The 117,861-nt window shown below is 37.3% G+C and overlaps 3 protein-coding genes and 1 long non-coding RNA gene across 16 annotated transcripts in view; 3 read left to right on the top strand and 1 right to left on the bottom strand.

Moving 5' to 3' along the window:
* myo6a (myosin VIa) overlaps positions 1-43,746 on the top strand; it is an 87,816-nt gene extending 44,070 nt beyond the window's left edge. For 2 of the 7 annotated variants that reach the window (XM_089118360.1, XM_089118361.1), the window contains exons 10-35: positions 2,699-2,779; positions 5,082-5,262; positions 9,109-9,253; positions 9,387-9,544; positions 10,423-10,514; positions 14,313-14,385; positions 14,489-14,616; positions 14,694-14,789; positions 18,074-18,244; positions 19,305-19,343; positions 20,712-20,805; positions 20,969-21,099; positions 21,203-21,280; positions 23,629-23,758; positions 24,073-24,163; positions 26,478-26,628; positions 26,705-26,913; positions 27,408-27,486; positions 31,787-31,947; positions 35,122-35,157; positions 35,396-35,434; positions 36,565-36,668; positions 37,163-37,294; positions 37,385-37,414; positions 39,783-40,001; positions 42,965-43,746. In XM_089118360.1, the coding sequence (XP_088974486.1) occupies positions 2,699-2,779; positions 5,082-5,262; positions 9,109-9,253; positions 9,387-9,544; positions 10,423-10,514; positions 14,313-14,385; positions 14,489-14,616; positions 14,694-14,789; positions 18,074-18,244; positions 19,305-19,343; positions 20,712-20,805; positions 20,969-21,099; positions 21,203-21,280; positions 23,629-23,758; positions 24,073-24,163; positions 26,478-26,628; positions 26,705-26,913; positions 27,408-27,486; positions 31,787-31,947; positions 35,122-35,157; positions 35,396-35,434; positions 36,565-36,668; positions 37,163-37,294; positions 37,385-37,414; positions 39,783-40,001; positions 42,965-43,164 (3,048 nt within the window). In that variant the 3' untranslated portion in view covers positions 43,165-43,746. The remainder of the gene's footprint in view (positions 1-2,698; positions 2,780-5,081; positions 5,263-9,108; positions 9,254-9,386; positions 9,545-10,422; positions 10,515-14,312; positions 14,386-14,488; positions 14,617-14,693; positions 14,790-18,073; positions 18,245-19,304; positions 19,344-20,711; positions 20,806-20,968; positions 21,100-21,202; positions 21,281-23,628; positions 23,759-24,072; positions 24,164-26,477; positions 26,629-26,704; positions 26,914-27,407; positions 27,487-31,786; positions 31,948-35,121; positions 35,158-35,395; positions 35,435-36,564; positions 36,669-37,162; positions 37,295-37,384; positions 37,415-39,782; positions 40,002-42,964) is intronic. The other 5 variants (XM_089118363.1, XM_089118362.1, XM_089118365.1 and 2 more) reach the window with 5 other exon arrangements.
* Positions 43,747-52,405: 8,659 nt separating this feature from the next.
* impg1a (interphotoreceptor matrix proteoglycan 1a) lies at positions 52,406-67,887 on the bottom strand. The gene is made up of 17 exons (XM_089118359.1): positions 67,563-67,887; positions 65,598-65,807; positions 63,453-63,619; positions 61,821-61,852; positions 61,657-61,703; positions 61,469-61,569; positions 60,067-60,216; positions 59,478-59,536; positions 59,225-59,245; positions 58,922-59,100; positions 58,753-58,814; positions 57,110-58,222; positions 55,528-56,059; positions 54,174-54,748; positions 53,545-53,764; positions 53,208-53,418; positions 52,406-52,660 (listed from the first exon to the last, which is right to left on the bottom strand). Exons 1-17 carry the CDS (start codon positions 67,657-67,659, stop codon positions 52,471-52,473), a joined length of 3,966 nt encoding a protein of 1,321 aa, XP_088974485.1. The 5' UTR covers positions 67,660-67,887; the 3' UTR covers positions 52,406-52,470.
* Positions 67,888-70,896: 3,009 nt separating this feature from the next.
* Positions 70,897-88,651, top strand: mei4 (meiosis-specific, MEI4 homolog (S. cerevisiae)). Its single transcript, XM_039671542.2, has 5 exons — positions 70,897-71,290; positions 73,302-73,541; positions 77,747-78,249; positions 86,521-86,652; positions 88,316-88,651. The coding sequence occupies exons 1-5, from the start codon at positions 71,263-71,265 to the stop codon at positions 88,538-88,540; spliced, it is 1,128 nt and encodes a 375-aa protein (XP_039527476.2). The 5' UTR covers positions 70,897-71,262; the 3' UTR covers positions 88,541-88,651.
* A 3,404-nt stretch (positions 88,652-92,055) lies between these two features.
* LOC120479257 (uncharacterized) lies at positions 92,056-107,689 on the top strand. 7 transcript variants are annotated; one of them, XR_016145964.1, is made up of 6 exons: positions 92,056-92,309; positions 100,360-100,583; positions 103,055-103,079; positions 103,168-103,231; positions 104,070-106,692; positions 106,776-107,689. It is a non-coding gene; the product is annotated as an uncharacterized LOC120479257 (long non-coding RNA). The 7 variants fall into 7 exon arrangements; XR_016145961.1 differs by having other exon boundaries at positions 92,060-92,309; positions 104,070-106,428; positions 106,509-107,689; XR_016145963.1 differs by having other exon boundaries at positions 92,181-92,309; positions 104,070-105,814; positions 105,945-107,689.
* Positions 107,690-117,861: the final 10,172 nt, after the last annotated feature.

The following is a 117,861-nucleotide window of genomic DNA, read 5'->3' as shown; positions in this document are numbered from 1 at the left end:
AGTTCAGATGCAAAAGCCTCTAAGTGCCATTTGAAATTTTCTTCTAGAATGATCATTTTTATCAAGCTTGTATATTTAAGTTCAGTGATTTCACTTAAATGGCAATGATAATTACCTATTAATTGTTATTTAAGTGAAATTACTGAACTTAAATATACAAGTTTGATAAAAATCATCATTAAAGAAGAAAATTTCAAATGGCATTTAGAGGCTTTTGCATCTGAACTCTTCATATATATATATATATATATATATATATATATACACATACATACACACATGCTTGTATGTTTAAGAATAATATAAATTATATATAAATCTATATACATGAAAATTTCTTAAATATAATTTCTAAAATAAAAAATTCTTAAAGATGTGTATTTATTTATATATATATATATATATATATATAAAATAATTATACACAGTGCACCGACGTATATTATGTAACACAAACTTTTATTTTAGATGCGATTAATCGTTTGACATATATAAATCTATATACATGAAAATATTTCTTAAATATATTTTCTAAAATAAAAAATTCTTAAAGATGTTTATTTATTTATTTATATATATATATATATGAAGACTTCAGATGCAAAAGCCTCTAAATGCCATTTGAAATTTTCTTCTTTAATGATGATTTTTATCAAACTTGTATATATAAGTTCAGTAATTTCACTTAAATAACAATTAATAGGTAATTATCATTGCCATTTAAGTGAAATCTTGAACTTAAATATACAAGCTTGATAAAAATGATCATTCTAGAAGAAAATTTCAAATGGCACTTAGAGGCTTTTGCATCTGAACTCTTCATATATATATATATATATATATATATATATATATATATATATAAAATAATTATACACAGTGCACCCACATATATTATGTAACACAAACTTTTATTTTGGATGCGATTAATCGCGATTAATCGTTTGACAGTCCTACTCTGAATACTCTTAACATGCATATGTAAATTGCATGAGCTTATTTTGTCCATTAGATTGAAAGATCTAAAAAAAAAACAAAAAAACTTTTACCCGCCCATAGACCCTCCGCTCGAAGAAATCAGGACAGAAGTGTTTGAAAGCGGACAAAAGAGATGGATTAAACACCAGGTGTGAATGGGAATGTGTCTCCCTCGTCTATTTGTCGACAAAACACATCTTAATAACAGGTGTAAACGGGGTCTAAATGACTCAATAATGAGTGTTTACATTAATGTTCTTAACCCAATCCATCAATGCACAAGCTAATGTAAAGGCATTAACCCGTTTTCCTTTACCGGAGTATGGTCATAAACAGCTTAAGCGTAAACCAATCGATTTTTGACCTGAGAAGTGTTCTCATCTTGTGCAGAAGTGCTGCAGTTCAAATGCTGTGTCAATCCGTAACTGTGTAAGAAGAGAATATGGGTCTGTGAGCTTCTCGCTGATATTTTGGAATACTCTTGGGTTTTTAATGCTTTAATTAACATCAAAACTGACATAAAAATGGATTCCTCTAAATCAGAGACACGAATAGTTAGGTTCTGACCTCAATCCCGGGGAATAACCTGATTTCTTAATGAAGTCTTGTAAAGGTGGTTTACTTGCATTGCCAGGTTTATGGTTTGCATGTTAACCGGGTTGACGGGGTAATTCATTAAGCTGATTTCTGGGAGTTATCAGCATATTATCAGTGGATTGGTGTATGCTTTGTCATTAAACATATTAACAAACCACTTTCTTTTGACATTTGGCTTCTTGAACATATATTTTTGAATTTGCATCCCACTTATGACAGGCACATGTCTGTTCTTAAAGGAGTAGTTCACTTTTCAAAAAACTTTTGCTGATAGTTTACTCACCCACATGTCATCCAAGATGTCCATGTCATTCTTTCTTCAGTCGAAAAGAAATTAAGGTTTTTGATGAAAACATTCCAGGATTTTTCTCCATATAATGGACTTCAATGGGAACCAAACTGTTCAAGGTCCAAAAGACAGTTTCAGTGCAAAATGCGAACTGTTCAAAGGGCTTTAAACGCTTCCAGACGATGAATAAGGGTCTTATCAAGCGAAACGATCGCTTATTTAATAAATAAATAAATAAGTTTAAGTTTTATAAGCCCAATTACTCGCCTTACTCTCCTGTTCGAAATCTTTTTCCGAGTCAATTCGTTCGTTTCATTCGTTGAAAAAAAAAAAGATTCGTTCATTTTGATAAATATTCGTTCAACACAGAGCAGAGCAAGGCGACCATTTTTGAGCTTACAAAACTTAAACTTTTTTTTCTTAAATGAGCGATCGTTTCGCTTGATAAGTCCCTTATTCATCGTCTGGAATCATTTAAAGCCCTTTGAACAGTTTGCAATGAAACTCTCATTTGAACCTTGAAGCGTTTGGTTCCCATTGAAGTGCATTATATGGAGAAAATCTTAGAATGTTTTCATCAAAAACCTTAATTTTTTTTTTCGACTGAAGAAAGAAAGACGTGGACATCTTGGATGACATGGGGGTGAGTAAATTATCAGCAAAAGTTTTTTCAAAAGTGAACTACTCTTTTAATTTGTGTTATATTAGCATGACATTATTATTTGGCATATTCAGGTTGATCATGATTGCAAAGTGTTGAATTTGTATTATTGAAATTGTCATAGATATCTGTTAGCTAAACCATGTTTATTGTACACGTTTTTTTCCATCTAGTATCTATGTCGAGGATGCACAAGGTACTTCTCTACCAAGGATTCGGAGAAGCTGATTCCTCAAAACCGCAAGAGTCCAGAGGTAATGCATTTATTTTCCATCAATGTTCTGTATAATCAGAGGAACTGCCATCAATGCGGCTTAGAACTGTAATGCAGGGTTACTATGCACTGTAAAAGTTAACAGCAAAGATGTGTTGCGTTTTAGTTAACGATGTAAATTCCAATGGAAAGCAATTTCAGCATTCTTATCCTCCACTTTGACATGTTTTCACACCAAACATGTAAAATTGATTGATTTTACTGGAAATAATTCATAGTTTTGTCATTTTTAAAATATTCAGCTTTCTAAGTTTGGGATTGAGGGTGCAATAGGGCCATTGGTGACGTGGGAAGAAGAGTCTCTGGTGATTCGCTGTTGATTTGGGCACGATACGCCCCAGCACTGATATGCCTTTGTCGAATGTCTACACTAGTGTTTGGTTGCTTATGGCCATGTATATCGAATTGTTTATAATTGATGCATGATTGTGTACTAATCTAATCACTGCACTAATCATCGTTGTCTATGGTTGTGTGTGTGTGTGTGTTTGTGTGTCGTTGATTCATCAAAGGATGGGCAGGTGAATATGTGTGTTGTGCAATCAGTGGGACTTTGGTTTTCTTCTCTCCTTTTGTGATATAAATACATGACCTGGGTCCAATGTATTTCTTGGAGGACAATGATAATATTGTGCCATTTGGAATGTGGGTTTACTAGCTTTAATCGGTTCTCATCGTTTCCTTGTTCCTTTAGTTAACAAACTTGAAGGAATATTTTACTTGAGTTACATATTAACCTTCTTGCATTATATCCAATTTTACGGCATGTTCCTGCCGTGGCCACGTAGCACTTAAATTCTCAAAAAACACACAAAAAAAAAACCATGTGAAATGTATTTGACCCAGGTCTTGTAAAAATGGGAAGTTACTTTCATTTATTGGGAGCTAAACTGCCATTTCCCTCCTGTTTTGGCTTTTCTTGCATTTCCATAAGGGTAACGGGATGCTCGTCTCTTAATATTCCTGTTTATGATTTGATCCAAAATATTTCTATTTTGAGCAAGTCATAGTGCACTTTAAAGATTCAGGTTAATGATAGTAGTGTACCACCAGGTTCCTTTCAAATGTCACATGTTTTTAAAGGGATAGTTCACTTTGAAATTAATTTTTGATATGTTTTATCTTACCTCAAGGGCATCCAAGATGTAGATGTCTTTGTTTCCGCAGTAGTTTAAATTTTGATATTTTTAGGTCAAACCGTTCTTGTCTGTCAGTCATATAATGGAGGTCTATGGTCACCACCTCAAAGAGCATGCGCAGAGAAGTCCAGATTAAACATGATTTGATGACTCGTCAATGTAAGGACATGAAACGAGCGGTTTGTGTGAGAAAACGAACAGTATTTATATCGTTTTTACCTCTTGTAACCACAGTCACAAAACGCCCGCGCCCTCAGATCACTTAGATGTGGCTGTGGTTACAAGAGGTAAAAACAATATAAATACTGTTGGTTTTCTCACACAAACCGCTCGTTTCGTGTCTTAGGCCATCAATGTGTACTTACATTGACGAGTCATTAAATCATGTTTAATCTGGACTTCTCTGTGCATGCTCTTTGAGGTGGTGACCATAGACCTCCATTAAATGACTGACAGACAAGAACGGTTTGACCTAAAAATATCAAAATTTGAAACTACTGTGGAAACAAAGACACCTACATCTTGGACGCCCTTGAGGTAAGATAAAACATATCAAAGATTAATTTGAAAGTGAACTATCACTTTAACAGAAGGCACATTCATAATGCCAGCAATTTGTCTGTCCATTTATTTATCAGGCATTTGGGGGATGCAAAATTTATGTCATTTAAAAATATCCACATGTAGTTACATCAGGCTCGTGATTGTGTTTGAGTTTACTTGACGTCATCACTGAATGTTTCACACCTCCGAAAGACGACCGCCACAACGATGATGAGGATCGAGCCCAAACGAATCCCAAACCTTCCACTGCTGCGCTTGGATAATTCAAGAACTTAATACCCAGTTCTGGTATGAAACTGTAGATGACGCTGGCTGATAAGTCTGACTTCTTTGGCAACAACGGCATGTAAGCATATTGGATTCGATCTCAGTTGACAACCTGAAGGCAATGACGTGGAGACTACGACAGTCACGAGTTTCTCGATGTAGCTTTGTGGATATATTTAAAGGAGTTGGTGTTATGCAGTATAGGGTTGATTCTTGAATTGATTCTAGTGGCTGTGCTTTATGAGCGAACATAAGCTCACATGTTTCTGTTCTGACAACATGCATGAGTCTGAGTTGAGCGTTGTTCCTCAGCTTCTGAAGGCCGGTCCTCTGAAAGACCCTCTGCTGGACGATCACGCTGACTTTAAGCGAATGTGTGTGGCCATGAAGAAGATCGGTCTGGACGACACGGAGAAGCTCAACCTGTTCAGGGTGGTGGCTGGGGTTTTGCACCTCGGAAACATTGATTTCGAGGAGGCTGGAAGCACCTCAGGTAAACGGAGAGCTAGCTCCTCAATATACTTACTACACCGTTATTACACACACACACTGCTCCGCAAACACTTTAAACGGGCAACCTTGAATCCATTTTAGAGTTTTTGACTAAAGCTACATTTTAAAATCTTAGGTAGGCTTTTATATTGCTCTTTTAGAGTATTTTTACTTCTAACTCACCGTTATGGTAGCCAAGGGATCTGGCATGACATTAAAGGGGAAATGAAGCGGTGAATCAAGTTTACATGATTTACAAGATGGATTTCCAATATAATCAATAATTATATAAGGAACATTACAAATGTAAACGTTTAGAAGAAAAAAAGAAAAAACTTTGTATCTTTCGCCGCCAGGGCGCCGCCATTGTGCAGTTGACGTCACGGGGTTGGTTGGCTCAAGTTTAACAGGCTCTGGGCATTGAAAATCGCGACATCAAACTGTGTTTACACCAGTGTTTTGACCGCGAACGACTAACGTTAGGTACAGTTATTAGACAAAAAGACGACGTCTCATGTTATATGTTGACAAACTGCACATAGAAACATTGTTCGCGATGTCTGCCGTCAGATATTCCCGTCTCGTCAATAACATGTAAGTTAGCACGTATTTGTTAAAGGAGAAATGAAACGTCCATATTTTCGCACTGGTAGTGCTAGTAACGTTAGCTACAGCCTACATATACTAGGAAAAAGTGTCTCCTTCAGGGAAAGCATCGCCGCTTCCACACGTCTAACAGCATGGTAAACGTGCGCGCCGATGATGCAGAATTGACCACGCAACACATGCTCAAGATCAACCTCTTGACAACAGATGGACTCTGACACGGAGGGCATCGCAGGACAACAGCCACACTGACACCTGGTAAGTTAGCGTTGCAAACCCGCTCTCCACCCCAAACCACCACTGACTGTTCTACACAGCAACGTAACTTACATGGTGTTGACGAGACGGGAATATCTGACGGCAGACATCGCGAACAATGTTTCTATATGCAGTTTGTCAACATATAACATGAGACGTCGTCTTTTTGTCTAATATCTGTACCTAACATTAGTCGTTCGCGGTCAAAACACTGGTATAAACACAGTTTGATGTCGCGATTTTCAATGCCCAGAGCCTGTTAAACTTGAGCCAACCAACCCCGTGACGTCACCTGCACAATGGCGGCGCCCTGGCGGCGAAAGATACGAAGTTTTTTCTTTTTTTCTTCTAAATGTTTACATTTGTAATGTTTCTTATATAATTGTTGATTATATTGGAAATCCATCTTGTAAATCATGTAAACTTGATTCACCGCTTCATTTCCCCTTTAAAACACCAACCAACCAGCTAACTTTGTGTTTATTTTTTGAAAGCTGCCGACAGTGAAAATAATCCAAACTAAAGTACATTTGTAACCAGCTGTTTAGTTTTCACTAAAATTGGTTTCTTACTTACCAGTTAGACAGAACATGTTGCTGTTAGTTTATTTTACATTAAAAAGAAATGCTTTCCTTATGACTGTTGTTTCTGACTGAAAACTCACTTGAGCCAGGTGTGGATTAGTGTTGCAACTGTTAAATAAAGTGAGATACGTTTTTGAAATACGTGAAATAAATATATATATATACAGTCATTCTCAGAATTAATGACACCCCTGGTAAATATGATCAAAACTGGCTGTAAAAAATAAATCTGCATTGTTTATCCTTTTTTATCTTTCATTCAAAAAATTCACAAAATAATCTAACCTTTCATTGAAGTAAACGAATTGAAAGTGAGGCAAATCACATTATTAAATAAATCCTTTTCTCCAACTTTTGGCTCCCCTAGATTTTTTTTATGTGTAAAATATATCTGAAGGATATTCCCATTAATGTTTACATTTTTTTAGCACACTAGGGACTTGAAATTGTCCAGCTATGACTTCCTGTTTCACAGGAGTTTAAATATGAGGAAACACAAAGGCCAAATTCCCTTAATCATCCATCACAACGAGTAAAACCAGAGATTATAGTTCTGATGTGCATCAAAAGATTGTTGACCATCAAAAAATAGAAAGTGGATGTAAGAAAATAGCTAAAGAATTGAAAATTCCCATTTTGACAATCAGGGCAATAAATAAGAAATAAAAAAAAAGATGTTAGAAATCTGCCAGGAAGAGGACGTGTGTCTATTTTGTCTTAATGTGCAGCGAGGAGGAAAGTTTCAGTGTGCAAAGACTCTCCAAGGATCACAGATGGAGAATTGCAGAGATTAGTTTATTCTTGGGGTCAGAAAGCCTATATATACAGTATATATATATATATATTTTTTTTTTAAAATCAAACCACCCCTACTTCACCACATGTTGTTTAAGAGGGTTCCAAGAAAAATGTTCCTCACTCCTCCAAAAACAAACTCCAGCGAATTCAGTGGTCAGACACGACTGGATCTTCAAACGGCTCAGGGTTCTGTGGTCAGATCATCAGATGAAACTAAAAAAAGAGAGCTTTTTGGCAGCAAACACACTAGATGGGTTTGGTGCACACAAGGATAAAAAGTATCCCTGTACAATTTAATATACCATTGGATCTTTAATGTTGTGGGCCTATTTTTCTGCTGGAGGTCCTGGACTTCTTATTCCGATACATGGCATTGTGGATTCTACCAAATATCAACAGATAAAAAATCACAACCTGACGGCTTCTGCTAGAAATCTTATAATGGGCCGTGGTTGGATCTTCCATCAGGACAACGGTCCAACACACACATCAAAATCAACACAGAAATTTGTTACGGAGCACAAAATGACGCTTCTGCCATGACCGTCCCAGACCCTGACCTGAACCATATAGAAAATGAGTCGGGTAAACTGAAGAGAAGAAGCACCAACATGGATCTGGGAATCAGATCTGGAGAGAGTCTGTATGAAGGAATGAATGGTCACTGATCTCAGGTCAGGTGTTTTCCAAACTCAGGCATTATAGGAGAAGACTCAGAGCTGGTATCTTGGCAGATGGAGATTAGAAAAAGTATTGAATAAAAGGGGCAAATAATTATGGCCAATGTATTTTGGAGAAAAGCATTTATTTCATAATGTGTTTCCCCCCATATTCAATTATTTTACTTCAATGAAAGGTTCGATTTTTGGCTTTTTTTTTTTTTTTTTTTGAGTGAAAGATCAAAAAGATGAACAAAACAGATTTATTTTTTACAGAAAGTTTTGATCATATTTACCAGGGGTGCTATTCATTGTGAGCACGACTGTGTATTATTATTATTTTTTATTTATTTTTAGATTTAAAAACAACAAACTTAAGAATTCAAACCAAAAGTAGAAATGTTGATCTGGCAACTAAATAAAATTAGTTGAAGTACTAAAATTACGAAAACTGAAATATAAAAAACTAAACTGAAATACAAAATTACTTCAATTAAAAAGTGAGAAAAAGAAAATATAAAAATAAAAGCGAATTCAAAATATGAATAAATTTGTATATAGATAATAGTAAAATAACACTGGTTTGGATATCAACCTGAAATTTGAGAATGCCCGCAATGACAGTGTCACTTAATAAAGATACTAAATAATACATTAGTGTATACATAATAAATAAATAATACATACTAAATAATACATTACTATAAAAACATTAGAAGTCAATGATTGAAAAACAAATGTGTACTGTATAAGGTAGGGTAAGATCTATTTTTTTGATTTATTTAGCAAATTTGATACATATATATTACATAACCGTTCCCTCACAATAAACATCAGGTCAATTATAAAGGAGATCTTGATGAAAATGAAGAAAAGCATCTAGGAAATGTTTCTGTGTATTGTTGGTCTCTCACTGCACTGCTGTTGATGTGTGTGTCTCAGGGGGATGTGTCTTAAAGAAGACGTGTGGCCAGTCGTTGCAGTTCTGTGCCGAGCTGTTGGGTCTGGATGAGGAAGATCTGCGGGTCAGTCTGACCTCCAGGGTCATGCTCACCTCTGCAGGGGGCGTCAAAGGCACAGCCATCAAGTAAGAGCCACGTCTCGTGCCTGTGGACGCTGGTGGAAATCCCTAACCAGAGATAATAGCTTCTCTGGAGTAGTTTAAACAGCCAGCGTGAGAGACACGGATGGTGTAATGGTGCTCTTGTTGTCTTCTGCAGGGTTCCTCTGAAGGTGGAGCAGGCCACTAGTGCACGCGACGCTCTGGCTAAAGCCATCTACAGCCGTCTCTTCGATCACGTGGTCACCAGAATCAACCAGTGCTTCCCCTTCGACTCGTCCGCTCACTTCATCGGTGTGCTGGACATCGCTGGCTTTGGTACGAGACCGTCTTTGAGTCACCTGAGCCATTAAAAGAGTAGTTCACTTTAAAAAAAAAAATCTTTTGCTGATAATTTACTCACCCCCATGTCATCCAAGATGTCCATGTGCTTCTTTCTTCAGTTGAAAAGAAATTAAGGTTTTTGATGAAAACATTCCAGGATTTTTCTCCATATAATGGACTTCAATGGGAACCAAACGGTTCAAGGTCCAAATGAGAGTTTCAGTGCAAACTGTTCAAAGGGCTTTAAACGATTCCAGACGATGAATAAGGGTCTTATCAAGCGAAACGATCGCTCATTTGCCAAATCTTTTTTTCGTGTCATTGGGTTCATTCTACGAACGAAACGAACAAAATGAACGAATTGACTCAGAAAAAGAATCGTTCATTTGAATGAACCAGTTCGAACAGGAGAGTCACGAACGCGAGCAAGGCGAGCATTTGAGCTCATAAAACTTGAGCGATCGTTTCGCTCCTTATTCATCGTCTGGAATCGTTTAAAGCTCTTTGAACAGTTTGCACTGAAACTGTCTTTTGGACCTTGAACCGTTTGGTTCCCATTGAAGTCCATTATATGGAGAAAAATGCTGGAATATTTTCATCAAAAACCTTTCTTTCATTTCTTTTTGACTGAAGAAAGAAAGACATGGACATCTTGGATGACATGGGGGTGAGTAAATTATCAGTAAAAGTTTTTTTTTTTAAAGTGAACTACTCCTTTAATGCCATGTGGATGAACTTTCAATCTTTAAAACAACAAAAAAACACTAGCACAACATCTAAAATGTAACGAAATATTTGCCATTTAGCTTTCTGTATATCAGAATTGAAGCCAACGAACTGTAAAAGCCAATTGTTCTGTTCCTTTCCCTCAGAGTATTTTGAGCACAACAGTTTCGAGCAGTTCTGCATCAACTACTGTAATGAGAAGCTGCAGCAGTTCTTTAATGAGCGCATTCTCAAAGAGGTGAGACCTTCACAACTCACACACACCTATTTTTAGAACATCCGACCTTTGTGCATATTAAAGCTACTGTCATTATCTTCCCACTGCATTTTCTTTAATATTATATTCCATACACTAATTAAAAAATGGATTTGAGACCTTATTAAAAAAATGCTTACCAATAAATGAATACCTATTAGCAAGGATGCATTGAACTGATCCAAATTGACAGTACAGATATTTATAATGTTTTATAACATTACTGGAAAAAAATAAAAAATGTGGTTCTTTAGAACTTTTTATTCCTCAAAGAATTTTGAAGAAATAAAACTACACACACACACACACACATATATATCTATATATATATATATATATATATATATATATATATATTAGGGCTGTTTAAAAATTAATTGCGATTAATCGCATCCAAAATAAAAGTCTGTGTTTACATAATATATTTGTGTGTGCTGTATATAATTATTTTGTATATATAAATACAAACACATGCATGTATATATTTAAGAAAATGTGTTATTCATATATAAAATATTTATATTTATATAATATAGATTATGTATTTATATATATATATATATATATATATATATACACACAGAATTTAAGCGCAAATAATTCTTAAATGTATATACATGCATGCATAGGTATTTATACATACAAAATAATTATATACAGCACACACAAATATATTATGTAAACGCAGACTTTTATTTTGGATGCGATTATTCGCAATTAATTTTTGCACAGCCCTAATATATATACATATATACACACAATTTCCTCAAAAATATGAAGTGGCACCACTGTTTTCGTCATTGATAATAATCAGAAATGTTTCTTGAGCATCAGATCGTCATATTATAGAGTGATTTCTGAAGGATCATGTGACACAGAAGACTGGAGTAATAATGCTTTGATCACAGGAATAATGACATTTTACATTGTTCACATAAAAAAAAAAAACATCTTATTTTAAATTGATATATTCCCTGATAGCATCCCAGAGACGTCTATTTGATGTGTGTTTACATCTGGAAGACGTATTTTTTACAGTGTTTGCTCATCTGCAATACGTCGTCTATAGGACGTTTCCTGTCAGATGTCAAATAGACGTTTAGAAGATGTCTTTAAGATGTAATTATTTAGAAAGCATGTTAAACTGACATCTTAAAGATGTCTATCAGATGTTAGCAAACAGCAGATAGTTTCCAGATGAAGTGATCTTTAACAGACATCTTTTGAACAGTAGTGTATGTCTGCAGATATTCCTGTTGCGTTATGTGTTTGTGTTGCCGTATTCATATAGCGTTCATAAAAAATGATGATTCATACAGTACTGTATATCACATACATGTACGTATCGCCTTTGTGGCAAAACCCTTCCGACAAACATTTCTGATTTATTTATTTTTTCCCATACAAAAATATAACATTGTAAATATTCACATGGAGAATTTTCAAAATACATTCGTCAACCGCAACAAACTGAAAAGTGAGAATGAAATGACTCGAATAGGAATCAGCAAGTCACTTCCAGTGTTCATCGAATTAAACAGAACAACACCAAAAATACAACGCAGAAACTAATTCAACAGAATTTGAGAACGACCGTTTTATACAGATGTCATCTTAAAATGTGTCAAACAAAACAGAATTATTCAATCATTTATTCATTTTTATGTCTTTGCTTGTTCTTTTACTCATGATTATGGGTGTTTTACAACTTAAAGGGTTGGTTCACCCAGAAATGAAAATTCTTTCTGTATTTACTCACCCTCATGTTGTTCCAACCCCGTAAGACCTTCGTTCATCTTCGAACACGAATTAAGATATTTTTGACGAAATCTGAGAGTTGTTTCACTCCTCCATACTAGTCCATAGGCTTCTTGAGGATTTGAAACTTGCCGGCCTCAAAAAGTTATTAAAGACATCGTTAAAATAGTCGTCGTCGTCCTCCCCCCCCCCCCCCCCCCCCCCAAAGACTTTATTTCAACTTTTCTCTTCCTTCTCTATGGACTCTAGTCAGTCACACGTAGGCTCACTATTTTCCGACGCTGGTCATGTGTGTGATGCGTGTGACGTACAACAACAGATCTTACGCTGTTAAACTAGTAACCTGACTCGAGGCAGATAGAGAAGTAAATGAATAGTTGAAATAAAGTCGTTATTTATGTTTGTTTTTGCGTCCAAAATGTGTTCTCGTCATTTGATAAACTTAAGATTGAGCCACTGTAGTCCCTTATTGTAACAATGTCTTTAATTACTTTTCGAGGCCGGCAAGTTTCAATCCGTCAAGAAGCCTATGGACTAGTATGGAGGAGTGATCCAGCTCTGAGATTTCATCAAAAATATCTTAATTCATGATATATTATTCGTTAGGGCTGGGTAATAAATATCAATTTCTCGATATTAATCGATTCTCATTTTTTACGGACCGATATCGATTATTTAATCTCAAGAATCGATTAGTCATCCTGTTTCATTTGAATGAATGGGACATTGTATCGCGGCTGCGCACATCCAAAAAATCACAATAATCTTTGTCCTTTTTTACTATTGATATGAAACAAAGTCTCAATTTTCAAATTACGTCCATTTTCTTTAGAAATTCAAAAACATAAATAGCGTTTTGGCGCTGTGGCGTGAGATCACTCTGGAGCAGCTCCAGAGAAGCAGCAGCGCTGATCTCTCTTCCGGCTTAATAATACCAGTCACAGCGCCAAATAAACATGAATGAGCATCTGAAAGTGTGTTAAAGATAGACTACAACTTATCGAAATCCGGATCATGTCACATTGATTCGCTCAATCAGCGTTTCAACCGTGGAAAGACGTCAGTTAAACAGCTTGTAATCAATGTCATGTATCGTCATATTTACCTCAGAAAACCCACATAAACTCGTTAGTCAGCTAGAAAAAATAACTCTAGAGAGGAGCATTTTGCTAAATATGAAGAGTTCAGATGCAAAAGCCTCTAAGTGCCATTTGAAATTTTCTTCTAAAATGACCATTTTTATCAAGCTTGCATATTTAAGTTCAGTAATTTTACTTAAATGACAATTAATAGGTAATCTTCATTGCCATTTAAGTGAAATTACTGAACTTAAATATACAAGCTTGATAAAAATTGATCATTTTAGAAGAAAATTTCAAATGGCACTTAGAGGCTTTTGCATCTGAACTCTTCATATATACACCATATTACAAATGCATTATAATCTTAATGTTCTTCAATAATTAATGCATATTTGAATAAATCTGGCAAGTTTTTATGACAGCCACCATTTAAATGTTTATATTTCATATAATCTTCTTATTAAAAAAATAAATAAAAGTGTAATTTAAGTGTTTGTATAGCTACAAAACAGTTCATTATTACCCTCATATTAGGCTGATGAAGCCTATAGCCTACAACTAGACTCCCAGTTTACAGCATTAGTTAAGAGATTTGATTTCCTTGAGAAAAATTGCCATTTATTGGAACTGATATCCAAAATAATCAATATTGAATCGAATCGAAACCGAATCGCATTGCAAGCTTGTGAATCGAAATCGAATCGAATTGTGAAATTTGTCTCAATACCCAGCCCTATTATTCGTAAATACTGACAGAATTTTCATTTTTGGGTGAACTATCCCTTTAACTGCATTTTGCTGTAAATAACAATTTAGTTTTTACAGAATCAACCAAAACGGAGGAATGTTTTGGTGGTGCACTGATAAAAAATATTGATATTAGCCATTATAACGCACCAGCTGGACTGAGTCTTGTCTGTCTTTTGTGTTTGGTTAACAGGAGCAGGAACTGTATCAGAAAGAAGGTCTGGGAGTCAATGAAGTCCATTACGTGGATAATCAGGACTGTATAGGTCTGCGTCTCATTAAACATGACTCTACGCCACACATATATGATGTTTGCCTAAATGTGCTTGAAGAGTGCGTGAGTTTGCCTTTGTGTTTGCGTCTGTTCAGACTTGGTAGAGTCGAAGTTGGTTGGCATCTTGGACATCTTGGATGAAGAGAACCGGCTACCTCAACCCAGTGACCAGCACTTCACTGAGACCGTCCACAGCAAACACAAGGAGCATTTCCGCCTGACTGTGAGTCGCGCTTCCCAAAGCCAGCGTCTCGCTCCGTGTTTAGAGGCTTTAGTTTTTATATCGCACGTGTCTCACAGGTTCCCAGGAAGTCCAAGCTGGCAGTGCACAGGAACGTCAGAGACGACGAGGGCTTCATCGTAAGACACTTCGCTGGAGCAGTGTGCTATGAAACGGTACACACACACACACATTTAGGGAGGACATTGCATAGACTTCCATTGATTTTATATACGGTCAGTTTAACCCAAGCTCTATCCATAAACCTGCTCATTACAGAAACATGTGCAAAACACTAGATTAAAAGAAACACATTTTTTCTTTTGTCCACTTTCAAACACTTCTGTCCTGATTTCTTCGAGGGAAGATGGGCGGGTAAATGAATGGGTTTTTGCAGATCTTTCGATCTAATGGACAACTCACGCAGTTTATATAAACTTGACCGGACGACGGGAAAACACACAGACAGTGTCAGCTTTAGTTTAACTGACACAAGACCAGCCGAACGCTGTGAGCGTGTGTTAGAAATCAGGAAGGAATGGAGAGAGAACCTTTTGTTTGGTACGTTTTTCATCTTCAAACCAAACTTGAGTGTTCAGCCGACAAAGTTTAAATCCCGTCTGGCTAGCGCTCTTCCTATAATGTTCCCGCATTAGGTCAGTAGACGGAGAGTAGACGGTGTTTTGTGGATGTTTGAACACATTCGACCACATGAGTGTTTACTCTACGCAAGCAATCCGGTCTAATGTGTTCTCTATGGAAGCTCGTTTCCGCCACTGAATAAAAAAATAAAATAAATAATTGTGACTTTTTATCTCACAATTCTGACTTTTTTTCTCACAATTTCGAGTTTATATCTCGCAATTCTGACTTTATTTCTCAGAATTGTGAGATAAAAAGTCAGAATTGTGTGATAAAAAGTCGCAATAGCGAGTTATGAAGTCAGAATTTAGTGATATAAAGTCAGAATTGCGAGATATAAAGTCAGAATTGTGAGATGTAAACTCGCAACTGTGAGGGAAAGAAGTCCGAATTGGGTGATATAAAGTCGCAATTCTGAGAAAAAAAGACAGAAGTGTGACTTTTTATCTCACAATTCTGACTTTATATCTCGCAATTGTGACTTTATATAACTGACACAAGACCAGCCGAACGCTGTGAGCGTGTGTTAGAAATCAGGAAGGAATGGAGAGAGAACCTTTTGTTTGGTACGTTTTTTGACTTTTTATCTCACAATTTCGAGTTTATATCTCGCAATTCTGACTTTATTTCTCAGAATTGCGTGATATAAAGTCAGAATTGCGAGTTATAAAGTCAGAATTGCGAGATAAAAAGTCACAATTGCGAGTTATAAAGTCAGAATTGCGAGTTATAAAGTCAGAATTGCATGATAAAAAGTCACAATTGCAAGTTATAAAGTCAGAATTGCGAGATATAAAGTCAGAATTGCGAGATATAAAGTCAGAATTGCGAGATATAAAGTCACAATTGCGAGTTATAAAGTCAGAATTGCATGATAAAAAGTCACAATTGCGAGTTATAGTCAGAATTGCATGATAAAAAGTCACAATTGCGAGATATAAAGTCAGAATTGTGAGATATAAAGTCAGAATTGCGAGATATAAAGTCACAATTGCGAGTTATAAAGTCAGAATTGCATGATAAAAAGTCACAATTGCAAGTTATAAAGTCAGAATTGCGAGATATAAAGTCACAATTGCGAGATATAAAGTCAGAATTGCGAGATATAAAGTCACAATTGCGAGATATAAAGTCAGAATTGCGAGATATAAAGTCAGAATTGCGAGATATAAAGTCAGAATTGCGAGATATAAAGTCAGAATTGCATGATAAAAAGTCACAATTGCGAGTTATAAAGTCAGAATTGCGAGATATAAAGTCAGAATTGCGAGATATAAAGTCAGAATTGCATGATAAAAAGTCACAATTGTGAGTTATAAAGTCAGAATTGCGAGATATAAAGTCAGAATTGCGAGATATAAAGTCAGAATTGCATGATATAAAGTCACAATTGCGAGTTATAAAGTCAGAATTGCGAGATATAAAGTCAGAATTGCGAGATATAAAGTCAGAATTGCATGATAAAAAGTCACAATTGCAAGTTATAAAGTCAGAATTGCGAGATATAAAGTCAGAATTGCGAGATATAAAGTCAGAATTGCGAGATATAAAGTCACAATTGCGAGTTATAAAGTCAGAATTGCATGATAAAAAGTCACAATTGCGAGTTATAGTCAGAATTGCATGATAAAAAGTCACAATTGCGAGATATAAAGTCAGAATTGCGAGTTATAAAGTCAGAATTGCGAGATATAAAGTCACAATTGCGAGTTATAAAGTCAGAACTGCATGATAAAAAGTCACAATTGCGAGACATAAAGTCACAATTGCAAGTTATAAAGTCAGAATTGCGAGATATAAAGTCAGAATTGCAAGATAAAAAGTCACAATTGCGAGTTATAAAGTCAGAATTGCGAGATATAAAGTCAGAATTGCATGATAAAAAGTCACAATTGCGAGTTATAAAGTCAGAATTGCGAGTTATAAAGTCAGAATTGCGAGTTATAAAGTCAGAATTGCGAGATATAAAGTCAGAATTGTGTGATGTAAACTCGCAACTGTGAGAAAAAAAAGTCTGAATTGGGTGATATAAAGTTGCAATTCTGAGAAAAAAAAGACAGAAGTGCGACTTTTTATCTCACAATTCTGACTTTATATCGCAATTGTGACTTTTTAACACATTATTGTGAGTTTATATGTCAATTCTGACATCTTTTCTCAGAATTGTGAGATATAAACTCGCAATTGCGACTTATCAGGCCAATTCTAAGGGGAAAAAAGACTCGGAATAGTTTAAATCTCTCAATTCTGACTTTATATCACGCAATTGCGACTTTATATCACGCAATTCTGACTCCATCTCACAATTCTGAGAAATAATGTCAGAATTGCGAGAAGTAAACTCGCAATTGTGATAAAAAAAAGTCGCAATTACCTTTTATATTTCTCATTCTATGGCGGAAACAAGCTTCCATATTTCTCAGCTACCTCTGGAAGTGGACAAGCTCAAAACATGTTACACCCTGTTTACACCTCTATTACACTTTTTATCCAATTGGCCAAAACACATCATAATAACCATGGGTAAACAGGGCCTTAGACTACTAAAACTGATATTAAAATGTATAAAAAATAAATGAATGCCTGCAAGTGAAAGTGAAAAGCGACCCGGTGTTATCAGTAATACTGTTGTTGTCACAGTTAATTTACCGTTGTGAAAATTTCCTCACCGTAACATTCCTAGAATCAACACTCTCTTAAAATCACTACTTCACTAACTCTTGTGTTCATTTATTCCAGATAATTCTGTTGATCTGCTTCCTAGAACAGTGTATTGTGATACAAGTATGTGATAGACGTTTTTTCCCCCGTCTTTCAGACTCAGTTTGTGGAGAAGAATAACGACGCTCTCCACATGTCGTTGGCGTGTCTGGTGAGCGAGTCGAAGGATAAGTTCATCGGCGAGCTCTTCGAGAACTCCAACCACTCCAAAGACACCAAGCAGAAGGCTGGCAAACTGAGCTTCATCAGTGTAGGCAACAAATTCAAGGTCAGTCTCAAAATCATTTCTTCTCACCGCTGTTTGAAGGGAAAAATGAACCCATTTGTATGGTCATAAAAAGTCTGAAATATCCTAAAGTCGCCCTGTAATCATATTTGATCACCAAAATGACTAATGTAAACGTTTAATAATGCATAATTCTATTTAAATAATGCCTTAAAATAGCTTGAATGTAACCCGACACCCTTGCCTCATTTAGTATACACGGTTCTATAAATATGCAAATGAGCCCCGCCTCCACTCATTCACTCAGCTCAGAGATCCACTCGTTCACCTGATTGGTTACAAGGTAGTGTGTGACGTCAGAAACGCCAGCGAGTGTTTTTGAGACTGTCTTTGGTTCGCTGCAGTTTTAAGGAGAAAACACTCAGCAATGCTGTCGACTTATAAAAACACCACATAGACACATGAACAACATTAAAAACTGGATAACAAAAGTCTTCATGTCATTTAAGAAGTCTTGAATTTGGGCATGTATTAGCAGTAATGGTGAAACGGGAACTCACTGATCGTCCTGAAACCGCATTGATTTCTCTCATTTTAAAAGTAATATCAAGTATTATTTTATTTCGATCTGCAGTCTAATAAAAAATGCTTTGCACCAGCAGCGTCTAGTAGAAGAGTGAAGACATTTCAAAATAAGAGTCCCAGTGTATTTTGGTCTTCATAATTAAAAGTCCTGCATTATGCATCATTTAGTTTTTATGTATATGATTGGATTGCTGACGTTTGATTGAAAGGAAACTCTCTCTGGGCCAACCCGTTACAGGAAGGAAAGACTAAGAACATTATTTAACACATCAGTAAAATAATATTGATCAACCTCTAAACTCATATGCACTGTAATGTTAGTATGCATGTATTGAAAACACATCTGGAGTGTGTTAAATGTGCAGTTACACAGTTTTACAGTTGAATGTGAGCCTGTTGAATAAAGTCAAAGAGTCTGAAATACATGCTTTAATTTGAGGTTGTTCTGTATGGACATGCAGTATTAATGCTATTTGTGCTGGTCTTAAATTTGATGTTTGTTTTTTCTCTCTCACAGACGCAACTGAATATTCTTCTGGAAAAGCTGCACAGTACTGTGAGTGCAGTTTTGTTGTGATTTTTCCTTAATGTTATATATCATCGCTGTGGGGCAGAAACAATCTTTACATTTGGTCACTCTTTTCGTCTGTCTCTGGGTTTTGCAAATATTTAAAGGGATAGTTCACTTTGAAATTAATTTTAGGTATGTTTTAGTTTACCTCAAGGCATCTAAGATGTGGGTGTCTTTGTTTCCACTGTAGTTTCAATTTTTATATTTTATATCTGTCAGTCATATAATGGAGGTCTATGGTCACCACCTCAAAGAGCATGCACAGAGAAGTCCAAATTAAACATGATTTAATGACTCGTGAATGTAAGTACACATTGATGGGCTGAGACTCGAAACGAGCGGTTTGTGTGAGAAAACGAAGAGTATTAATATCGTTTTTACCTCTTGTAACTACAGCCATGTCCAAGTGATCTGAGGGCGTGGGTGCTTCGATCTGTGCAAGCACAGGAAAGCACCGGAAGTGATCTCTTGCGCGGTTGCGAAAAAAATTCAACGTTGTCTGTTGATATACAGGAAATCGCAACGGAAGACGATTTCGATATATCTAAATATGTTTAGATTTTCACATTGACAGGTAACACTTCTGAAATCTCTGTGTAAACAATGAGTGACGTACATGCGCGAGAGATCACTTCCGGCGCTTGCACAGACTGATGCGCCCACGCCTTCTGATCACTTGGACGTGATTTTCTCACACAAACCGCTCGTTTCGTGTCTTAGGCCATTAATGTGTCCTTACATCTACGAGTCATTGAATCATGTTTAATTTGGACTTCTCTGCGCATGCTCTTTGAAGTGGTGACCATAGACCTCCATTATATGACTGACAGACAAGAACGGTTTGACTTAAAAATATAAAAATTGAAACTACTGTGGAAACAAAGACACCTACATCTTGGATGCCCTTGAGGTAAGCTAAAACATATCAAAAATTAATTTCAAAGTGAACTATCCCTTTAACAGTGAAACTGGTAACCTCATTGGACCCTCAAACTATCAGTCAAACTCCACCCACGTCCGTCATGAAGGAAGTGCCACACACAGTTTGGAGCGTCTCTGCTTGTTTGCTGGTCAAAAACCTCACAACCTAATATGAGCTTGATTTTGGTAAAATGTTGATAAAATAATGACACATGCAAGTGTACCAACTTTGACAACGCAATGTTTATTGATATTATTTAAACAATACAGTAAAATGTTATTTAGAATGAATTATTTAGGAAAATTCACTTCCTGAAAGGAGCAGTGTTGACAGTGATGATGTATTACACGTATATGAGCTCAAGATTGTTTGAAGGTGATGATGTGTTTTTGTGATTGACAGCTGGTAATGATTGTGCTGCTGTGTTTCAGGGTTCAAGTTTTGTCCGTTGTGTGAAGCCCAATCTGAAGATGGTCAGCCGGCAGTTTGAGGGGGCTCAGATCCTGTCTCAACTACAGTGCTCAGGTACACACACACACACACACACGTGGACAGGTTTTACAGACACACTTTGTTTTAATAGCAGAGTTGTCAGGCCGACAGCGTGACTGTAACATGTGGAGCGCACTCTTGTGTGTCCGAATCAAACGCATCATGACTCATCATCATCATCATCATGTTCTCTCAGGGATGGTGTCGGTCCTGGATCTGATGCAGGGCGGCTTCCCCTCGCGAGCGCCCTTCCACGAGCTCTACAACATGTACAAGCAGTACATGCCCTCCAAACTGACCCGACTCGACCCGCGCCTCTTCTGCAAGGTGTGTGTGTGTGTGTGCCAGCGCACACACACCTGCTGGATGAACCTTCTCTAGAGTCTTCATAAATTACAAGCGTTCACATTGTTCTTCCTCTCCTCCACAGGCTCTGTTCAAAGCTCTCGGCCTGAACGAAAACGATTATAAATTTGGTTTGACGAAAGTTTTCTTCAGACCTGGAAAGGTGATGTATTTTTATATATCATTTTATTTTTTTATCCATCCATCCATCCATCCATCCATCCATCTATCCTTCCTTTAATCAATCCATCCTTCCATCCTTCCTTCCTTCCTTTAATCCTTCTATCATTTCTTCCATCCTTCCTTTTATCCTTCCATTTATCCTTCCTTTTATTCATCTATCCTTGTATCCTTCCATCCATCCTTCCTTCCTTTTATTCATCCTTTTATTCATCTATCCTTTAATCCATCCATCCTTCCTTCCTTTTATTCATCTATCCTTTTATCCTTCCATCCATCCTTCCTTTTATCCATCCTTTTATTCATCTATCCTTTTATTCTTCCACCCATCCTTCCTTTTATCCATCCTTTTATTCATCTATCCTTTAATCCATCCATCCTTCCTTCCTTTTATTCATCTATCCTTTTATCCTTCCATCCATCCTTCCTTTTATCCATCCTTTTATTCATCTATCCTTTTATCTTTCCATCCATCCTTCCTTACTTTTATCCATCCTTTTATTCTTCCACCCATCCTTCCTTTTATCCATCCTTTTATTCATCTATCTTTTTATCCTTCCATCCATCCTTCCTTTTATCCATCCTTTTATTCTTCCATCCATCCTTCCTTTTATCCATCCTTTTATTCATCTATCCTTTTATCTTTCCGTCCATCCTTCCTTCCTTTTATCCATCCTTTTATTCATCCATCCTTTTATTCTTCCATCCATCCTTCCTTTTATCCATCCTTTTATTCTTCCATCCTTCCTTCCTTTTATCCATCCTTTTATTCATCTATCCTTTTATTCTTCCATCCATCCTTCCTTTTATCCATCCTTTTATTCATCTATCCTTGTATCCTTCCATCCATCCTTCCTTTTATTCATCTATCCTTTTATCCTTCCATCCATCCTTCCTTCCTTTTATCCATCCTTTTATTCATCCATCCATCCTTCTTTTTATCCATCCTTTTATTCATCTATCCTTTTATTCTTCCATCCATCCTTCCTTTTATCCATCCTTTTATTCATCTATCCTTGTATCCTTCCATCCATCCTTCCTTTTATTCATCTATCCTTTTATCCTTCCATCCATCCATCCTTCCTTTTATCCATCCTTTCATTCATCCATCCATCCTTCCTTTTATCCATCCTTTTATTCATCTATCCTTTTATTCTTCCATCCATCCTTCCTTTTATCCATCCTTTTATTCTTCCATCCTTCCTTCCTTTTATCCATCCTTTTATTCATCCATCCATCCTTCCTTTTATCCATCCTTTTATTCATCCATCCATCCTTCCTTTTATCCATCCTTTTATTCATCTATCCTTTTATTCTTCCATCCATCCTTCCTTTTATCCATCCTTTTATTCATCTATCCTTGTATCCTTCCATCCATCCATCCTTCCTTCCTTTTATTCATCTATCCTTTTATCCTTCCATCCATCCTTCCTTCCTTTTATCCATCCTTTTATTCATCCATCCTTCCTTCTTTTTATCCATCCTTTCATTCATCTATCCTTTTATCCTTCCATGCATCCTTATTTTTATCCTTCCATCCATCCATCCTTCCTTTTATCCATCCTTTTATTCATCTATCCTTTTATCCTTCCATCCATACTTCCTTTTATCCATCCTTTTATTCTTCCATCCTTCCTTCCTTTTATCCATCCTTTTATTCATCTATCCTTTTATCCTTCCATGCATCCTTATTTTTATCCTTTAATCCATCCATCCTATCTTCCTTTTATCCATCCTTTCATTCATCTATCTTTTTATTCTTCCATCCATCCTTCCTTCCTTTTATCCATCCTTTTATTCATCTATCCTTTTATCCTTCCATCCATACTTCCTTTTATCCATCCTTTTATTCTTCCATCCTATCTTCCTTTTATCCATCCTTTCATTCATCTATCTTTTTATTCTTCCATCCATCCTTCCTTCCTTTTATCCATCCTTTTATTCATCCATCCTTTTATCCACCCATCCTTCCTTCCATCTTTACTGTGTCTCATGAAGATAAATGCGCAGGTCAGATTTGACCCAAAAATAAGAAGAAACTGTTTGTATATAGAAAAGTCTAACACCATTGTGCGCCGCACATCTTCATCAGATGAATGTTAATAGCACAAGTTTATATCTCAATAGCACGATATCCTTTCTGACATTTATTTTTTTCTATGAATATGGAACGACTCTGATTGATTGAATCCTGTTATGTCTTTATGTGTCGTGAATATCCTTTTTTTCCTGCTTGTAAGTTAGGAATGCTTGATTGTGATCCCGTGCCCATGAATATCCCCCATAAAGCTCTTGCAGACGAGTGACTGACTGATGTTGCTCTTGTGTCAGTTTGCAGAGTTTGATCAGATCATGAAGTCCGATCCGGATCATCTGGCCGAACTGGTGAAGCGTGTGAATAAATGGCTGATCTGCAGCCGCTGGAAGAAGGTGCAGTGGTGCGCCCTATCCGTCATTAAACGTACGTAACAAGCGACTTGACGTTTATAGACTCCTACAGAGGACGGCAAATCTCTGGAAATTAAAAAGAAGGGGAAAATGTCCATCCTTTGTTTAGATTTAGTCTCTGCACACTTTGGACCTTCATTTGACTGGGATGATTTTAAACACGATTGAAGCGGTCCCCTAGTGTGGTGTTCACTTGTTGGCTGCTTTTAAATATGAATACTATGAATGAAAAAATAAATACAGAAATTAACAACAATACATAATTACAGAACTAATAGAAGAATAATTCACGGACTAACCCTCAGTTGTTCATTGTTGCTCTGTCAGTGAAGAACAAGATGCTGTACCGAGCCACGGCGTGTATCCAGATGCAGAAGACGGTTCGCATGTGGCTGTGCCGGAGGAAACACAAACCACGGTGGGCGGCACCTCCTCTCCTCTATAGACAGGCTTTATTCACTTCAGCTCATGTTTACACTGATGCGTTTACAAGAGAAGTCTACTGTAGATGCCCACATTTAGTGTTAATGAAGATTAACACTTTACTAAATCTTTAATTAGTTAACGTGAACCAACACTAATCAGTACTACTACAGCATTTATTCATCTCAGTTAATGTTAAAGGGGTGGTTCAGGACTTTGGACGTCGAGCCTGGGTGTTATTTATCAGTGGAGACAGAAAAAAAGTTCGCCAATGCTAAGCTAGCGCGACTGCTAACAGTTTTACCCACTCCACAGTACACCATGTGCAAATCAGTTATAACGCCAGACTCTCGATGCAAATGTCTGTTGAGAGAACAATGTAAGAAAACACCCCGGCTAACTTAGAAATGAAGCCCGATGTCCAGAATCCTGAACCACCCCTTTAATTTCTACATTTACTGATACAGGTTTTAGTTACACTTTAGTTCAGGGTCCAATTCTCACTATTAACTAGTTGCTTTACTTATTAGCATGCTTATTACTACGATATTAGTACTCTTAAAGCACATATTAATGCCTTATCCTGCATGAGCATATTCTACAGCAATACCTAAACTTACTAACTATTAATAAGCAGTAATTAGGAGTTTGAGGCAAAAGTTGTAGTTAATAGTGAGAATTGGACCCTAATCTAAAGTGACCCATTTTTTAACCCGTAAGTTAATGCACTCTGAACGAACACGAATGTTAATAAATGCTGTAAAAATACACTGCTTGTTGTTCATGTTAACTAATGTATTAACTAAAGTTAACAAGTGAGACCTTATTGTAAAGTGAGACCAACATTTAAACTGTTATCATAGGACTAACACTAAGGTATATTGCCATTAGATTACTTGGATAGAATCATTTAACCTGTCCATGTAAAGTTAAATACAATGCATTTCATATATTTGTTTATTTCATGTTGGGTTGGGTTTTACCGTTTTCGAATCAATTCATCCGATTTTTTTGATATTTAGAAGAATATCAGTAACCAGACAGTTTCTGGTCTCATTGACTTCCATAGTATATTTTTTTTCCTACTATGGAAGTCAATGAGTCCAGAAACTGTCTGGTTACTGTTATTCTTTTAAATATCAGAAAATCGGCTGAATGGATTTGAAAACGGTAAAACTCAATTGTTTAACTCTGGGGGAGTGGTAAAATGAGCCTATTTCCAAAAAAAGTGGAGTATCCCTTTAATGTACATGTGGGTGCAGTTTGCTTCATGTTATATATATATATATATATATACTGTATATATATATATATTCTATTATATATATGTATACCTATACATATTATATATGTATATATATGTGTATGTATGTATATGTATTATGTATGTGATTTATATATCCCTGACATGTATCTTAAAAATTTAATTAATCAAAAGTGACAGTAAATACATTTTATATACAGTATAATACAATATTATATATATATATATATATATATATATATATATATATATAATATTGTATTATGTAATACAATATTATATTAATATAATAATACACTACTGTTCAAAACATTGGGGTCAGATTTTTTTTTCCATTCTTTTAAATATATATACACACACACACACACACACACACACACACACACACACACACACATATGTATGTGTGTGTATATATATATATATATATATATATTTTCTATATATATATATACATACATGCATACATACATGCATATATATATATATATATATATACAGTGTATATATATATATATATATATATATAGACATATGACATATGTACGTGATTTATACATCCCTTGCATATATCTTGACAGTAAAGACATTTATAATTACCATTTCAAATAAATGCTGTTCTTTTGATTTAATACTCTTTCTGTTCATCAAGGAATCCTGAAAGAAATATGCAGCAGAAAAACTGTTTTTAAACATTGATAATAATCATAAATGTTTCTTGAGATCATCATATTAGAATGATTTCTGAACTGTTTCACAATTGGTACAGTTTTTACAGTTTACTTGATCATAGGAACATATTATAATTTGTTATATATTTACATAGAAAACAGTTGTTTTACATTGTAATTATTTCACACTATTACAGTTTTGTGTTTTTTGATTTCAAATAAATGCAGCCTTGGAAAAAGTCTATCTGAACCCAAACTTTTGAACGGTGGTGTATTTGGAATAATTTCACACTGTAGAGCTGGTGAAATAATGGTATGGGCGTGAAATTACACACGGCAGCATTGATGTAAGAGTGTGTGTCTGTGTGTGTCAGGATCGACGGGCTGGTGAAGGCTCGTAACCTGAAGAAGAGTATGGAGAAGTTGAATCAGGTGGTGTCCGGACTCAAGGAGGGGAAACAGGAAATGAGCAAACACATGCAGGAACTAGATTCCTCCATCAACGCCCACATTCTCAAGATAAAGGTGTGTGTGTGTCTATCTTGAGCAGCTGGAATTCCCTGAAACCCATTTAGATAGTGAAGTGTGTGTGTCACCGTAGAGCACCGTAATGGGCCGCGTGGACATCGATCACGAGCACCAGGCTCTGGTCACTCGCTCGCAGCAGCTGCTCAGCACCATGCAGAAGAAGAAGCAGGAGGAGGAGGAGATGGAGCGCCTGAGACGCATCCAAGAGGAGATGGAGAGAGAGAGGAAGAGGCGTGATGAAGAGGAACAGAAGCGCAAACAAGAGGAAGACGATCGACGCCTGTGAGTAGACACGTCATTTATTCTCCTTCATCACGGTCCAAATCTGTGAAACAGAAAAGGTGATTTTTTTTAAAAGCATTTACTAGGTATTTGCTCTATAATAAAAGCGAATGAAGACCATAAACTATCATAAAAGCTCCGTGCTACTTTCTGAAGTCACCTGATAGCTGAAGAACAGAGCCAAAGTAAAGGGGGAACAGATTTTAACAGAAGTTGTCTTAATGAAATTTCACACTATCGATTTTATAGCGACATTTTAATCTATACTTTTCATTTTTTAAGTAGTTTTGACCTCGTAATTTCCACTCAAAATCTCATTACACGATCTTCCAATCACTTCTCCAATCATTTAGTCCACTTAAACCCTAAGATGGACAGAGTCTTTTCCTATAATTTCTTTTCCGTCTCAATACTGAAGGATGGATCGGCTCCATCGTTTAAAAGTAATCTTGTCTCCAGCTCAGCTGAAGCTTGCATGTGTCGGTCTGTTTTAGGAAAGCGGAGATGGAGCAGAAGAGAAAACAGGAAGAGGAGGAGCGTAAGAAAAGAGAGGAGGAGGAGAGGAGACTGCAGGTGAGCTCAGCGTTTTTACTCCACTGTTTGCTTCCTGTTAGTGATGGGTGATACCATTTTTTTTTTTCAATACGATACCGATACTTTCAAGGCCAGTATCGTTGATAACAATACCTCTAAACTGACCTTTTTAAATTTGAAAATTTCTTAAATAGCTTGTTTTCACGTGACGTCACGCCACTGCGTTGCCATGGCGTGAAATGCAGATGGAGGGCAGGAAGTGATTTTCTATATTTAGGAAGCACTATAACACACTCAAAATGCCTATGTTTTGCGTCGTATGGTTGCTCAAATCGATCAAACCACGAGGAGTTTTTATCGTGTGCCCAAAGTTGTTGTTCATAAGGGGGGAAAATACAAGAAATTGACAGAAAAACACCAGAAAAAATGCCTTATGTGGCTGTTTGTGTAACGTACCAGTTTCCAAACTTAGTAAAGTCAAAGTATGTCTGTAAGACGAGTTAGTTGCTGATATCTACAGGCAAATCTCTCAATTCAGTTGGAAATCGGTCCTCTTCATAACGTAAGGATCACGTCCAACATATATTTCTCTTGTAATAGCGTCTAAAGTAGTACAGTACGGATTTTCCTCCATCTCGTCCATTGCGCTCTTCACTCCTTGCCCTCCATCTGCATTCCGCGCGTCAACACAACCACATGACTGCAAACCACCTATTATTGAATTACTAAGATTAAAATGGGTAATGATACCAATTAAACGTTATATTTTAAAGGCATTTTAACATTCAATATGCCTTAATTGGAATGAAATAAAAATAAATATATTAATAAATATATAAAATGAATTATTATAAATATATAATTGTGTATTATATAAAATATTATTGGCCTATTTGAACTGTGATCACTGTAATGTCCATTTCCACTGCCAGTGACAGGCTGTTGCACCAATTAAATGTGACCTTTTTATTCTGACAGTGTAGTATGATTTATATTAAAATTAGTTATAGAATAGAAATTAAATTTTAACCAGGGGCGGCTCGCCCATAGAGGGCGCTGGGGCGCCGCCCTCCCTCCGACCTGTCTGTCTGTTTTTTTAATATATATTATAATTTATAATTTTGAAAAATAATCTGTGTTAATTATATGATAATAATGGTTTTACTTTGAAAAGTGTTTTGAACTCACCAGAATGATATTTGCATTCACTTTCGTTACGTTTATCATGTTGGTGTAGTAGTATAGCCAATAGGCTGTCTTCTCAGGGCGCCAGTTCGCTCAGCCCCACAGTGCTGGAATTTAAGCCAATGGTTCCCCGGTTGCTATGCAAAAAAGTTTATATTTTGCCAATCAGCGCCGTCAAATTTTATGGTTTGGGGGCGCTGAAAATATCGCCCACAGTATCAGATTAGGGGAGTGCACCGTGCACGCGCACCACGGGACATTTTTTTACCTCAGATGAGAGCAGAATGGCAGCGCCAGTGACGTCGAGTGGAAATAATGTAAAGTTAGTCGTGGGAATTGACCTGTCTGTCTCTGTCACTCACTCACTCACTCACACACACATAAACACTGTTTCACACACATTTGATATTAAAATAGTTATAGGAATATTAATACCTGTGTGTTTGCTTTGTTTTTGATGTTTTTAAGTTCTGAGCTAGATTACTGTTTCATACTAGTTAAAATCAACTTTCTTCTCATACTTGGGTGTTACCCTCAAGAATGTTGTCCCACCCTCTTTTTCAGAGCCTTTTCTCTCTCTCTTTCTCTAGTATCAACACATTGTTATCCATTATCCAATTGTCAATTTGTCAAACATATGTCTACAGCTGGGGATTGATTAAACTAGATTGTTGTATTACCTATTATTTTTTGTATTACCTATATTATAATTTATCAATATTATGCGTTTGCACTTTTTCTGTCAGCACACAGAGCATAATAAACATGCAACTTGTTCATTATCATTAACTGTCAAACAAATTATTATTATTGTATTATTTGACCATTGGTATTGACTGGTTTAAGTTATTTTATTGGTATAGGTAAGGGCATGGCCTAAGGCCTAAAATGCACCAGAATGCAGGAAATCACATCTACTAAATTCAAAATTTTCTGGGGGGGAATCCCCAGACCCCCCTCTTATTCAGCCCCCCCCCTACAATAATTTTCACCAGCCGCCACTGATTTTAACATTCAGTTTAAAACAATTTAATTGCACAAAGTGTGTTGGCTACAATTTGTTTATTGTGAAATAGCTCACACATATGTTTCATTTGAATCACTGATCTGTCTAATGACGATATATAGATTAGTGGTTGTCATTTGGTCTGAATGAAATGACGTGTTCCCTGTCAGTCCATGTTTGTTTGCACACCACTGTCCACACAGAGATCATACGTCATCGGCGCTTCTGTAAAGTTTGCTCACTGGTGAATGACACATAATGTAATCTAAAAATGTTGTTTCTGGTGTTTTGGAGGAGGCGAGGCTTTGGAAAGCGATTTCAATGCTATCATGCTAAAGTTAGGATTTCTCAAATCACTGATTGCACCTTTAAAGTGTAACTTCCTTGATTTTCAACCTGCTTTGTATTAATAATAATAATAATTTTGTATATAATTATATATATTATTTAAATAAAATAATTAACTTTGTATTGTCACAGTGTCGGTAGTAATTGTAAATCAACCATGTTCATTGAAAGTATCAAAATAAACAATGTTCATTTACAAATGTTACCAAGAAATTCACATTTACTCGTCAGCAAAAATACTTTTAACGGTTTTTGTGAAAATACGGAAGTAAAATAATGACAAATGTTTTGAAACATAACATAATTTAACATAATTAATTTATTGGTAATTTATGCTCTCATTTAGACAATTATACTGTTTCCCTTTCATATTTCACTTCCAAAATATTCAAACGGATCAAAAACACAACCTATAATATTCAACAGACAATATTCGGTCCATTTTATTTCACTTCCACAAGTTCAGTGGTTCAAATATGACAGTAAATTCAATGTTGACATCCAGGAACTGCAGGAAAAGCAGTAGATTACAGAGCATAATCTCCATTTGCTGTTAGACGACCTCACCAGCAGGGGGTGAGAGCAAGTTCGAGCAAGCCATTAATTCATTCACAAAATATATTAAGCTTGTGTTCAGTGCCTTTTTTTAAGGCTTTTAACCAAAAACCCATTTAAAAAAACAATGTTTTTTGGACGATGGAACAGGAAGTGAGAACTCATTTATTGGTTTTGGCCTACAAAAATACATCATCACTCCAACACTGTATAGCAGAGGACGGATCCCGAACCGGCTCTCCCGAGTCTACTCTTGTGTTTGGTGCTGATTAACACCTTTGCTAATACCCAAATCTGACCGGATGTTTGAGTGTAGTTGTGTAATGTGTAGTTGCGCAGCACTGTGTGTACCAGGGTAGTCTGTCTGAGCTGACAAATCACATAATATTAGGATGTCCTGTTAAGACCTGGGTGTTATATTAGATTGCAACCTGCCTGCATTTTCACATTTAGCTCCGAAGCTCTGGAATAGCCTTCCTGATATTGTCCGTTGCTCAGACTCGCTCTCCCAGTTTAAAACTAGACTAAAGACGCATTTATTTACGCAATTAAATTGTCACTAGTTAAAATGTCTATTCTTGATATCAACAATTCAATTGTTACTAGTAAAAATGATCATTTTTGATATCTCAAAATGTATTTCTGATATCAATATTATTTCAGATATCTAAAATGGCTTTCTTACTAGTAACAATCACGTTCATGATATCAGAAATGAGCATTGTCACTAGTGAAAATTGAATTATTGATATCAGAAATGAACATTGTTACTAGTAGCATTTCAATTGTGGATATCAAGAATAACATTTCAACTAGTAACAATTGAATTCTTGATATCAAAAATAAAGGTTTTTACTAGTAATAATTGTATTTCTCATATGTGAAATGGAATTTCAGCTGGTAAGAAATCAATTCTTGACAACAATTGGTTTTGAATGGCAGCCTATGGTGACATTTCACTAGTGAAAATACAATTGTTGATATCAAGAATTCATATCCTGGAAATGAATAAAAGCTAAAACGGCCTGCCATACCCCGACTGAGCCTGGGTTCTCCCAATGTTTTTTTTTTCTCCATCGGGTCACTTGATGGAGTTTTTCGGTTCCTTGCCACTGTTGCCTTTGGCTTGCTCAGTTGGGGATATTCAGATTAAATGACTCTACCAGAGCTATATAAATATATTTGACTTGAGCTACGCATGATTTGAGTGCTGAATATTATGTTGGTGTGACTTGTGTTCCTCAGGAGGAGATGGACCTGCAGCTGGAGGCCGAGAGGGAGCAGGAGACGTCCCGACAGGCGGTGCTGGAGCAAGAGCGGCGGGACAGAGAGCTGGCCCTGCGGATCGCTCAGAGCGAGGCCGAGCTCATCCCAGAGGAGACGCCTGTGGAAGCCGCATCGCGCAGGTGTGAAGCCGCCGCCAGCTGTCCAGAACGGGCCTTTACCCTAAACACACCCCACAGGACGAGCTTACCTCACACTCATTCACACATATTCAAACTCCCTACAGTACATGTACTTTACACATGCTTTTAAACATTAGAGAGTATTTGGTAACACTTTATTTGAATGGGTGTGCATGAGACTGACATGACACTGTCATAAACATGACATAACACCTGCCATGAACATGAAGGAGTCTTTATGAATGTTTATGACTGTTGTCATTAAGTGTCATTCGGTAAATTATGACACTTCTAATGCAAAGTTGACATTGTTTCAAATGTCTTTGTTATGACAACTTGACATTAACCAAGAAATCATGTCATAACAGGTCTAATTATCAAACTTAAAGAAGTTATTTAGCTTTGTGTTAACATTACATTACCCTGTCATATGTTATGGTTGGTTTTGACTTTGGCCGTCATGACACCATAATGCTGTCATGAATATTTGACTTGTCCTCAAGTAAAGTGGAACACATTGTACTAGTTATAAAGATGTCATTAAGGGTTATTACACTGTCAAATGCTGTCAAACAACAGTGGCATTAATATTTCCCCTTACCTCAAGTAAAGTGGAACACGTTGGACTAATTATAAAGAAGTCAGGTTGACAGGTTATGATTTCTTGGTTAATGTCAAGTTGTCATAATCAAGACATTTTTTGTCTTTGTTAATGTCAAGTTGTCATAACAAAGACATTTGAAACAATGTCAACTTTGCATTAAAAGTGTCATAATTTACCGAATGACACTTAATGACAACAGTCATAAACATTCATAAAGACTCCTTCATGTTCATGACAGGTGTCATGTCAGTCTTATGCACACCCCTTCAAATAAAGTGTTACCGAGTATTTTCCTACAAACACAGTCAATCATACAGCTACAGGTTAAAGGATTGTTCCGGGTTCAATGCAAGTTTAGCTTAGTGTAATGCTCTTATAATGGAAGTCAGCGGGGCAGGGATCAGTTTGTGCCGGAACAAGCCAGATCCGCCTCCTCATTTGGTGGAGTTTTTAAGTTGTGACGTGTGCACATATGCTCAGGAAAATTAGATATAACTAGAAATAACTTGCTAAATCCATGTTGAACGTATAAAAAGTTATTAAAGGAGTAGTTCACTTTTTAAAAAAAACTTAATTACTTATTTAATGCTGATAATTTACTCACCCCCGTGTCATCCAAGATGTCCATGTCTTTCTTTCTTCAGTCGAAAAGAAATTAAGGTTTTTGATGAAAACATTCCAAGATTTTCTCTATATAATGGACTTCATTGGGAACCAAACGGTTCAAGGTCCAAAACACACTTTCAGTGCAAACTGAAAACTGTTCAAAGGGCTTTAAACGATGCCAGACGATGAATAAGGGTCTTATCAAGCAAAACGATCGCTCATTTAATAAATAAATAACAAAGTTTAAGTTTTATAAGCTTAAATTCTCGCCTTGCTCTGTACTGCGATGCTCTCTTGTTCGAACTGGTTCATCAAAATCAACAAATCTTTTCATTGGTTGAATGAACCAAATGACTCAGAAAAATATTTGTTCATTTTGATGAACCAGTTCGAACAGGAGAGTCACGAACACGCATCACAGAACAGAGCAAGGCGAGCATTTGAGCTTATAAAACGTAAACTTTGTTATTTATTAACCCTTGTGCTGCATTCGATTTTTAACACCGTTGAGTGCATTAAGGGCCAAAAATGGCCACATATTAAACATTGCCTAAAATATTATATATTATTATTATTTTCCACTTTTACCAAGTTAAATCTTTTAACCAGCATCAGTCCTCATCATAACTACCAAAAATGTATTCAATTTCAGGATTTTAACCCTTTAATTACCAGTTTTGTTTGCGAAACCATCGATTTGTATAAGAGGAAAAAACACAAAAAATAAATTATTTTCAATAAACTAAATGCAAAGAGAAAACTTTAGATTTGGATTATCTTTGCAAAAAATCCCACTTAGCGCGTTATAGAGACCAAAAATGGCCACCTATTAAACATTGCCTATTGCCTAAAATAAGGTGCATTTCCACCCATAGGGAATAAATATGTAGTGACGTCATCTGGTGGAATACACTATATAATGCAAATATAATGCTTTTGCTTCAAAATGAAAGGATGTTTGTGCAAAAATCATGTTTCATGTATTACTGACAGCCTCAGATTTAAACAACGTTTTAATGGGTTTCAATGGGCCATTTTTGGTCTTTATGGTGCTGAGTGTTACTATTTGATCTACACAGTGTGTGTTATACATATTTTGCAAAATGGGATCACATTTTTTACATGTATCCAAAAAGTCACAATTTTGCCAAATTTCATACCATTTGCATTAAAACAGCCAAAATGGTCAAAGAAATTAAACTGCAAAAGACCAAAAATGTCCCTAATGCAGCATAAGGGTTAAATGAGCGATCGTTTCGCTTGATAAGACCCTTATTCATCGTCTGGAATCGCTTAAAGCCCTTTGAACAGTTTGCACTGAAAGTGTGTTTTGGACCTTGAACCGTTTGGTTCCCATTGAAGTCCATTATATGGAGAAAAATGCTGGAATGTTTTCATCAAAAACCTTAATTTCTTTTCGACTGAAGAAAGAAAGACATGGACATCTTGGATGACATGGGGGTGAGTAAATTATCAGCAAAAGTGTTTTTAAAAGTGAACTACTCTTAAGAAGTGGAAAAAAAGCAGCCACAAAGCGGTCCATGCCATGTGTTGGCAATGATCAACTGGATTTGACCGCTATTCGCATTTCCAACGCGTGACAAGCATTTAGAATAGATCAACTTTGATGCTCTTCTGTTATCTGTGAAACATGTTTCTGAAACATGTCATCGAAAGTTACTATAAAGATTTCTATTTAAAAACAAAACGCTGTTCTTTTGAACGGTCTATTCATCAGAGAATCCTGGAGAAATAAGCGTGTCAGGGTTTCCACAAAAATATGAAGTCACTGAGATGTAATAAAAAGAATGAAGTGAAATATAGTCGTTTGGCTTGTCTTGAACCTGGAGCACTCTTCTAAAGCACTGATGGTGGTGGGATTATGAGTCTTGTTGAATAACCGACGGACGCTTTGATTGGTCTCTCCGTCACATATGTAATGCTCTTCCTGTCTGTTTTTACAGTGTTGCACCACCACAAAAGCTCAAGAGCTTGACCATGTAGGTTACATTTTCACTGTCTCCTATTGAAATCTTGATTGTTTACTGCTAATTATTAGATTAGTTTGGTAGTTTTGTAAAACATTTCATGAAACTAGAATTTATTATTATCATCACCATGAGCTTAAATTAGGTCCAACTGGGAATCTTGGTGGTAAAATGCACAAATGGAGGGAATATTCTTTATTGCTGACGTCATATACTAACATATGTACGGTGCAATAATCATGTCCTTTAGGGAGGAAATGGCCAAGGAAATGTCTGATCTTCTGGCTCGGTGGGTAGAAGAGTTTGTTATCACTACAGAAATACACAACCGAAAATCTAAACCTTATCCACTGAAAAAAAAAAAATGACCTTGATAAAGAGTCTAAAATGAATCTTCAGTCCAATCACACAAATTAATCCACGGTCACGTCTAGTTTTATTTCTTCTGTCCACGAATGAATGGGTTTCCTACTTGTAATTTGAATAATGCCAATTTTTTTTTTTCTGAAATTGATCTTCCTGTTATTGGTGTTGTGATGTTTAAACTCTTCTCTTCTTCTACCGATCTCTCTTACTTCTCACAATTTAATGAATGTAGCCATTTTTGTCGCAAAATAAATGTTTATTACCATGTATTTAATTTAGTTATTCATATAAGTGTGTTTATTGTTTGTAGTGTAAATGTATCTTCTGTAACTCCACTCTACTTTAAAGGAGTAGTTCACTTTAAAAAAAAACTTTTGCTGATAATTTACTCACCCCCATGTCATCCAAGATGTCCACGTCTTTTTTTTGTTCAGTCGAAATGAAATTAAGGTTTTTGATGAAAACATTCCAGGATTTTTCTTCATATAATGGACTTCAATGGGAACCAAACGGTTCAAGGTCCAAATGAGAGTTTAAAAAGGCCTTTAAACGACACCAGACGATTCGAGTCATGACTCGAAAAAAGATTTGTTCATTTTGATGAACAAGTTCGAACAGGAGAGTCATGAACGCGCATCACAGAAAAGAGCAAGGCGAGGATTTGAGCTTATAAAACTTAAACTTTTGTATTTATTTATTAAATGAGCGATCGTTTCGCTTGATAAGACCCTTATTCATCATCTGGAATCGTTTAAAGCCCTTTGAACAATTTGCACTGAAACTCTCTTTTGGACCTTGAACCGTTTGGTTCCCATTGAAGTACATTATATGGAGAAAAATATAATGGAATGTTTTCATCAAAAACCTTTTTCTTTTTGACTGAAGAAAGAAAGACATGGACATCTTGAATGACATGGGGGTGAGTAAATTGTCAGCAAAAGTTTTTTTTTTTTTTAAACACCTTTAAAGCTAGTTTCTGTCAAATGCCTAGTGTAAAATGCATCAGTAATTTCTCCTCATTTGGTTTTGTTTGTGTTGTTTCCATGGATTCAGAAGTCCACAGGTGACCGCCACAAATGCCCAAGTTGATGTCAAGAAATATGAGCTCAGCAAGTGGAAATATGCTGAATTACGGGATGCCATCAATACATCCTGTGGTAGGAAAGCTTTTATTTGTTTTTGTTTTTCTATCAGTAAATTTGAACAGAATTTGTTTGCTTTTATTTGTTCCTGCTTTTCAATGGAAAACAATTTTATGACCGGTCCAAACCATAAATTAAATTGCTTCTGTTTGCATTCTTAGCCAATTTCATACAGATTTTCTCTTTCGAAATCATATTATCAGCGTAACAAGTCAAGTAAATAGAGTATTTCTTTTTGGTATGCCCCCCTTTTGCACTCAATCTGGCCTGAACAAAACCTGATCTGAGCATCTTTTGGCATCTTGTGTTGCTCAATATCATAAATTGGCTTGATTCACTTGATTATTAACCTTAACATCTGAAGATTTTACCTTTTGTATTAAATGTTCCAAAATCGGTCAAAAAGATTCTTCTTACATAATCTGCTGAAAAATCGTTTCTGTGCTTTATTTCTTTGGTGAGTAACTTTATTCTGAGTTATGATAATGTAAATGTGTTTCTCCGTGTAGATATCGAGTTGTTGGCTGCGTGTCGTGAGGAGTTTCACCGCAGACTGAAGGTGTATCACGCGTGGAAGTCAAAGAACAAGAAACGCAACACTCAGGACGAGCAGAGGGCGCCGAAAGCCATCACAGACTACGGTGAGAAATCCCACAAATCCCAGCGGGAAACTCATTTCACGTTGTGGGCAGAAATAAATTTTTGTCGGTGTTTTTTGTTTTTTGTAATAGTTGATATAATTGAAAGCAAAGCCTTCATCGGTAAGTGTGGACAAAACACTAAAAAGTTAACATAACTAAAAGGTCTAATAAAATGAAAAGAGCCTAACTCACTTATTTAGAAAACAATATTTACTATAAATAAAATATCCCTCTTTCCCTGCTGCTTTCCAAACTATTTGTAAAATGTTTACACTACTGGTCACCAAAGCTGCCATTTATTCAATTGAAAATACAGTTAAAAACAGTAGTATTGTTTTCATGTAATGTTTTTATGTAATTTATTCCTGTGATCAAAGCTGTATTTTCAGTACAGCAGTCTTCAGTGTCCCATGATCCTACAGAAATCATTCTGATATGATGATCTGAGGCTCAAGAAACATTTCTGAATATTATCAATGTTGAAAAAGGTTGTGCTGCTTCATATTTTGAAGGATTCTTTTAATAAATACAAAGTTCAAAAGAACATTTTATTTGAATTTTTTGTTTGTAACAAACATTTTTAATATCTAAAATTTCCTAAAATTAGTATTAATTTCCCACCGCCTTAAAAAAGTAAAAAATACCTATCCCCATTAAATCATTGATATGAATTTAGGTGAATATGAGGGAATGGCTTTATTGATGTGTATATGAAGAGTTCAGATGCAAAAGCCTCAAAGTGCCATTTGAAATTTTCTTCTAGAATGATCATTTTTATCAAGCTTGTATATTTAAGTTCAGTGATTTCACTTAAATGGCATTGATAATTACCTATTAATTGTTATTTAAGTGAAATTACTGCACTTAAATATACAAGTTTGATAAAAATCATCATTAAAGAAGGACATTTCAAATGGCATTTAGAGGCTTTTGCATCTGAACTCTTCATATATTGACTTATAGATTTGCTAGGTCTGATTTTGGACTCAGGTCTGATGTTTCTTTTGTTCCATTGACGTTCCATTCATTTTTAGCTGACCATTCATGATGCTCTTTGAATCAGATCCACGCATGCAGAGTCCAGTATTACCTTACCTTACCTTTCATTCAGATAAAGAACATTTAATCTTTTATCAATCAATATAACTTCTATAATTGCTGCCAATGAAATGAACTGAAAGCTTCATGTCGAAGGTCAGCATAAAAATAGCATTTCTGTTAATGAGTCAGTTCAGCTTGCTCTGTTGGTATGGTTTCATATTATACGATGGGCGGCGGTTCCAGGTCTGAGATTAGCCCTGTTCTCACTGGTGTTCCCCAGGGCTCAGTCTTGGGCCCTCTGCTCTTTGATGTTTATCTGTCACTACTTGGTCATTTGTTGTGATCACTTAGCCTCCATTATCACTTTTATGCTGATGATACGCAGATTAGAAAATGCCAATATAACAGAGACCGGTGGAGATGACAGCACAGAATAAAGCCAGTAAAGTTGTAAATTAGACAACATCTACAGTGTATTGCAGACCCCTCCATGTTGCTGCTGTTGTTTTTGGTGTATAACTACACAACACAACAGCGTTGCCATTAGGGTTGGGTATCGTTTGAATTTGAACGATTCTGATTCCGATTCCTTGTTTCGATTCCGCTTCCTAACGATTCTCGATTCCGATTCTTTTAAGAGGCAGGGTCAAAAAAGTTTAGCTAACCTTGCTGACCAACGGCCTTTCTGAAGGAAATAATCCTTTCTGAAGGAAATACTCCTTCTGTAAAAATACTCCTTTTGTCACAAATTTTGCATTTTGCCGAGATTTCGTTATTTTTAGAAAAGTGAAGCCACACTTTGGACCGCCGACGTAAGGTACTCCTGTTCGACTCGCGTGGTTATGCCAACACTTCCGGTAGACGCTTATTCATTGGTGTTGTTCAGCAGCTTCTTCGTCCGCTCGGCGGACTGTAAATATCGAAACTAGGAATCGAAATTTTAACTTTTGAACGATTCCGGGAAAAACGAAAAGTTTGTCCCGATTCCAATCGATACTCGATTCTCGATACCCAACCATAGTTGCCATAGAAACCAATGGAGATATTCCAGAAAAACGAAAGAGCGGCACGGTGACGGGACACACAAATCAGATCTGAACAGATGTAATACACAGTGTGGACATCAATAATTTAAATCAGATTCGGATACACGAATAATCAGATTTGGACTGACGGTGTGAACCGCCTTGGAATATTTCATATTTATATACTATTATATGTAGCCATGTGGATTGGGAGTTTTGGACCAATGATATTACACTGGGCGGAGCTTAACAGATGCATCATAATAGAAAACATGACAAAGTCTTGATGCACATGGCTTGACTGCTTGTGGCCGAGATTCATACTGACGCTTTATCTTGTGGCAGCTGGCTAGGAGATGTTAGGAGAATTGGATTGTGTTTTTCTAGCACTATAACGGTGTTGTCTTCCCATCATCCTCCAGCCCAGCAAAACCCCGTCGTGCCTGTAGTGCCTCGGCAGCAAGAGATCGTCATGAACAGACAGCAGCGCTTCTTCCGCATTCCCTTCATCCGACCCGGAGACCATTTCAAAGACCCGCAGAACACGAAGAAAGGATGGTGGTACGCCCACTTCGATGGGGCGTGGATCGCCAGACAGATGGAGCTGCACCCCGATAAACACCCCATTCTGCTGGTGGCAGGTGCCCTTCACTTTCACTCACCTTTATTTCTCTCGTTCGTCAGTTCACTACCTGTAATTTCTAAGAGAAGCTGCTGGTGTCAGTGTGTTATCTTTCTGATAACCTTATCAGTACTAGACAATGTTTCTAAAATCACGCCTGCAGCACTGTATGTGTGTCCTAATACTGATAGTCAAATAGTAGTAATGATAGTAAATACATTTTTATGGGTTTATTACTTGCATACATCATGGCTAAAAATGCAGTAACACTTTAGTATGGGGAACACAAATTTACCATTAACTACGACTTTTGCCTCACTCGTAATTACTGCTTAATAAAAGTTAGTAAGGTAGTTGTTCAGTTTAGGTATTGGGTGGATTAAGGGATACGACATTAATATGTGCTTTATAAGTACTAATAAACAGCCAATATCCTAGTTAGTGTTGTCAAAAGTACCGACTTCAGGACTTAAACACCTCTGATTGGCCATTGTGTTGACGCGCTCAACAAATGTCTCTGATTGGCCAATGGCACAATTTTTAAGTTCTAGAACTCGAATGGTACGCTCACACCGGACGCGAATATCGCGTCAGGCGTGAATGATTTCAATGTTAAATCAATGCAAAGATGCGTTACGCGCGTGAAAAATTCCTGCGGCACGTCTCATTCTCGCGTCAAGTTCGCGCCAATGGCACGTGATGATTTAGTTAGTGCCATTTGTGCATTCACGCGTTTGACGCGAATTTGCATCTGCCGCCCGAGTTGAAAAATCTGAAATTTGAATTCGCGCCGCGTTAACCAATCAGGAGCCTAGCTGCTTGCTCACGTGGTGAAGTGTCTGGATGCTTCAATAAATTATTTTGTATATGACTAAATGCATGGTGGGATTATGCACAACAAAGCAAATATTTTATCACTTAACTTTATTTCAATATACGAGACATGTTCATTTTGTATTGAATGTTAGGGTAACACTTTATTTGAAGGGGTGTGCATAAGACTGACATAACACTGTCATAAACATGACATAACACCTGTCGTGAACATGAAGGAGTCTTTATGAATGTTTTTATGACTTGTCATTCGGTAAATTATGACACTTTTAATGCAAAGTTGACATTGTTTAAAATGTCTTTGTTATGACAACTTGACATTAACCAAGAAATCATAACATGTCAACCTGCCATCTTTATAACTAGTACAACGTGTTCCACTTTACTTGAGGTAAGGGGAAATATTAATGACACTGTTGTTAAACATTTGACAGTGTAATAACCCTTAATGACATCTTTATAACTAGAACAATGTGTTCCACTTTACTTGAGGACAAGTAAAATATTCATGACACAGTTATAATGGTGTCATGACGGCCAAAGTCAAAACCAACCACATATGGCAGGGTAATGTAATGTTAACGCAAAGCTAAATAACTTCTTTAAGTTTGATTTGATTATTTCGATTTGATTATTTAAGTTATGACATATTTGTGACAGGTTATGATTTCTTGGTTATTGTCAAGTTGTCATAACAAAGACATTTTAAACAATGTCAACTTTGCATTAAATGTGTCATAATTTACCGAATGACACTTAATGACAACAGTCATAAACATTCATAAAGACTCCTTCATGTTTATGACAGTGTCATGTCAGTCTTATGCACACCCCTTCAAATAAAGTGTTACCAATGTTATTCATTCCATATCTAGATTATATGAAATAGTATTATGATGTAAAGACAATCAACATATGTGCATAAGTTCGTGTCTGGACGTGAGAGAGAACAAAATCACAGGACAGGTTAATAACTTTTGGAAGCTGGCTCTATTTATCATCAAAACAAAAATAAATGACAGCTAGATTAGGTGGATGAGGGCGAAGGTGATCCTCGCTCTGATGCGGGACAACAGGTCATCAAACTGGGCGCGGGACAGACGGAAGTACCGCTGACAGCGGCCATCATCCAGGTGCGAGCAAATGGTGAAACTAGCTAAACGGCGGGTGGACACAAATATGGCGACGATGATCCCCACGCCGCTGTTGTAGCTCTCCAGAGCAAATACAGTGCGGTGAATCTCTCGATGAATGCTCGATCAACATAAACAAAGATGGCCGTCAACAGGTTTCGGTTTTGACGCGCGTAAATTTCGCTTCAAACTTTTTATTTTACCCGCGTCAGTTTCGCTTTTGACGCGCAAATTAACACAAAGTGGTCAAGCGTCAAACTAGACGCGGTAGACACGAATTTGACGCGTTATTCGCGTCCGGTGTGAACGTAGCATAATCCTAGTAATATGCATGCTAATAAGCAACTAGTTAATTGTGAGAATTGAACTCGAAAATAAAACCAAAAATACTGCTATCCATATCCAGTGTGCTATTTTACTAAATATCGTACAAAACTGCATGCATTTTGCGTAAGAACATGGTTTTGGCTACTGGCAACATGAGTCACGACTTGAATATGGTTATAATGTTGATCTAGCTTACTGCTAGTTTCGTATAGCAAACGAACTAACACGTAGTATAACTTTCAACACGCATTTAAATGCAGTTTAGTGTGATAGTGTAACGTTAGACCAAGTGAAGCAGCGCTGCGTTACCTCACAAGTTTCATTCGAACTGACCTGTGTGAGTAATCCAGCACTCGTGGGCAGTTTGGTCCTTTATATCCGCGGGACTCGCGTGTGATTTATCTCTCTTTAGCAATCGCGCTCTGCTTCATACAACTGTAATGTTAAAAAACAACTCATCCATAAACATTATTAGATCCATCAGCTTGACAGCAAGTCCCATCATTCAGCTAATCACTGCGTCATCAACCTACGCCTTTGTTATTGTTGGAAACTGCGCCCTCTTGTGGCGAAAAAATCGCACATATTTGCCAAAAAAAGGATGTATTTTCTCTGTATCGAGCAAAAGTTGTACATCGCTTCATTCCTTGTTCAGTTCCAAGCGCAGTGTCTGTCTGTGTGTTGATAGGTAAGGACGATATGGAGATGTGTGAGTTGAGTCTGGAGGAGACCGGTTTGACACGGAAGCGAGGCGCTGAGATTCTGCCCCGCCAGTTTGAGGAAATCTGGGAGCGCTGCGGAGGCGTCCAGTACCTCAGAAGCGCCATCGAGAGCAGGCAGGCCCGACCCACATACGCCACTGCCATGCTACAGAGCATGCTCAAATAAACACACACACACACACACACTTTAGTTTCATGAGGGAAGGCTGCCAGCTCTTACATAACCAGCACTGACTTTCACTTAATACTTTTTTTTATTCTTATTCTGTTTTTTTTTTTTTGTTCTCTTTAAGAGCTTCTTTTTAGTTGCCGTTTCATTTTTTTTTTATTTGAGTTTCTGGTGCGTTGAATCATCTCATTGATCTTTAATTACTGTTCTTCACAGTGTAATTGCCTCTAATCTGCCTCTTATTATAATTTACTCAATGTAATATTTTGGTATGAGATGTGATCAGTAATCCATAAATACATCCTCCTGTAGAGAAGTTCAACAAGTGTGTCTTTTCCTAACGTTTAAATCAGTCTCGCATTGAAGGAAAGCTCCTCTCTGACTTGCAGATGTAAATACTGATATTGTTCAGCACTTTACTCTATTTTGAGTTTTGTTTTTCACTGTGAGTTTAACTGCTTGCAAAAAGTATTTACGAAAGCTACAGTAAATACAATAACTCTGGTAAGTAATGACGACTAAATTATGACTTTTGAATGGAAAATGTTTAATAAAAGAATAATGATTTTAATAATATAATTTAGTCATTCTTGTGATATTGTTATTTTCCCTTATTTTGTAACATTATAATTTAGCAAATGATGCAATAAGATCAGTCTACAAAGCACAGTCTGTAATTGTGATATCTGACCAAATATGTATCTATGAGCAATATGCAAATGAGATTTATTTCTATAAACACAGTGAAGATTTGTATCAAACTAAACAAGGTACTGGTGTAGGCATGATCTGTCCAGCTAAATAAAGGTGTCCGTTTTCTTCCAACAAATTTATACAGTGAGATTTTATATAGATATAAACCAGCACAATTGTGTCATGTAAAAACAAAAACATTAAAAACACAATTGTACAATAGAGTTATGAGAACCACATTTCAGGGATACCCTCTTCTTTAATGTTTGACATTACAATTACAATGGATATATATATATATATGAAGAGTTCAGATGCAAAAGCCTCTAAATGCCATTTGAAATTTTCTTCTTTAATGATGATTTTTATCTTGCTTATATATTTAATTTCAGTGATTTCACTTAAATGGCAATGAAAATTACTTATTAATTGTTATTTAATTACTGAACTTAAATATACAAGTTTGATAATCATCATCATTAAAGAAGAAAATTTCAAATGGCTTTTGCATCTGAACTCTTCATATATATAGATGGATGGATGGAAGATGAAAAATGTGTAATTTTTTGCAGCACTCTTTATTTTATGTTTGGTGCTATTTAACATTCAATCAAAGAATGTTTGCAACAAAGTTCTCTTTTTCTCAAGACAACCATTCTAAAAGACAAAAAAGAAAATGTATTCACTATGCATGTAAGACCATTTATAGTTATTACACATCAAAACAATTATGTTCCAAACTATGAGAACATTTTAACCGTGTATTTTTCATGATCAGACAAAAACAATTTCCTCATTGTGAGGAAACTCTTAATCATTTCTGCCTTGTGAAAACACTCTACCTGAAATCCATTTGCGTTTCTTAACGTTCTCATGAGAACGACTTATAACATGTTAATAGCAACTCAACTTGGCTATCCATCAGCTCAGGATGTTTGGCCACTCATTCTACAATCTTCATGAGTTGTGGGATCATGGGAAGTCTTTTTAAACGTCTTTTAATGGCTGGACAAGCACCATTGGAAGACAGCATGACACGTCCCACTTCTGTTAAAAGAGAAACAGGTTATTTTGCAATTGATAAAAAGATGTTTATCTACATAAATGATGTAGGATGTACTTTCATCATTATATGCATTATGAAACCCACACAATATATACAAAGCTTTGCTTATAAAAGTCAAGGAATCTAATATCCATTAAAAATGTTAAAATTACGTAGTTTTAGGCCCTGTTTACACCTGGTATTAAGATGCGTTATGGTCGATCGAATCACAAGTGGACGTCGCTAATGTCAGTGGCCTGTTAACCAAAGCTAGTTGAGTTTCAGAGTTGACTAATCTGTTTAACAGCTTTATATATATATATATATATATATATATATATATAAAACAAAGTTTAATATTGTCAATTAAAGTGTTAGTTCACCCAAAAATGAAAATTCTGTCAGTATTTACTCACCCTCATGTTGTTCCAACCCCGTAAGACCTTCGTTCATCTTCGGAACACAAATTAAGATATTTAAGATATTGAAGGACAACTCCGGCGCAAAATAAACCTTTGGTCTAATTGCACATTGTTACCTAGTCAACCGTTATCAGAGATTTTTTTTCATGATTGCCGAATCTAAATAGTTTTATCTATTAAAACAGTTTAGCCTATAATGCTAGTATAACGCTAGTATATAGGGCATAGAGTAATGACAAATAAAAATCGCTTTTTATTACCACTAAAAAGGCTCAAAATAGCCCCACAGTAACACGGTAGCACAATAAGGATCCCTACATGCAAAACGAAGCATTGAGAGCTTTGTCAGTGTCCATACAGTTTAATAAGAAGATATTTTATACACACAGTCAACTTCGCGAATACAGGAAGAAGCCATCTTTAAAATATAGTCTCTACCAGTCGATCTACGAACGCTGATCCAAGTGCGCTGAACTGTGCAGAATCTTATATGGTCCATTGTTTCCGGAAGAAACACAAACACGAACCATTTTCTTCTCTTTAATATGTACATGTTGCCTACTGTTCGCGATCACATTATCACCTTATTCACATCTCACCAGCGCACTTTGATCGGCGTTCGTAGATCGACTGGTAGAGACTATTTTTCAAAGATGGCTTCTTCCTGTATTCGCAAAGTTGACTGTGTGTATAAAATATCTTCTTATTAAACTGTATGGACACTGACAAAGTTCTCAATGCTTCGGTTTGAATGTAGGGACCCTTATTATGCTGTCGTGTTACTGTGGGGCTATTTTGAGCCTTTTTAGTGGTAATAACAAGCGATTTTTATTTGTCATTACTCTATGCCCTATAGACTAGCGTTATACTAGCGTTATAGGCTAAACTGTTTTTAGAGATAAAACTATTTACATTCGGCAATCATGAAAACAAATCTCAGATAACGGTTGACTAGGTAACAATGTGTAATTAGACTAAAGGTTCATTTTGCGCCGGAGTTCTCCTTTAAGATCACTCCTGCATGCTAGTCCATAGGCTTCTTGAGGGAATGACTTGCTGTCCTCAGAGTCATTAAAGACATCGTTAAAATAGTCCAAGTGACTACAGGGGCTCAATCTTAAGTTTATCAAACGACGAGAACACTTTTGTGCGCAAAAAAACAACAAAAATAACGACTTTATTTCAACTATTCGTTTATTTCTCCCTCTGCACGAGTCAGGTTACTAGTTTAATAGCGTAAGCTTCTGTTATTGTACGTCACACGCAGCACACACATGACCAGCGTCGGCCAATAGTGAGCCTACGTGTGACGTAGCTTTACGCAATCACAATACGTTAACTGACTACAGGCCCATAGAGAAGGAAGTGAATAGTTGAAATAAAGTCATTATTTTTGTTTGTTTTTGCGCACAAAAAGTATTCTCGTCGTTTGATAAAGTTAAAATTGAGCCCCTGTAGTCACTTGGACTATTTTAACGATGTCTTTAATGACTTTTCGATGCCAGCAAGAGTCACTCCCTCAAGCAGCCTATGGACTAGTATGCAGGAGCGATCTTAATATCTTAAATATCTTAATTTGTGTTCCGAAGATGAACGAAGGTCTTACGGGGTTGGAACAACATGAGGGTGAGTAAATACTGACAGAATTTTCATTTTTGGGGGAACTAACCCTTTAATATACAAGTTATATGAATGTATTATGCGAATTATGCATCATTATAATTATATAAATAATAAATAAATTGCTTTATTGCATCTTAACTCACATCTTATTGGTCTAATCCAGAATAAATCCATGTAGCACAAATTTCCATAGCAATGAAACCCGCTAAAAACCAATCCACCTCCTTGAGTTTGCTCAAACTAACCTTGAACTTACATTGGAAGCAACAGGGTGATATGAGATCTGATCTTACCTCAGTGACAGTATCATAATGTGGAGATCATCTGTGATTAACTCGTCAGGCCTGGAATGGTGGTCTGGTCTCGGCCTCTGTAGAACAGGACAACACGCGCAACAATATGAAGCTCAAGTTTCAATAGGCAAAGAAAGACATCAAGATCAGCTGAAGGGAAAAAGAAAATGCCACATCCCAAGGACAAATTCACAGGTGTAAGGCATCACAATTTCTGTAAAAAAGACACATTAGTGAAAGTTTCTTATGTACAACAGCGGCTGTTGTTTTAGAACATTCTGGAAATCATTTCGTTTGGATTCCTTGAGTAAAGTCCTGTTTTATAGAAAAAGTCTTCACAAATACTGTATGTGATCTTCTTGTTCTGCGGTGATCTAGCAAACACCTGACAATTTTAAACATCTAACATTGTAAATGTAAGAGAGGTTTTCAAACTGAGGATGAAGTCATTTATCAGAGAGAAAAAAAGCTGTAAATGTGTGTAAAAGTTTAAACTGGAATTTTTAAACTGGAGAAGAAACCGTAATGGGAAATTGCAATATGGTTCTGCCTTGCGATCACTAATTCGATGTTCATACTCTTTAGATTTGGTTAACATGAGGATGTGAAAACCACAAGTGTCCTAATCAGAAAAGATGCCTGCGGTTCAGCCCACTGTTGGAAGCATATACACTCACAGGCCACTTTATTGGGTGCATCTTTCTAGTCCTAGGTCGGGACCCCCTTTTGTCTTCAGAATGCCTTAATTCTTCATGGCACAGATACAACAAGGTACTGAAAATAGTCCTCAGAGATCCTCTGTGACAATAGCATCACGCAGTCGCTGCACTTCTGATGTGAATCTCCTGTTCCTCCACATCCCAAAGAATAGGGTTGGGTACAGAAACTCAGTGCCAATAGAGAGCCTAAGTCCCTCCCCTTCCGGTCGACCACCATGGGACCTTATTTCGGAAAAATATTGAATGGTAGTCAATGGCGAGAGACAACAAATATTTTGATCTTGTTTGAATTATGCCCTGAATTACACATATGATGTTTGTCAATTTAAAAAATACATTTTAAAGTAAAGAAAGTCGTAGTTTGATGTAAAACCGTGAAAATACGTAATTACAAAGACTACAAACCCCAAAAGGCGCACATTTTCTCTCAATGAATGTAGCTAACTTTACTGAGGCTAACGTCTGTCATTGTTTCTATAGTCTTGCGTTATAATCGTAACGTTACGAGTGTTTTGTACCAGACTGCTCACACACGAGCAGCGGATCTCACTCGTTGTTTCGCTTCCTGGGAGATGTAGTTCACAGAGCGATTTTCACTTAAAACTAAAAGTTACTCTTCTGTTTTATGACAAACTGCGACGTTTTTGACTTTCAGAATTTAAATTGACAAACATCATATGTGTAATTCAGGGCACAGTTCAGACGGAATAAAAAGATAAGTTGTCTCTCGCCATTGACTACCATTCATATTTTTTCCGAAATAAGGTCCCATGAGCCGGAAGCGGAGGGGCGGGACTTAGGCTCTCTATAGGGAACCGGTTCTGACGTAAACGGAAGTAACCAGATCGAAAAAGAACGAAAATTTCAGTGCGTGATTTCGGTGCCTGAGTCTCAGTGTTGTGAGGCGCACACACGCAAAGTCTCTTGCTCTCTGATGTGCGCGCACTATACGGTTTGGAGCACAGTCTGCCTCACATGCGCGCTATTGCTCGCTCACTCCAGATTCCGGGAGATGTTCACTAATTTGCAGGCATCATCAGGGAGCCATTATCAATATGCGGGAGACTCCCGGAACGTCTGATGGCGAGTGGATTAGTAAAGATGCCGAAGACAAAACGCTCCAAGGTTTGGCTGCATTTCACGTGTAAAATTACGTGTCAGAACGATTGTCTGAACTTGAAGCCCATTTAGAATGACAATTTGCGCCGCCTTGAAGCTCACGTCATCATATTATATTAGTGCGCGCATCATGTGCTCCTCAGATTTCTCTGCCCGAAAAGAGGAAGCTTGTCGGCAGCGCGAGGAGTTTGGCATTAAAGATATAAGTTAATATTGTGTCCATTTTGGCCCTGTAAATATAGGGGTATTATTTTTCGACAAAGTGTGTGCGGTTTCGTTTTCTTAAGTATCGTTTCAAGAACCATTGAGGCACCGGAACCAATTAAAAATACAGAGTAGGTTCTGGTATCGGATAAAACCCAACCCTACCAAAGATGCTCTATTATTGGGTTAAGATCTGGTGACTGGAGGCCATTTGAGTTTATTGAACTTATTGTCATGATCAAGACACCGGTTTGAGATGATTTGCGCTTTGTGACATGGTGTGTTATCCTGCTGGAAGTAGCCATCAAAAGATGAACACTGGTCATTAATGGGATTGACTTGATGAGCAACAATGCTCAGGTAGACTGTGGAATTTAAATGATGCTTAGTTGGTATCAAGAAAAGTGTGCCAATACAGACTGATCTCATGAAATGGCGTATGTATGACACGCCAATTTGTATTTCCATTTTTGGCGTGCTATCAACATGCATAATCGCTTTTCAGCGCGTTTATGAACGCCGTTGACTTAACGTTACATTAGCTACTGTATAAATATGACCTACCCCAACCCCGTCACTGGGGTTAATACTATTTATGAGTCTTTCCCTACCATCCTAGGAAAAATATATAGAAAAACAACATGACATCATGACTTTTGCACAAACATATACGCCACTTTCGAGTCAAATCTCCAGTCATAAATGCCATTAACCCCAGTGACGGTTAAGTTTAGGGATGGGGTTGAGGTAAGTCATATCTTTTTTTTTACCTAGGATGGTAAGGGAACAGTCATAAATGCCATTAACCCCAGTGACGGTTAGGTTTAGGGACGGGGTTGAGGTAAGTCATATATTTATATAACGTTAAGTCAATGGCATTCATAAACACGCTGAAAGGCGATTATGCGTCTTAATAGCACGCCAAAAATGGAAATACGAATTGGCGTGTCATACACGCGCTACTTCATGAGATCAGTCTGTCGAAAAATATAAAATATCGCTCCCCAGAAAAAAAGATGTAGATCTACATTTTGCTTCGTTTCGCGCTAACATTTAACGGTGTGTACATACACGCGGAATCACTCGGACATTTAACGGCGTAGACACACGCGGGTAGCTCAAAATGCGTATAGATAACATGTTTATGCAAAAGTCATGATGTCTATGTCGAAAATAATCTTGGTACACACCGTTACACCACCATCAGCCTGAACCATTGATGCAAGGCACCAAATTCTGACCCGAACATCTTGATGTTGCCGCAGAAATCCAGACTCATCAGACCAGGTAAAGTTTTTTCCAATCTTTTGTCCAATTTTGGTGATCCCGTGTGAATTGTAGCTCCAGTTTCCTGTTCTTTCCTGACAGGAGTGTCAATGGTGTGTCTTCTGCTGCTGCGGCTCATCTGCTAGAAAAGGTTTGAAGTTTTTTGAGATGCTCTTCTGCACCTCGGTTGTAACGAGTGCTTATTTGTGTTACTGTTGCCTTCATATCAGCTGGAACCAGTCTGGCCATTCTCCTCTAGCTTCAAGGCAACTTTGCCCACAGGATTGCCGCTCACTGGATATTTTCTCTTTCCAGGACCATTCTCTGGAAACCCTAGAAATGGTTGTGTGAGAAAATCCCAGTGGATCAGCAATTCCTGAAATACTCCTACCAGCCTGTCTGGCACCAACAACCATGCCACATGCACATGCTTGGTCACTTTTGTCACCCTGTAGCCCAAGACTGGTTGAGCAATGAAACTAGCAGGGTTTAGACTGGTCAGTACCTGGATTGGAGACCTCCTGAGAAAACCCAGTTCCTGCTGGAAGAGGTGTTAGTAGGCCCCTACTGGCCTCTACTAACACCTCTTCCAGCAGGAACTGGGTTTTCTCAGAAGGTCTCCAATCCAGGTACTGACCAGTCTAAACCCTGCTAGTTTCATTGCTCAACCAGTCTTGGTTCTTGGTTCAACCAGTCTTGGTGCTGCTCATCCATGTGTGGGTCCGAATGCCCCACTATAGTGACGGGGACACTATACTGTAACAAACACCGTCCTTCGGATGAGATGTTAAACCGAGGTCTTGACTCTCTGTGGTCATGAAAAATCCCATGGCACTTCTCGTGAAGAGTATGGCTGTAACCTCGGTGCCCCAGCCTAATTCCCTCCATTGGCCTTTATCAATCATGACCTCCTAATAATATCCATCCTTTGAATAGGCTCCACCTATTGCTGGTGTGTGGTGAACGCATTGTATCGCATCTTCCATGTGGATGGAGACACCCTTGAGGAGAGAATTTCCAACATGGTTGTAAAGCGCTTTGGGTGTACAGTAGTTGACATTAAAACGCTCTATAAACGCCTTATTCATACATTGATTCATTCATTCATCCTAATGCTCAGTTTGAACTTGAGCAGATCCCCTTGACCATGTCTGCATGCCTAAATGCATTGAGTTACTGCCATGTGATTGGCTGTTTAGATATTTGCCTTAACGAGAAGTTGAAGAAGTGCATCTAATAAAGTGGCTGTTAGTGTATATTGACTTTCAGTGAATGGGATACTGCAATCAATGCATACTAGACTTTAGATTTTTATTTTATTTTTCTTGAATAATTTTTACTCGTGGAGTCTCCAGTTGTTAATCCAGTTGGTCTGGAACAGAGACATCTGATTGTTCAGTCAATGAAAAGATATTATCCCAAAGATAAAAAGCACAGAATGAAACTAAGGAATGACATGTATATCTAATGAGAGTTTAAAAGTGTGTTCATAATCATGAAGAATAGACTGGCAAGCAAGTAATGATTTCATTCATTTTATGCAAACCAATTTTCTAAATATCTCGTATTTCAAATTAACTGTGAATAGTTCGCTTAGGTAAGATATTGTATAAGACATGTCAAATGAATTCATTAAGTTCTTCTCTAAAGTGCGTTAGCATTGAACTGAACACAAACTAATTTTTTTGTTTGTTCTTACAAACTGAATAATTTGGTACTGGACGTCGGAACATTCCTAACATATAAAATAAAGAATTTGCATTTGATATGTTGCTTACATTTTGTATATCTATTTGTCTAGTCAAAATTTCAAAGAGAAATAAAATTGTATATCTTGTCTTTTGGTAACTTTGTTAACACAACAAATGTTTTATAACCGCAAAAAAAAAATCTGAAAATCTGACAAAAAAAAGACCTGCTTACACTAGAGTTAGTGTCTTTCTGGTCCGTACACATATCCTGCACATAGATAACAAGAGAGAAATGATGGCATAAAGAAAGGCGAGCACCCCCGCGAGGCACACTAGGGAAAGAAAGGGGTCTACTGACACGGAGACCAGCTCTCCACATCTCTCCCCGATAAATTGCCAGAATTTACCTACAGGACATCTAAAAGGGTCAAGAGAGACAGTTAGAACATGTACAATGGAGGTTTTTATTATTAAAGGGTTAGTTCACCCCAAAAAAAATTTCCGCAATTAATTACTCACCTTCGTGTCGTTCCAAACCCGAAAGACCTTGGTTCGTCTTCGGAACACAAATTTAGATATTTTTAATGAAATCCGAGAGGTTTCTGAATCAGCCATAGGCAGCATTTGCAACTTTCAAGGCCCAGAAATGCATAAAGTCGGCATTCTGGCGTAAAAGTAATTCACGGCAGAAATTTCATTTTTGGGTGAACTAACCCTTTAAAGAGATCCTACAGCAGCATCTATCTGCTTACATATTTAAAACTTTTAAAGAAATTACCACAAAGCATAAGCAAAACTACTGGAGTGTAAATGTACTATAAATGTAATAAACAAGTTAGCATAGAGTCAGAAACTTGATTGGGGGTCAAAACTAGCATTTTATTAAATTCCGAAGCAGAATTGAGTTGAATTTAGATTGTCGAATTTAACTGTTTATAGCTATATATGATTGTTCGCTGAGGTACCTGCAAGCGGCACCATGCCCTGGTACAATCTTACACTCTCCTCCATTGAGACAGAAATCAGGCTGAACCACACAGAGGCTCTGACATGGCAGTCCTTCCACCGTTACGTAGCCTGGGTCACATAAACATTGTGCTTCCTTTGTCCAGAGGTTCACCACGCACTTCGAAAACTCGTTGCAGGCAAGAAATTTGCAAGGGTCTCCTTGATCAGCTAAAATGAAAAAACAAATGAGACTCGTCTCAGTTGTATCTATTCTTTACCGTCTTAAACTTTCCAGGGTGGCTGATCCAGTTTGAAATCAATAGTAATGGATTCTTACAAAGGTAAGACTCTTACCTGGTTCTATGTCTAGGGAATGGCTGTCAATCTCTATGTCCAAACGCTGGGCTGCAGCATCACAAAAATCCTCCAAGACATGCTGGACAGCCTGAGTAATGTTGTACGGCACAGACTTGGCAAATTTCACCTTGCTGTTGACCACCACACTTCCATTTCTGAAGTTAAGGATCTCCAACTGCTTAAAGCCTGTTAGGTTAGACTGTAGATATGGAAGTAGCTGTGCAACAGAGGAGACAATAGCATAATTTATCATGTATGTTCACCATAAGTCACTGGACAATTATAGTTAGGAGATGGACCTTCTATTAACCTAAGTGATATAATACCATACTGCATAGTATAAACTTTATACCGCCTCATGTTCTTAAAATAATTTGTATAGAGAGTATGCTACGATAAACATTACAATAAAGCTGCAATGTGCTACATTATTGTGACAAGATCCATCTATGATGCATGTTAGTTCAGCAAGTGGTGTCCTGTATTCATCATGAACAGATGAAAAAAAATTGAAGTGATTTTGCTTAAATGAATCAAGAAGATAAAGAGTTGTATGTTGTCTCACTGTAAAATCTCACTGCTCACGACAATCAACAGATATCAACATCTGAAATAGCTGCACTTACCAGTTCAACAAATCTGTTTTCCAATGATCGGTATTCTGTAGAGCTCTTATTGAAAAGATCTTCAGAGAACATCATGTTTGTGACACGCAAACTGAAAAACACAATTAGTTCTTTGCCTTTGCTCGCTGTGGTCACTGAGGGGGTTGTGAAGTACGTAAGTGATGGCACTTTTGTTGTCTCCAAGGGATATCCTTCATTTGGAAAAGAATATCCATTGTCATAACTCAAGAGGTCAATGGTCTCAGTACTTACTACATCTATTTGGTCTAACTCTGTGGCTAGGTCTTTTAAATTAGTAAATGGGTCCTCAGTTTCCACATTCAGCACTTTGTCATTTTCGGATATGACGTCAACGTCCTGGACAACAGTTGATTGTCCATTTTCAGTTGGCGAATCATAATCTTGTTCCAAAGATGTCGGAGTAACGATCGATACATCCGTTAGGACTACTTCAAAAAGATCATGGCCTGCAGGTGCAGTTGTCCAAGGTGTATCAGTTGCAAGTATATCAATGGGCAGTGATGCATTTTCTTCCTCTTGTTCTAAAAGGACAACCTCTGTCTTAGTGTCTTCCTCTAGGAAATCAAAAATGGCAGGTTAGAAATTACCTGCAAAATGTAAAATAGTTATTAACGAGGATCATTATCACTGTTCAGCAATGTTAAAGGAGAACTCCGGCGCAAAATGAACCTTTGGTCTAATTACACATTGTTACCTAGTCAACCGTTATCTGAGATTTGTTTTCATGATTGCCGAATGTAAATAGTTTTATCTCTAAAAACAGTTTAGCCTATAATTCTAGTATAACGCTAGTATATAGGGCATAGAGTAATGACAAATAAAAATCGCTTGTTATTACCACTAACAAGGCTCAAAATAGCCCCACAGTAACACGGTAGCATAATAAGGGTCCCTACATTCAAACCGAAGCATTGAGAGCTTTGTCGGTGTCCATACAGTTTAATAAGAAGATACTTTTTACATACTTCAACTTCGCAAATACAGGAAGAAGCCATCTTTGAAAAATAGTCTCTAGGGACAAGTCGATCTACGAACGCAGATCCAAGTGCGCTGAACTGTGCAGAATCTCATATGGTCCGTTGTTTCCGGCAGAAACACAAACATGAACCATTTTCTTCTCTTCAGTATGTACACGTAGCCTACTGTTCGCGCTCACCTTATCACCTTATTCACATCTCACCAGCGCACTTGGATCGGCGTTCGTAGATCGACTGGTAGAGACTATTTTTCAAAGATGGCTTCTTCCTGTATTCGCGAAGTTGACTGTATGTATAAAATTCCTATGTTAACCTTTTTAAAGTTAATTGAGTAACACACAGTATATCTCTCTCACCTATATCCGTGAGCTGTGGCTCCTCAGTATCGCCAACAACAGATGGTAAGTCCTCATCTTTCTTCGAAGCTGATTCTGTGACCATTTCAGATAGAGATTCTGAGGCAGTTGATACAGTAGGGTGAACATCAGCCACTTCTGGTTGTGTGGTGGTGTCCTCTATAACCATATCTGGTATCTCAAGAACTCCCTCAGTAACCTCAGTTTTGGAGTTTGGATCCTCAAGCCCAAAGTCTTCCACATATTCAGGTTTACCAATGTCCATTTCTGGTTGAACGCGGTCAACTGGCACAAAGGGCAAATTATCACTTACAGGTTGGTAATAGTCAATGTTCTTAAAGTAAATTTCTGTCACAGAAATCTCTTTGGGTATAATCTTAATCATCTGTGCAGGAGGTTCTGTTGAACCTTCAGTGGGTTTGGGGACTTCACTTGCTTCATCCACATCAGGCTCTTCGGTTTTGATGCCTTCCTCATATTCCACCACATCAGAAGACTTTGATTCATCAGCTTCTCTCTCAGGTTCCACCACCTCACCCGCTTCATCCACCACCTTACCCTTGTCTTCCACCACCTCACCCGCTTCTTCCACCACCTCACCCGCTTCTTCCACCACCTCACCCGCTTCTTCCACTACCTTGCCCGTTTCTTCCACCACCTCGCCCTCTTCTTCCACCACCTCACCCTTGTCTTCCACCACCTTACCCGCTTCATCCACCACCTCACCCTTGTCTTCCACCACCTCACCCGCTTCTTCCACCACCTCACCCGCTTTTTCCACCACCTCACCCTTGTCTTCCACCACCTCACCCGCTTCTTCCACCACCTCGCCCGCTTCATCCACCACCTCACCCGCTTCCTCCACCACCTCACCCTTGTCTCCCACCACCTCACCCGCTTCTTCCACCACCTCACCCTTGTCTTCCACCGCCTCACCCGCTTCATCCACCACCTCACCCTTGTCTCCCACCACCTCACCCGCTTCTTCCACCACCTCACCCGCTTCTTCCACCACCTCACCCGCTTCTTCCACCACCTCACCCTTGTCTTCCACCACCTCACCCGCTTCATCCACCACCTCACCCTTGTCTTCCACCACCTCACCCTTGTCTTTCACCACCTCGCCCGCTTCTTCCACCACCTCACCCGCTTCATCCACCACCTCACCCGCTTCTTCCACCACCTCACCCGCTTCATCCACCACCTCACCCTCATCTTCCACCACCTCACCCTTGTCTTCCACCACCTCACCCGCTTCTTCCACCACCTCACCCGCTTCTTCCACCACCTCACCCGCTTCTTCCACCACCTCACCCTTGTCTTCCACCACCTCACCCGCTTCATCCACCACCTCACCCTTGTCTTCCACCACCTCACCCTTGTCTTTCACCACCTCGCCCGCTTCTTCCACCACCTCACCCGCTTCATCCACCACCTCACCCGCTTCTTCCACCACCTCACCCGCTTCATCCACCACCTCACTCACTTCTTCCACCACCTCACCCTTGTCTTCCACCACCTCACCCTCATCTTCCACCACCTCACTCACTTCTTCCACCACCTCACCCTTGTCTTCCACCACCTCACCCTTTTCTTCAAGTTCTGTTAAACGAGGTTCATCCTTGGGTTGTACTGCCTCAGTTCCTGGGTTCCTGGTTACCTGAACATCCTCCTCTTCTCTCACATTAATCTCCTCATCAGTTTTATGTTCTTCAACATCTTTTGATTCTATAAGGACCTCTGTTTCTTCCTCTAAAACGTTTCCCTCTCGTTCTGCTATTTCATCCTGTTTAGTTGTTTTTCCAATCCAATCTTCTTCTGGTTCTGGTGCCACAGTCGTTATCACAGGTACTAATGTGCTATACTCTGTGTGAGATGCTGTTATCATAGTCACTTCAGGTCGGAATACCTGATCTTCTACAACAACAGTATCTTCAATTACTTCCTCAAATCCAGTCACTTCCACAGTTTCTGTTGTTATAACCTTTACCTCGGGTAAATCAACTTCAGACTTAGATTCTTCCACTGGTTCAGCCATCACCATTTTGGTATCTTCCTCCTTTAGTACAATTACTGTGTGAGGCACCTCTGGAATTTCATTAGAATCTGTAACTTCAGTTATTGGATCAATTGGTTCAGTTGAAGGTTGTAGGGTGATGGTGAAGTCGGTCGTGACAGCCAAATTTGGTTGTTCAGACCTAAGACTTACAGTTGTAGCGGTTGTGAACAAATTGGGCGTGGTGGTTACTGGGTTAAATATGATGTCATCTTCTGGTATTGTGTTTAGACTAAAGTCACTCTCGGGTGTAGGTTTCTCTGTAGTTCTAGACTGTTGTCCGCTCGAGGGTAATGCTGAGATAGCAGCTGAAGATGTTGGAGCTAGATGGTTGTCTTCATCAACAATAACAACTGGTTTGGTGTCATCATCAGCAGGAGCTTCCTCTACTGGTGGAACTTGAAAAGTTTCCTTTATGAGCTCACCAGTTTCCCCTTTAATAGTTTCAAGCTGGTGAATAATGACTGCCTCATGCTCAGGTTCAACTGTTGATTTTGTTGTTGTGGTGCTGTCTGTGTCTACAGTTGTGTGTAAAATGGTCTCCAAAACATTCTCATCGCCATCTGAGGAAAGAGGAACTTCAACCAAGGTTTCTTTTGTTGGAAAACTGAGGTCACCATATGAATCTCGATCAGAGGACTGCAAATTAACAGATGAAGTTGCAATTAAGCAATTAAGTTGTTGCATTTAAAGATGTTAGCATATATACGCTAATGCCTTCACATACTGCTCTTTATATTACTATGATTATTAGTTTACATGTGAAGAAATATATCTTCTAGCTTATGACACTTAAATGTTTTAATAAAAAACTGTGTTTTTATATTTTTGGAGTGTCTATTTAAACCAAGTGCAAATAGCCTGCCTTGTTGGTCGAAAGAAACTACTTTTTGTTGCTGTTTACACTTACTGTATTTACACTTTATTTACACATTTGACACTAAATGGCATCTATCGCTTATTTGATAACTGTTTTATCAAACAATAAAGCACTTGAAGTTGTTCTATCGGCCAATACTGCTGCCATTGATCTGTGATTGGCCCCAAAAATCCTGAACTGAGCACCCTTAGTTTCAAGCATTTTTTTTGTAAGTTGGGCCCTTTTATCCATGTCGACGATATAAAATGGTCTCTTGTACTTCATTGTTTAAATATATGACTTTAGTCACCTCAGTTATTATGTCTTTAGAAACCTCAGTGACAGGCGTTCTGGTTGAGGGTTGGTCTTTGCCTGATGAGAGAAAATTTGCACAAAAACGGTAATGAACTTGTAAATATAATTAAACAAAAAATAATAATACATTGTACATGGAAATGCATTTTTATTGGCGCTTATACCTGTCTCAAATGTCAGTGAATTAAGATCAAGAAGAGAGGTCTTTTTGCCCAGTGCTTTAACTATCATGTCCTTCAAACTTGGTCCTGTAGATGAAACAACCGTGCCAAGACTTTCATGAGCAACGGTTGGTACAATAGTCTCAAAAACTGCCGAGTAGACTGCTGATATTCCTCCAGCCCTGGAGAAATGGAGGCAATATGCATTTACGTTTATTTATGTAGCAGATTCTTTTATCCAAGCAATAAATGGATAATACTGAAGGTGATTCTACACAGCACATTATATGCATATGTAACTTTTACCCTTCAGGCTTTTCCGCCTCGCTTGCATGTAGGAAAGGATACAAAGATGTAAAGTAAAATGCAACAGAGAAATCAGATATACACAAACACTTCTCTGGTGAAATATGAATAGCTAATGATGAAGATTCAAACGCAAATGGCATTGTGAATGTTATCATTATTTTCACATAGCAACAGATCTCAGGCAATCAGTTGGTCACTGCTGTTGTAATACGGAAAGTGACTATGACTATGATTTTTTTAGTACACCTACCTAATTCTTAACAAGTGGACATCCATAAATCCAGGAAGGTCTTTGAAAACATGTTGCATCTGCAACAAACAGACAAGTGTGCAGTTTAAAATGTTGCTATGGAAGCTTGTTTACACAACTGAATAAAACGTTAAAAAAAGGTAGTAGCGACTTCTCGCAGTTCTGACTTTATAACTCGCAATTGTGAGTTACATCTCACAATTCAGCCTTTTTTTCCCTCAAAATTGCAAGATATAAACTTGCATTTGCAAGAAAATGTCAGAATTGTGAGCTGACTTATTTTCTCAGAATTGGACTTTATAATAGTATCCAATTGCGAGTTTGTATCTCACAATGAAAAAAGTCACAATTATCTTTTGTTTATTTTTATTTTATTCCATGCTGGAATCAAGACTTCATAGGTTGCCCATTATATACATTTAGACAAATGTAATACCACCAGTTAGAACAATCCATCATTTTAAAGACAGAATACAAGGTCCTCCAACAGATTCTCGAAACGTTACATTTACTACAGCCCTGGTGAAGCCAGTGAAGCTTTGATTCCTCAAAACACTGAATGGTAGATTGTTTGGTCATTTTCACAAACCTGATCTTGAAGATGCTGTGACAGGTCATGGTACTGAGGTGAATCGCCAACTCTCACTATCTCTTGATACCCGTGATCCAACAGTGTAACGCTGAACTCTATGACATGATGTACTAGCTGCTCTGGAACCACATTGTGAAGATCCAACTCCTGAAAATATAGCACAAGAACTATTAAATAAGTACTGCGTCAATGTATAAGCATAATTGCCCAAAAGGTTTAGAAAACTTTACAGGTTAAATAACAAATATTTTAATTGAAGTATTCATGCAAGTGCTGAAATAAGATACTTTGTCATACAGGAAATTAAACAAACTGAATTGTAGACCCGTCATTTCTTAGTAAAGCAGTCAAATGTCAAAGATTCATGAGATTCCCCACACTCAAAAAAAATTGCTCCAAAGTAATCAAAGGCAATCTCGTTCTCTACTCTGGATACATATTTTGGTGGAGTTAGGCGCAATCGTCTGTGACGTCAGTTATGTTGCATTGTGTATATGGATCTGCCTGGATCAGTCCATGTACATGACTCAAAATTGAGGGATTGAGGGTCTGTCCATATAAACTTTCATTATCCACTTGAAGTGGAACACACTTCAAAATGGAGGATTGGTTTTCCCAAGGGAAAGTACTTAGGGAAGATTGTTAGTGTATGGCTGCATTTAATTCCAATTTTAGACATTTACTCACCGCCATTTTATGTTTTGGACCAACGCTTAACCCCTTGATTTTGATCCGAGGGAATGAGTCCACTCTATATGTACTCAGAACCATAGACCGCAATGCAACAGCATTGTGACTTCACAACAGCAACTCGCAGTGCTCACACTTAATTTACCCAAGGGCACAGGGCTCTGCCAGTAGTGGGCACTCGTGCAACATAAGCAATGATGTGCATCCGAGTAAACATCAAGTCGGAGGGAAGTTAGCGAGGGTACGGCATAAAAAATGTACTTAAATGCCGCCGAGGTCTGAAAGCGAAGCAGAACACAACTCGGCAATCCTGAAGACCCTAGCTGGATCAGGTGTGTTTAATTGGTGTTGAAAGCTCTGTAAATTGAACCATCCTCCACCACCACCAGCACCCCTCATTTCCCACAGACATTTGAGAAAGCAGTGTATACCTAATATAGCTACAGGGCGAATCCTGCACAATTTATGTTGCAAATCCGTACTACCTTATCTGTCTTAGAAGTAAAGCTTAAGCTAAGGCTTATCGGCCTGGTGGTCATGGCCCACGGTCACGGACAGCAGAGAAAAGGCTGCTTATAAATAGCATTTTGTATTGATTAAAATACTGTCACTATATACTGTAAGGAAATTTCTAGCAACCACTGCTTCCAGTTGATTACTATGAAAATTAAGTATATGAAGTATGTTTTAAGACAAATGGGCTTCAGACCTGTGAGGCAGTAGAGGTGTCTCTTGTAGTGTGGATAGTTGTAGATTCAGCTGTGGGAACAAATTCATGTACTGCTGCTTCAGTCAGGACCTCCTCTGAACCTGAACAACAGAAATTGAGCTTGGTTCAATTGACCAAAATTCTGAAAACTTCTCACTGAGGAGAGACCAAAAACAGTTCAACTATACCTTCCGTTTCTTGTGTTTCAATGGTTGCTGGCTCTTCACTTGCATTTCTATAAAATTAAATTGAATACGTACAGTATCATGATAATAAAATAATCACAGTCCATCATTTTTGTTACAGATGATTTGCAGCTGTTTTCAGGATATGGAATTATATGCTGTCTCACCGTTCTAATGTCTCGCTATTCTTATTCAACCTCTGTAAAAAAAAAAAAAAAATCATTATAAGAGAATTTTCATTAAACATTACATTTGTGTCCATTGACTAAAACAATTGGAAAATGGTAACCAAAAAAAATTAACTTTTAAATTTACCGGATTCAAGTAAACATAATAAAATTTAATATAGATTAATCGACCTACCTAACTTTTATGGATAGAAAAATCTCTTTAAGGTAATAATTTCAGGTTACCACTTTTAAAAGTGTACACAGCTAAAACTCTCCAGGGAGTTTATTTGGCTCCACACTCAAGAGTGCCAAAGTGTTAAAATATGAGTGTATTTTATATTTTAAATAATTGAGTGATGATTGACCATTTTAAAGACACGTGATGTTAACAAGCAGAATCAACAAAGGAGAAAATCACAATTTGTAAGTCACCATTGTTGTGGTCGGTGTTTGCTTTAGTTGAGCCAAGACCCTTAAATTATTAACATTAGATTTAGTTTGGCTCTAGTAACTGAGTTATAACAATTTTATAATCAAAGAGAAAAGGTGATCTGGTGGTGTTGGGTGTGTTTTTACATAATTGTCATTTGACCTGAATCACTGAACTCACAGAGTTAGAATTATATTGTTGATTACAGCATCATTGTGATTCTACAGCATAAGATAGGCTAAAGGATTTCTTAGAAGTGTATCTGAAAAAAAAGAGTCCATAAAATCTTTCATGTAGGCACACACAGGCATCAAGAATCAGCGTGTGAGTCTCAACAATGGTGACAAACAGCATATTCAGATAAACCAATATTTGAAAACAAGCGACTAAAAAGTCACACAAAACAGCAGAAATAAAAGAAAATATTAAGAATAAACTAAATTACTAAGACAATTCAGGTCCTAATTTAATCATACCGTAATGCATGATGGGAGCCATGAATGAGTTTTGATTAGTGGCACCCAGAATGTACTACAACATGCTTTATTATTGTCACCATTGTTGAGATTCACAGGGTGATTCTTGATGTCAGTGTGTCTAAATAGATCAATAAAAATCAAAGTTTTTGTCTTACAACAACTTTTAAGCTTTTTTTAACAACTTTTTTAATGCTGTACAAAGACAGTACTGCTATAATCAATAAAGAAAACCTAGATCAGATATTAGGCTCCAAATGAGTTTTCAGATCAAATAATGGTTATGTCAAAACACGACCAACACCATCAGATCACCATTTCTATTTGTTCATCTGGCTGTTACAAGTCACATAAAGCAGCCAAACAAAATTTAAAATTCAAAATTTAAGGGACAAAAGCCCAACTAAAACGAACACTGATCACAATAACGTGGTAAAATTTAGATTTTCTCCTTTGGTAATTCTGCTTGTTAACATCAAGTGTCTTCAATAATGGTCAATCATCACTCAAATATCTCTTAATTATCTCTTTACTTTAAATGTTATATAACTTTTTTATATAACTCTTCAGAGTTCATTTAACACTCATATTTTAACTCTTTAACAACACTCTTGAGTGTGGAGCCAAATAAACTGCCAGGAGAGTTTATTTAACACTGGAGTTTTTGCTGTTTTATGATATCTTTTGACTATATAGTATTGTGTGCATTTTTGATTAGTTTACCATGTAGACCATGTCTACGTGTTCCTGCGAATGGCTGAAATTCATGGCGAGATCTGAGATGCACAGGGAGTTGTGCTGGCATGTGTGGACCCATGTCTGGTACTCCAAGTTGCTGGGAATTCTGTCCAAAAAGATCCGAAAAGCCTCCCATACAGCCTCCTGGCAAACTGACAATGTCAATCAATAAACAAGTGTTCAAATGATACATTTTACTCTAATCTATACTTTACTTGAATCTTTCTGGATCTGTTTTGTATATTAAAATATATTCTTCAGTATTGCTGAATTGCAGTCAAATATAAATCAAGACAACAGATCAGGTCAACAGATGTGTTACATTAATTACTTCATATTAGACAATTTATTATCTAATTTTGACTAATTATACCTAATTATTTACTGATATTGTGAATATACATTTTCTCTCAACTTGCATGTATTCATCTAAATTTGAATGTATATAGACCTTCTGTAGCCCCACCCCTTTTCAGCGCTACGCTCCTTGTCTTTTGACTTCCGGTCTGTATTTCCACAGCGATCTTGCATAGGTATGAATGAACTGCTCGTAAAAAAAATTCCCGGTCGACATTTGTTAAGACATCTGCTTTACAATGCTTATGATAAACATTACAATGCTCATGCTAACTTTTGTTAAATCTACAATAAGCGAATCCACTTCACCAGCTAATTACTCCTCGACAGCGATGCCATAGAAATATACAGAGCAACCGCAAAAATGGAAGTTCAAAGACAATATTTTAAAGATGACGGCGCCCACGTTTCTCTGATGCATAAGGTATATACAGGCATTATTTAAATTTGTGTAAAAATGTCCTTATTTAGCAGTCCGCTGCAAATACTGTGACGTAATTGTTCAAAAAAACGTAATAGAGAACAGAAAAATCTGAACAGGTTGAAAAATATGACCAAAACGGAATATAAAGATATAAACGAAGCACATGAAGAGAATAATTTCATCTTTTCTGTACTTATAAACACTCCAAATATACAACAAAATGCATTTAAGGGCTAAAAAAGTGGATTTTGCATGATATGTCCCCTTTAAATCGATTCAAATGTTGACATATCTTTCTAAGATGTGATTATATATAGTAAATGGACCATGGTGAACACATTTACACAGTTTGTGAACTCTGTCAGACAGTTTAGCATAACTTTCAGAAAAGTCTTGTACAAACATTACTGCTGCTCATCAATGTCAGCTGCTTAGACCATCCCATTTAACAAACTTCGCAGCCTTCGAAGGATGCTGCCTCTGAATTAGCACTCTTAGAAGAAAAGGTTCTATATAGAACCTTAAAAGGTTCTAAAGCGCTACGTATTTGGAACCCCGAAAATACAATGATCACAAAATTCAAGATATGGGGGTTAAGAAATGTAATTAATCAATATCACACGAAGAGTGCATTTCAGTTTTTATCCTCCAAAAATCAGCATGATTAAAATGTGACATTAAGTTACTACAACAGTTTAATAAACAATAACTTAATTACAACTACAAAATGGTGCAGAATAATGTAATATATGAATGAATAATAGCCTATAAAGAACCTTTGTGCCAAAAGGGTTCTTTCTTGTCATTATAGAAACTTTTTTAGCATAAAAGTTCCTTTGAAGTTGAGTAAAGAACTCTATGCTTCATATATGGAACCCCAAAGAACCTTTTTTTTTAAGAGTGGCAGTCAAAATGTGCAGTGTGCAGTGAAGGAGGGGCTTCCCGGAATATAGGGTTGACTAAACAAAACATTGATGCATTTGAAAGTGTTAAAGGAACAGTTCTCTTAAAAATGAAAATTCTTCATGGAAAATTTCAAACCTGTATGAATTTCCGTTTTTCGCTGAACCAAAAGGAAGGTGTTTTGAAGAATGTCAGTAACTAGACAGTTGATGTACCATTGACTTCCACTGTAGGAAAACATTTTTAAAAGAACTATAGAAGTCAGTGGGGTCCATCAACTGTTTGGTTTCCGACATTCTTCAAAATATCTTTCTTTGTGTTTAAATTCATACAGGTTTAAAACTACTTGAGGGTGAGTAAATGGTGGCGGAATCTTCATTTCAAGTGAACTATTCCTTTAATCCTTCTAACAGGGAAGATGTTTATTGTATAAGTTTGAGAGTTACCTCTCAGTGTGTAGAAGGTTCGATGGCTGGCTATGACCTCTCTCATTGTCTCCTGTGGACATACTTTCACCTCCGAGTGGAAGAAATCTGACCTCCTGACGCGATGCTTTTCCATTTCAAATATAGTTCTGACCCCTGAATTCTGCTTTGGTGCGTTTTGGTTTAAGCTGCTAGCATCAAGAGTCTCTAATGGGTTTAGCCTTCTTCTGTCTGAAAAAAAAAATTAAGTTAAAAATAAAAGGTTAGTAACTTCATTGTAATTCAGCATATTTATCAGCTCTCAGCCCTCGTGGACTTTCAATAAAGTCATTTCTTTCCAAAACTAGGATAATCTCCAATGCTATGCTTTGTTTCTGCACTCATGTTTGAAGGACATTAAAGGGTAACTAAACCCCTGGTCAGAGCCTGACTCCACCCACTGGCAATATTTGAAAATGCTGAAAAAGTGGAGTGTGGGCAGACCCCAGCGGAGATAGAGGGGACTAAATAGATGCTAAAACACTCTATCCTGATCGTTTTCAATACTCACAATTCCAATTCCCCAGACAGCAAAATGACATTGAATCAACGTGGAAACGACGTCTCTCATGACATTGAAACAACGTTGATTTTGCTCATCGAATTAACATTGAACCAACGTCAGACGCGGCATTCTTCAAAGCTAAATGAAAATCGAAAATTGGTTTGCTTTCATAACGTTGAAACAACGCGTTGATTTCAAGTTGATTTTCCGTTAGTTTTGAAAGAATGACGCGTCTGACGTTGGTTCAACGTTAATTCGATGAGCAAAACAATGTCAGATCAACGTTGTTTCTATGTCATATTTCCACGTTGATTCAATGTCAGTTTGCTATCTGGGTCCTTACTCCCTACAGTGGTTTTGGCGACACAAGATCGTTTTTATTGAGAATGAGGAGTTCTCCTACCCCTTTCCGCCATGTTGGTAGGATTCCCACGACAAAACAGTATTGATTACGTGTGTTTTTAGCTCGGTAGTAGAGGAGTTTCTCGCAATACCACACTGTTTTACCATGCCTGGAAGTAACGTTAACTGCTGCGTTAAAAACCGATAAAAACCCTGGTAACCGATAGCGTCACCTACCATCATCGCCGACCGGCTCAGACCCCGCCCAAATAGGCACGTGACTCCTCATTCTCAATACTGCCAAGGGCGTAGCTCGCGTGGTGAGCTGAAACCTGCGTACGTCTCGAAGTGCGGAACATCCAATAGGAAAATTGAACTGCAGTAGCTGAAGAGGGCAACCCTAAGACGTTTTTACGCCATATATATTGTAGAACACTTTATAAACAAATGTCAAAAAAGTTACTCGAATCAATGACTGGTATTAATAAAGATCCATTGTTACAGATCATTAACTAAAAAAAAGTTGCTTAAATGTTTAGTTACTCTTTAATGGGTTTTAATTGTTGGTGTGCAAAGGGCAAGCAAATTTACATTTTAATAAACAAATCGGGAACTGTACCCTTCCACCTATTTGAATTTGAATTTCTAAGAAACTTACTTTGAATTTGTTTTAGCCATTTTTGCCAAATGTGTCGAAAAAGAAAATCTGCATATCATTTAGAAAAGCTAAAAGCAAAATCAAAAGCAGTATATTTTAAAGCATGGAACATGACTACTACTAGTATCTAGTGAATATCTAGAGTTCACAAAACGTCATTATTTGGTGATACAAATGCAAAAACATCCTTTGCCTCTGTAGTCATTTGTGTGGCTGTTTCTTAAAACACTAAAACACTTCACACAAGTATATGTATCATTTTGCTTGCACTGTACAACACATTGAATGACATTTTGCTTAGGTGTGTCCAGTAATTTCCCATCACTTGAGTATCATAATACACGTCCAGTGCCACATTTGTCTACACTACAGCAGAAATCACACATTCATACCGGAAATTCTGTCCTCACCTACATCTTGTTGTAAAATTTGACTTTATTACCTTGAATTCCTGTGACGGACAGTATAAAGAAGAAGAGTGTGAGGAGATGCCCACTTTTCAAAGACATCCTGACTTCAAGTCGTACATCTAACCCCATGATGTATTAAGACAGCACAAGACTCAGGTGCTAAGTCCTTTTTCTTGGATATGTCCATCAGAAGCTGGAGAAGCCATGATGGTCCCCGAGACCTTGCTGTCAAGCACTGAGACCTAAAAATGGAAATGAAGAAGCCTGGAAATTGAGACGGGCTTTCGGTGTCTCACAGAAAACAACAGTGTGAATGTAAAAAGCAGGGAGAGATGACAGAGATGCAGCATTGGTGAAGAGGCGTGACATTGTGTGACAGATTACAGTGAAGTAGTTAAAAAAGCAAGATCTGTTTCTGGAATAATCTGATTATCTGATGCTCAGACATAATCCTGCTTTACCCGTGGCCCATCTCATCCAATTACTCGCCTTGAATGGCTTTTCCATTCAAGCATCTGTCAGATCAATCATGAAGTAACAGTGCATGCCTCATGAGCTGCGAATGATTGATACACTTGCGAGGGCGTCCTTTCTCGAAAATGGATGTCCGTTCTCGGGATCACCTGTAATGGCCGTTAAAGCTTGTTGAGTCTGACTGCCTTTAAACTGTGACCCCTGTGATAAGGATAAGTGGAGGAAAGTTAGAAGTAATTACTGATATTGACGGTCTAAAGGCTTGGTCTATAAATAGCAAAGCCTTGGCATCAGATGAATTGCATGCTAATTCACTAATGTCAGTCCACCTCACGTCTAATCAACTATGCTGTTTGTGTAAATGTGCACATTTGATAATTGTCAGGTCAGTTTGTATAACAATTTGCATTGTATTAGAACATAATCATTCATCTCCTTCATCAGAGGCGCAGACTGGAGAGCATTTTCCAAGAACACTTCAAATGACGACAGAGACGTTGCGTCATCGGATGTCTACGTGACTCCAGGTTACACTGACTTTAATTGGCTATTAAAATAAATTAAAATGTATTAAATCTGTAATCTACAGCCCTGTCATAACCCCAATAATAGACGGCATAAATAAAACTACAGATTCCTTGCAACTGTCTGACAAACAAAATAATCTGTCTGTTGATTTAACCCTACTATGTAAACAGAATTCCTGATAAAGGGCTTTTGTAAGGAGGTCTGATCCGATTGAACTGTCTTGTTTTGATGACTGGAGAGCGGATCACCGTCTGGCGAATGCTTTATTGTTCAATCCACTTGAGAGTCCTTCAAGATACAATTGTGCGTAGTATATCCACTATACCTTTTAACAAATTTGGAATCCCTTGCTTAGGCCGATTCTTTTCACTAATGCAACCAGCAAGAGTGAATTTTTAGTACTGTTTATAAATAACTTTTCTTTCCATTTTTATGATGCCAAACCCTTTTTTCAGCAGCCATTGAGTTAGCCATATAATATATTCAGTCCAAATTTGTACATGGAATTACATTTTCAACTGGTTTACTTCGTGACATTAATTATGAACATGTTCCATTAAAGTTTTACAACCACAAAGTTCCACAGTACAAATGTCTTCATTGTCAGCACTAAGCAAAATTGTGTGCTTCTGCTATCTCTCTTTAAAATAAATAACACTTGCTTTCATATTTCATGTGGAGGTAAAAAAAACACTGAATTTTTATTTTTATTGTTTTTTTCAAAAAAATCAGTGTACTATATTTTAGTGTGATGTGAGATAATGTTTATTTATTTATTTATTTTATATATTTTGTATTTTTATTTTAAGGTATATATATTTTTAATGGAATAGTTTTATTCCATTTATTACCTGTTAACCTTTTTGAGCATTGACCTGAAAATAAAATGTCCCAAATGTTCTGTTGTAAATATTGAATGTTTGGCAGATTATTGCTGAAGTTGAAGTAAAAAAAAAAAAAAAAAAAGTTATAGAAGAAGCAATTAGAATTAGGGTTGCGATGATGAAAAATGCATAAAAACACCACATTAAATTGTATATGAAATATATATTATCCAAAACACGTTTTACCCTAAGACTGTGAAAAAATAAAAGTCATAATCTTAAAAATCTTAATTAATGAGCTTTTAGTGAGATTTTGTTTGGGTGCTGAACCAAATGCTTCCACTAGATGAAATTTACGATACTGTACATTTGATATAAAATGAAAATTGAAAAATAAACTTCAATACCATAAAAAGTAAAAAAAATAATAATAAAAGAAACCAAATATGCAACATAATTAACAAAAAGCAAAACATTTACACAAAAAATCAACAAAATAAGCTATTTTATATTCTATAACATTGCAGATTTTTATTTTTAATTTTATGTCAAGCGTACAGTTTTATTTTTTTGCATCGTGAAATAAATATTTATATGTTCTGTATCACTGTGTTGTGTTTGTTTCCTTTTTCTGTTTAGAAGATAACCGAGGCTTTAAATCTCCTTACGAGGCATAAATAGTCCTCACTTTAGATGAGCTCACAAAACTGACTACTAAATATTTTATAACCTGAAATAGTGAAATATGAAATAGTTTATTAATCATTCCTTACACTTTCTAAGTGATCTTATGCACCACTGACAACTCATAAATAAATAACTGCTTTGTAAATAATGCAATTCTTCATTTAGAAATGATAAATTGATCATGATAAAGTATGGAAATACAATTATTAAACACATCAATTATACTCTAGATATGTTTAAATCAAGAATAAAGCATTTATAGCTGTATCTGTATGAATAACCTACTTTTTAATGTCTATTAATGCTTTTTAATTGGTGAATTAATTGTTTAAGGTTTAACTATTAGCATTATTATAAAGAGTTACCAAATGTTTGAATATTCTGCAACAATAAGTTATTTATATGCAGTTCTAGAAGCCCATTGTCCACCTCCACGGCGTGTATAGTCCATGAATGAATTTAGATGCATAATAACCATTCATTTTCTGTCAAAAGTTGTTTTGCATATTTAAATCTACTGAAAATGTTCAGAGAAAGAGAACCAGCACAGTGATATTGTTCCCTATAACTGCCTGCCTGTCTTTCACCCTAACATTAGAGTAAATAACACAACATTGTTAGTGCACGCACATTCAAATATGAATGTATATGAAAATATAACATCAGTTACATGTTGTTATAGTTAGCCTACATGTTGTTTCTATATTTGAATGTACTACATAAGCTTCAGCATACGAAGGCTTTGAATGAATGTATAGTAATCCTCACCGGTCTAAAGACAGTCAAACAGGAGAAACAGCGCCGTCTAGTCGTGGGTTTCTGCATAACAACACGTTACTGTTCTTGAGTAGTCTAGCAGTTTTTAGGCCTGAATTGTTTACTAAAAGTTTGTAGGTTTAGTTTAAATCCCACAGGGCTCAGCTCAACATCTGCTCTCGATGCCGAAAAAACAAACGGGTACTGTTGCTGGACAATACACTGACAAACTACAGAAAATGTGCTTCGATCCAACGTGCCTGGCCAATTATTTGGCCGTATTCTACATTTGAATGAATATGCATTAGAGTGGGCGTGGTTATCCTGTGTAGCGTTGACTGCTAACGCTCGATTAGAGATTTATCAATGGATTTTCGAGGAAATTACGTTTATTCGACGTTTATGTGATATTTATTTAAATGAGTATATAGTCTCAGATTGACATCCTAATATTTGGAGAAGAATGGAGGAGACAGCCTCATGTCGCCAAGGTAAAATCACTCAGATTGTATTTGTAACTTAATCACGATAAAGCTAACGATTTCATTGTATCAAAGGCTGATAACGCTTACAAAAACATACTGTGACAGCACAGTAAATTACTAAGACAAAACTGCTATGAAGTTTTTTTTTAATGATTATTAGCTAACGTTAGTCAAATCAAAAAGCATGTTGCTACCATCCGATCAGTGATCCCATCCCACATCGGTTAAACTGGACAACCTAAAATTGTTTTAACATTTTATAGTCATTAATTTTGCCTGTCTGACAATATTTCGAGAGTGTAGACATGATTTGATTGCAGCTGTGGCGTTGTGCTGACATTAGATTATTATGATGCCTCAGTGCATTGACATTTGTGTGGAAACAGCTCTGTAATGAATGGACTGCCTAGGGTCCAGTCCTCAACGATGTCTGCCATTGGTGTTTACAAATAAAAAATATATAATTATATATATATATATATATTTATATATATAGTTTTTTTTTGTTTTTTTTTTTATTGAGATTGAGTTCACTTTGAAATTAATTTTTGGTATGTTTTAGTTTACCTCAAGAGCATCCAAGATGTAGGTGTCTTTGTTTCCGCAGTAGTTTCAATTTGTGATATTTTTAGGTCAAACCGTTCTTGTCTGTCAGTCATATAATGGAGGTCTGGTCTTCACCTCAAAGAGCATGCACAGAGAAGGCCAAATAAGACTTAATGATTGGCAAATGTAAGTACACATTGATGGCCTAAGACACGAAACAAGCGGTTTGTGTGAGAAAACGAACAGTATTTATACTGTTTTTACCTCTTGTAACCAAGCCACTTCCAAGTGATTAGAGGGTGCGGGCGCTTCAGTCTGCGCAAGCGCCGGAAGTGATCTCTCGCACGTGTACGTCACTCATTGTTTACACAAAGATTTCGGAAGTGTTACCTTTCACTGTGAATATCTAAACATATGTAGATATACAGGAAATTGCAATGGAAGACAATTTCGATATAGCTCGAGAGCTCACCGGCGCTTTCCAGTGCTTGCGCAGAACAAAGCGTCTGTGCCTTCAGATCACTTAGACGTGGCTGTGGTTACAAGAGGTAAAAACAATATACTGTTAGTTTTCTCACACAAACTGCTCGTTTCGTGTCTTAGACCATCAATGTGTACATTTACGAGTCATTAAATCATGTTTAATTTGGACTTCTCTGCGCATGCTCTTTGAGGTGGTGACCATAGACCTCCATTATATGACTGACAGACAAGAACGGTTTGACCTAAAAATATCAAAAATTTTAACTACTGCGGAAACAAAGACACCTACATCTTGGATGCCCTTGAGGTAAACTAAAACATACCAAAAATTATTTTCAAAGTGTCCACGAGCTCGGGGGCTCCAGTGTGTCATTGAGCCCGCCCAAAAAATCCGGAAAATATCAATGGTGAAAAACTGTTTAACGGTCCAACTCCGTATGTCAGTACTTCACAGTTCACAGTCTTTATAATATGTTTTAGCAATACAGTTGAAACATTTATAATGGGTTTAGAATTTTTTTGTAGAATTGCCTTTTAGAGGGCATCTTTCACGCCCCTATATGCTTCTGAGTGAGAAGACACTTAACTTACACTACACAATTTTAGATGCGTCCCTTTTCACATACTTTTTTTGTAAGGTATTGCAAGGAGTGTGTCCATGCTGAAAAAAAAGTAGTTGAATTTTTACTTTCTTGGATAAATATAGGCCTAATACCTCATTGCTGAATGGAAACATAAATATTTTTGTGTGTACTTGATGATTTTCGTTGAAATAACAAAAGTTCAATATGCATCCGCGGACTCCAGCTCCCAGCATTTTTTATTGCACAAATTACATTTTTTTGGGAACAAAAGCAGATTCAGGAAATCTCACAGTGGTGAAATTTTTTTTTGAGTGTGTGTTTGTTTCTTGTATCCAGTCTGGATCATGTGATGTTAGAAGTTGACTAGTTCTTTCTTAAGGTGAACTGTAGCATTATCTCTGTAGGAGCGATGAGTTGGTACATAAGGGTCTCCAGGCTGGCCGTGGCCGTGGCTGTTATTAAGTCCAGACCATCAGGAGGAGCCAGACAGTTCGCCGAATCTCTGGCTGATCGACTCCGACTGCAGGATGAAGGTTGGAGGTCTAAAGCTCAAGGTCTTCATGACGATCTGCTGCATCTCAGACAAGAGCTGCTGCTCACCCGCTTAATGTTCAAGACGAGGAGCAACACTGAGCCAGGCCAAGGTAGGGTTTCATATCCATCTGTTTAAGACCTGGAAAAAATCATGGAGAGTTTATGGATTTTCCTATAATGAATAGCATATTCCCTAAAATATATTTACAACATATTGTTGCAACTTATTTTATACTGCAACTTATGGAGCTTTTCCATTACCAGTACCAGCTCGACTCGACTCGCCTCGACTCCGTATACTGGCCGTATGCTCTTCTGTCCACATTTGTTGTGTTTTATATATATATATATATATATATATATATATATATATATATATATTAGGGCTGTCAAACGATTAATCACGATTAATCACATCCAAAATAAATAATATATGTGGGTGCACTGTGTATAATTATTTTGTATATATATAAATACACACACATGCTTGTATATTTAAGAAAAAAATATTATTTATATTTATATATAATATAAATTATATATAAATGTATAAACAGTATATACATGTAAATATTTCTTAAATATATACAAGCATGTGTGTGTATTTATATATATAAAATAATTATACACAGTGCACCCATATATATAAAGTAAACACAAACTTTTATTTTGGATGCGATTAATCGCGATTAATCGTTTGACAGCCCTAATATATATATAGTCTTATATATATATATATATATATATATATATATATATATATATGTTTTAAAATTTTCGTTTATTGACTTCATAACTTAAAGGAGTAGTTCACTTTAAAGAAAAACTTTTGATGATAATTTATTCACCCCCATGTCATCCAAGATGTCCATGTCATTCTTTCTTCAGTCGAAAAGAAATTAAGGTTTTTGATGAAAACATTCCAGGATTTTCTCCATGTAATGGACTTCAATGGGAACCAAACGGTTCAAGGTCCAAATGAGAGATTCAGTGCAGCTTCAAAGGGCTTTAAACGACACCAGACGATGAATAAAGGTCTTATCTAGCGAAACGATCGCTCATTTAATAAATAAATAACAAAGTTTTAAGTTTTGTAAGCTCAAATGCTCGCCTTGCTCTGTTCTGTTATGAGCGTTCGAGACCCTCCTGTTCAAATTTGTTCATCAAAACGAACAAATCTTATTTCGAGTCATGACTCGAAGGGTCCTAGATAAGACCCTTATTCATCATCTAGTGTCGTTTAAAGCCCTTTGAAGCTGCACTGAAACTCTCATTTGGACGTTGAACCGTTTGGTTCCCATTCCCAATGAAGTCCATTTTATGGAGAAAATCCTGGAATGTTTTCATCAAAAACCTTAATTTCGTGGACATCTTGGATGACATGGGGGTGAGTAAATTATCAGCAAAAGTTTTTTTTTTAAAGTGAACTACTCCTTTAATTTGTGTCAAATCCGTAAGACGCATTAAAAACCAAAGGATGCTATTTTAATTTGATATATCCAACAACAGTGTAAAGTCTTCAATTAGTATTTAATAATGGTGTTCAGTAAAGGTAAATGATAAAATGTATTCTTTTTTTCCTGGGTTAGGGTTATTATGAACAATCCAGTTCCTAAATTCCTTAATTCTCTACCCTTTGTTCTTAGGTAAATCAGACATAATATCATAGGTCAGTGGATGTTTTAATATTTTAACACGATGAATGGAAAAAGGATGAAATGTTTCTTTCAATATAACAGAAACCTTCATCTGACAGTTAAAAAAAAGCTTTTGAGTAGATTTTTTTTACATCTTATAAGATTTTCAAAATGTGATCGACCACACACATGAGGACAAAAAATCCTAGATTTAACCGTTTCGCTCTTATAGTGTGTGGTGTGCCATGATGTATGACAAAGACAGCACACGTGCAAAATCTCATGTGGAGATTTTGCAGCGGCGCTGACAATCCAGTGGCGGGCGGCACTGCACCGCTGCTAAATACATTGTCGGGGAAACACTGCATTTTAAGCCAAGTTCACACTACAGGATTTTAAGCCCGATTTATGCTCGATTTGCAAATCGTTGAGCTCGCCGACAGGTCAGGGTTTTATCGCGTGCAAATCGCGGGGGATTAGCGGGCGATCAACGCTTGCCAATCTGTTAGTATGAAAGAGCCAACAACGCAGCGAAAACGCTCGCAGACGCGTCGCCGAGCCCAGAAAAATATCTAGCCTGCTAGATATCCAGAGCCGTCGCGATATAGATATCCTCAACCTCAGTGAAGTCATGAGTACAGCCAATCATAGCAACGCATGGGTTGAGGACACCAGGTAAATCTTACTTTTTATATTTATTTTATTTATTTTTTTGCATTTTTTTCTCAGAGCAGATCGTTGCACAGTGTGCAGCACTAGTTTCTGTCTGACGTACATATTCACGTGTTGTGTTCTCTTCACTCGTGCTGTTTCGCGTCATTTCTGGTTCGTTTTATTGCTGGTTTTTCATGACAAAACGTGGTTTGTAGACAAGATAGAATTGTTGGGTGACAGAGTTGTTTATTTATTCAATTATTTTCAGGATTTAGACCGTACCATAGTACTGAAACAGCTCTCATTATGTCACAAATGATTTGCTCTTATCATCCGATCGTGGTTGACTCTCTATGTAGTGCGTCGTCAACTCGTGTAGTGAGTTACCTCCTGTTGTGGATCAATCACGTTGTGTTGTGTGGTGTGAACAGCTAAAAACTTGAACACTCCTGATTTCACTGAGAGCAAGTCATGTAGTGTGAACCGCACAGTTCAGCCCGACATTTTAAAATCATGTAGTGTGAACTAGGCATTAAATACACATTCATCTTTCTAGAGGTGAATTATCTCTTTAACTTGGATCACAACACTGGTGGTGAGCACTTTAGCCTCCACTTGTTCTTCACACATGCAAAGTAAACTTTAAAACTGTTAAAAGAAAAGGCTCAATAAACTATTGCATAGATAGATACTGTCTAATACACTATGCATTGATATGTCTTTCCTTTGTGCTTTTAACTTTTCAATCATAATACTTTTGCGCAATGACAGATTATTAATAACCTTTTTTGTTCTGTCCTATCAATCATAATTGCTGCCTCATTAAACAGCTGTGCTATATATTTAAAAAATGTCTTAATTTTATAGTAGACACTTATTGTCTCTTTTTTTTTTCAATAAATGTTCAGATTTTATACAATTATTGTGCACTTGTGATTTTTCTAGCCGAGTTACCCACTAATCTAGTTTATAATAGCATTTTTGTCATAGGTTATGATGATTATTATTTTTTATTTATAAGACACACGATTTTGGTGTGAGAGACCCAGGTTCGAATCCACTGTGAGACACCAATATGTCCCTAAGCAAGACACTTAAAGGAGTAGTTCACTTTTGAAAAAACTTTTGCTGATAATTGACTCACCCCCATGTCATCCAGGATGTCCATGTCTTTCTTTCCTCAGTTGAAAAGAAATTTAGGTTTTTGATGAAAACATTCCAGGATTTTTCTCCATATAATGGACTTCAGTGGGAACCAAACGGTTCAAGTTCCAAAAGAAACTTTTAAGTACAAACTGCAAACTTGTTCAAAGGGCTTAAAACGATTCCAGACGATGAATAAGAGTCTTATCAAGCGAAACGATCCCTCGTTTTATAAATAAATAACAAAGTTTAAGTTTTATAAGCTCAAACGCTCGCCTTGCTCTGTGACGCACTCCTGTTCGAACTCGTTCATCAAAATGAACAAATCTTTTTCCGAGTCATTTGGTTCATTCGGCGAAGAAACAAACGAATTGATTCGGAAAAAAGATTTGTTCATTTTGTTGAACGAGTTCGAACAGGAGAGTCACGAACATGCACCACAGAACAGAGCAAGGCGAGTGTTTGATCTTATAAAACTTAAACTTTGTTATTTTTTAAAAAAGATGAGCGATCGTTTCGCTTGATAAGACCCTTATTTATCGTCTGGAATCATTTAAAGCCCTTTGAACAAGTTTGCAGTTTGTACTGAAAGTTTCTTTTGGAACTTGAACCGTTTGGTTCCCATTGAAGTCCATTATATGGAGAAAAATCCTGGAACGTTTTCATCAAAAACCTTCATTTCTTTTCGACTGAAGAAAGAATGACATGGACATCTTGGATGACATGGGGGTGAGTAAATTATCAGCAAAAGTTTTTTGAAAAGTGAACTAATCCTTTAACCCCTAGTTGCTCCAGAGGCGTGCGACCTCTGACATATATAGCAATTGTAAGTCGCTTTGGATAAAGAATAAATGTAAATATGCTGTGTTTTGTTTTCACAGGTCAAGAGATTGCCAAAGTACTCTCTCAGGATGACCCGCAGCAGTTAAAAGGTGACTCTGGCTGTGACACTGATAACAGCTCGCAGACACATAGTAACATTGCTAAGGGACCGTGTTTGCCTCCGACCCCTCCAAACAGTCAGAACTTTCCCCTCCAGGATAGGCAGTGGCGCCAGGACCAAAGGCTGTTAAAACACATGCAGTTCCTACAGTGCCTGAGTGGCTTGCACAGAGTTTGTGAGTCTCCTCTGTGTCGTGATGGTGACGTGGTCTGGGATTCAGTGGTGCAGCTGCTGGATTCGGTGGTGGAGGTTTTCAGGCAGGCACAGGTTGGACAGCCTCTACTCCACCCAGAGCAGCTGCATCATGCCACACAGGTGGTGGCGCAGACCCTGAGTCGAGGAGGAACTCGTCATGGGTGTTCAGTGCAACATTTTAGCAAAGTGGAAAATCTGCTGAAGGAGATGATCAGCCTACTACTAACCAACCAGCAACACAATGCGGTAAGAGAGAGGCTTTTTAATGAATTTAATTTAATTATTTTACCAGGAAGTCTCATTGAGATCAAAAATCTCTTTTACAAGAGAGACCTGGCCGAGGTAGCAGCCATACACAAACACAACATATTAAAATGCTACATACAAGGTAGTAAGTAGCTAGGGGTGTGACGAGATTTCCCATTGAGTTTTCCCGTAGTACTGTACTACTACCGCTACTGTACACTCACATTCGCCCTAAACTATCGTTTAACTGTTTATATAAAAAAATAAAAACCATTATAAATTAGGGCTGGGCGATATGGCCAAAAAAAATTATCACGATATTCAGTCGATATCGGTAATTATCACGATATATGTCAAATCTTTATTTTTTCAAGTTAGATTTTTGCTACTAAGTGAAAGTTGTATAAACCAGAGTGTTAAATGTGTTTTTAAACTACTCTTTAAATTTATGTTCATTTACAAAAACAGTAACATCTGTTTGTTTGTTTTTTTATGTAACAACCACATTTTTATTTGGTAAAAAGTAATATTCTGACTGTTTGAGTTGTATTCAAATTAATCATTGGTCATCCAGTATCATGCATTTAGATCATGATAACCACAGATAAAACCAGGCATAGCCTATTACTTAGCTCCTCACTATCATGGCATAACTTTATGATTTCTGTAGTTTTTGTATGAAAAACAATAACTTAACAGTTAAATACATTATAAAATACTGTAAGTGTTATATTCCATTAGTCATAATACATTGTCTACACTAATAATGTTATACAATTCAGTATGTATATCCCACATTTCATGGTGCAGTTAATATTACCAGGCTAACCTTACAGTAAATCCATGGGAAGCTAAATGGATTCAGTATCAATTCAGATTCTGACTGGATCGTTGCACGCAGTGTTTCTCCTTTTTGTCAGCGGTGTTTCATCTGCCTTTAAACTGGTTTAAACTTGACATTTGTGTTCTTCGCTGAACTCAAGCGCTTCTCACTGGATCTTGTGAGCAAAACGATCAGAGGCGCGTCTCAGTGCGCTGCCGTTTGGACTTTTTGAAAGCAAGGCACCCCTTTGTAGTTATTTTTTGTTTCCACGGCAGCCCAACCTAATTAAACTAAACGAACATATGTAGCCTACATACATAGGCCTATATACAATTAGTAATGCCGGTAACGCGTTACTTAGTAATGCGTAACTCTAGTCTGAACACTTTTTTCAGTAACAAGTAATCTAACGCGTTACTATTTCCAAACCAGTAATCCGATTAAAGTTACATCCAATTTAATGTGCGTTACTATTTTTGTCATTTTCTTTAGTAGAAATGATGGCTGTCTGACATGCTACAGTATATGAAACAGAAATGTGTGTGAGAAGGCAAAATCCGACACACCCCCTTCCAACTCCCAGAGTCATCCTTCCTGTCCAAATCTAATGCTACCACATCTTTAAATTACTATAGTATTATTTTAAGTTAACATTATAAAATATGTAGACCTACATCACAAAACTTGACTTGACATTTGAGGTAAAAAAAAACAAACAAACTTGAAATGTAAATTCTCAGAAAATGCATTTAATATCAGTATATTGAAACGTCTTATCCATGCCCCCTTTAGACATTTGAAAAATATCACTCCACACGAGTTTATATTTAAGGGAAACACACATCCGTTATGCATATAGACGCACAAAAAAACTTTTACTTTTAGGTGGCAAAAGTGTAAAAAGTAATACTACCCACTGGAAAGAAGGGTTGGCTCATCTCCACAGAACATAAAATATTAATTTTGTCTTATTTTTCGTGTATGTATTTATGAGGGATAAATAATGTTACATGAAAGTTCCCCGTTACGGACTTGACCACTCTGAAAGCGCCTCTGAAGGACTGCTTTAAAACTTTCACATCAAACATAAAGCATAAAGCCTTTCATTAAGGTGAATTTTGTTTTTGTATTAATTTTATCTTAATTTTAATAAATGTTTAATCGACCAATTGTATGGATTTAATAAAGAAGTAGCCTAAATACGGTATTTAACGGACAATAGATAATCACGACACGGCGCCGGCGTGGAGCTCGTCGAGGCATAAATTAACCGAAACACAGCTTATAAGGTAGGTCTTGCCTCATACACCAGAGAAATATATCTATAGAAAGCTCGAAATGTCTACTTTTAAACAGAACAATTCAAAAAGAAAGAAAACAGACAATTCTCTGCTTATGTAATCCGTGTGAAATGTGCATTTCTCTCTGGCGCATTCACTAGCCATACTGAAGTGATCGCGAGTCAGGTCAAGAAAGATTGTCTTTTGTTTTATGTTTTAGAAAAACACATATTAAGTGAAGTCAAGAAATTGACGGTCTTCTGTTTTATGTTTAAAAAAAACAGGTATTTATGTTAAGTATAGTAGCCTAAAGAGAGACTGTCATTATTTTATTATTTTTTTATAAAAAAGACCGTCAGTCTTCTGGGCTGTGACATTTCTGCTTTTCTTTTGTTTAAACCTATAAATGTATCCATTTGTCCTGTTCTGTCAATCTGCGTGAAATATAAAATTGAGCCCATTACAAACAGGCTTAGCGAGCGGAACGATTCCTCGTGACAACAGTCCAGTTAGGGGTAAATAAACATTTAAACTTTAAATGTATGAAATAATTGGATTTTTTTCCGCTTATTCATTTTCGTTTGGACATTCATATGTTGGTGTTTTGATATTACTATTTTAAAATATGGTGTAAAAGGTTATTATATGGTACGATGGTTAGTTTAGGCTGTTTACATAGGAAAATAAAGCTGAGATTCTGCGGCACCCACTTTGGGAACCACTGGTTTAGACCACGATCACGAGTGTGAGTTCAGTCAAAGGAGAACAAGTGCTTTGTTCGCGGAGAGGCAGCGAATGCGAGGACATTGGGGTGCACCGGTGCAACCTAGGAAAAATTTCAGTCGCACACGAACCAGATTCTGATCTTCACAACAGGGTCTTCTCGGGATGTTGGAATATTTCCTGCGCTGTCTTCAGATCGCTCGCTCCTTCCACTATTTCTTGTCCGCTGATTAATCCTTTACTCCCTCCATGCCCAGAACCAGCCATAAAATCAACCACTGAACATGCAGTTCACTCTGGCAACGTCACAAGAGATAATTCAGCGTTTTCATCTGGCAGACAAGCCTGCAACAATTTCAACATAGGAAAATCCACTAGGCTGCATTGTCGTTTTTTTGCCCACTCCATATAAAATTATTTGTCTGCTAATATTTCCTGGCTGTCAATCGAATTATCTCATCATCCAGACTATCTGCTGTCTGATCTTGAACATACGTGGGGAGCCTGGTTTCCCATTAAAATTATCTGTGACAATCTTCAATCTCTTTCAGAACTCAGAACCAGACGTAAAAGATAATTTAATCAAAAAGGAGTCGAATCTGGATTCATGATTCAACCTATCGACAACCCCCTTTTTTGAAATGTTTCACATCAGCCCTATTGGATAATGGCTACTAGAAAGTTCTCAAGGAAAAAAACACCTCATAATCGATCTGTCATCTCCGAGTTCCCAAGCATTAAAAGAGTAGTTCATTTTAAAGAAAACTTTTGCTGATAATTTACTCACTCCCATGTCATCCAAGATGTCCATGTCTTTCTTTCTTCTTTCTTTCTTCATACTATGACAACTTTGTGATGATGGGCATTCATCATTTCTTTGGACACAGATTCAGTATGGCCTGGTCTCTGGTATAAGACTGGAGCCTATTAGTATCAAAAGTAGAGCCAGACCGATATATCGGCAGGCCGATATTATCGGCCGATATTAGGCATTTTCTAAAATATCGGTATCGGCAGTTATAATGGCCGATAAATGAATATTTCAAAAATAAAATAAAAACAAACGAATCACGCTTCAACCATGTCATGAGTGTTGGAGTTGTAAAGTTTGCCCACCAGAGGGCACTCTACTACACCGTACCTGTTGGCAACACTCGTGTATAACGCGCCACACATCCTGAACATTTAGACATAGAGAAAAAGTATCAAACGTAACTTGTGCATAAAAGTTAGCTTTTCTTTTACACGTGTTTGAAATCCAACAACGCCATCTGTGTGTTGCAGACTGTCGCTGTGTAATGGATTTAGATTCGAATCGCTAAATAGTAGGTTTTAGAAGGCAGGCAGCAACTGATGATTGAAAATGGTTTGTAGCTTGATGGAAAGAATTTAAAAAGTGCAGGTTAAGGGATAAGCAAGCTGACATTGTAATTATAAGGTAGCATATAAGGCAATGTAGGGACTAATTATTTTATTTATCAGAACTTTAATATATTTTGATGTTCCTCTGTTCTGTTGTGACAATAGAAACAAGTTTCTTTTTAAAATGCATTATCATATTATTTTAGTTAAAACTCATAAATAACTACAAATAACTAATGTTAGGGAAATCTGTTAATGTTTTTTTGCACATTTTTGAAATAAAAAAATAATAATAATATCGGCCGATATATCGGAATATCAGATTTTAAAGGGGGGGTTGACTGCTTTTTTTCTTTGCATGATTGTATTTATGGGGTGCAATATAACATGTATTCGTGGTTTTTCGTTTTTAAAAAGTCTTATTTTTCACAAACTTCACGTTTATCGTCAGCCGCGCTCTCCTCTGTCCTCGAATGAGCGGTTGACTTCCTGAGTCTATGAAAACACTCCCTCAGAAACACGCTATGGGCTCAGATTGGTTAGCTTGGTCCGGTGTGTTGTGATTGGCTAAACTGTCGCTCACGTTCTCCGGAAAGTTAACGCCCATTACCTTTACGGGCACGTCATGAGCTCCGGTCCAGATGTAAATATGCGTCGAACTGCGGTATCAGTTTGAGGCAGAATCAGACCGAGAAAGCCGCGATGAAGCGAGTCAAACAGAACCACACCACATACGGCTCTTAATAAACGTTTCTGAATGATAATTTGCTACATTTTTTAACTTTACACGTTTGTTTTACACAATAGCATCTGACTGGCAACAATAGCTACTAATGTTATACTCAAACAGCGGTGGCAAGTTTACGTTTTTGATCAAATCGAAAATAACGTCATAAAACATATATACATGAAAAATACATTTACAACATTAGCACTTATACAAAATTCATGTTTGTACGCGTTTGTTGTAGACACAATAAAGCCAGCGCTGGCATTTGAAAAAAACTAAAACACAAGGCTACGTCTGGAATTATACATGCAAATACATTTAAAATGATGAAGTCTTAGCCTACTTACAGGTTGTGACCCAACAACTGCTGCCTCTGGTTTTAAAGTCGGAACTGCTTCATGTTTACAGTTTCTTGTTGAATCTGGTGTTGAACTCGTGGAGATTCTGGAAGCTGTCTTCCGTAAAATGTGTAGCACAGAGAGCTAGATTACGATCGTCATTTTCAGGAACATAATCAAACATAAATTGTATCCATTGTTGACGAAGTACAGCGTCCGTGGGAAGCTCTAACACATAAGACCTGACAGCTGGGTGAACACAACACACTCGACGAGCTGGAGCTGCTGAAATATGGCCATGCCCTTTCTTCTTATTCCGGAGGGGGTGGTTGATGCAAATTGGTGGGTTAGTGACGTACCATAACCCAGCTGTAGTCCCAATCCAGTCGTTTTTGTAGGCAATTATACTTCCTGATTTTTAAAAGACGATATCTCTGCTTACACTGAACTTTCAGCGCTGCAACTTTACTGTTCATGCACCAACAGCAACATTACACACTATTTAAAATGAAAAAAGTGAAATCGCAGTCAACCCCCCCTTTAAATCCAACAAATATTTGAATCGTTTCGGCCTTCCAAATGCTTTATCGGTCGGGCTCTAATCAAAAGTTTTGCACAGTTTTTTCCAGCAGCTTTTTCATGATTCTAAAGTTTAATTTCCTCATGAATCATAATCAGTAATTCAAGTCTGTTTATTTCTTTATTTTTTCTGTCATGATCTGGAGGTGTGTTCTGGATCAGTTTTATTAGTGTATCATCTAGTGCAAGGGTAGGCAATGTCGTTCCTTGGGGCTGTTTACATGACACCGTTTTCAACTAAAAACGTAAAACTTTTTAGCCATTCATTTACACGACAACAACGTTTTAGGCGCATGGAAATGCAAACTTTTGTGTTTGCGTTTACTTTTGCAAGTTTTTAAAAGGTCTCCGTGTAAATAACAAAATGTGAATTTCTAAAGATGATGATATCATGCACATGCGTATTATGTATTCCATCTGTAGTGTTTCTTCACCATCTAATGGCCTGGCAGCAGAATGCGGCGTTTTTAGTCGTTTTCGTGGACCCGTGTGAATAGGGATCGTTTTGACAACGGTGTCGTCTGTACTGGGAAAACTACATCGGCGATTACCGACAGTCATTGAGAGAGCAACATATACAGAGCAGCGGGGAGTTCGGGGAGGATTTATAGATCACATATCAACATGCAAGGCATTGCTTCAGAAAAAGGTTTCTTCTCGGTCTAGTAGGACCCAAGAAATCTAAGAAAAATTTGTAGAAACTTGGCAGGAGCACCCGTGTTTGTTTGACGTTTCATCTGAGCTGTATCACAACTGGGACGAAAAAGAAACAAGTCTCATGTGTGAACTCCGGTCTTGCACGTGTGGTGTCGTGTTGTTTCCTCGTCACATTGTCACATCTCACTGTGTTTATTTTGAAACGTAGCTTGGGTGCTAGACAGAGTTGTCTGCGATTCTTCCTATTGTAAAGTCATCCCAGCTAGAAATATTTTGTTCTAAAAACGTTCTGGGAACATACCACAAAGTTCTAATAATATTTTCAGCGGGTAGTTTTATTTTGGTTCCCAGAATGTTCTCCTAGAAAGGCAACACAGCAAAAACTCCAGCGATAAAAGTTAATGAGATAATTAAGTGATTAATTGAATGATGATTGAGCATTATTGAAGACACCTGATGATAACAAGCAGAATCACTGAAGGAGAAAATCTAAAATTGTAAGCCACCCTTATGGAGATCAGTGTTTGCTTTAGTTGGGCTCTTGACACTTATATTATTAACTTTAGATTTTGTTTGACTGTTCTATTTGAGTTATAACTGCCAAATGAACTAAGAAAAAAGTGATCTAAAGGTGTTGGTTATATTATGACATTTATCATTTGAAATTTATGTCTGTGGTGTATAATGTTGGTTAAAGGATAACTGAGATTCTGCATAAATATCCAGAATTTTAGATATAATATAATGGATTTCTTAAAAGTTGTTTTTTTTTTGTTTTGTTTTTAAATCTTTCTTTTAGGCACACACAGACCTCAAGATTCAGTCAATGCATCTCAACTATGGTGACCAGCAGAATATTTAATTAGGAAAAGTAATTTACATAGACAATTCACATCATAATTTATTCATACTGCAAAGCATGATGGGAGCCATTAATAACTTTTGATTGGTGGCAACAGGGATTATTATTGTCACCATGGTTGAGATGCATGATGATTATTGATGTCTGTGTTTCTAAATAAACATGAAAGTGATTTGATCAGAATATTTTTTATTAAATGTTTCAGATTATAAGAAAAATAGTGATTATCATATGCTGTAGAACCACTAAACTATTGCTATAAAGTTAAACCAAATCATCTGAATAAGTTTCATTTTTCAGATCACAGCATAATTATGTCAAAACATAACCAAGACTCTTAGATCACAGTTTTCTTTGTCCATTTGAATGTTATAAATCAATAACAGCAGACAAACAAAATACAAAGTGAAAGCATAAGGGTCAAGATCCCAACAAAAGCAAACCCTGATCTCCATAATGGTGGCTTACAATTTGTGATTTTCTCCTTCAGTGATTCTGCTTGTTATTATCAGGTGTCATAATGCTTTTGCTTGCTTTTGCTTCAGCATTTTGCGAACATTGATTTGATAATGTTCCTCCTTTGTTATTATGGAACATTGTATAATCTTTTAATTTTCCCAAAACATCCTCAAAATATTACAGTTAAAACGTTATATCTTAGTTAACATTTAACCTTATAGAAAAAATATTTAAAATGAGAAAACACCCTAAAAACATTCTTTGAACATTTCTTTAAAACATTAACCAAATAGGCAATGTTAGCCAATGTTCTAAGAAAGTTCCCTGCTAGCTGGCAGCATGTGAGGTCCAAGGTTGGGGCTAAACTCTGCTGGACAGTGGCTCACCAGGATTGATGTTGCCTACCCCTGATCTAGAGAGAGACAAATCAGTCTGATGTGGTCTCATTCTGCTGTTAGTTCTCAGTCCATGAAGTGCTGTCAGAGTGTCTGCTGGCTCTGGGAGGAAGTTGTGTCCTGAGAACTCCATTTATTCAACTCCTGATGTCTGAGATCCTTCAGCTAGCACAGCAGCTATGGGAAACCTGTGAGGTAAGTTACACCACACTACACGTATAGATATATAAAAAAAATTCTTTCTATTTAGGGACTTGTTTGTTAGTGGAAAAGTTCAGTGTTTCAACCCCTTAAGAATTAAGTTGTTTTTTCTGAGTGACACACACAAAAGTAAAGACTAAATAACTTCAACTATAACAAGGAGAGTCAAAAGGTAAGTATCATTTGATAGAACACTTTTTAAATTTTTTGAAAATATAAATTACATTATACATATATAAAAAATATATGATTTTTATGATCAATTTTTATAAATTGAGATAAATTGAACAAAACTTAAAAAAATGAAAAAAAATCTTGAACATTTGATTGAATTGAAAAGTATATTAACAGTATATTGTATTTTGTTAATAGGACAAATAATTATTATCTTTTATAATATTTGAGATACAGTATATATATATATATATATATATATATATATATATATTAAAAAATTTGAATATCGAGCAAAAGTTATTCTAAAATTTTGATGATTATGGCTTACAGATTATGAAAACCCCAAATTTAAAATCTCAGAAAATTTGAATATTACTTGAAATTAATACAAAAAAAAAAAGGATTTTAAATACAGAAATGTCGGCCCTCTGAAAAGTATAATCATGCTAATGTATATAGTTATACTAAATATATTAGTTTCACCTTTTAATTTTGATTACTGAAATACATGAACTTTTGCACTATATTCTAATTTTTCGAGTTTCACTTGTTAAACACACATCTTTAATGAAATCGTTTAAAAAAAAATGTGTTGTTTTAAACTTTGAAACGTTCTAAAACACAAAAGTAGTGCAAAATGCTGGAAACATCAATCAGCTCAAATTGAAGATTTGAAAGCGTTTGAAAGCAGCTGTCTATCAGTGGATCCGTCAGTGGATATGGGATTTTTTTTAGGGGGGTACTTTCCATAAGATCATCTCCCCATGCAAATCATGCTAGCTATTAGGCTAACTGAAATAAAACCATGCCAATATCTAGGTATGGTGAAGGGTATGTGATGATGTGGGGCTATTTTAATTCCAAAGGCCAGGGGAACTTTATCAGGATGCATTAGTATCCTGAATGAAACACCTGGCCTTTAAAAACAAAAATCTGCCTGCCTCTAAGGGAATTCAACACAGGGGTGTCTTGACTATATTTTAAGGAAGAACATTTATTTATTTACAATACATTATTCATTCACAAAGAAAATTGGTGTCCTGAAAGGTTGTTTGTCTATTTTTTTTAAATTAAGGCATTAAGATCAATTTACAATAGATGATTTTTTTTATTCCTCTTTTTAATCAACTTTAGCATGGGTGTGTTCACTTATGTTAAGCACTGCATGATATCTGTGGACAGACAAAACTAAAGTTTTGTCAGTTTTGGCTAACTGGCCAAATTTGGTCTGAAACACAAGTTACTGGATATAAATTACTCGTTTGTAAAAGTAGTATCATTAGGAGTATACATATTTCAATCAATTAAACTCAGTGTGGGTGGATTTTAATTTATATACAATTTATGTAAAATTTTTTTACATAAATTATGTAAAATCATTATGCGACCATAGTAATCTGGCTTGATAAACAATGATGCTGTCATAGATGTGCGTGCTGTATATAATGGCTCAATAATGGTAGGGATTTGTCTCGCGCAGAGGTCCAGAGAGGAGCGGCAGCATCCGATGGACTGGATCCACTATCAGAATTCCTTCTATGTGTTCTGGCTACTGGAACAACTTGCACAGAACACTAATTGTAATGTAAATCAGGACCTTGTGATCGACCTGGAAACTAAAACGTTCACTCTGGCAGATGAGTTTCCCCTGTTCTCTCTGTATATGTGGCGGATCTGTGGCCTCTTCAGGATGGGACACCAGTGAGCCAACATGGGCTGCTCATTCCAAATCTTTGTTCCTTTGTAAGATATGAACTGTCTTGTCTTAAAACAATATGGATGAACTGTTTATTAATACATAATAAAAGTTTTGTTGTGCTTTTTGGAAGTCTTGTGTTGATAATTGCTTGATGATAGATTATGTGCAGTAGAAAAGTGGCCCTCAAATAGTGGAGTTTGACACCTGATCTATAACGTGACAAAGTATTACATGATTTTTCAATGACAAGGAACAAGGGAAAAACAAGGGCTGTACACACTCACCTAAAGGATTATTAACCCTCAGGTGCTCTTCGGTCATTTCTTACCGAAAAAATTTATGTTTTGAAATGTTAAAAATCACAGCTTCATCGGAATGTTACGAAACTTGGTGACTTTTATTCCATTGGGTATGTGAACACACAAAAAAATTGAGGTCATGATCCGAGCATGCTAAGTGGTCGTAAAAAAAATAGTCACACTTGTGCTCTTCGGTCAAAAATGACCGACCATAGGAAATGAATGGGAAATTGACAAAAACACAAAAACTTTGAGAATTTTTGTGTGTACAATCTACAAATCGGCCACGATGCAGAAAAAAAGTGCTCAGCATTGAAGGGGTGACACTGTAAAACATCAAGAGTTGCAAAACAGACATACCCACCCCTACACACACACATACACACACACTTTTATACACAAAAACACCAATAAATTGTGATTAAAGAAATCTGTTTTTTTGAATATTTAAAAATCACAGCTTCTTCAGAAAATTACGAAACTTGGTGACTTTTATGGCATTGGGTATGTGAACACACAAGGTCATGAGGTCATGATTCGAGCAATTTAAGTGGTCGTAAAAAAATGAGTCACACTTTTGGTCTTCTGTCAAAAATGACGACCCATAAGGAAATGAATGGGAAATTGACAAAAAAAAAAAATTTCTCTGAATTTGTGTATGTACAATCTACATATCGGCCACAATTCTAAAAAAAAAAAAAGTACACCGCAAGAAAGGGGTGACACTCTACAACATCTAGAGTGCAAAACAGACACACCCCCCCACACACACACACACACACATACAAACACACTTTTATACACATACACACCAATAAATTTTGATTACAAAAAGTATGTTTTGAATTTTTAAAAATCACAGCTTCATCGCGATGTTACGAAACTTGGTGACCTTTGTGGCATTATGTATGTGAACACATAAAAAAATTGAGGTCATGATCTGAGCATGCTAAGTGGTCTTAAAAAAAAATAGTCACACTTGTGGTCTTTGGTCAAAAATGACCCCATAGGAAATGAATGGGAAATTGTAAAAAAAAAAAAGAAAAAAAAATTGTGAATATTTGGTTTTTGTAATTTTTTTATAAGAAATAGTTTTTGAGATTGTTTCAACTATATATACAAATCCACAAATCCCCCCAAAAAATGTGTTCATAAACAGCTGGGGAATTCACATGCTTCTCCATAGAGAGCTGTACATGTCATCTAGTGGTTACACCATGATTTTACGCTTTTTCTCTATACTGTAACCAGATGGTGCTAATTTTCTTCAAAAAATATTTTTTTTCTGAAGGCCTAGACTCTATATTAAACTAAAATACTGCATTAATATTTTTTTGAAAAAAATAATATATATATAGAAAAATATATATATTTTTCAATGGCAAAAATAAACCATAAATATTGCATAAATAATAAATTCAATTAAATTGTCTCAAAATACTCAATTAAAAAGAATAAATATTATAGAACAAAAATAAATTGCTTTGGTTTTACTGGGATGGAGAAAGTTTCATTTTTAGCTGTCCGGTCACTTTTGACCGGGAAGATAACAAGTGTGACTCCGAAACGAAGAGCACCTGAGGGTTAAAGTGACAGTATCCCTAATAATAAAAATGCAGCCGCTTGTTCTTAAAGGGATAGTTGACCCCAAAATAAAAAAAATCTGTCATCATTTATTCACTGTAATGTTGTTCCAAACCTGTATTAATTTATTTCTTGTGCTGAACAAAAAAGAAGATATTTTGAAAAATGCAATGCTCAAAATTGCTTAAATCCCCTTTCTTTCCCATTCTGACATACAGTTTGGAGTTCAGGAGATTGTCTTGACCTTGCCTGGATGCCAGCCCGAACTCCGCCCACAACATTTTTTGGTCGGGAACTTCTGGTCTCGATCCATAGAGAGCCTAAGTCCCGCCCCTCCGCTTCCGGCTCATTGGACCTTATTTCGGAAAAAAATATGTGTGGTAGTCAATGGCGAGAGACAACTTATCTTTTTATTCCGTCTGAACTGTGCCCTCAATTACACATATTAGTAGGGTAGGAAGGGGGGGTTCACCTGCACCCGAAAGATATATTTTTTTAACCTAGTTTTTTGTAATCCTTAAGGTGTCTAGAAAAGGAATTTTGATGTTCCCCGCGCAAATTTTTGTCCCATATGTGATTTTTTGTATCATCTTTTGTGTCCGTGCTTGATTTTTGGCTGCGGAAAATGAAAACTTTAAACCTACATAGAATCTGAACAATACATCCTACAGACACAATCTACCCCATTTTCTCTTCGTCTTTGCATGAGGAATTGATAGATATGAGGATTGTCTTGATTAGTTAGCGCTTTTCATAGTAGGTTGCGTCAACAGCAGAGGAGAAAGTCCGCGAAATTTTATTACTGTTATTGTGTCATGAAATGTAATTGTAAGAGTTTTTAAGTCGAGAATATAGTTGTTTAAAGTTCAAATCTGTGGTTTATTTATAAAGATTGCGCCTTTTTAAAACATTGTTCTGACGTTTTCGGAGTTGTCAGAACCAGGGATCAGCAGCACATCTAGCCCGCCTGGAACAGCCTTAACTCGGCTAGTCATTCTGACGTTTGCCGCGGATAAATGCTATGCTACTATGTAAGCTAACTAAAAAACAATAAGAACGAGAAATGTTTAAATTTACAATCTACAGCTTTGGTTATATATAAAACATATAAGTTAAAATACATTAATGACTCCTTATAACGTTCGTCTCTTATAATAAACTGATTTTCTCTAATTTGTAACCAGGCACTAAGCGTTTACCCATAAAACTAGCTTTGAACCAATCGGATCGCTTGGGTCTTAAGGTGGGACTCATCTTTTCAGGGGGACTCTTTTTTTATTTTATTTTTTTTATTTCCAAAATTATATATTAATACATTAGAAACAACAATTCACATATATTTTCCAAATTATTCCTACGCATCATGCAATATGAAACATTGAAGTTAACATTCTTATCAATGAAATTAAAGAACATTAGGATTACATATAAAAAATAAAAATAAAAAAAGAAACATAACATAACATAAAGGAGGTATACTATACATATATAGTTACATTAAATAAGAGGAGTTCAATTCTTTGAAGATGTCCATCGTTCTGGTTGCTTTGCGATTTGAGAGACCTTTCAGTGTTTCAAAGTAAATTTTCAAGTCAGCTTTAAAGTGGTAAATGTTAGGTGTCCTTCCAGACCATTTATGTATGTAAAATTTACCAAGAAATAAGATCAAATTTAACATAAAAATGAGACTCTTGTTTATATCTTTTTTACCATAATAAAAAAAAAATCTCTTTCTTCAGGGGGACTCATCTCTTCACCACACCGGAAGTGTCCGACCGCACGGACACGGATAAGAAATCCAAAATGGCGGCCACGTGCAACTAGCATAGAGGCAACTAGGAGATGCTCCACTGATGATTGACTGTGTTGCTACTGTTATATCTTTTTTGCAGGTAAGATTACTTGTGTCTATTATAAGTCAAAGGGGTCCACCAACAGTTATGTTCAGTATTTGAGTATTTAGGATTTATGTTAAGTAACGTAAGTTTTGCACGAAATTGTTATCACCCGTGGATAGAGCGTGATCAGAAACAACGCGGCAATGAAACTTCGTATGTGAAACGATAATTGGTATTATGCAATGGAGATGGAAAGACAGTATGCACAGTACTGTTATTTAGAGGTTGTGTGATATTGATGGGTAAAATAATAGTTTAAGTGACGCGAATTCAGTAACACACGTGGAGTTCGCGGGTGTCCGCCATTTTGCGCAAGTTGCATGCAGCGGGGACATTAGAGTTAAAGGGCAACTCCTAGGGCTGTAACGACACACCAAACCCACGATTCGGTTCGTATCACGATTTTTGACCCACGATTCGATTCGTATCGCGATTCTGTCACGGGGGCGGGTTGGGGTGAAAAATAGATTTCGAGAGGAAAAAATATACAGGTATTTTTATTAAATAACATTTGGAAAAACGTATAGAATCTGAACACCAAAAAACAATAATAACTATGCAAATTATTAAACTAAACTAGGCAGTGTATGCTGCTTTTGGGTTGTTTTCTGTGCTCTAACTATATATGTTTTATAAGGCTATACCCTTCTTGTTTTGAACTTCATGCATGTGTATTGCATGTTAAACAAGTACATAATGTAATGATAACAAGACTGTTTTATTTTGGTGATGATGTGTAGCCAGTAGGGGTTTCATCAACTAGTCGACTAGTCGACTGTCACAACCACTAGTTGGCGCTGTTGGCCTTAGTCGACTAGTCGGAAACAAAATGATGACATATAGATATATATTTTTTTGTGAACTATCCCTTTAAGTACAAGCGGCAGTACTATATACTATAAGCACTATAAGGCGCACCTTCAATGACCTATTTTAGAACATTTTTCAAACGTTTGACTGGGTTTGCGTTATGCATCCACTAGATGTGCTAAAGGGAATGCAGCGAGTGCGCGGCGTCAGAGATGAGGCGCGTGAGCGCGCTGGGGCGGGCACGTAACTTACATTCGCAACCTGACTCGCAGACAGCAACAGCTGGCTGAATGAGACGACCCGGTTACTGTGAACGGGGAGCGCTTTATGCACATTCTGTGACGCCGGGGACAGTGTGTCTGTTCGTGTGTGTAAGAGTAAGCGCTCGTGAGCGGGAGACACACAACCTACCTGATTTACACGAGGTTGAACTGGCCATATGACAAAGCGGGCATAAGATGGACATGAGCGCGAGCAATTGATCCATATATAATGCGCTCGGATTATAAGGCTTGAGAAAAGGCCGGATTGAGAAAATTAAAGGCTTTTAATTGCGCCTTATTGTGCAGAAAATACGAGTATTACTACTTTCGCTTTTAGACCATGCGACGTGTTTAATAGCCTATATACGCATATTACACCAGATTTTCTCTCAAATGTTTGCTTTCACTTTAGACATAGCCATTTCTGTTTATGTAAATATTGTGTGTATTTAACAGTATTGGCATAATAAGACTCGAAAGATAACTTAGTCCAGTATTCAGGCGCTGTTTGACAGGCGCCTGTGAGCGTCGGGGGTATGCCGCGCGCTCAGGAAAGCGCACGTTAGAACAGCGCATGAATTAATGTTTAACCGGCAAGACTTATGCAAATAATGAACTTTTGTGAATTGCAGTGTACCATACCTATTCCTTAACGTGTGATGTGTAGGCTACGTCGCGTTTTACAGTTGAGACAGAGGCGCCAGAATGCAAACACGATACTACAATATTTCTTCAAAAGCAGATCGTGGAGATATTTACTATTCGTGATATCGCACACCCATAGAATAAACCATTTAACGACTAGTCGACTAGTTGTCGACTGTTATGCAAAACTAGTCGACTAGCAAAAATCAGTAGTTGTGAAACCCCTAGTAGCCAGATCGCATGCGATTACCTGCGTCTGTCTTTGAAGTCGTGAAAAGGTTCCCAGATAGCACAAGGCTGTTTGATGTCCTATTTACATCTGGAAGACGTATTTTAAAGAGTGTTTGCTCATCTGCAAGACGTCTATAGGACGTTTCCTGCAGATGTCAAATAGACGTTTAGAAGATGTCTCTAAGATGTAATGATTTAGAATGCACGTTAAACTGACATCTTCTAAACGTCTATTTAACATCTGACAGGAAACGTCCTATAGACGTCTTGCAGATGAGCAAACACTCTTTAAAATACGTCTTCCAGATGTAAATAGGACATCAGATACCCTTGTGCTATCTGGGTTGCCGTGTACCATAATTTTAACGTTCACATCACAGGTACTATTTCCCATAAATGCTGCTCAGCTGAGCCTTGAAAAGTGGAACTCAAAGTTAAAAATAATTAACACCTTCATTACATCTCTTTTAATGAATCAGCTTTTTTGAACGTGTTCGTTGAATGAACGGTTTAATGAATCGCTCAAACTCCGTTGTCATAACAATGTGCGCGCTAAGTGAAAGCCTTTCAATGCGCATAGACGCTGTTTAGTTTCGGTTACAGTGGTTACTGAAAATGTCCTCGTTTTTGTCCACATCGTAAACATATTTATATAGCAACAGATACATATAAATTAAATAAATAAATGGCGCTAATAGGGCATATCGCGCTATTGAGCCACTCAACATTACCGCAAGGGAAATTCCATAACCGCGACAGCCTTCGCAGAAGTGAACGCGCCAAGAGAAATGTACTTTTCATACGGATTACATAAGCAGAGAGCAGTCTTTTTTCTTTCGTTTTGAATTGTTCTTTTTAAAAGAAGACATTTCAATATATATTTATTTCTCAGGTCTATAAGCTTATAGGGTTAAGATTCATGAGACGAGCTCCAAATACAGGCGCCGGCACCTCAATGTCGTGATCATCTGTAGGCTAGCTATATTATCTTCTTATTTATTAAATCCAGGCAATTGGTTGATGAAACATTTATTAAAATTGAGATACAATTAATAAAAAAAACGAAATTCAATTTAAAGTAAGTCTTTGTGCTTTCTATTTGAATTCTCTGAAAGTTTAAGTGCCGCTTCCAGAGAACTGTCACGACATTGTTTTTTTTTCCTCGAACACGAAAAATAAAACAAAATAAATATTTTATGTTCTGGGGAGAGCTAACCCTTCATCCGGTGGGCAGCCTAGTATTTCTTTTGGTTTGTACAGTGTAATTTACAGAATTATAAAAAATATAGGCTATATTTTTGCTACCTAAATATTAAAGATGTTTTGTGTCGCGTCCCTGTATGCGTGTGTATTTCCTTCATGTTAAATATAAAATGCAAGTGTAGACTTATATTTTTTTCTAATGTGTGGACGTACTGGATTTTATTAAGGGAGTAGGCTATGGATATAAACAGAAGTGTCAATATATTGGTATTAAATGCATTTTCTGAGAATGTATTATTTTGATGGATTTAAGTTTTGGCTAATTTAACCTCAACTAGGTCTACATATTTTATAATGTTAACTTCAAATAATATAAATAGTAATTTAAAGATAGCATTGGATCTGGACGGGAAAGATAACTGGGAGGTGGAAGGGGTGTGTCGCGATTCTGCCTTCTCACATCGCGATACAGTATCGTGGACCTGAGTATCGCGATTTCGATTTTATATCGTATATCGTTACAGCCCTAGCAACTCCACCCATTTGCATTAATCTTTCCATTGTTAGAAACCCAGTTATACTATTGAATGGTCGTGCAACACTTTCTCATTTTCCCCTGAGACGAGAGAAATCTGCTATTGATCTTTTTCACTTCCTCCTACAAAGACGCAAAATTCGTCATTTTATGTCATAGTAGGAGGAAGTATAAGAGAGGGGGATTTCTGGAAAAACTACAAGCACAAGATCTCACCCTTTCAAACCCACCCATAGGGGGTTGGACCTAATGTGCTAACAGACCTATCACAGATCAGTGCCAGTGCGTCTGATTTCACAGCAGAAATGTTTTGAAAATATGGACGAAGGTACTGAATACGCAGACGGATGCATTATGTAGGATTGGCATTACACATCTTTTTTGGAAGCTAAGCTAGCAGGCTGTTGTCCTGTGGAGAAAGCTGAGTTATAGCTTTAGGTGTTACCTGATGTCCGGGATTCAGCTTTTGCTTTCTGCAGTTACAGCTTTGTGTTTAACAGACAAAGGGAAATGTATAGGTTCAAATTAAGTTTAACAAGGGTTATTTGTTATTTTTGATATGGAGCGAGATATACTGTATGTTCACATGTTTGATTTGTAAGCTGCTCTCTGGATAGTAATGAATAATAATGAAACTGCATTAGGGGTGGAACGGTACAGAAGTCACGCTTGGGTTCATACCTCGGTTCAGACATTCAGACGCTTCGGTACGATTTCGGTACAATGGAGTGAAAAGCAAAACAAAAATGCAGAAGGCATTTTTATTAAAGGGTTAGTTCACCCAAAAATGAAAATTAAGTCATTAATTACTCACCCCCATGCTGTACCAACCCCGTAAGACCTTCGTTCGTCTTCGGAACACAAATGAAGATATTTTTGATTAAATTTGAGAGCTGTATAACTACCACATTGGCTCCTAAGGGACTGCCTCTTGACGGCCCAAAAAGTCAATGAAGAAAATGTTTAAATATCCCAAGTGACTACCGTGGCTCAACTATATGTTTATCAAGCGACGCGAATACTTTTTGTGCGAAAAAACAAACAAAAATAACGAGTTTATTCGACTATTTCTTTTCTTCCTTGTAGGCCAGAACGAGACTTCCTTATAGATTTCCACGACGCATGCGCGAGATTTGCGATCTGAAGTAGTGAAGCTGGTGTGAGCAGATCGCAATTCTCGCGCATGCGTCGTGGAAATCTATAAGGAAGTCTCGTTCTGGCCTACAAGGAAGAAAAGAAATAGTTGAATAAACTCGTTATTTTTGTTTGTTTTTTCGCACAAAAAGTATTCGCGTCGCTTGATAAACATATAGTTGAGCCACGGTAGTCACTTGGGATATTTAAACATTTTCTTCATTGACTTTTTGGGCCGTCAAGAGGCAGTCCCTTAGGAGCCAATGTGGTAGTTATACAGCTCTCAAATTTAATCAAAAATATCTTCATTTGTGTTCCGAAGACGAACGAAGGTCTTACGGGGTTGGTACAGCATGGGGGTGAGTAATTAATGACTTAATTTTCATTTTTGGGTGAACTAACCCTTTAATCTCTTAAAGGATTAGTTCACTTTTGAAAAAACTTTTGCTGATGATTTACTCACCCCCATGTCATCCAAGATGTCCATGTCTTTCTTTCTTCAGTCGAAAAGAAATTTAGGTTTTTGATGAAAACATTCCAGGATTTTTCTCCATATAATGGACTTCAATGGGAACCGGATGGTTCAGGTCCAAAAGATAGTGTTAATAACAGTTTCAGATGCAGCTTCAAATGTCTTTAAACGACACCAGACGATGAATAAGGGTCTTATCATGCGAAACGATCGGTTATTTCAAAGCTTATTCCAAAAATGTAACTTTTCTAAGGACAAATGCTAGCCTTTCTCCATTCTGTGAGGCGCGTTTGCAACGTCACGTATTACGTAATTGCGTTCAAAAGGTCACGGGCGACGTAGCCAGAAGTACAGAGTCAGAGTGTTTACAAGTTGAACGCATAGGTTGAACGTGAAAACTAACTCAAACGCCGTTTACAAAAAAGGAATTAAAATTTAAAACAACGATGTCGGACGATTTTGATTCTGTACTTCCGGCTACGTCGCCCGTGACCTTTTGAACGTAATTACGTATTACGTGACGTTGCAAACGCGCCTCACAATATATTACAAGGCTAGCATTTGTCCTTAGAAAAGTTACATTTTTGGAATAAGCTTTGAAATAACCGATCGTTTCGCATGATAAGACCCTTATTCATCGTCTGGTGTCGTTTAAAGACATTTGAAGCTGCAACTGAAACTGTTATTAACACTATCTTTTGGACCTGAACCATCCGGTTCCCATTGAAGTCCATTATATGGAGAAAAATCCTGGAATGTTTTCATCAAAAACCTTAATTTCTTTTCGACTGAGGAAAGTAAGACATGGACATCTTGGATGACATGGGGGTGAGTAAATTATCAGCAAAAGTTTTTTCAAAAGTGAACTAATCCTTTAAGCCTCGTATTTTTTAAGTTGTTTAAGTTTTATTAATAAAGGCATAAAACCAGTTTATTTTTAGTGCACTGACAATAGTTTTATATAATTAGTTTGTTAATTAAATTAATAAAAAGACAAATTGACCTTGATCTATGTTTGGTAATTGTACTTGAATGAATGTAAAATTAATTTGCAAACTGTATGTTCAAGTGAATGTTAATTTAGGTTAGTGAGCAACAGGGAATGTTATAATGAGCAAATATTAAATGTCATACTGAATGTGAGAACGTGCACACAATATAGCAGTTAATGCAGAGACGAGCAGATAACACACCAAATTGAGATGCTCCACTGATAATTGACTGTGTACTGTTAAATCTGTCTTGCAGAATTGCATGCAAAGCCCCTATATAACATGTGTTGCACCAGAAACGACGTCTGCTCCTTTCTAGATGTGTAACATAACAGAAAATTAACTATTCATATCGGCGAATTACAATGTTTGATAAAGATGGGTTTCATTAGTCTTTATGTTCCTGCAATTTTACTGTATCATTTCATTGAGAAATAATATTTTAACATTAGACCACTTTTATTCTTTCAGTATACAGTCTGTAACAATCTGTTTCTAGCAGCAAAATGTCAGTGCATTTTAAAATGTCAGTGCCATTGTTTTGTCTCAAGATGCACATTAGTAATGTTTTTTTTTTTGGAAGTACCACACTTGCGGTCTTTGCACTTGTGTACTTGCACGATGTAGGTATTTCCTGCGTTTAGCCCAAGTGTTCAAGTAGGTGTGATGACTAGAACTTTTGATTACCCAATGGGACACACTTATAGTGACACAAAAATGCAAGTGTTTACAGAGCTTTATTTAAATTTTTTAATCAACAATGTCTGGTTAGTAGTCCCAATGTAACAAAAAGCGTAATTAAAAAAATGGTGCTTTTAATTAAGTGATTTAAAAAGCAGCTGCAAATGTACAAAATACACATACCATACTCATCTTTGCAACATTATAGTGACACTTTAACAATGTGTTTTTCTACCAAATTACATGTAAAATGTAGTTCATTTAACTTACAGTGGAATGTTTTCCTCATCATCTTGTGATTTCAGTGCATGTGAATTCCCGCACCTAATGCATGATGGGATACGCTCCAATGCGGTATTCAAGATAGTCTACATTTAGTGTGTGTTCAGAGCATTGCGCGGATAGTAACAATCGGTGTTGAGTGTAGTTCACCCAAAATGAAAATTACTGTATGCAAAAAAATTCAAGTTTATAGAGTTTTAGTGTCGGTGGTACTACATTAAACTACTGTATTATGTTGAGTATAATAAAGCAATGAGGGGATATTTGTCAGTCCTGATAATGCCAAATGTCCTATGTTACCAATAAAATTGCAAGCATATTCATCTAAATAGAATTCTGTATTATTTTCAGCTTCAGAATCATGAATTCTTTTTATTCCGGTGTCTGTGGTCCTGTGCATTGGTTTCCCAGCACCAAGTCCAAACCTTTTCATTTCCACTCCCAATGTAATACCAAATTTAGCATTTTAGTCAACAGTAATTTCTTTGTTTACCTTTTACCATATGTCTTGCAATATCGCAATATCATTCGACATTCGGAGTTTACTATTATGATATATATCGAATCCTAACATGAGGGTATCGTTACACCCCTAGCCCAAAAGCTACTTAAATGCCCTAATTGAACAAAGGCCTATTCCTGGCTTAATCCAAGCCCTGTCTGTGTAATCAGACTTTTGAGATTAATTAACTTGAAAGTTACTTTACTAGATAGAAAAGGTGGGCATAAACATTTAAAATGTGTAAATTAGTATAAAAACAAACTCAGTATGTGTTTTCTTATTGATTTTTGCCAGATCTCCTCCTTCAGTGATGCTCCTCCTCCTCCAGTGAAACTCCTCCTTCAGTGAAGCTCCTCCCACTGCAGTTCACCAATAAACGCTGGAATATTCCCCTCAGCTACAAGTGAAGACGAGCATCAAACCATCAGGAAGAGCCAACACAAACAGAGTTTATTGAAGGACAGTGAGAACATGAGATCCAGAACACTGCAGAATGAAACATACTGAAGAACAAAGAGGTTGGTGTTCATTCTTGATTCTTTATTAAAGGCACAGTATGTAAGTTTCGCCACTAGAAGTCGCTTATTCTAAACAAAGGCATAGCTTGATGATGCCGTGAATGAGCGTGGAATGGAGGTCTCCAACCGACCACCGCTTCGTCAGGGCGACCGGCCCCCCGCCCACTGACTGGTCCCCGGACACGCCCCCGTCCCACAAACCCACTATTTGTCCAATAACCCACTATATTTTTTAAAGTTTTTCCGCAGTTCATGCAATAAGCTGCAATTGGACGCGATCCCACCGGCAATCTATTGAATGGGGATTTGGGGGAGTATTTTTGATAGACATTTTAATTAAAGTTTCTGTCGTGATAAAAAATATTTTCCCGCACTCAGGAGACACAACCCCCCCGGGGTCCGTAGCACCAAGCGCCGTCCCAGAATCCACTGTCCGCGAACACACTATTTGTCCAATAACCCACTTAAATGTACTAACCTCGGCCTTCATGCAATAAGCTGCAATTGGACAGAATCCCGCCTGCAATCTGTTGAATGGGGATTTGGGTAGTGTTTTTTTTTTGGACATTTTAATTAAAGTTCCTGTCATGATAAAAACTATTTTACTGCACTCAGCTAGGGCCACTGAGTCCGTAGCGCCAAGCGCCGTCCCATAATTCCACCGACCACGAACCCAATGGCATAAATGCTACGTGGGATCTCAAAATCTCAGCTCTGGAAGGGTCTAGAGACTCCATTTTTGTACTCATGTCTAAGTCTCATGGCCCTCTATCAGAATCCAGAGTTTCAAGAAGATCAGAGAAACTCAAAATTTCCACCCGAAAAAAAAAAAAAAAACGACAGTGGTACCCCTGTTGTTGTTTTTTTTCGGGTCGAAATTTTGAGTTTCGATATCTCAGCTCTGGACGGGTCTAGATCCTCCATTTTTGCACTCAGGTCTAAGTCCCATGGCCCTCTATCGGAATCCAGAGTTTCAAGAAGATTGGAGAAACTTATTTTTTGCACCAAAAAAAACAAACATTTTGAAAAATTTTTTGTTGCTCTGATATAGGCAAGGTCTGCTCTCTCCCACGCACGTTTACCGCTTTACCGTTAACCGTTTTATACCTCGACGGTTTATTTTCCAGCAGTTATTTTTCGGCTTAAGCAAAATGTGGGTTTCTATTATACTCCAGCGGCAAAGCACAGCTAAAGCCTTTAATATCCATTTATGAAGATATTCATTTCATATTCAGCGAAATTCATGAGGTAGAAAATGTTATTATAGAGCCCATGAAAGCCAAAATGAGCCAATTGAGAAAGAAAGTTTGCATGTGCCTTCTGTGAGCACCGTCTCTCCAACCAAATGCCAAAAGTATTTTTTTCCAAAAGGAAGTCTACTGTTTTCATGACCATTGTCTTTTCACACAAAATGACTTGATTATCAGAAAACCTGATTAGCAAAGCCCAACTCATGCCATAGGTTGCTGTGTAGGGCTGTATTTTCATACCTGTAGGTCATTTTCTTTGTTCTGTTACGGCAAAAATCCTTTCCAACATCATCACTGCGTAAGAGACACTCAGAGTCAAATTAATGAAATAAAAGAAGTACTTTATTCTTGCAAGAAGGTTCAGTCTGACACACAGAAGTAACGCTGTGGTGAGTGACACCCCGTCTGCCCCCTCCACACAGCTTTTATACTCAAACTCAAGGTTTCAAGTTGTACAAGTTAGCGCCTGATAATGACACTGCTGCAGAAAAGGTCAGCACTTGCTGACCGGCCTAGTCAGGATGACATCTGGGGTCAAAGGTCTTCTTTCCACCTGTTTCTATACGTTTCCCCATGCATGTTCCTCACGTAGGACTCGTAAAAAGCACATGCTGTACTCATGCATTTTGCTCAACACAAATCTATTTCTATCAAATCATTCATTGATCAACTTCTAATAATTAACTCTTAATTACTTTAGAATCAAGCTAACTTAAAATTTTTCCACAACAGTTCTGAAGCACGGATTTAATTTTTTACTCGTTCGGTTTGCTTTCACAAGGCAACATTTCAAAGCAGCGTACCAAAATGTGTTTATGCAAGCCATGTGTATAAAACGATCGTCTTATTGGTCAGAGTTCAACCAAAGAGTATAGAAGAACAAGAAGCAAAACTCTGATGCTTTTTTGGTAAAAGCCACTAGGTGGCGCTTCAGGAGCGCGGCCGCCATTTTGGGGTGAAAATTCCAACTGGAGTTACTGGACAACAGCATAGATAACAGTTTTTTGAGGTAGTTTTTTCTTCTAATTTTTCCCAAGCGGCAAAATTCTAATCTGAAAAATGAAGCCTACCCGGAAGTGGGAAAAACTGCAATACATCGAAAATCCGCTAGAGGTCGGTCCCAAAAAGGGGTGAATATCCATAGACCTCACATTAAAATGTCCGTTTTCACAGCATCAATTCATATGTTTACAGTTTGACTTTTATTGTATTTTTCGATAGGTTCCGAGTGCCTGACAACTGTGAGGTGAGTGAATTTTTTCTAACTCGTTAGTTTAGATCGTATTTGGATGTAAAATGTATGAAAAATAAGGGCGGTTAACTTTGATTGACAGCTGATAACGGGCTGCGCCGAGTGGAATTGGACGTCTTGGCCATGATCTGACACGACGCATCTCTGTATCCTTTCTGAAACATTTGTATTTCTGAACATTTGTATTTTGTATTTCTCAAGATTTTCTAATATGGTGCCGCCCATACCCCCCATAAACAGCCTCAAACCTGTTCTTCAGAAAGTCTGTGAGTGACGTCACAGACGCTTTGTCCATATTTTTTACAGTCTATGGTATTTCCATTGTATGCAACTTTACACATTTACTACTTCTATTAGTTACCAACTCCATTAGGCCTGAAATATATTTTGTACGTTTTAATCCCCTGGATCATGCTACAAACATGATGATCATTGATGCGCTGTGTCCGTTATGCTATTACTTTAATTGCCACTTTGAACAGTTTTTTTTACATAGTTTTGTTTTAACGGTCATTAATATAAGATAATACTCCAAAATACTTGTGTTGCAATGGAGCGTTCACTTCTTGTCAATATACGTTCTTTGGTTCAACCGTTTTCATTCCTCAAGATGGACAGAGATAATCGCTCCGCTGGCTTTGTTTATTCGACTGTAGCCTTGATTCCTGCTCTGACTGATAAATTAAATATTAAAAAATATATTACATTTTATGAAGCAAGTTAGGCTTCGTCAAGACAGCATTCTTGCAACACGCAATCCTGCACACGTTTCTCTTATGAACTGTCTGAGATTCAATCTTTGGTAACACGTTACTTGAAGGGGTATGCATAAGACTAACATGATGTATGTTATGAATATGAAGGAAGGTTTATGCATGTTTGTGACAACTGTCATTAAGTGTCTTTTGCTCAGTTATGAAAGTTTTAATGCAAATATGACATTGTTTGAGATGTCTTTGTTATGACACCTTGACATTTACCAAGCAGGGATGGAAATCAACTCTTTTGTCCACCGGCGGCCACTGTGGATTTCTAAATCGACCAGCCACTCGACGTTTTTACTAGCCACTTTCTTGTTTTTAACCGACAATGTGTAACTGGTAACACTTTACAATAAGGTTCATTAGTTAATGTATTTACTAACATGCACTAACCATGAGCAATACATTTGTTACTGCATTTGTTCATCTTTGTTAATGTTAGTTCATGAAAACACAGCTGTTCATTGTTTGTTCATGTTAGTTTACGGTGCATTAACTAATGTTAACAAGATTTTAATCAAGTATTAGTAAATGTTGAAAATAACATTAACAAAGATTAACAAATGCTGTATATGTGCTCTTCATTATTAGTTCATATTAACTAATGTAGTTAACTAATGTTAACTAACGAAACTTATTGTAAAGTGTTACCGTGTAACTGCATGTGAAAGTTAATGTGTAACTGCATGTGAGAGTTAATGTGTAACTGCATGTGAGAGTTAATGTGTAACTGCATGTGAAAGTTAATGAGTAACTGCATGTGAGAGTTAATGTGTAACTGCATGCGAAAGTTATTTAGTAACTGCTGTGAAAGTTGATGTGTAACTGCAGTGAAAGTCTATGTGTAACTACAGGTGAAAGTCGATGAGTAAAGTGCATGTTACTGTGATGAGTATCTGCAGATGAAGTTTATGAGTAGCTGCAAGTGGAAGTTAATGTGTAACTGCTGGTGAAAGTTGTTGAGTAAATGCTTGCGAAAGTCATATGTGTAACTGCGTGTGATAATTAATGTGTAACTGCAGGTGAAAGTACGAGTAACTTGAGGTGAAAGTATGAGTAACTTGCAAGCGAAGTTAACGTGTAACTGCAGTGAAATGGTGAGTAGCTGTACGTGAAGTTAATGAGTAACTTGCAAGCGAAGTTAATGAGTAGCTGCATGCGAAAGGCAACGAGTAACTGCAGTGAAAGTTAATGTGTAACTGCATGCGAAAGCTAATGTGTAACTGCAGTGAAAATCGATATGTAACTGCATCGGAAAATGTCCAGTAGCTGCATGCGAAAGGTAACGAGTAGCTGCATGTGAAAGATATGAGTACTTGCATGTGAAAGACGAGTAGCAAGCATGTGAAAGATAATGAGTAACTGCAAGCGAAGTTAACCGGTAACTGCATGTGAAAGTCTATGTGTAACTGCATGAGAAAGTTGATGTGGAACTGCATCTGAAAGTTGATGAGTAATTTGTAAGCGAAGTTTATGAGTAGCTGCATGTGAAATGATGAGTAACTGCACTGAAGTTAATGAGTAACTTGCAAGCGAAGTTAATGAGTAACGGCATGCGAAAGGCGACGAGTAACTGCTTGTGAAAGTTGATGTGTAACTGCATGTGAAAGCTAATGTGTAACTGCAGTGAAAATCGATATGTAACTGCGTGAGAAAGTTGTTGAGTAATTGCAAGCGAAAGTTAACGAGTAGCTTCATGTGAAAGTTAACGAGTACCTGCCTGTGAAAAATGATGAGTACCTGCATGTGAAATGACGAGTAACAGCATGCGAACGATAATGAGTAACTGTATGTGAAAGTTAATGTGTAACTGCATGTGAAAGTTAATGAGTAACTTTATGTGAAAGTTAATGTGTAACTGTATGTGAAAGTTAATACTGGTAGGTAGGTTAATGTGTAACTATGTGAGAGTTAATACTGATAGGTTGGTTTATGTGTAACTATGTGAAAGTTAATACTGATAGGTAGGTTAATGTGTAACTGCATGTGAGAGTTAATACTTGTAGGTAGGTTAATGTGTAACTGTAAGTGAAAGTTAATACTTGTAGGTAGGTAGGTTAATGTGTAACTGCATGTGAAAGTTAATACTTGTAGGGAGGTAGGTTAATGTGTAACTGTAAGTGAAAGTTAATACTGGTAGGTAGGTTAATGTGTAACTGCATGTGAAAGTTAATACTGGTAGGTAGGTAGGTTAATGTGTAACTGTATGTGAAAGTTAATACTGGTAGGTAGGTTAATGTGTAAATGTATGTGAAAGTTAATACAGTAGGTAGGTAGGTTAATGTGTAACTGTATGTGAAAGTTAATACAGTAGGTAGGTTAATGTGTAACTGTAAGTGAAAGTTAATACTGGTAGGTAGGTTAATGTGTAACTGTATGTGAAAGTTAATACTGGTAGATAGGTAGGTTAATGTGTAACTGCATGTGAAAGTTAATACTGGTAGATAGGTAGGTTAATGTGTAACTGGATGTGAAAGTTAATACTTGTAGGTAGGTAGGTTAATGTGTAACTGTATGTGAAAGTTAATACTGGTAGGTAGGTTAATGTGTAACTGTATGTGAAAGTTAATACTGGTAGGTAGGTTAATGTGTAACTGCATGTGAAAGTTAATACTGATAGGTAGGTTAATGTGTAACTGCATGTGAGAGTTAATACTTGTAGGTAGGTTAATGTGTAACTGTAAGTGAAAGTTAATACTTGTAGGTAGGTAGGTTAATGTGTAACTGCATGTGAAAGTTAATACTTGTAGGGAGGTAGGTTAATGTGTAACTGTAAGTGAAAGTTAATACTGGTAGGTAGGTTAATGTGTAACTGCATGTGAAAGTTAATACTGGTAGGTAGGTAGGTTAATGTGTAACTGTATGTGAAAGTTAATACTGGTAGGTAGGTTAATGTGTAAATGTATGTGAAAGTTAATACAGTAGGTAGGTAGGTTAATGTGTAACTGTATGTGAAAGTTAATACAGTAGGTAGGTTAATGTGTAACTGTAAGTGAAAGTTAATACTGGTAGGTAGGTTAATGTGTAACTGTATGTGAAAGTTAATACTGGTAGATAGGTAGGTTAATGTGTAACTGCATGTGAAAGTTAATACTGGTAGATAGGTAGGTTAATGTGTAACTGGATGTGAAAGTTAATACTTGTAGGTAGGTAGGTTAATGTGTAACTGTATGTGAAAGTTAATACTGGTAGGTAGGTTAATGTGTAACTGTATGTGAAAGTTAATACTGGTAGGTAGGTTAATGTGTAACTGCATGTGAAAGTTAATACTTGTAGGTAGGTAGGTTAATGTGTAACTGTATGTGAAAGTTAATACTGGTAGGTAGGTAAATGTGTAACTTTATGTGAAAGTTAATACTGGTTGGTAGGTAGGTAGGTTAATGTGTAACTGTATGTGAAAGTTAATACTGGTAGGTAGGTTAATGTGTAACTGCATGTGAAAGTTAATACTTGTATGTAGGTAGGTTGGTTAATGTGTAACTGCATGTGAAAGTTAATACTGGTAGGTAGGTAGGTAGGTTGGTTAATGTGTAACTGTATGTGAAAGTTAATACTTGTAGGTAGGTAGGTAGGTTAATGTGTAACTGTATGTGAAAGTTAATACTGGTAGGTAGGTAGGTTGGTTAATGTGTAACTGCATGTGAAAGTTAATACTGGTAGGTTGGTTAATGTGTAACTGTATGTGAAAGTCAATACTGGTAGGTTGGTTTATGTGTAACTATGTGAAAGTTAATACTGGTTGCTAGGTATGTTTGTTAATGTGTAATGTGGGATCACATTATAAAATAAATGTTTTTCTCCAAAACACGTTGGCCACAATTACTCATACCCTTTTATTAAATACCTTTTTGCAATCTCTTTTTGCCAAGATAACTGCTCTGAGTTTTCTGTTAAAATGCCTGATGTGTTTGCACAACACCTGACCTGAGATCAGAGACCATTCCTCCATACAGACTCTCCAGATCCTTCAGATTCTCAGATCCATGTTTGTGCTTCTCTTCAGTTCGGACCACTCATTTTCTATAGGGTTCTGGGACGGTCATGGCAGAAGCTTCATTTTGTGCTCCCTAACAAATTTTTATGTTGATTTTGATGTTTGTCTTGGATCGTTGTCCAGATGGCAGATCCAACCATGGCCCATAATAAGATTTCTAGCAGAAGGTGTCAGGTTTTGATTTTTTATCTGTTGATGTTTAATAGAATCCACAATGCCATGTATCTGAATAAGAAGTCCAGGACCTCCTGCAGAAAAATAGGTCCCCAACATTAAAGATCCAATGGTTTATTAAATTGTACACATGGGGTACTTTTTATCCTCATGTCCACCAAACTATCTAGTGTGCTTACTGCCAAAAAGCTCTTTTTTTAGTCTCATCTGACCACAGAACCCTGTGCCGTTTGAAGATCCAGTCGTGTCTGACACCTGAATATGCTGGAGTTTGTTTTTGGAGGAGAGAGGAGGATCTTTCTTGAAACCCTCTCAAACAACATGTGGGGTTGTAGGGGTTGTTTGATAATTTTTTTTATTTAATACTGGTAGGTAGGTAGGTAGGTAGGTTAATGTGTAACTGCATGTGAAAGTTAAAACTGGTAGGTAGATAAGGCAAGTTTATTTATATAGCATATTTCATACACAATGGCAATTCAAAGTGCTTTACATAGAAAAAATAAATAATGAAAAGTAATCAGAATAATTAGAACAGTTTAGAATAAAACATGAAAAATAAAAATAATTATAAAAATAAAATACAGTAAATAATTAAAACAATTTAGAATCAAAAATAAAACGTAGTACGCAGTAACAGTCGGACGAACAGTGGCAAAATGCACAGCTAAACAGATGTGTTTTGAGCCTGGATTTAAATGTGACTACTGTAAGAGCTCACCTGATCTCTTCTGGAAGCTGGTTCCAGTGGCGGCTGTTGGCATAATAGCTAAAAGCAGACTCTCCATGCTTAAGGCCAATTTATACTTCTGCGTAGGGTGCGCGCAGTAGGTACGGCGTAGCATACGCACAGACGCGTCCCATACCGCGTACCCTTCCGCGTTGCCTGACGCGCACCTCTTCAAAAATGTAACTACACGTCGCGACGACGCGGACCGCAAGATCGGTGATTGGTCGGCTTGGTAGCATCGTATTTCCTCATACGCATTTCCACACGTACCATCTCCTCCGACGTCTTCTCTCATTTCTGCCTTTCAGTTTTAGTAATTTCACTAAAATTAACTGTTTTTCCACCCCAATAAACTCCAACATGATCCACTCTCTTTCAGTCGCTATTGCTTGTAGTAACCTAGCCGCGAGGAATCTAAACACAGTGGAACATTAAAACCCTCCGCCGCCTCCTAGCGTTTCGGAGCAGTACTGCAGAGCAACCAAGACCTGAACGCAGAAGTATAAATGCTCACAACGGCGTCGCCTACGTGCGAAGCCAACGCCGTACACTACGGCGTACCCTCGACGCAGAAGTATAAATTGGCCTTTAGAGTGAACCCTTGGTGTTTCTAGCTGATGTGAGTGATCTAGGTAGGTAGGTTTGAATAAGCATCAAAAAATGATTTGTGCACTATCAACATTTCCATTAGTTTTTTAAAGTGCCTAATAGGCTGTTTTTATTTTGCAGCTTTCCTACAACAGGTTTACATTAACCCAATGTCAAAAGCACTATTTTACTCATGCTGCACATCACTTCATTTCTCAAAGCAGACTGAGCTCATGAAGTAGCGTGTGTATGACACGCCAATTCGTATTTCCATTTTTTGGCGTGCTATCAGTAAGGGTTAATGCCCGACGAGGTGTCCATTGTCAAGTTTTAATGGACGACGGCGAGGCATGAACCGGCCGACGTGCAGCGGAGGACGAAGTCCATTAAAACCTGACAATGGACACCTCGGAGGGCATTAACCCGCTTATACCATGGTCACTTGCCAAATAAAACATTTTTAAAACATTAGTTTATATTTTAATTAGGCTAAATCTAGTTTTTACAAATAATAACTTGCCTGACGGTTTATTTAGCAACCGGAGATATTTATAGTCCGCTCAGCTTGTAGAACCCTTCAAAAATGCTTTTTTTTTCATGAAACACAGGTAGGCATAGTTATTTTTTATTACACATAAAACAATTAATCAAACAAAAATCAGAAAAACACACAAAAAAACAATTAGTTCTGAGCACCAGCGATTTGCGCTTATATAGAGCAATAAATTCAGATCAAAGAGAGGGTCATTTGCCTAGCTACATTCTAGCTTTTTTATTTACAATTAATTTCAACGCTTCCATTTATAGTGCAATTTGAAAAAGTCGGCCAGTCAGAAGGATCCACAAAAGCTGGGTAACGTTACTGCTGCCCAGGATGGGCACTTGATGCAGACAGTACGTTGCTCCAGCTTCGTCTCTCACGGACAGACGGAGCCGCCCGCAGACTGCTCTCGCATCGATGGCCTGTCACCGTCATTATTTGACGGCTCTCCAGTCCAGCATCGGAGAGTCGACCTACAGCATACCAGTCGTCAAAGTTGCCATATTCTCCATAAATGTTAAAAGAAATAACGAAGTCGCTCATTGTTGTATTAGGCTATAGAATCTAACGTTAGATGTTTGTTTTGATAGAGCGTTTGACTGCCTGTTGCTATGGTTACATACTCACAGCTGTTGTAGGCAGCGCATTTATTTATTCATTTCGAATAGTAAACAGGCAGTTTCACCAGAACTACTTTACTAGGTGTCCTCTATCACCTTTTAATGGACACCCTGCAGCCAATCAGAATCGAGTATTCACCCAGACCATGGTATAAAGACGCATAATCGCCTTTCAGCGTGTTTATAAACGCTGTTGACTTAACGTTATATAAATATATGACTTAACTCAACCCCGTCCCTAAACCTAACTGTTACTGGGGTTAATGGCATTTATGACTGTTCCCTTACCATCCTCCTAGGTAAAAAAAAGATATGACTTACGTCAACCCCATCCCTAAACTTAACCGTCACTGGGGTTAATGGCATTTATGACTGGAGATTTGACTGCGTGTACAGACCCGCGGAATGACGCGGACGTTAATGGCGTAGGCATACACGCAGATACACGCAGATAGCTCAAAATGCGTAGAGATGACACGCCACCTGACTCGAAAGTGGCGTGTATGTTTACGCAAAAGTCATGATGTCATGTTGCTCAAAGAATCTGAAAACATTTGGACCCTCCCAAAAGGGATGAAAATTATAGTTTGGGGGATTAGTAAAAATAATAATTAGTAATTGAGTTGGCTACACAGATTTGTGTTCACTTCAGTCGTGATAATTCAGTGCGTTCATCTGAGTCTCATTGATCTGTCACTGCTCATCAATGTCAGAATATTTGCGATGACCAATCAAAGTAGGCTGCTTTATGTTTTCAAAAGCATCCAAATTGTTGAGTTGCCAGCATGTTTTGTGATGCTTTCTCCAGTGTGTGTAAAGTCTCAGTGTGGCCGTGTACCATGAGTGATCGCTCTTGTATTCAACCTCGAGCGCTCTTGGAAAAATTGGTTGCAATCTGAAATGTCAACAATAGAGGCTGCTAAAAAATACATAAAGCACCTTTAAATGTATTTTTTTAAAGTGCCTTTTTTTTATGCAACTTAATAAAGCTGCTACAATACGAGTAACTAAAGTCTAAACGTAAGGAAAACTCAAGAAGACAACATATTTGCTGTGATTCCTCTTCTGTGGAGCTGATCGGTCCTGAATAAATAAATCCTGCCCATTGTCAGACTGCATTTGTGAACTTACAAACCCACACGGCTGGTTTAGAGGGCAAAACGGCAACCTTTCTGAGAAACACAGACGCTGTCATCAGATTATTGTGTGATCCATACGAATAAATCAAAGTCTTGCTTTAGGGCCCAATAGTGAAAGTTAACGAATCAGGTTTGTACGGTGGTTTTCATTTCACAGCTCTGTCTCCTTTAACACACCTGATTCAGATCATCAACTAATAAGAAAACAACGAGTTACTGTTGTGGATCTGCACAATTAACCGTTAAAAGATAGCGATCCCCACACGATCTCATTCCTAAATGACAACAATTTGGTTATGTCTAGTATTGGAATAAAAGTTTGTAAAAAGAGGCCACGAAGTCGTTCCAAATGGCGGGTTTCGATTCGTGGTGAAGGTTTCAAGCGTCTTTCGTCTCTTCCATGGCAAAGTGAATTTCAATTAAATGTAAACCTTTAATCTTATCAATTAACTCGTTTCATCTGACTCCATAAAATGAAAAGGTTTATCAATGATATCTGTGCATCATCTAATACGTTAAACATTACTTTACTTTACGTAATCAAAATGTTCTATCTGAATGTAAATTAATTTACCTTAATTGTTTTTAGCGATGCTCTTGCTTTTGGTTGTAGTTTTAGCTCTGTCCTAAATGACAATCTTCTCAATCTATGGTTTCACTGAGACAGTTTAAAAACAGTGCAGTGGTTTACAGTATGTGTGTATTTGAGACTTTATTTGCATTTGAGATTTGAGACAGTGCTCAAAATGGGCCGGTCCGCACCGTACCTTTACTTTTATCGCGTTTCGCCACTTCTGACATTTTGTCGGTGATGCCCCGAATTCTGTGACCCTAGGCACTGTTTTGAACTAGTCCAACCTGATCCCAATCCTACGGTCACCAATTAGTGTCACAATTTTAAATTAGTGTCAAATTTATGGAAGCTTGTTTTTTCTGTGAAAAAACTATTCTGGCTTTATATCTAAACTTGGAACTGCGATAAACTAAAGTCACACTAAGTTAAGAACCTGAAAAATTAAGTTTCCCAAATCTTCTCAAAACTCTGGATTCTGATAGAGGGCCATGAGACTTAGACCTGAGTGCAACAATGGAGGCTCTAGACCCTTCCAGAGCTGAGATATCGAAAATCAAAATTTCGACCAGAAAAAAAAAACGACAGTGTTACCCCTTACGTTTTTTTTTTTGGGCGAAAAATTAAGTTTCCCAAATCTTAATTTTTCGCCCCAAAAAAAAAAAAACGTAAGGGGTACCACTGTCGTTTTTTTTTCGGACCGAATTTTTGAGTTTCGATATCTCAGCTCTGGAAGGGGCTAGAGCCTCCATTTTTGCACTCAGGTCTAAGTCTCATGGCCCTCTATCAGAATCCAGAGTTTTGGGAAGATTGGAGAATCTTAATTTTTCGCCCCAAAAAAAAAAACGTAAGGGGTACCACTGTCGTTTTTTTTTTCGGGCCGAATTTTTGAGTTTCGATATCTCAGCTCTGGACGGGGCTAGAGCCTCCATTTTTGCACTCAGGTCTAAGTCTCATGGCCCTCTATCAGAATTTGGGAAGATTGGAGAAACGTAATTTTTCGCCCAAAAAAAAAAAACGTAAGGGGTACCACTGTCGTTTTTTTTTTCGGGCCGAATTTTTGAGTTTCGATATCTCAGCTCTGGAAGGGGCTAGAACCTCCATTTTTGCACTCAGGTCTAAGTCTCATGGCCCTCTATGAGAATTTGGGAAGATTGGAGAAACTTAATTTTTCGCCCAAAAAAAAAACGTAAGGGGTACCACTGTCGTTTTTTTTTTCGGGCCGAATTTTTGAGTTTCGATATCTCAGCTCTGGAAGGGGCTAGAGCCTCCATTTTTGCACTCAGGTCTAAGTCTCATGGCCCTCTATCAGAATTTGGGAAGATTGGAGAAACTTAATTTTTCGCCCAAAAAAAAACGTAAGGGGTACCACTGTCGTTTTTTTTTTCGGGCCGAATTTTTGAGTTTCGATATCTCAGCTCTGGAAGGGGCTAGAGCCTCCATTTTTGCACTCAGGTCTAAGTCTCATGGCCCTCTATCAGAATTTGGGAAGATTGGAGAAACTTAATTTTTCGCCCAAAAAAAAAACGTAAGGGGTACCACTGTCGTTTTTTTTTTTCGGGCCGAATTTTTGAGTTTCGATATCTCAGCTCTGGAAGGGGCTAGAGCCTCCATTTTTGCACTCAGATCTAAGTCTCATGGCCCTCTATCAGAATTTGGGAAGATTGGAGAAACTTAATTTTTCGCCCCAAAAAAAAAACGTAAGGGGTACCACTGTCGTTTTTTTTTTTCGGGCCGAATTTTTGAGTTTCGATATCTCAGCTCTGGAAGGGGCTAGAGCCTCCATTTTTGCACTCAGGTCTAAGTCTCACGGCCCTCTATCAGAATCCAGAGTTTTGGGAAGATTGGAGAAACTTAATTTTTCGCCCCCAATAAAAAAAACGTAAGGGGTACCACTGTCGTTTTTTTTTTTCGGGCCGAATTTTTGAGTTTCGATATCTCAGCTCTGGAAGGGGCTAGAGCCTCCATTTTTGCACTCAGGTCTAAGTCTCATGGCCCTCTATCAGAATTTGGGAAGATTGGAGAAACTTAATTTTTCGCCCCAAAAAAAACCGTAAGGGGTACCACTGTCGTTTTTTTTTCTGGCCAAATTTTTGAGTTTCGATATCTTAGCTCTGGAAGGGGCTAGAGCCTCCATTTTTGCAATCAGGTCTAAGTCTCATGGCCCTCTATCAGAATTTGGGAAGATTGGAGAAACTTAATTTTTCGCCCCCAAAAAAAACGTAATGGGTACCACTGTCGTTTTTTTTTTCGGGACAAATTTTTGCGTTTTGATATCTCAGCTCTGGAAGGGGCTAGAGCCTCCATTTTTGCACTCAGGTCTAAGTCTCACGGCCCTCTATCAGAATCCAGAGTTTTGGGAAGATTGGAGAAACTTAATTTTTCGCCCCCAATAAAAAAAACGTAAGGGGTACCACTGTCGTTTTTTTTTCGGGCCGAATTTTTGAGTTTCGATATCTCAGCTCTGGAAGGGGCTAGAGCCTCCATTTTTGCACTCAGGTCTAAGTCTCATGGCCCTCTATCAGAATCCAGAGTTTTGGGAAGATTGGAGAAACTTAATTTTTCGCCCCCAAAAAAACCGTAAGGGGTACCACTGTCGTTTTTTTTTTCTGGCCGAATTTTTGAGTTTCGATATCTCAGCTCTGGAAGGGGCTAGAGCCTCCATTTTTGCACTCAGGTCTAAGTCTCATGGCCCTCTATCAGAATTTGGGAAGATTGGAGAAACTTAATTTTTCGCCCAAAAAAAAAACGTAATGGGTACCACTGTCGTTTTTTTTTCGGGACGAATTTTTGAGTTTTGATATCTCAGCTCTGGAAGGGGCTAGTGCCTCCATTTTTGCACTCAGGTCTAAGTCTCATGGCCCTCTATCAGAATTTGGGAAGATTGGAGAAACTTAATTTTTCGCCCAAAAAAAAAACGTAAGGGGTACCACTGTCGTTTTTTTTTCGGGCCGAATTTTTGAGTTTCGTTATCTCAGCTCTGGAAGGGGCTAGAGCCTCCATTTTTGCACTCAGGTCTAAGTCTCACGGCCCTCTATCAGAATCCAGAGTTTTGGGAAGATTGGAGAAACTTAATTTTTCGCCCCCAATAAAAAAAACGTAAGGGGTACCACTGTCGTTTTTTTTTTTCGGGCCGAATTTTTGAGTTTCGATATCTCAGCTCTGGAAGGGGCTAGAGCCTCCATTTTTGCACTCAGGTCTAAGTCTCATGGCCCTCTATCAGAATTTGGGAAGATTGGAGAAACTTAATTTTTCGCCCCAAAAAAAACCGTAAGGGGTACCACTGTCGTTTTTTTTTCTGGCCAAATTTTTGAGTTTCGATATCTTAGCTCTGGAAGGGGCTAGAGCCTCCATTTTTGCAATCAGGTCTAAGTCTCATGGCCCTCTATCAGAATTTGGGAAGATTGGAGAAACTTAATTTTTCGCCCCCAAAAAAAACGTAATGGGTACCACTGTCGTTTTTTTTTTCGGGACAAATTTTTGCGTTTTGATATCTCAGCTCTGGAAGGGGCTAGAGCCTCCATTTTTGCACTCAGGTCTAAGTCTCACGGCCCTCTATCAGAATCCAGAGTTTTGGGAAGATTGGAGAAACTTAATTTTTCGCCCCCAATAAAAAAAACGTAAGGGGTACCACTGTCGTTTTTTTTTCGGGCCGAATTTTTGAGTTTCGATATCTCAGCTCTGGAAGGGGCTAGAGCCTCCATTTTTGCACTCAGGTCTAAGTCTCATGGCCCTCTATCAGAATCCAGAGTTTTGGGAAGATTGGAGAAACTTAATTTTTCGCCCCCAAAAAAACCGTAAGGGGTACCACTGTCGTTTTTTTTTTCTGGCCGAATTTTTGAGTTTCGATATCTCAGCTCTGGAAGGGGCTAGAGCCTCCATTTTTGCACTCAGGTCTAAGTCTCATGGCCCTCTATCAGAATTTGGGAAGATTGGAGAAACTTAATTTTTCGCCCAAAAAAAAAACGTAATGGGTACCACTGTCGTTTTTTTTTCGGGACGAATTTTTGAGTTTTGATATCTCAGCTCTGGAAGGGGCTAGTGCCTCCATTTTTGCACTCAGGTCTAAGTCTCATGGCCCTCTATCAGAATTTGGGAAGATTGGAGAAACTTAATTTTTCGCCCAAAAAAAAAACGTAAGGGGTACCACTGTCGTTTTTTTTTCGGGCCGAATTTTTGAGTTTCGTTATCTCAGCTCTGGAAGGGGCTAGAGCCTCCATTTTTGCACTCAGGTCTAAGTCTCATGGCCCTCTATCAGAATTTGGGAAGATTGGAGAAACTTAATTTTTCGCCCAAAAAAAAAACCGTAAGGGGTACCACTGTCGTTTTTTTTTCGGGCCGAATTTTTGAGTTTCGATATCTCAGCTCTGGAAGGGGCTAGAGCCTCCCTTTTTGCACTCAGGTCTAAGTCTCATGGCCCTCTATCAGAATTTGGGAAGATTGGAGAAACTTAATTTTTCGCCCAAAAAAAAAAACGTAAGGGGTACCACTGTCGTTTTTTTTTCGGGCCGAATTTTTGAGTTTCGATATCTCAGCTCTGGAAGGGGCTAGAGCCTCCATTTTTGCACTCAGGTCTAAGTCTCATGGCCCTCTATCAGAATTTGGGAAGATTGGAGAAACTTAATTTTTCGCCCAAAAAAAAAAAAAAAACGTAAGGGGTAACACTGTCGTTTTTTTTTCGGGCCGAATTTTTGAGTTTCGATATCTCAGCTCTGGAAGGGGCTAGAGCCTCCATTTTTGCACTCAGGTCTAAGTCTCATGGCCCTCTATCAGAATCCAGAGTTTTGGGAAGATTGGAGAATCTTAATTTTTCGCCCCAAAAAAAAAAACGTAAGGGGTACCACTGTCGTTTTTTTTTCGGGCCGAATTTTTGAGTTTCGATATCTCAGCTCTGGAAGGGGCTAGAGCCTCAATTTTTGCACTCAGGTCTAAGTCTCATGGCCCTCTGTCAGAATTTGGGAAGATTGGAGAAACTTAATTTTTCGCCCCCCAAAAAAAAAAAACGTAAGGGGTACCACTGTCGTTTTTTTTTCGGGCCCAATTTTTGATTTTCGATATCTCAGCTCTGGAAGGGGCTAGAGCCTCCATTTTTGCACTCAGGTCTAAGTCTCATGGCCCTCTATCAGAATTTTGGAAGATTGGAGAAACTTAATTTTTCGCCCAAAAAAAAAAACGTAAGGGGTACCACTGTCGTTTTTTTTTTCGGGCCCAATTTTTGAGTTTCGATATCTCAGCTCTGGAAGGGGCTAGAGCCTCCATTTTTGCACTCAGGTCTAAGTCTCATGGCCCTCTATCAGAATTTGGGAAGATTGGAGAAACTTAATTTTTCGCCCAAAAAAAAACGTAAGGGGTACCACTGTCGTTTTTTTTTTCGGGCCGAATTTTTGAGTTTCGATATCTCAGCTCTGGAAGGGGCTAGAGCCTCCATTTTTGCACTCAGGTCTAAGTCTCATGGCCCTCTATCAGAATTTGGGAAGATTGGAGAATCTTAATTTTTCGCCCAAAAAAAAAACGTAAGGGGTACCACTGTCGTTTTTTTTCGGGCCGAATTTTTGAGTTTCGATATCTCAGCTCTGGAAGGGGCTAGAGCCTCCATTTTTGCACTCAGGTCTAAGTCTCATGGCCCTCTATCAGAATTTGGGAAGATTGGAGAAACTTAAT

Source organism: Pimephales promelas, chromosome 13 (genome assembly GCF_988280905.1).
Source record: "Pimephales promelas chromosome 13, fPimPro1.hap1.1, whole genome shotgun sequence".
NCBI classification, from domain to species: Eukaryota; Metazoa; Chordata; class Actinopteri; order Cypriniformes; family Leuciscidae; genus Pimephales; species Pimephales promelas.
This window is presented reverse-complemented; position numbering and strand designations above follow the sequence as displayed.

Excerpts from the sequence above, each read along its gene's own strand:
- impg1a (XM_089118359.1), bottom strand. The coding sequence starts at position 67,659 with ATGGGGTTAGATGTACGACTTGAAGTCAGGATGTCTTTGAAAAGTGGG. Across the intron at positions 61,853-63,452 it reads ACGTAGACATGGTCTACATG|AGGTTGAATAAGAATAGCGA; the intron begins GTAAACTAATCA and ends TTTTTTTTACAG. Across the intron at positions 58,223-58,752 it reads CTAAAGACATAATAACTGAG|TCCTCTGATCGAGATTCATA; the intron begins GTGACTAAAGTC and ends GTTAATTTGCAG.
- mei4 (XM_039671542.2), top strand. The coding sequence starts at position 71,263 with ATGGAGGAGACAGCCTCATGTCGCCAAG. Across the intron at positions 78,250-86,520 it reads CCAACCAGCAACACAATGCG|TTCTCAGTCCATGAAGTGCT; the intron begins GTAAGAGAGAGG and ends TTCTGCTGTTAG. Across the intron at positions 86,653-88,315 it reads AGCTATGGGAAACCTGTGAG|AGGTCCAGAGAGGAGCGGCA; the intron begins GTAAGTTACACC and ends TGTCTCGCGCAG.